This window comes from Numenius arquata, chromosome 9, assembly GCF_964106895.1.
Source record: "Numenius arquata chromosome 9, bNumArq3.hap1.1, whole genome shotgun sequence".
In the NCBI taxonomy this organism is placed as follows: Eukaryota; Metazoa; Chordata; class Aves; order Charadriiformes; family Scolopacidae; genus Numenius; species Numenius arquata.
Genome location: NC_133584.1, coordinates 36,652,633 through 36,795,790, shown reverse-complemented (window position 1 = coordinate 36,795,790; position 143,158 = coordinate 36,652,633). Strand labels below are relative to the sequence as shown.

At 43.1% G+C, this 143,158-nt stretch overlaps 2 protein-coding genes across 2 annotated transcripts; both read left to right on the top strand.

Annotated features, from left to right (window-relative positions):
- The first annotated feature begins 3,730 nt into the window (after window positions 1-3,730).
- Window positions 3,731-23,758, top strand: LOC141468845 (elongin-A-like). The gene is made up of 11 exons (XM_074154058.1): window positions 3,731-3,895; window positions 11,091-11,147; window positions 13,010-13,122; window positions 14,796-15,498; window positions 17,066-17,165; window positions 18,008-18,181; window positions 18,806-18,903; window positions 19,766-19,946; window positions 20,454-20,577; window positions 23,279-23,397; window positions 23,534-23,758. The coding sequence occupies exons 1-11, from the start codon at window positions 3,746-3,748 to the stop codon at window positions 23,593-23,595; spliced, it is 1,881 nt and encodes a 626-aa protein (XP_074010159.1). The 5' UTR covers window positions 3,731-3,745; the 3' UTR covers window positions 23,596-23,758.
- Window positions 23,759-52,760: 29,002 nt separating this feature from the next.
- On the top strand, window positions 52,761-127,145 carry LRRC1 (leucine rich repeat containing 1). Its single transcript, XM_074154057.1, has 14 exons — window positions 52,761-52,919; window positions 69,051-69,168; window positions 83,707-83,785; window positions 86,735-86,824; window positions 102,731-102,787; window positions 104,405-104,468; window positions 105,215-105,289; window positions 107,090-107,234; window positions 110,228-110,346; window positions 111,421-111,504; window positions 121,141-121,256; window positions 122,180-122,352; window positions 123,862-123,998; window positions 125,903-127,145. The coding sequence occupies exons 1-14, from the start codon at window positions 52,761-52,763 to the stop codon at window positions 126,059-126,061; spliced, it is 1,575 nt and encodes a 524-aa protein (XP_074010158.1). The 3' UTR covers window positions 126,062-127,145.
- Window positions 127,146-143,158: the final 16,013 nt, after the last annotated feature.

Genomic DNA, 143,158 nt, shown 5'->3' with positions numbered 1-143,158 from the left:
ATTCAGACACTAGAGTCTTCTAGAAGTGCAATTTTCCCCAGCATTAGAAGAAAAGTTAGTCCTGTGTCTCTCAACCCAGGACACTCAGAAACTCACCGAGCGCCGGCGGACGGTGGGGATGACATGAGAGTTTGCAAGCCTGGGAGAGGAGCTGATGGCACAACACAGCTCTCGAGCATGTAGTGACAGAGCGACTATCGGAGCTATATTCCTGTGTGTGGCAACCCCAGTTCTTCCTAACAGGACTCCCGCTTCGATGCCAAACAAACAAATCCTCATAATGATCATCATTGGCCAGCAATTTCGAAGGACCAAGTAAATTTGGAATTCTTTCCTCTGCCAAAGTTATGGCAGGCGACATAAGAAACGCCACCGTTAGATCTGGGCTAGAAACATTTTTCTTGTTCTAGAAAAGTTTTTGACTTTTTAAATGTTTTATTCTTCTTCACTGGCATGAAATCATGATCTTTCAGAACAACAGGGCAGAAGTGCAGCAAGGAGATTTTCCTCATCCCAGAAAACCCAGTAACTTGATAATTAAGGCTCTCAAACAACATATAGGAAACCCAGCTTCAATCGCATAATCCATAAGAAAATCTGAGTCTCGACTTCCCTACTCAACAATGACTTTAACCATAATGCTGGTGTGGGCTGAATCTCTTCCAAGATTTCTACTGCATAAATGCCACTTTGCATAAGTAATTTCATGTTATTAGGGCCAGAAAAATAAAGAAAGAGCAACTAGTTGTGGATGGCCGATTTTAAGGCAGCGGTGATGAAGTCTCTACACGCTGAGGAGACGAGTTAATTATTTCTGTGAAATAAAAGATGAGCATAGGAACTGGAGAGCCAGTCTGCAATGGGGACCTAGATCTGGTTTTTTCCATACCTGACCTGAGTGCCCTACGTACTGTATCGCCCTACCAGCTATTTTGGTTTCTCTCCTGATAAATTTGCTACATGCCGTGCCAAGCTGTAACAAGATCTATTTTGCAATAGTGACTCTAACATGCAAATACCAGACTTTTGCCTACTTAAAATTCCCCTGTAATTCAGACTGGTCACACTCTTGTTAACATTTCCCCCAAACACTGCTCTGAAGAGTCAAAGGTGTTCTATGTATCTATTTTAATTATTATATTTTACATTAACTTCCAAGGAGATAATGCAAACCCAGAGTTTTTTTTAGGAGGGACTCATTCGGCTTGGGAGTCTTCCGTGCACATGCTCAGCCCCAGCGAGCTCCATGGCAGAGATCCTGTTTCAGCTACGCAGCACCAAAGACCGATTCCCTGCCCTACGTTTTTTGTGCCCTTAGGTAAACCACAGAGGAGCCACACTGAAAGTCGTGGGGCCCAAAAGCGCTCTGTCCCCCTCAAAAAAAAAAAAAAAAAAAAAAAGCGCTAGACATCAGGCTTTCAGTAAAACCGAAACAAAAGAAGAGGGTGCCCTCTTCAGCCTGAGTGCTGCCTTCACCTGCAAGTTAGGACCACAAGAGCATGCCTGTGGGCACAGTCAGAGAATCATAGAATGGTTAGAGTTGGAAGGGACCTTAAAGATCGAGTTCCAACCCCCCGGCCGTGGGCAGGGACACCTCCAGTAGAGCAGGTTGCTCAAAGCCCCATCCGGCCTGGCCTTGAACCCCTCCAGGCATGGGGCATCCACAGCTTCTCTGGGCAACCTGTTCCAGTGCCTCACCACCCTCACAGTAAAGAATTTCTTCCTAATATCTAATCTAAATCTCCCCTCTTCCAATTTAAAACCATTACCCCTTGTCCTGTTCATAGGCTTGGCCTTGCTATCAGTACAGGTCAGGGGTTGACCTGCTGGAAAGCAGCTCTGCAGAGAGTGACCTGGGAGTCCTGGTGGACAACAAGTTGACCGTGAGGCAGCCCTAGTGGCCAAGAAGGCCAATGGTCTCCTGGGGTGCATTAAAAAGAGCATGGCCAGCACGTCGAGGAAGATTATCCTCCCCCTTTACTCTGCCCTAGTGAGGCCACATCTGGAGTATTGTGTCCAGTTCGGGGCTTCCCAGTTCAAGAAAGACAAGGAACTGTTGGAGAAAGTCCACTGGAGGGCTACAAAGATGATCAGGGGACTGGAGCACCTCTCTTATGAAGAAAGGCTGAGAGACCTGGTTTTGTTTAGCCTGCAGAAGACTGAGAGGGAATATCATCAATGCTTACGAATATCTAAAGGGCGAGTGTCAATACGATGGGGCCAGATTCTTCTCAGTGGAGGCTGGCAACAGGACAAGCAGCAATGGGCTCAAGCTGGAACACAGGAAATTCCGTCTGAACACGAGGAAAAACTTCTTTCCCGTGATGCTGGCATAGCACTGGAACAGACTTCCCAGAGAGGGTGTGGAGTCTCCATCTCTGGAGATATTCAAAACTCGCCTGGATGCGTTCCCGTCCAACCTGCTCTGGGTGACCCTGCTTTGGCAGGGGGGGTGGACTAGATGATCTCCAGAGGTCCCATCCAACCTGCTCTGGGTGACCCTGCTTTGGCAGGGGGGTTGGACTAGATGATCTCCAGAGGTCCCATCCAACCTGCTCTGGGTGACCCTGCTTTGGCAGGGGAGTTGGACTAGATGATCTCCAGAGGTCCCTTCCAACCCCTACCATTCTGTGATTCTGCGGTCAGCCAACAGCCCAGCAGGGAACAGTCACTTTAGGTCAGGCCCTGCTGGCTGTGCCTGCCTACATGGGGCTGCTGACCAGAGCTCGGGCCTGGCCCCAGGACACGGCTGCCTGCACTGCCTGTCAGCAGGGCCCCAGCATGGTTTGGATCCTGACCATAGACCCCTGCCCATGAAACCATAGAATCACAGAATGCTTTGGGTTGGAAGGGACCTTAAAGATCACCAAGTTCCAACCCCCCTGCCATGGGCAGGGACACCTCCACTAGAGCAGGTTGCTCAAAGCCCCATCCAGCCTGGCCTTGAACACCTCCAGGGATGGGGCATACACAGCTTCCCTGGAAAACCTGTTCCAGCATCTCACCACCCTCATAGTGAAAAATTTCTTCCTGATACCTAATCTAAATCTCCCCTCTTCCAATTTGAAGCCATTACCCCTCACCCCACCACTACACTCCCTGATAAAGAGTCCCTCTCCATCTCTCCTGTAGTCCCCTTTAGGGACTGGAAGGCTGCTATAAGGTCTCCCCGGAGCCTTCTCCAGGCTGAACAACCCCAACTCTCTCAGCCTGTCCTCACAGGAGAGGTGCTCCATCCCTCTGATCATCTTCGTGGCCCTCCTCTGGACCCGCTCCAACAGGTCCATGTCTTTCCTGTGCTGAGGGCTCCAGAGCTGGACACAGGACTCCAGGTGGGGTCTCACGAGAGTGGAGCAGAAGGGCAGAACCACCTCCCTCGAACTGCTGGCCACACTTATTTGGATGCAGCCCAGGATGTGTTTGGCTTTCTGGGCTGTGAGTGCACATTGCCGGCTCATGTTGAGCCTCCCATCAACCAACACCCCCAAGTCCTGAGAAGCAGGGCTGCTCTCAAGCCATTCTCCAGGGAAAAGCTCAGAGGCCGCCCCGGGGCAGCGCTCCCCTCGGGTGAGCAGCCTGGGGCGGATCGGAGGGAGGGCGGGCGGCGCGGCGAGGGGCAGAAAGCTGAGGGGGGAGCTGAGGAAATACCGGGCACCGCTGGGCTGGAGCCCGGCGGGGACCAGCAGAGGCGCCACCGCCCGCCCGCTCCCCTGCAGCGGGCCCGGGCCGCGCCGCCCCACCGCCTATGGCGGGTCGGGCGCTGCTACAAGAGGGGCGGGCGGAGGCTGAGTGGCCTGGGCGGAGCGGTCCGGGCGCTATGGCGGAGGGGCGGAGCGCTGCCCGGCGGGTGCTGGAGCTGAAGGAGCGGCTGGGCTGCGCGCAGGAGCCCGCGGAGGTAGCGGCGCGGTGGCCGCGCTAGCTCCGGCGGGGCTTTCTCCCCCGGGGGTGTCAAGAGGCTGCCCCCATCTCTTAACGTTTATTATATATCTTTATGTGTATATACATAAGGCAGCAGCGAAGCCCCGGGGCGGGGTGGCCCTCGCCGCGCTGAGGCGATCCGGGCCCGCGCTGTGCCCCCTTCGGCTGCCGGCCCTGCCGAGCAGGGAGTGGGGTGTTGCGGCTGAGCCGAGGGGGAACCCCCGTGTGGGGGCTCCGTTCCTGGGTCTCCATTTTGTTTCCCTTCCCTTGTCGTGGCCGAGGCGCGCTGAAGGGAGGCTGGGCAGCGGCCAGGACACGCGTGGTGGTTTCCCGGGTGGGTGAGGGCTGAAGCTCGCGGTGGGTGACCGAGAGGCCCCGGGTGCGGTCGGGTGAGGAGGCGAAGGGCAACCCAAGCGAGGTGGCGTGTGGTCACATCGCACGGGTAGCGCTGGCTGTGTGAGGTGTCCGGCCAGAAGGTCGGAACGCAGCAGGTGAGTTGCGGGGGTTTCTGTGTTTTCCCGGTGAAATGGGTGTTTCTGCTTTGTTTTAACAAGCAGCAAGAGGTGCGGGAGCCGCCGCACCCCGCGTTGTTGTTACCCCTGGTGCCGGAAGAACAAAGCTGCTCTTCTCTCTGGGAGAAATTAAACAACCTGTAGGACAGCGGAGCTGCGAGGACTAGATAAGGACTACTTGAATCAAGGAGACTCAGTGGGGAGATGAATCAGAGCAGCCTCTGGAAGCTGCTCCTGACACTCCGGAGGTACCGGGAGGCAGACAGGGAGATAAGTACAGGCTCCAGGGCTTAGGGGGGAGGTAGACACCCTCTCCGAGCCCCAGCCTGGGCTCTGGAGGATGATGGAAGCAAAGCAGTATGTGCCAGACTTGGCTTACGAAGTAATAAATCACACTTGGTTGAAGGTGTATTCAGAAGGGGGGGGTGGGGGGTGTTCTCTGAGGGTTGAATTCAGTTTGAAAGTACAGAACGCATTTCCCATGGTAGATTTCTAAGACATTAAGACCTGATACAAGTTTGTGGAGGTATTTGGAGGCAGAGAGCGGCAGTAAAATCAAATCTTCAGTGTGTTTGGCAGTTAATGAGCTTGAAAGGCTTAGTCATTAGTCATACCTACTCTGTGTTTTCAAAGTGTATGTGTATGCATATATAGGAAATACTGATTTTCTTAGCCAATAGTGGTTTATCTTTTCGAATGCCATTGCTGTAAGGTATATCTGTCCAAAATGCAAATATCTGTGCAGGTGCTTCTTCAGATGTTTTAATTCGCAGTTCAATGAATCTAAAATTTCTTCTTGTGCTACAGAAGTGATCAGATCGTCGTGTCTCTGTTCTTTCCATTTTTTAGTACTTGGGTTTGATGGTGTTACGCTATTCTGAGCAAGAGATTGAAAGGGAAAAGAAAGAAACAATTCTAGAGTTAATTAATTTTTAAGTGATCCCAAACCGGTAAGTTTCAAAACACATTCAACTCAACTGAAGAATTTGAACAGCCCTTGCAGATTTGGCTCTGTTAAGGGAGGAGATGCACGTTTTTTATGTGGCATGACTGCAAGCAGGTGCTGCATAAAATGGGACTAATGGTGGTGCTGCAGCACTTCTGTCCCTGGTAAAACTGTGTCTAGTGAAATAGAAATATTTATGGATAACAGGGGCTAAGGAGTGGTAGGGGAAGTGAGAAACTGATAGCCGTAAATTGGCAGTCGTGAAATGCATTGCTCATAAAGATAAATCTAGTAATAGAAAACATGTGGTTATCATGTTTAAAGGCAAAGAAGAATGTTTTAGGTATGTGTAGAAAGAATAATAAATCAGTATTACAGATGTGTGTGTAGGTAAGTGTTGGTGTTGTCAAATATTTCTGTTCCATACTTGAGAACAGTATTTGTCTTGGCACTTTAATACTTGCTAAATACTTTCTGATCTGATAGTAACCAGGGAAGATGCAGAACATGTCAAAAAGCTTCTTAATGTGCAAGGTTTGATGGCTACCCCAGTGAGTTTTCAGAGAACTGACCAAAGAATGAACAGAACTAATGATTTGAGTATTGAATGATACTCAGGGTACTAGAGAAGTTCAGCAGGACAGGGAAAAAAATAGTGCTGTTGTTTCTACAGGTAAATGAAATAGTCTTCATTGACATTGATGTTGGAGTGTATTGAGCAGCGGTGAGATGTTGCATATAAGATGTAATTGGTGTAGAATTAAAGGATGGTGCTGTGATCCATGCCGCTTGATGAGACCTTATGTAGATATGTACTGCTAAATTTATCTCAGATTATATTCAGCTGACTCTAACTGTCATAAATATATGCAAGTCTCAAGGCATTTGACTTGCTTCTGTGTAATAGTGATTACAGTAGCAATGCTATGGACCTGATGCAATACATAAAATGGATTTCAGTTGCACTCACCAAAAATAAGTGCCAGACCTCATCAGAAAACGATGATTTGTGGGTTTGTGGTGGCTTTTCTTGGGGTAGGAGGTGATTGTGTGTCTGTTCTTGACATGATGCTAGTCAAATTTTTCTTATTTTAGAAGACTGTAAGCATTGTAGGGAAACACTACAAGTACTGAAGTAATTTGTGTCAAATGGAGAGACTCTTACAGAAACCAAGTTTGATCATGTGTTAGGCTACGTTTGTTTGAGCAACACATTTTAACATGGCTCAGTGGAAAGTCACAGCTAGGAGCTGTGAATATAGGTCACTCGGGATAGGAGACACTATTTTGGAAAGCATTGACTCAGAAAATGATTCGGAGCTCTGATGTATTACCAGTTGAGCATGAAATTGCAGTACAACGCAGTGGCGTATGGAATAAATGCTATCTTTGGGTAGCTTAGCGGGGTTATGTTATTACCGCTATATAGTATTAGAGGGACAATTACAGGAATATTATGTCCTGTTCTGGGGACTGTTTTTAAAAACAGCACTGCCAAGCTGGAAAGATAATAAGACAGCCAGAGAATGGCTATAGCTCTGGCTAGCATGACTTACTGGAACTAAAGAACCAAGGTAAAGTGTGTGATTAGTGTTTACATTTCTGTGTTGTATAAGGTGCTTGAAAGCGGACTCCTTTAGTCAGCAGAAAGAGATAATTAAGTTCAGTAGCTGAAAACAAAACTAGGCACATTTTTCACATTTTTTAGGCAATTTTTTTTAAAATTTTTTTTATTGAGGACATAGGAATGACTTGGGAATGTGTTTGGTTTGTCTAACGTGTTGTCTTCAAAGTCTTGGTGCTCTTTCAAATGAGATGTCCAGCTCAGCCAGAAGTTATGGACTTGGTGAAATTTCATGGGCTGTGTTATAGAAGAGAATGAGCTAATTAATTGTAGGGGTCTCTTTGAGAGATGCAGCTATTGAGTGAGGAGGGAAGGAGAGGAAGCAGGAAAGAGTTACTGTGATGAAATGTTGAATCAGTCCCTTGACCACAGATGGCCTGGGGACCTGTTACTGGGTCCCATCCTTCCTGAGGGTCCAGGCTCAGCTAGAAAAAAATGAAGAGACTGTACAACACTTGTGTAAGGGATGATGAAGCAACAGTGGTGCTGTGGGAAGAGACCAAACTCAGTGCACCTGAGAGCTGTTGTTATCATCTCTTGGCTTTCAGTTTTGGCTCTGGAAAACTTTGTTTGCTCACATGCTTCTCGCCCATTGTTCATTACCGTTGCCCTTGGCTTTCCAAATGCCTGCCTGCTTTCCCTCCTCCCATTTATCTTAGCTTGCTCTTGCTCCTGCTGTCACCTTTGCTTTTGTCTCACACCAGTATGTGCATGCCAGATCTCATTTTGTCCATAAGGCTCTGTTTCTGTCATCTGTTTATGTTGCATGAAGACCAGTGTCTTAAGCTTGCTTGGAATGCCTTGGAAAAAACAACAATTCTAAAGGCTTTGGAACATTCTTTAGACATCAATATTTAGGAATTACATAGAATAGCTCAGGAATTACATATAAAGGTAACTTACGTTCTTCGTAATTTTTCTATAAACGTTACCGTCTCATTTAAAGTGAATAGAGTTTTTACCATAAGGGTGTAGCTGATAGTGATATGCAAGGTAAAATAAACTGGTGGAGGGCTATGTATGTATTGTGTATGTATAGAAAAAACGGGGGGAAAAAAAGGTACTGGGTACATTCCAGTGAGATAAGAAGAGCTAGATGGTCTACAAATACTATGGTAAAAGGTATGGTTAGAGCGAGGCACCTCAACTGTCAATCTTCATTTTGTTTTTGAAGGCCTGGTCAGAACTGACTTCAGATAAATTACTGTCTCCTTTTTGCCTTAATTTAAGTAAGAATTGTAATGGTGCACTATAAAAATATAATGAAGCCAAAGTTTGTGTTTCTAACAAGCTTTAGTTTCAGTGACAGTCTTTACTGTGTCTTCTGTGGTCTTCACCAAAGGCTGGTAGATACTGGAGCTTCATATTTTTGCTTTAAAAAGCAGACAGCCCCTCCCAGTCCTTGATTGAGAAATGGGAACTCTCTAGCAAATGGGGTGAATATAAAGTTTCTCTGCTGTTACTGATGTTTGCCACAAATTAAATTTGCTTGTTTCCTGATGGTGTCTGTATGTAAGTTAGGTTCTAAATGCCAAGGGCTCAGGGATGGCGATTCCTTCCAGCAGGCTGAGTGCTGCCATTTGCATTGCCCAGACACAGCACAAGGCAAATGGAGCCGTCTCTCCTTTGGTAGTCCCGTTCATACATAGCTGTCAATCTCGCTGCAGCCTGAGCTGCTCCCTGCTTTCGACAGATCAGGATCACTTCTCCCAAAAGGCTTGTCAGAGTGTTTGATCAATGCTTTCTGTTTTCTTTTTCATGAAACCCTCTTGTTTGTCTTGATTTGCCCAATATGATATACGTTTCAAGAAAGCAAAATGACCAGTGTGGCCTTTGGTTTAGAAAGCTTTGAAAGTTTTGTCTTTCATTAAAATGTGTTGACTGCTTTTGGACATGCTTGTCATCTAGGTACTTCTGTAATTTAGCCTGTCGGTTTGAAGTTGTATGAATAGTAATTGCCTGCTTCCTGAATCTGTTCTTCTGAAATGAACTCAGCTTTATGAATTAACTTCGTCCAAAAACCCATTGAGAGGAAACACCCAAACTCCTCACTTTCTTTGTAGCTGGATGAAATCATCTTTTCGTATTCTTCCACATGTGGGTTTGTCTCTGGGAATAAGTCGCATAGTCCAGTGGTTTGCACTGCTTGAGCATCTAGTCATCCTATATAGCACGATATAACCTGTCAGCAATGGGTTACTTCCTTTTTCATTGCAAAACAAATGAAATTAATGGGGATATTTTGTAATTAAATAATAATAATAAAAAAAGAACTAACCTGACACTGATAACGTAGTTTCTAATGCTTGTGGTTATCATTGAGCAGTTACTATTTTTTTTCTACTTAAGCATCTTTGCAATGCATTTTTTCCATGATGGGATTTCTAAGTAGCACTTTTTCTAAATACTAATTACTTTTTCTAAGTAGAAAAAGTCTTCAGCTTGTGAAATGTGTAGCCTACACCTGTGGAGCATCTGGAGAAAGTTAAGTGTTAAACTTCTATTGCTCTCAGAAGGAAGAGTAGTTCTCTTGAGATGTGAAATTCGTTTTTAACTTCATTGCATATATTCTTAACACAACTTGCTGGCTCAGGGAGTGAGTGTCTTACTCTTAAATGGGAGTTAAGCAGAACTTCACATGGCTTTTGTACTGGTTCAGAAATTCTGGTCAGGAAGCTTTTTGGGTAGATGTCCTGTCGCTTTCTAGTTAGCTGAACTTTTGGGGAAAGAATTGATTTGTTACCTCTGGTTCTAGGTGGGTGTCTTACCGTTACAGCTTTTCCTGTGGTGTTGAAGCTTTTCTCCTGTACTTCTCTAGACAAACACTATTGCAGGGTGGGCAATTTACAGGAAGAACCACATGCCAGGCCTGTAGACAGAGCTCACTGTACACAGTGAAATTCAGTGTCAGGTGTGGGATTCCATTACTAATGCATTATAGGAACAGTGAAACTTAAAACAACAGTAGAGAAAAAATATCCCTCCAGCGTGATTTGTAAACTGTTTCTTCAAGTTTACTACTCAATTATTTTACTGCCTCTTCCACCTCCTGTGCTGCCATTTCAGAAGCAATATCTAATATGATAAATGACAGTTCGTTGGTTATTTAAGTTAGCATAGCTGTTACTATAGTTAAAAAGCTTCTGGGTAGTCTGTTCTGCATTCCTGCAGGTTCCTGCCATTGCATTTAGAAGTGGCAATGATCTGAAAAACTTGACTAGTAATCCAAGCTTTGTGAAAGCACTATGAAATGCTCTGAGTTCAGTTGCACATTAATTCTGTGACCTACATAACATATCTTTCAGAAGCTTCCATGAAGCAAAGGCAAGTTGCTTGTATGTGGTCAACTGCAAGACTCAGGGGTGCTGTTTACCCATTGCCAAAGAAATTTATACCCTGCTGCTTATAGATGAGACTTTTGTATTATTGAAACACTTATCATAGGAGGATGAGCATTTTGTATTTGAAAAATTCTTGCCTGCTTTGAAAATGTTGAATTTTGTAACAGGTGTACACTTTGTCAGTGAGAAATTAAACAGCTGTTCTAGCTTGAACTTGTTTAGCTAATGTACAAATTGCAGTTAAGTTTTCAAAACTTATTTTTTTTGCAAACTGGGCTCCCACCAGCTCTATTGTCCTTTCTTGGTGTGGGCTCATGAAGGAGTGGTGCTGCTGATGGGAAGACTTTCTGATTTTTGCATGGTGCTGGTTCTGCATAATGCAGTTTTCCTATTGCTTCTGTGACAAATGAGGGTCGCTGCTACACAAGGAGTGTGGGTGTGTATATGTGTAGCCTGTACTACTGTATTATTGATCTTTAATGTAATCTATGTAGTGGTCAATTCATACCTACTGGATTTTCTGGTGTTACTGAAATTGGGGCTTGGCAGAACTGCACTGTTTCACAGCACAGACTTCAAGCACAGCCCTAATGTGCAGGAAAGGAGTGCTTGCATTTTCCTGGCCTTCCTGGATATTCCTCTTAATGCTATTGAGTGTTTTTGGATTAAGCGTGTGAATGAAGATGAGAAAAACAAAATAGAACTTACAAATATTTGTTTTAAGAAAAACAACTAATGTTTCCTTCCAGATTATAAAAACACTTAAGCTACTACAGGATTTGGATATATCACTGGATATTCTAGTGGTAAGTGACCAATAATACATTAAACTCTTCCATAGTGAATTACTGGGTAAATGTCAGGGGTCTGCAATCATAGAAGCAATGAATGTCTTGCGTTTAAAATTTTGACTCTTAATCGTGATTAATTTAAAGCTCTGTACAAGGAACCGTGGAGTCTTCCGAAAGCAAGCTGGGAGCTGGGTATACAACTTGACAAAGGCAGTATTATGCCAACAGTGACAGTACTGGGCAGGAATCTGAGCATATAGAGAACACTTTGTCACTTGGGCTCGGATTCTTTTCACTGTAAAACTGCTTTCAAGTCAATGTTTAAGACAAAATAAATATGAGTGAACCATTCTTTAGGTTGGTTGTCTATATTGTGTCTTTTATTAACAGCTCAAGGTTCTTCCATTTCAAGAACAGTCATCCCAAGTAAGGATGCTTGTGGCTCGTATCCTTATCCACGCAGCACCCTATCAAATTTTATATTAGAAATTCTCACATTGCTCTATGAAACTTTTAGTTATTATGAGCAATATGTCTGTATTTTGGGAAGAAGAAAAATGTGGTTTTTGCAAGAGAGCTCTTTGAAGAGTAGGAGAAAAATATGGTAATTAAGGTATTTGGCTAGGCTGTTCGGGCAAAGGTGTTTGCCTGCCTAAACACAGGTAGGCTTCTACTGGAATACAGCAATATTTATATCTTTTTATTGAAAAACAAAATAATCTCATTGCAATTATTGTTGCTTAAAATGACAGAGCTTCTGCAGACAATTCATGTTCCCAGCAAACTTGCAGGTTTTATAATGTGACAGACCTTAAGGAAGCCTTCAAGTCAAATAGAAGAAAAAGATTCTTATAGTTGAGGATTCCACATATTTTTTTAATGCATTTCAAGAACATAAATAGCTTCAGGAAATAATCCCACCAAATTTCTTGCATCTGTTTGCAGTAATCTGGTCTACCAAACCAGTATTGCTCAAATTATGTAGAAGCTAAATATCCTTAAAGTGAATTTAATCAAGTCCTCTCTGAGGTATGAGCTGATTATGTGGGAGTAGCACACTGTTGCTCAGACTTCACAGGAGTACCATTTCACTAGTTAGCAAGAACAGTAACAGGTTGCTGCTAACCTAGTGAATTCCAGGTTTTGTATGTATCTTAAGAGTTTGTGAATCAGAGGCACTTACTGATAATACAGGATCTAAAAAAAAAAAAAATCACCTGGGATTCTGTATACACTCAAGGTCTGCAAGATAGTTGTGCTTAATGTAGAACTGACTAGAGCAAGACTTGAAGGCACAGTGGTAATGTGAAAATAATTTACTGGGGAAAACAGAAAATGACAGGCTTTAAATGTCTTTTTTTGTCTCTTTTTTTTTTTTTCCTGTGGCCGAAACTGAGACTGAGTTTAGTCAAGTGAACTTTGCGCCTCTGACCCTTCTACCACATATTACTCCTGGTTGAGATGCATTTTAGATTACAATAGGACTATCATGTATGCTCTCTAACATGCTAAAATGTTCCTACATAAGCCTAATGGGAATTTGAATTGATTAATCTAATTCAGTGGAGCAGTATGCATTTTGTGGGCATAAGCATTCTAGACAAATGAAATTCCTGAAATATATACATTTAATGGAGGAAAATGATTTTTCTTAATTTTATGAATTAAGACTACATTTTGTTCACCATATTTGGTTATAAATATCTACCTTTCCTTCACTTTTGTTTGCAGTATAGAGAGTGTGTTTATTTCTTTAGCTGCCATAAGACTGCTCTGACTACTAGGCTAATGCTGTTTGTAGCTATTTTAGGGAAGATTTTATTTGATATGTTAGTTGTGATTTATTCTCTCCACCTTTCTTGCACTGTCTTCAACAGGAAACTGGCATCGGCAAAACAGTTAACAGTTTTAGGAAACATGCCACTGCTGGGAATGTGGCTAAAACCCTGGTAAAACAATGGAAAAAACTTACTCCTCCAGAAAATAAAAGGTAGGTGTCAACTAACTTTTAGAAAAAAATTAGTTATACTGTAGTGTAACTTTATAAAAGTTACACTAAGCATTCCAAGCTGCATAAAAGTGCAGCTTGGAAAGCTTAGGAAAGTGTTTGGGATGACAAATACGCATTAGGACAAAAGCATAAATCAAATGGGAGAAATGAGTCTGTCTTGGTTTAACCCCAGCTGTCAGCAAGAACCATGCAGCCCCTCATGTGGTTCTCCCTCTTTCCCCAGATGGGTAGGGAGAAAAGGAGGGGAAAGGGGGAGAAAAAAACCAACCCCAGACCTCTTGAGCTGAGATAAAGACAGTTTAATAAACAATATCAGACAAGGAAAATAGCAATAATAATAAAAATGGTAAAAGAATAAACAGACACAAATCACTCACCACCTAGTAAATTGGTGAATTGGTACCGTCCCGAGCAGTGATCGCAAGTACCTGCCACTCAGCTGATCCCACTTATATACTGAGCATGACATCTATGTACAGAATATTCCATCAGCCATTCCATTGTTCTGTCTGTGCTCCTTCTCAGCTTCTGTGGGAAGCTGGAAAAAGTCCTTGAGAAACATAAATGTTATCTGGCAACAACTAAAACAATATGCAGTATTGACATTCCTTTCATACCAAATCTGGAACACAGCAACCAGTAGAAAGAAAATTAACTCTACCCCAGGGGAAACCAGGACAGTTTTTATAAAATACCAGCAAACAAATCAGAGCAACTAGTATTGTTGAATTAGCCAGCCAGCACTCAGACTTCAACTGCCTTTTGTTTCTTTTTTCTTTTTTTTTTTTTTAACTGGTACAAGTTCTTAGGTCCCAGCTGATGCAAGCAGGACTGAGCTAATGCTGGGCACTGCTCTGCACTTTTTCAGGGAAGTGGGAAGGTTGCTCTTTCTTACCACAGGTGGTAATTAAATGAGGCAGCTCTCCAGTGTTTTTGGTTTTTTGGTTGTATCGAGGACTTTGCTATAATGTTCTTGTAGACCGAGAGGGGCTTCCAATGTTGAAGGAATCACACTGAAGCGATGCGACTTCTCAGAATGAAGCAGCCACCACTGCCGTGGCCAGGCTAACTGTGCTTTAGATGCTTTGCAGACCTCTGACAATTTGAGGTAGTTGAGCTGAGAAAGCCAAAGGTTTATATTAACTGAATAGTCCATTTTAAATCTGAAGTTGTTCAAACAATGGGAAAGTAAAATGCCAGAACTCGAGATAAGCAAAGTAGGGAGGCTGACTTCTTGTAATCTGTATCACCTACAGAGCCTGTCTTAAATTCTCTGTCTCCTAGTTACCTCAAGTAGCATGTGTGTGTTATAAAGCATGCAAGGAAGACGGGTGGTAAAAAAAAAAAAAAAGGAGATCCAACACATTCTAAGCAAACAGCACGGTGTCAGGAAAGTTCTCCTACTGATGGTTGCGTCCCAACTCCCTGCTTGTTTTGTTGCAGTATTTAGCACTGCTGGACCCAAGGGCTTCTTCTCTAGGATTCTGTACTGATAATGGAAGAATAGGAGCACAGTTGTGTCTTGTAAAGTTATGGCACATGGTGGGATTTAAGGCTTTTTAGTTTTACTAATACAGGTAAAGAGATTGATTATTCAAGAATTTAGCATCAGATGTAGCATAGGACGTTATTTTTTTTTTTTAATGTTGCAGTGGTCTTGAAGGAAGAAAACAAAATACTGAAAAAGAAAAAGATGTGACAAAATTGTCTATTTCCAAGGAGATTAAGCCTTCAGAGAAGTCCAAAGCATCTGTACTGGCCTCCAGAAGTTCTAATAGTGCTCCCACTTCTAAAAAGTTGAATAAGCAGTGTGCTTGTAGTGAAAAGACCCACCAAAGTAGAGATTCTGAGTCTCAAAAAGAATGTGATAATAAAGAATGGAGCAAGAGTGGTTCTAAGCATGCTTCCCACGGTAACAATCCTCAAGCTAAAGAAAGTGATTTCAAAGAGAGAACCACCACAGACAGCAAGAAAGTTTCGGAAAAGCAGCATTCCTCTGTAGCCAATGAAGACTTATCATCCCTGAAGGAAAAGCCTAGTAAGGATGCTTCCAAACAGAGAAATCCTAAGCATGTGAAGAAACCAAACCAAAAACTTGTCATAAAAAGCAAAGCTGGATTATCTAGTGAAGAGGAATTTGAGTCCCCTACTATGTCTTTTGAATCTTATCTTAATTATGATCAGGTTACCAAAAAAAGAAAGAGGAAGGCTTGTTCTACAGGTGGACAGCCAAAGAAGTGCAGGGAGCAGAACAGCTCATTACCACAAAAGGCTTCAAAATTTTCTCATGCCAAAGAGGGAGAGGAAGATGGAAAAAAATGTGACAGTGATCAATCAGAAACTCCCAATAAAAAGGTAAACTACTGCACGGTTGAGATAATAGCAAATAAACTGCAGACAAATGAGTGCTTTGGACACTTACTTTCAATTAAATTCAGCCGTATCTATTTTAAGCAATAGATTGCATGGCTCTGACATATCAGTTGCATTGCAATTGCCAACAATTGCATTAATAGGGGCAAAAAAATGATTGGTTTTTTTACTGGCAGTTTAAAATCATAGAATCGTCTAGGTTGGAAGGGACTTTTAAGATCATCAAGTCCAACCATCAACCTGAATACTGCCAAAACCACCACTATAACCATGTCCCTACGATCAACTTGTCTTGTATTTTAGGATGATTTCGAATATGGTAAAGGTCTTTGATTTGTATCAGCTGATTTGCTTTTTACCCACAAAGCAAAAGTTCTTACTTTTGGAAAGATGTCCCCTTCTTCTGTTCTTGACCAGCACTTCTGTTCTTCCGGTCCGGCACTGCAGCAGCTCTTTGTGTATAGCACAGTCGTTTTGTCGGATGCTGTGGTTCTTTAATAGCGAATTCTAAGGTCTGCAGTGGGACTAAATTTTCTTCTTTTAATGCATTGAATTAAACCATAGTACTGCATATTAAAAAAACCCACCACCTTATGTGTTTGTAATGTGAACTGCCCTAGTCCCTTGAAGTGGAAGAAGCTTAAGTAGCTCCGCTGAGCCAAGGTAGATCTAAACATGTATATTAATTAGACCTTTAAATTAAGCCCTTTTGTGCACTGGGAATTAGAGTCTCTTCAGTCTTTTATCTTTACTGTTATGTGAAAGCTCCAGGCTTTATTTACTGTGGAAGATCTGTAATCTAAATGTAGTATCTTCTGTCCCAAATGGAGAAATACTAATGTAGAGGCTTGTGTATAATACTCTAGCATAAACCGTTTGAGGAAGAATCTTGGATGTTCAAGCAGTCATGAAAAGTTATTAAACATACTGAAATGAAGTTCAGGAAGGTGGAAGTTTTGGGCTGTAAGTGCCTTGCTTACAATTGGAGGACACCCAATACCCAATTTAGATGTTGCACATAATTCCGAGCATCTGCATCTTTAAATACCTTTTTAAGGGGTCATCAGTGAAAATTTTAGGCTAAATGGCTTATGCAAGCACAATACAGGAGTCTTAATTGGACCAAGTATAAAGTTATTTCTTGTCTTTCAGGATACTTAAGGCATTTAGTTTGCCTTTAAACCTTTAATTGTGGTTTTGTATTCTTGCAATTTCGTCTCGCGCCTCTCACTGCTAGGCTCTAACCTCAACAGTGATTTATCTAAAAGCCTGTTAGCTGAACACATCTACTCTGTTCTTTAATCTCTTTTTATGCACTGATTGCAGATATCCCACTAAGTTCCTTTTGTGATGTATTCTTGGTAAATAGAGTATGAAAGGGTATGCTGAAAAGTAATCCAGTGAGAAAATTTTAGTGCCGAAAATAAATAATTCTGGTTAGCCTAGTTAACTTTGGGGTTTGCTTAAGGGGTTTTTTTTGTAGTTTATTTTAAGCCTCAGTAAACCCAAATTTGTCATGTTGAAGCAATGTTTCCTTGACTCTGCACAGGCCAAGGTGGCATCTCTCCAAGATCTTCTTAATACTCCATTGCCTAAAGTTCTGACGGGCATCTCAATCTCATCTCCCTCATATGCTGCAGACTTTAAAGGTAAGTAGTATGCAAGGCTGGTGTATGTGAAATAGTGCAGGTTTTTCCAGCTCTATGTAGATACGTCTTTATCCCCTTTCCTAATAAACTTTATTAGCTCATCTGTTCATGGCAAAGAAGTGCCTCACCTTCACTTTCTCACCTGTAGAAATCATGTTGAAGCTGAAGGGAGTTATAAAGGCTTCCTCTTATGGCTTGCTGAATAAAGAAATCCTGTGGAAGGCTACTACAGATGTAGAGAAGGCATAGATTGGGTGGCAGTTCTACAGGTTCCATTTATATTTACTCCTGTCTATACCTTATAGCAGGCAATGCCTCAGTAGAAATTATCTTAGGTAAAACAAATATAGGAAGCACTAGGTCTAGCTTTGGTGTAGGAGCTTGCTAGTATCTTTGTTGGTGGGTGACACAAAGTGCCAGTGGATCCCCTGCCAGCTCTGGTGAGGTTTCAGTGTTTTCATATCCTCCTGGTCTTGAAACATCACTCCTGTTGCAGCTTCTGGCTTCTCTAGGATAACTCGGGAAGATCAATAATGTGCTGTAGACTGGTAACAGGGTAATCGAGATGTGAATACTGCTCCTGTAGACCTGAGCTAAATAACATAAGGCTGGTTTGAGTTGGTGCAGCTTACTTGCAATGTATGTGCTGTCTTGGTGTTAGATGATGATGAATGGACTTCTGTAACATACAAGACAGGCAAGGCCCCAAACTGTAATGCAGTATTTCAAGAAAAATGAATATAAATGTGTACTACCAGCTGCGTTTATCTCAAAGCTGAATGTTTAAAGCCTTGCAAAATGTCATGAAGTAAAGGAAACCCTGGCTGGTGTTTTGTTTGCAGCTTCCCCAGCACCTGCTGTAGAAGCACCTCAGCAAGTCAGTGAGACTGTTCAATTCACAGGACGGAGACTGAACTCTAAAATGCAAGTTTACTCTGGCTCTAAAACAGTCTGTCTTTCAAAGATGCTTACGCTGTATGAACAGTGCATCCGTGTGCTTCAAAATAATATTGATTGTGAGTACTTTAAGGGATTTGTAGCAGGCTGTGCCTGAAAGTTTATCAGATTTTTTTTTTTCCTCCATGCCACAACTGGCCTACTAAAAGTTATATTGCCCCTCCCTACAAATGGTGACTCAGAGCAGGTTGAAAGGCACTTAAAAAAAACCAAACAACTATGGAAAAGATCTATGGGCATGATAAAATGTAGTTTTGCTTTGAAAGCCTACTGTTTTTAAAGTTCCAATTTTAGTTAAAATATAATGTCCTATAAATTATAAGCCAAAATACCTGCTGACTTTTTTTCCCTGTAAGGTGTTTGTTTACATAAATTAGAACGAGTGATCAAGAAATTCTTTATTCCCTTGCGTAGGCAGAGAGGGGAGTGATGCATATCAGTAAAGATGGGGCAATAACTATTCAAAGATGCTTTCTCCATCCTCAACTATAATTGCCAGACAGTATGGAACTGCTGATTTATAAATATTTTCATAGCCTGACTTAAAAACATCATGTTGTTTAGTGTTGGCTAAAACTAACTTGTATCTTTATAAACTTGTATTTTTTTTAAACTGTTTGGTGAGTGGTCTTGCCCACTGAGTAAAAGAAATGAGCTGCTGAAAGTACTGTCCTCTTTTGTAGCACTACATGAAGTGGGAGGTGTGCCCTTCGAAATTCTTGAGCCTGTGCTAACACGTTGCACACCACAGCAGTTGTTTCGAATAGAGGAATGTAATCCGGTAAATTCTGCTTTGTTAAATTCAGGGAACCACGGAGGACATGAGGCATCTGTTTCTGCCTTCCTTGCACCCTTTTTGATAAAGGCTCCGCACGGGTTACACTGGCTTTCTGTCATGCATACTTCTTTCTTTAACCTCAGCTGTCATTATCAAGCCTCCCTTTCTCAAGTGTCAGGATTTAAAGCATTTAAGAGAATTATTACTGCTGACTAAGTGAAAGCCAGTGGGGGTAGAAAAGTACTTCTGTTTCTAAAAATAAGAAAAAACAAAACAAAACAAAAAACCCCAAAAAACCCACAAAAAACAAAATTTCCATAGTATTTACCACTGAAATAGCTGGGAAAGTCAAAGTCATAATAGAACCCACTGTTTTCAAGTCACAAACTGTTCAGGCTGCAGAGCATACCAATCGGGAAGTATCTGGGGTGAGATTTCATGTGTGTGGTAACTTCTCACCTACACTGTTAGGACTTTAGCTCCATGATGTGTTTGGACATTGAGGTTCTGAGTGTGTAGCACTTTGTAGTGCGAGTTGGCCATTTCTCTGCATGCCTAACATTGAGAGCTGGTGTGGCCTGAGCCTGTGCTGGAAACACAAGTCTAGGCTGTAAGCAGGGCTCATTAACTTAAATATAGAGCTATGCTAATTGAAGCCATATGATTTCTGGGCTGAAGTCAGTATCTGCATAGTATTGCCATGCTCTGTGTTGGGGGTACCTGTGATACCATGTGTGGTGGGATTTGCTCTGCACCTTTCTCCACCAGGGAACTGGACTTTGTCTACATACAGGCTCAGCTAACAGGTACTCTTGAAAATGTTATTTTTAAATCTTTGATTTAAGATACCTTGTGTTCAAATTAGATGTTTACAGAGGTGTCTGACCATTTATGGAAGAAACACTGCCAGAGAGATTTTAAAAATGAGAGCCTCCTGGAATATGAGTCTTGGCGTGAAATGTACTTGAGGCTGTTTAATCAGAGAGAAGAAAAACTGAAGACGCTTACAAAAAATATTCTTTCGGCTCAGTCTGAGAAACCCAAAGGTAAAATCTGTGGTTAGCTTTTCCACTTACAAACCCCAGTCTCTTCTGCTATTCTTGGCACTTAATATGTAGGGTTTAATGATCTGTTTGTGCTGACCACTAATGCTGGACCTCTAGGAGAAGTCATCAAGAAAGAACACTTTAATTTACAAGTTGCTCAAAAAATAAATACGTGCGTTCATACAATAAATTAATGCAAATACTTGCAGCATACAGTAGACAAATCTTACCTTACTGGCTAGACCGAGGATTCTAAGTAATGATGCAAAGAATACTAATGTAACTACAAATACTGAAGTTAGTATGAATAAATACTGTATGCAGTCTGTATATGATTTGCCATAGTTCAGTTAATGCTTTGGTACCAGATTTTGCTTTTCTGAATTATTTTTTTTTCCCAGTTTAAACCTAGAAATTACCACACAACCTTATTATCAACTGAGCTTTGAGCATAATGGTCAAAAAAACCTCCTGTTACATATTCTCTGCTCCTTGCTTCTGTGTTAGGCAGGCAAGTAAAAATGGCTTATGTGACCGGTGCAGCAAAACCACCCAGGAACATTCGCCGACAGCAAGAAATCCACGGGACAGCAGGACCCGTCGCCCAGCTTCATCGCATAGAGAAGTGCAAGTAAGTGTTCTGTATTATGCTTTTAATTTGAGTTTAGATGTCTTTGTCAGTACAAAAGCTTGCTGGCAAAATATTTTTGAAGTTATAAATAGCTCTCTATTTACTTTCCTTTTTTAAGCAGCTAGTGGCTAGATACTGCCTTGCCTTTTAAGTCTTGCATGCTCCTCTGCCGTGTATGCACTGTCACTGCACACTTCTCCAAAGTGCCAGTGATGAATTCACCCTCCCAGCTGGAGAGTGAGCGGATGCTGTTGTTTTTCTCCAGGCCACGCTAATGCCAGTTGACATCCTGGGGAGATTCCAGGGCCGATGTTTCGTGTTTATAAACCTGCCCGGTAGCCTCACATGTTGTCCTGCTTTCATAAAATCCCAGTCAGCTGTCTGGAATGATACAGCTAACCAGAGTGAATCTAGGCAACTTTTAATACTCTTCATGGTGGTTTTCTGCTTTTGCAGCCTAAAGGGGTGTCTGGAACAGTCTGTATTAGTAGCCAACACTAATCACTAGTGGAACAGAAAACTGGGATTCCACAAACTTTCCTGTGTACAGCACAAAGCCAAATTTTTTTTGTGACATCTTAGTTCAGAGTAGTACAACAGCCATGAGAACCAAAGCTGAGATGTGAGGTTGGTCCTACTGTTCCTGCCAGCCTAATGAACTCTCTTGTATCCAAAAGGATGGCTGAAACAGGGAGGTAAACCAGCTGTAGCACCAGCTTCTACCTCTTTTTCCCTTCTCAACTATGTGGACACAGGCTGGTTTTTACTGTTTGAGTATCTGTCCTTGTCTGAAAGAAAGGTCAGCAGTTTGACAAAAGCACCCCATGGGTTGATGAGTCCATGTGCCAGCAGTTGTACCATAACAGCTCTGGAGAGTATTCATGCTGCCTGAATGTGGGTATCCTAAGCTGTGGTCACTCACTCTGCTGTGGCTGCTGGTGAGCATGGTGGCCTCCCTTGTCCCCATTGCCTGTGGTTGTTCCCATGGTGGCATAACTGCTATTCAACTTGCTTTCTCAAATTTATCCCTTTGGGGGAGCAGCATGTGGAACATTTTTCATTAATCTGAATTAAGGAACATTTATGCAAGTTGACAAATATTTGAGTGGATAGCTGGGAACAGGGACAGTAAAACTTAAGCTGTTGCAAATTGATGCAAGACTGACTTAGAGTCATTTTAAGTTGTTTCTGTTATGATGTTGCAGTGCCTACAGTTGTGCTGAGTAATGGTTTGGGTTTTGGTACCTGAACTAGGTAACTGAACTGGCCTGGGTTTACTGGGGATGGAGGGTGGGGTGTCAGCTCTGGTCATCATATAGCTGTTAATCGGTTGGTGGTGGAAATTTAATTCGGCTGGAGTTTTGTATCAAAACCCTGGGAAAGTGTTTTCTGTGAATTTCAGGAGCTTGACTTAATTAACAGCCTTGACTTACTGCTCAAGATGGTGGTGGTATGGGGCAGGAATGACAGCCTGGATGTAGGAACTTCTTAAAATCAGCTTTTGCACCAGATATGATGTTTTTATAGCTGTGCCTTTAGCTGATGAAATTAGGAATGTTCTTGCCATACTCTTGCTGTTTTCAGTGAAAAGATAGCCCCATACCAAGGCAGTGGCTTAAGGCATCTCAAGTTAGGCTTTTGCTTTCAGTTGTCCTGTCTGTGGAGGTCATGTCTGTGTTGTGGCAGACAAGCCTTCAAGTTCAGGTTGAGGTACAGCGGTGTAAATGTCCTTTTGTGCGCCAGTAATCTGGACCAGTAGCTGAATGATGTACGAAAAGCTTTGCATATTTCTTTTTCTCAGGCATGCTAAATTAGGTAGAACTGTTGTTGTGTGAAACAAGCTGTTAAGAGGGTCATTGCTTTGTCTTCTTGAGAAGCAAGAGTTTGTTTAGGCACGATGAGTTTAACTTCATTGCTTTGACCACGTCCTCTGAAAACTTACCGAATTTGCAAGCTGTAGCATTTGTACAGCTGCAATCTTCACTGAAGTTGGTATTGTAGGAGCTAAAAAGGTCCTATGGCAGATGTGCAGATCCCCAGCAGGCTGCCCTTCGCAGTTCAGTGTGCAGGGGTGTATGATAACTGGCAGCAGTGACTGGCTCTGAGGCGTACAGGGCTGCCCAGATTGGTGCCATCATGCTGACACTTTAATGCTGTGTTGATTTAACTTAACTGTCTAGCAGTAGGCATCAGCTCTGTATCTGTGTCTGCCTCAGTCCTTGTCCTGTTGGTTGAGGATTCCAACCTAATATTTAGGGTTAGTTATTATGCCTTTTGCTAGATGTTTCTACTTCAAAAAAATGTGAAAGCTTGTGTGAATTTGTCCTCATTTTCTGTCGGAGCTAGTTAGCAGTTCAGCTGTGCTCAACGAAGAAAATAAACACAAAGAGCAAACTAGAGCATGGGGCACTATGAATCACAATGGCATTGCTAAGCATTCTGATCTGTCACAAATTCTGATCATTTAATGTTAAAGATGAATAGGATGCATGAAATGGAAGAAATGGAAAATCTGTTCAAGAATGGAAATGGACTAGATGACCACCTGAGATCTCTTCTAATCTGTATTATCCTGTGATTTTTAAATGTATAAAGTCTGAAATGTTTGTGATCGGTTTTTTTTCCAAAATGAGCCAGAGCAAATAGCAGTTTGATATCAAACACTAACTTTTTTCTTCTTTCCTTTTTTTTTTTTTAAAAGAACAAGGATTCCAGAAAGCAGAGACAGAAATAACACATCATCAAATCCCACCCCTGCTAGCAACAGTGGAAGCTCTAGCTCAAGCATAGTGACTCAAGATGGAAAGAAGCCTATCAAAAGTAAGTGGAATTTCCTAAGTTTATCAAGATAATTGTTTTAAATTGCTGGCTATTAATATATGCTTAATATTATGCTAATACCATTTTAAGTCACAGCTGTAATCCTAACTGGTCTCTTTTTTTTTTCTTGTTGAAGAAATTGCACCAATCATGAGGAAAACTTTGAAAGCATTGAAGAGTAGAGCTGGACGACGATAAAATGAGGATGCGTATCTTAAGCTATGACTATTTGTGTGTCATGCTACGGCTAATGAAAGTAATGTTAATGTAAACATTCTTCAGTTTGCCTTAGTTAAAATAGTTATGAAACACTGCAGGGGCAAATGATTTGCAATAAAAATTGAAACATCTGAGTCCTTTCACACTGCTGCTTTCTTATTCATGAACGAGGAAGACTGAATTGAAATAAGGTCAGTACACACTAATGACAAATCAGTTTATATGGACTCTTATAGATGCTGTCTTTATCAGTTTATGTTCACATTTGCATAAGCAAATGCTTTTCATGGAAGCATTTAAGCTGTGGGTATATTTTTGCCAAAGTTAAAGTTATCTTGTAGAAACGGCCACAAGGTGTACCTAGATACAATTGAAAAGGTCTTGGCATCTCTTGCACAAAAGTGTTTTGGAAACTTAGTAGATTCGTTTCACTAAAGGTTTTCCTAGGGAGACTTTTTTTCTTTTTATAAAAACATGATTTGGTTGGATTTTAGTTTTAACTCTTCCAGAAACTGAGACTGTTTCATAAGACAGTTCTGGAGCTCAGTTCCTGACCTGCTGGAAGAGAGCTGCAAAATATCCTTTCTCGGGACACCATGTGCTTTTCAGTTCTTTTACTTGACTTAGGCAATGAGCCTTTAAAGGAGAGGTAGGAGAATACAATATTTAAATTTAAATTGCTTTTTAAAAGCAGGATTTATATACTGTCTGGGCAGGCCATGACAGTGAGTTAATGAAAAATCATGTGTTATTTGGGAGCTCCATCTATTGTACCAAAAATGTCCCAAATAAAGACAGACCTGTCAAGTGATATGTTTTAAAGGCATTAAGCCCTTGTGTGGGAGATAGTATTTTGGGAACAAGCAGAAGGGTGGGAAAACAAGAATGTCATCGGTTTGATGCTGAGGTCATCCTACGGAACTCATGCAGAATAATCCATTTAAGTCTGGAGATGAGAGAAAACTTGCACCGTACTCTGATCTGCCGCTCTCAGCCTGTCGTGAAGAGGCCTATCACAACCTTGAATGTGAGCCTTTTGTGTTCAAAGTGAAAAAGCTATTTGGTCAGCTGTAGCCGTCCTTACAAGAGTTGGGGACTGCTGTGCTTTGGGGCTCGTCTACGAATGGCTTTGCTTTTTATAAATGAGCTACTTCTTTGTAGTTGCTTCATCTAAACCACTTCACTTGCATGAATTCTAAGACTGACTTTGCCTTGAAGGCATGGTTTACAAATGGAGGGACTCTTTCTTTAGGCTGTGCTCAGTAGCTGCAAGTCTTGTTTCTTCCTTTTGTATTTCTATAGTATTTGGCATCTTTGAACTCCTCCTGAAGCACAGGGTGAGGGTAAGATCATCATGAAACCGGTTGCTGTCTCTTACTGAAGACAGCTTACGTGTGAATTTCCTCACCATCCTATAAATCTTCAGGTAGATTACAAAAATACTGCTACTAAAAATGGCTTTTGCAGTCAGGTAACGTAGTTGCCCATACATAACAGCATGTGCAAGCGCTCTATTTATAGCGGGATTTTAACTCGGCAGGTGTGCTACTGTGGTGTGGTTTTTCTCCATGCGTTATAGTTGCACTGAAAAGAATGAAAGGTGTGTTGACCTGGAAACTGTGGGGAGCTTTCTCAGTCTCTGGGATCAAAACAAGCATTGACAAGTAGGAGAGGTACTGGAGCCTCTGTCAGAGGCCTCTGTAAAGAATGCTTCTGGGAGGAGCTATTCAGGACTTAATCCTGGCTGAATGGCCAGTGTGCCACCCTTTGTCCATCAAACAGCTCTGGTCACTATATAGTTGCTAATCAGTTGGTGGTAGAAGTTTAATTCAGCTGGAGTTTTGTATCAAGTGTAGTGCGAGTTGTTCAAGAACTCTGTTTTTTTTTTTTTTTGTGAAATCACTCTTATTTGCTCTAGTTGTTGATGATGTCCTTTTATGTGAGAAAAGACAAAGCCATAACTAAGCCTTCTGTTGGACTCTGGCATTAGAGAACACAGCTGTAGCCATTCAGAGCAGCTATAGATGACAGGAGTGTCCCCTTGGGAGACTGAAGAATAAATAGTGGTTTTAACTATAGGCTTGCATTGTTAATTAAGTAGGAGATAACTCTTATACTGCCCTTGGCAGTGATGGCAGAGCTGTGTGGAGGGCAAATTTGACTGCAAGATTAAGTGGCTTTCATTTCCTTGTCTCGCTTTCTCTAACTTCAAAGGCTATAGATGTGTCTCTGGTAAGAGATATGCAGAGGGTGCCCATGGGATTGCATTGTTTTCCTGACAATTTCTACATTAGAAAATACTGTAGACAAGCAAATCTCTTTACAATAAAGTAGTTGGTGCCACACACGCTTTAGGCTCAGTTTTTTTCTTTCACTTCAGATGTGCTGTGGTCTGTTCCTATGGACTGAAAGCCCACCTGAAGCTACAGTGTGTCAGGGGTGCTCTGGGAATGCATCTCCCAGTCCATTTGTGAGGAATTCTGTTTTTTGTGGTTTGACGCTGCTTCACGACATGATTCAAAGCGTATGTGGAGGTAAATTCAAAGCTTGCTTCAGAGGCGTACCCTTTTAATCTGAACTAGAACACTAGCAGATGTTCTAGTAGATGTAGATGTTTCTGCGGTCTCCTGCCTTCCACCCCTGTATGCAGTTACCCCAGTGAAGAGGAGTTCTTTCTAGGTCTGTGTGTTCTTGGCATCTCACATACCTAACAATACAAGATATTGGAGTATATTGACCTGAGGCAGATCAGTTTCCTTCTGGTGGATATATGGAAAGACTTCTGGTTGGTTTTGTTGCATATTCCCCAGGCTGGTCGCCACATCCCTCTTCCTGATAAATCCTGTATCCTCCTGTTGTGTGTTTGACCTGTTCTGTGTTCTAGTCAAATGGCTTTCAGCTCCCTGGAGGAGAGTTGAGCCTGACTCAGGGCAGATTGAAGGAGACCTGTGATCCTTCTCAGGGAAGTGGCTATTTTCACAGAAAGTCTAAACATCATGAGGGCATGATGGCCTTCTCTTCCTTAGAAACACATTACAGCTCCTAGTCCACCTGCAGTATCTCTGGAGCTTCTTGTCCCAGCAGCAAATGCTTTAAACCTCCAGGTGATGAGCAGTTTCCAGAAAATTAAATAAGTAATGGGAGAGAAATATGATCACGAAAGGAAAACCCTGCTGTTGCGGAAAAGACCACAAATGGAGAATATTTCTTTTCTTCTTGAACTGTCCATTTCATGCAAAGAAACCACTTTCCACTTCCTGCCCATGTTTGTTTCATAGCATTCAGGAATGTTTTCTATCCTGTTAGTGGTTGAGCCCAAGAAGAAAGCTCGGCCTGACTGCTATTCCACTTAAAGGTTTACATTGCCATGTAAACAGTCCCTGTGGCAGGAGGAGAAAACACAGTTTTGAGGTGAAGTGTTCAGTTTTACGAGATGCTGCTCAGAAGGCATGTGAAGTTCCAGGAGCTATGCTCTTCTCGGGGACCACGTAGGCGTTCAAATGCTAGATTAACTCCTGGGCCAAAGCCAGGAAGGGGTTTAGGGTTTGGCGTGATCCTTCTGGAGGAATTTGGAGACCTCAGTGAACTGCCGTATGCATACGGTTGTCAGTTGTTGCTGTTCCAAAGAAAGGCACAACCGGGATCCCTGTCAGCAGGGAGGATGTTGCAGCCCTGAGCGTCCTGCTGTTGGCTGTCTGGTATCTGAGGATTTCTGGTAGCCATAGGATAATCTCGTCAGAGAGAAAAGAAACTCCCCTCACACGATGTAAATCTCAAACTTGCCACTTGAAAGCTCAGGGAAATGTCTGTGCAAGGATTTAGTGGGGTGAAAAATGTTGAGGGATTGATGAGTAAGAAGACATTCTTAGATGTTTTTTTGGGGAAAAAAGCCAAAACAAAACCGAAACAACCAGTGAGGGTTGCCTGATTCTTTTATTTGTATTTTCTTTCTCTGCCCTTCCAGTAAAGATAGGAGAGGTCTTTGAGTGGGTGATTAGCCTTGGTTAGATGATAGTCTACCGTTTCCCCTTGTAGGCCACCCCTGCCACTGAGCAGAGGTTTCCTACCTCCCACAGAGCTGCCGGAGGCAGTGTCCACAGCAGAACTTATCAAGATCTTTTTCCTGCAATTGTAACTAGTTATTGCCACTGGAGGAACAAGTCTAGTTATTTCCAGATTAGAAACATCTGCTTTTGCAAGTTTACTGCTATCAGGCAAGGGAGGAAGGAGGAGTAGCTTGAAGGAGTGGCTTGCTCTTCTGGTTCACCATCTATGGGAGAAATAGCCTTTTTTTTCTTGTTTCTTTACAGGCTGTACATACTGTGGGTTTCTTTTTTTTTTTTTTTTTAAATCTTTGTCCATATGTAATTTCCATATGAGCAATTCTTCCCTCCAGTGCCCAAAGCATTTCCCTTCTAGTCTGCTGAATCAACTGGGGGAAAAAGAATGGTGATGTGTCCTCACCATCAATCAGATTTGATCCACTGTAGGGGCTGAGTTCAGCATTTCTCAAGAGTGACCATTTACCTTTGGTTTTCAATGCATCTCTGCTTTGGGTACCATTCTTTAGCGCTGAAACTCTTCAGGGAGGTGGTGGAATCGCGCTCTGCAGTTGTGCTGCTTGGTGCAAGAATGGAAATAAATCATTCTTCCCCTTCTTTAATGGAAGGGATGTGCCATGTACAGAGTTATCCTCCTCTCTCCTACAGTTTCTAGAAAACTTTTTTAATGGGATTGTGTAATTTTCTATTTTGCACACTTGTGAGTTGCATCCTGACACAGCTATTGGATCTTCTCCCTCTCTCAACTTCATAGAGCTGAACGATGTTTTACCCTGTGGTACAGTCACTTCCTTTGGTTGCATATCTTGGGTTGTTTTTAAAACTTCAACCTTACTCATTAGCAAAAAGGGGCCTCTGTGAATACACGCATTTTAGGGACAGAGTTGCAGGCTTTTCAGAAAATAAATATAATTTGTGGAGAGGTGGGATCCAAAACACCAAAAAAGCAGATGAAAACCAAGCATTTCCAAACCTACAAAGGCATGTACTAATCCCAGAAGACTTAAGAAGACTGTTTCTGCAGATGGATGTGCAAAGTCCAGATCTCATGGCCTAGAACCATAAAGATAGGAGAAGCTGCCTTTTCCAAGATGGAGCATCCTGGAATCTGAGTGTAATGCTCCTGTGCGTTTGACCCTCCTCAACTTCCTCACCAATGTGGCCCTAGACTAAAATGATGCTAGAAATGGAGCTTGAAATTGCCAGGACTGTAGAATTAAATACCTGATGAAGCTGTCATAGCTTTTTCAGAAATGAAGCATCAAATATTCAGGAAATCGCCAAATAATTTAAGGCATAGAGATCTAATTTCAGAATCCAAGTGTCTCCCTTTAGAATCAGGAGAAGAAATTATTCAGGTCAAGATAGCGCAGAAGGTTTGGGATTTTTTTGGGTGGTGGGGTGTTTGGTGTGGGTTTGTTGGGGGTGTTTTGGTTTTGGGTTTTTTTTTTTTTTTTGCAAGACTTTAAAATGCCTGTTTTAAATGTGAAACTGCAGAGTCACGAATGTCATCTTTGTAGCTTAAGCCCTAACTGGTGAGCTTACTGTGGGAAGTGCCGGTGGAAGCCTTCAGCAGCGTATGTTTTGTGAACTCTGTTTACAGAGAAGTTGCCTCTTCTTATCCCTGGTGACAGACCTAAAAATGGCACTCGCTCAGGGAAGAGGGCTGAACAGCTCTGGAAAATCTTACGTAGCTCTCCTCCTACAGAACTGCAAGTGGATATCCAAGCAGTAGACAAAGCTTTTTACCACTTCTCCAGGCCCTCTCCCTTAATGTTTATGGAATTGTTGAGGCTGCAGAAGAAGGGATGCCACTCGCTGGAGCCTGCAGAAGCAGGAAAATAAGCTGCTCGGGCAGAAACGAAGAGGAGCGAGCTGCTGCTTGCCTCTGGAAGAAGGAAGGAGTCTATGCTGCAAGAGGGGAGAAAGCTGCTGAGACCTGATTGGGAAGGAATGTTCCCTCTTTTCAAGATGCTGACCTTTCGGGGGGGGGGGGGGGGAAGTTGTCCTCCTGCCACCTTGCTCCCTATATTTCCTAAGTTTCTTTCATCAGACAAGGTACTTTCCCTACTTAGAGCTCTTCACAACGCTCAGGGAGTTCTCAGCTTTTCTCTCCCGCAGATGTGCTGTAGCCAGCTCTCTGCAAAACACATTTTTCCCACAGTTACCTGTGTTGATGTGCTTTTCAATGCTTTCAGACCTCTCAGCCTGAAAGTTAGATAATTAGTCTGTCTGAAATTTAGATAAACACTAAAGTGGCGCATTAAAGTGTGACTTTTCAAAGCATTAGTATCATGTTGGAGCAGTGCAGACAGCTGAGTTCTGGGCTTAGGCATTTAGAAAGGCAGGGAGAGAATGAAATGTTGTAGAGAAGTCCCAAAGGCTACGCGCAAAGCAGCTTCTCCGGGTTTCTAGAAAGCCCGAGACCTGAGTTTGCTTCTGCAGGTGAGGGATGACCATCACAGACCCTGAGCAGCGGTACCCATCGCTCTGCCTTTATAGGGAAGGAGAAAAATACTCCATCTGGCTGTGAAAATACAAAATCAATATATCAGGGACCTCATTATAGCAAGGAACTCTCTGCCTTGTCCCATAAGGTTTTGTTAAGATCTGGATGCTGATCACAGGTTGATTAATCAACTGGCACAATTTCAAATTCCTTTCTTTGTTAAAGGGGCATTGCATCATGAGGAGGCTGACCTTGACCTTTATCGTCATAGCAAAAAAAAATGGTTCAGTGCTTTAAGAAGGGGAGAAATGCATGAGGAAATATGGCTTATGTTGGATTTCACCATCTACTCTTCTCTTCAGGCCTCATGAACTAGGGAAAGGTGTATTTTCTGAAACCAATTTTCCTGGTAACTATTCAGAGAACAAATACTTTTAGAACAGGCAGAAGCTGGAAATGTCAAGACGTTGCTTTATTCTAGAAATCCTAATAAGTGCTTAATGGTCCTTTGAAGATGTTAAAATTTAATATTCTCAGAAAGGTACTGATCCCTAAGCAGGGAAATGTCCCCAGTCTCTACTAAATGTCTTTTCCAGAAGTCTCCCGATCTGGAGAGCTGCACTGAGCTGTACCTGCGTTTCCTCTGCTGTTTGGTACAGCAACACGTTTTTCGTTACTGGGGGCTCAAATCGCTTTGGCCTGCTGAAAGAGAGAGGCTTAGGGAAGAGTTTCCTCGAGAAAAGCTTGGAGTGGATTCTTCTGCTATAAAGTTATTTAATCATTCGGTGTTATCAAAACTTTCACCACTAAGATGACAGCATATCTTGATTCTCTATAATCCATGTCAAGAGCTTTGTGGAAGAACTCGTGAATAATGTATGAAGCATTTGTCTAGGTTGTTTGAGTAGGACTGAGCTATATTTTGCATATAAGTCAGTGTTAAACATTGAAAACAGTATAATTTTCTCAAAATTATGGCACTTGCAGCATAGGAAGGATTTTTTTTTTTTCCTGAGGATTTAGAGAAAAACCAAGGATGTGACAGACCATGTTTTTGGTGCTGCTCTGACTAGCACAGTGGTTTATGTGCTGCTTAGTTCTCAGTAGTTAAAACCCGCTGACGTCCTGGGTCTGTAGAGGACAAGATAACCATTCTTCCTACCAGTCTTTTTCTCCTTTCTCTGGAACAGGCTTCGTCTCTTATCCACAATTTACAACAATCTGTTGAATTACATTAAAAGTAATGCCTTTCTTCCGGGGATGAATTGCTGTAATTCTCAGAGAGTGACAATTTCCCATGGCGCCACTGTTCCCATAGGAGAGAAGCTGCTTTTGCTTGGGTGCTGACCCTCCTCCTGGATGCCTGTCCATTATTCCCTGCCTCCTCCCAGCATCGCCTGCCTCCCACCTCACCGTAGCTGCGGGGGGGAAGGGGAAGCTCTCATCTACAGGGGGACAGCAGTGGGCTGTCTTTTTATTCCTATGCTTTCAGCCATACGTCCTATTTACCTAAGTTTAAAGTTATTTGGCTATTTTTTAAGCTGGTGATACTGTGGTTTCCAGGCAACGGGATTTGGCAAGAATTCTGGCAGCAGAAAGATAAGAGAGTCGCTGTGAGAGCGCAGTCCTGAGGGTGGTAAGGAGCCAGGCGGGTGCCATGCATCCCACCTCCTGCTCTTCTGGAAGCTCGGCTGCTGTCCCGGATCGTCCATCCTTCCCGGGGGCTGTTACAGAGGGGTTCAAGTGCTGCAAGGAGTGGCTGTGAGAAGTAGGTCCCTGTTTCCTCCCAAAGCCGGGTATGGTTTGACTCTGTAACTCCCTTGGGCAATTATGAAAATTATGGTCCGGGTCATTTCCTCTCAACCATCCCTTTCTGAGCACGCTGGCATGCAGCTTAGAGGGCTTTTTTACCTCCAGATAGATGCCAAGCCACAAGCATGGCAACCTTAAAAAAAATAAAAATAATCAGAGAACCATCAGGCTAATCCCCAACTGTGAGATTAAAAATAATACACTGTTTTTTCGGTCTGTCGTCCAAAATGCTAATGTAGCTGCTCGCCTTGCCAGCTCTCCCCGTGATGTGGAGTAAGGCGACTTTGGTTCTACCTCTTTTCCCCCCAAAGCCCGCTGGCGTTTCCAGCCTCTCCTCAGAAATGAAAGACTCGTTACCCCATGCTGTGCCTTTCCCTCTGCCCCAGCTCTTGCAGACTGTCTGTCTGTCTGTCTGTCCTTTTTATCACAACCCTTCCTCCCCCAGCTCCCCATGCAGTACGGCATCGCGACACCAGAGGAGCATCTCTTGCAGAGGAGCATCTCTGCAAGACGCTCTAGTGTATGTTCTGCCTGTTTCGGGGCTGTGAGCACCTGCTCTGCTTTTCTCTCTCGTTTTCAGGGGTGTCACCTTAGTTCCCACGTTAAGACCATTCCCTATTCCCCATCACAGATAATTTTGTAAATATATTTCCAGTGGTATTTTTTGGAGCACTCCTACAGGAAGTTAAAGCCTCCCAGTTTGAGAGACGCAGCTGTTCCCTGCTAAGGTATCCCAAAATACTCAGGATGCTGTTGACGTGCTCAGAAATGAGGATGTGTTTGCTGTCTTCAAGCTTTTGTTCGTATTTTCCAGTCTGCTAAATTTGTTTTCTTCACACTTTGACTAGCCGATTTGTTGTTAAGTGTGAAATAGGTGCTTGTGTTCCCAGAAGCAGGTGCTTCAGATCCGGGTTTAGAAAGTCCGATTTCGATGCCTGTGTTTGAAAATGGGACTTTTCAAAAAACGGAGCTTTCTCTGTACCCAAAACCGTCCTTGCTGTCGGGTATTGCTCCCCCGCAGCTCCGCTTGCAGCCTCGTGCGGTGAGTGGGCTGTGCCTGGTCTGGAGGGAGCTGATGACCACGCTGCCCCTGCTCACCCAACTCTGGCTCCGATGCCTTTGTGGCAGCTTTTTAAAAAGCCTGGGGTTCCGTTTGGTGGGGGAGTTTTTTGGGGTGGGATTTTTTTTTTTTTTTTTGGTTCCCTCCCTCTCACCCCCCCCACCCCCCCGTGTGTTATTTTTTCTAGTGGAGACAAAGCACTTCAGAGGGGCAGGAGCTATGCTGATCTCCACGCAAGACCACACAGGGCTCAGTTGGTGGCCTTGGCGTGGCAGTCTATGAAGACCAGAGATCGACGCCTGAGCTTCCGTCTTTAATCAGGTCTCACTTCTCGTCCCTCTTAAATAAGAGGTAGATTTGCTAGAGGGAAGACTTCCTCGAGTGCTTTCCAAGAGCTCCATCGTTTTACATCTGGGCTACGTAAAGTCCATCCCCTTGTCACCTCGTCCCCGGTGGCACGGCCGGGTGGCAGGGGGTGAACCCCTAGGTTTCATTCGGGGCGAGTTAGCAATTTGCGTGAGCGCGCTGCTAACGAACGGCCTGCCGCTTCCCGCTTCGGAAAACGAAGCGCAAAAGGTTGAAGGAGAGTGACACCGCTTTCAAGGTACGCCGCAGCACATTGGCGTACGGCCCGTGAGGCTCGCTGCTCCTCCTCACGGGGTATGAAGAGCTGACGGGGCTATCGGCTCTTAATACTCGCCCTCTCTTTACCTGCTCTAAAGAGCCAACATCATCTGAAAAAATCTCTCGCTTGCGTGAGACAACGCTTACGGCGAAACGGGTGTTTCAGAAAGTTGGAGAAACCCGATGGTGCCGGGACACAGGGGTGGTAACGCTGACTCTATGGGAATGTTAATGGGAGTCATCCACTGAAAATCCCCCGGGCTTTGGAGAATAAATCTGAGCGGAGATGTTGACTCTTAACATTGCAGTGGATGGTGGGGGGGGCGGGGAGGGCATGCCGGATTGAACTCAGAAAAACTAATTTTCCATTGGTTGGATAATCCCTTCAAAATCTGTTTTGTGAGCATCGGGGCAAGATCCTATCTCTTTATTAATGCCCGCGTAGCGCCTGTGTTTGAGCAGAATGGGCATCAGCCGACGAGTGGCCGTGGCAAATGCAAAGGCCGTTTCCCTACCCGGTCAGTGGGCACGGGCTGTGAAGCTGAACCGTTTAAATCTGTGCTAATATTCAGCGCTTGGGATTTATTCTAGAAAATTTATGCTGGAACTTGAGAAATACAGGAATGGCAATATCCTCTCAGACCATCAGACAAATTGCTCGGTTTGCAATATTCACAGTCCATTAAGTCCAATAAAAAAAAACCCCACTGTCACCAAACTGGAAAAACAAAGCTCTGTGATATACATCTGTTATTTTCAATGTGGTAAGTACAGCTATATTCAGTAGGACTTCAAAATTGCAAGCCACTCTGGTGAAAGTATAGATAAATTTCTTGAAAACACAGTATACGTTGTCTCACCGTTTTCAAACCACGGCAGGAAACAGCAGGCGATTCTCTGCCTTATATTTTCTGTCTTATTACGGACAGCTGGGTTTGATCCAGATCACTGGCTCAGGCTGATGCAGGGAAAATGATGGTGGTGTAGTATGGGGTTTGTTGAAAAGGGAGAATGTGGATTTATTTACTTGTGAGTTATTAATCTGCAGAGGATGAGGCATGGGTACTACATAATTTTTTTTGAAGGTTTTTAGCTGAGAAGAACAGTTTTGATGCCTTACACAGTAGAGGGAGGGGAAATACTTAGTCACCTCCACAGACATCTGAGGTTGATTGTACTGTCAATAATGGCCATGTAAATTTTGTACTCCTGGCAAAATCAAAATAGGTATTTGCTGTTGTTTTTTTACTTACACTACTTATGTACACAAGTTTTTTTTCCCCTTATACTTGAAGTAGAAAGAAGGAGAATATTTTTGCCCTTATGCCTCACAGCTGAAAACAGGCATTTGAAAGCAAATTAGATACACGAGAGGGAACTAATGTGCTTGTTTTGTCATTTTCAGCCTGCTTGCAGTGGGGTTTCTGTCTGTGATGGACTGGTGAAAGGAACAGAAGGATGAATTGTTTGTCACCATATAATCTGTCAATATATAATTTGTCAACATATAATCTCAGGCAGCCATGGGAGAAGTAAGTACGCGCTTGGTGGTTGCGTTCCTAATGAATTCAATGAAATGCAGATACCTTGTATAAAGCCAGGACAATCTAGCCACAAGATTAAGCTAATTGAAAAGGTCTCTCTAATTTCAGGATGAAGCTGTTGGGGGGCTCTACATCAAAAACTTATCACAGCGCTGGAAAGAGCCCCGAAGCTCCTGGTATTGATGATTCTCAGTTGCTTTGCCAATTCTCTTGCGTTACAGCACAGGTTGCAACACCTCTCAGAGCTCCAAGACGCTTTTCCCCACCTGTCCCTGCCTGCTGCCTGTAATTTAGCTGCTCCTCATGAGCTGCTCTGTGAAGTTTATGTAATTAAAATTGCCTTTGCGGAGGAACAAAGAGGGAAGTCAGGCAATTCGGTTTGACTGGGAACCTTGATTCAACTTTGCTTAGTGCACTGGTTTAAGCGTCTATTCCCAAAACAACGTAATTTTTACCAACAAGTAAAATCTACTAAGTAGCTGGGTATGACCCTAATGGTCCAGGAAAGAGATAAGGTATTAGAGAGGCAGAGAGCACCAATATTAATGGGGCAAAAATAACCTGAATTTCTCACTCATGCTCTTTGCTTCCACGTAACGTGAAAGATGGCAGGAGCTTATACACCGTTAGCCAGCAGGCACAGCCACCCCAAATTCTGCCTATCGTAGGGCAACTTGTAATATAAGTGTGCAGACATCCACCATGGGATTCTCGTTCTGCTCTTCGTGAGCCCCAGGCCAGAGAAGAATTTGCTGTAGTTCTGGAAGAGTCAGTCCTGAAAACTGCAGCTCTCCTCCAAAGAGATTAAGTCCCTGGGAATGCCCAGCATGCTCTTTGCTCACCCCTTTATCTTTTTTTATGAGTTCTAAATATAATTCCCAAATGATAAAGCTGTAAATTCTTTAAGTGTAAAACATCCCAATGTGATCTGTTAGACTGTGGCAATGCCAGTTTTTGTCCCTCCTCTCCTGCCGTGTGTTCCTGGTCCTTTCTTTGCACCAAGCTGAGTATTTTACTGATGTAGCAGTGAGCCAAATCCGTAAAAACAAACTCCTACACTGCTCAGCAAATATTTCCACTTCCTTTCTTGAATTGGATCTAGTGCTCCTGTAGTATATTTATGTTGATTCAGCATTCAAAGGCAATGAAATAAAAAAAAACTTGTCTGTCTTTACGTTTTTCATACTGGTTTGGTTTCCCCCTGGATCAGCAAGCTTGATCTTACCCCGCTGCTGTGACCAATGCAGAGGAGAGCTTGGGGAAGGAGATGAATGAGAAGAGCATTTTGTTGTTTGTTTTTTTCAGCAGAAGCCTGCAACTGGAGAGGTTTAGGCTGGAGAATGGCTTAGGGTGGCCAAAAGTGACCTGAAGACCTCAGAAATGGTGGAGCCTGTCCTAGGCTGCAAGATCCCTGGCAAAGCAGGAGAGAATTCACTATGCTGGGGAGCTTCAGGGCTGCACCCTCTCCTTTGTGGGTCGCGAGGGTGTTGGGTTTGGTTTCTGACGTAGCGGTATGAGCCTAACCCAACCGACTGTCTGGTGGCTTAAGGTCAAACTTGAAAGTGTAGCCTCAGAGTCTAAAAACATGCAACTGAGGAAAATTGTATCCCGTGGAACTGGGGACTGAAGTGGTTCAGAGAGCAGATGGAACGGCTAATGATGGCCGGATTGGTTTCTGGTTGAATGGGCTTGCCTGGACTGGCTACGATGTGCCTGCACGAGCATTGGCGCTGTCTCCCGCAAGAGAGGGAGTGTAGATGTAGGCTTAAATAGCCCAACTTTAGGCTTAAACTGCAATCAAATTTCATATCCGGAGTGAGCCTAGCAGCAGGTTACGTCCATCCAGGTGGGGAGCCTTAATCACTGCAGCTATGGTCAGTCTAGATAGGAGTGATCCGTGGGAGCAGAAGGTGGAGACCACACAAGGTTCTGCCCTCGGAGCTGCACCGTGCACTCCATGCTGGAAAGGACTGATGGGAGACGGGAGGAGGCCTGGGCTGCTCTCGTGTCTTCTGTCTGCAGCACCTGGCTTTGCTGGTTCAGAGCTATGGCTTGTACGAAGGGCTACCTGACAAATCTTCAAGGGCTCGCCCTGGGACACATAGATACAGCCCTAAGCAATATTAGTTCAAATCAACTTTTGAGGAAGGTAAGGGTTTTTGTACTGACTGGCCTTACCTGGCTCATCTTGGAAACCGTGTTCAGCCCGGTTCTGCAATTCTCAGCTGCCAAATTAGGTGCCTAAGGTTGGGTGAGATGTTACTTATTGCAGATAGTGATATCGTACGACCATTCCCCAGGAGAACTCATGGCCTGTGAATGTGCAGAAGCGCCAGCGGCCCCTTTCCTCTAGATGTGACTCTGATTTTTATTCTATTTTTGCTATGGTTCATAAAATGCACGATATTCTTGTCCTGGGATTCTATATTTTCGAGTTATTGGTTGCTGCGATTTCATGGCAGGAAAGCATGAATTCGATCTATTCATATTTTAGTCTCGTTCTTATGTATTCGGAAATGTGATAAATTGCTACAATTGGTCTCTGAATATTACAGAAATAGGAGCTAGGTGTAAATATTCAAACTGGTGCATCTAAGGCTAGATTGCTAAATGCCTGGTGTGCAACACGGGCTGGACTGATTGGTTCCAGAGGGACCAAGGGTGCTAAGGGTTTTTAAAACTCACAGCCCTGTTTACTCTCCTTAACTAAATAAGGGACTTAGAGGCCATGCTAGAAACATGGTGGGATTTGAAAACTCTTAAAAAAAAAAAAATATATATATATATATGTATATAAATAAAAGCATGAGATGATCCCAGGGAAGCAGAGAAAAAAAGGTGAAACAGTATTATTGACTGCCTCAACCAGTTTGTTACAATCACAGGCCTTTTATTAAGCGGAATTTACCCCGGCACAGAGGGCTTCTCTAAAAGCCTCCGCTCCACATACGACCTGCTTCAGGTCTCTGCGAAGGACAGAAACTGGGCATAACTGGTGAGGTTCTGCCACAGACATAAATCCTTGACGGAAATCTCAGTTATAACGTTCAGCCACTGGATGTCCTCATTTTCAAAGGTCTGCAAAGGTTGATCAGCTGGAAAGCCACATGTTGTTGACAGTTTGCAGAGCGTTACATAAAAGCATTGTGTGTTTTGGGTATTGCCAAACTCCAAGCTTACCACCCCTAAAGCAATGGAATCAGTTTCACTTCTCAAAGTAATTAAATTCCTATGGATGCAGAGCATGTATTGAATCTGCTCCTTTCTCCATCTTTCCCTCTTTTTTGATGACTGAACTGCTATTTATATAAAAGCTTGCTTTGCAGGACTCTTGCATTCCTAAACACCCAGAAGTTCACAAGATTTCTTTTTTTTTTTTTTTTTTTTCTTTCTTTTCAGTGCTACCTTCACCAGAGTTTGTTGAAGTTTTTACTGCGGATTCTGACTGCAGCTTGGTTTTTCCAAGTTCCTATGAATTCCCACGGGCGCATCCCATCTGCTCGCAGGAGGCCCGATCGGATCACACAAGGGCTTCATCGGAAGTAGGTAATCACGTTGTGCGCTACACCCACCCAGAGAGCTGGGACTCCTGTTTTCTCAGAAGGCCTGCTTTCTCCTGCAGCTCGTGAGCCATCGCCACCCACCTTCCCTTTGCTGCAGGCTCCCCTGCCTGCACCGTCGCGGAGGGTGTTTCTCTGCCTGAGCTTCCCCTGCAGCGAAAGCTCTCATCCAGCCTCCTCCTCCTTGCACCTCTGATGGCGTCATCCTCGTTGCCAAACGTTCCTGTCTTCTGATGATGGTTTGACATTGCTTGTCAAACACTCTGCAACAACTTATAAAAATGTGAGCTGGCAGAAAGATTGGCAAAGGGCTGTCTGTAGCCGCACGTGGGTTTCATGTTTGTTCATGAAATGTGAAAACCATATTTATGAAAAACTATGTCGTTGATTCTCTTTGGTCTGAAGTTTCAAAAAAAAAAAAAAGATAATCTACATCTTCTAGCTTTCTGCCTTTTAATTTCCCTAATTTAAGTTGCTGTTAAACCAAGTCATCTTTCCAACAAGGGGGCAGCTTGTGCGATGTAAGCACTTGTTTGAAATCGTGAAAGCAAGTTTTGCCAGAGGACAAACTCAGTAGAAAAATTAAGGCTAGACTTCTTTTCCTCATAAAGAAAACTCTTCTTCTGGTATAAATGGGCATACGTACACTAGATGATAGGTACACTTCATGTACCAGCATGGTGGTTTCCTTTCTATCGTGCACGAGGCAGATCTCCAGCAGGAATCAACCTCTGTAGCTGCTGAAGTCTCCTAAGGTGTCTGGGGCCAGGCATGCATTTATTTCTCCACCTGCTAATGTCTCTTGTCAGAAAAAGAGATGAACAGGCTATCGTTCCACCCACAGCTCTGCAGGACCGGTAGATCCGCATGGAAACTTGCTCACCTCTTGGGCATCCTGTCGTGTCCACTGTGGAAGGCGAGGCATGACCAGAGCTACCCAGGTGGGCAGAAACCTGGGACAGGACTCTCGAGTCCTGAGATTTGCTCCCAGCTCAGTAACTGTGATGGTTTCCAGACTCTGAAACAAACCTAACGTTCAGGTGAGTGAGGAGAAAGATTCGGAAGGTGGAGGATGGAGAGAAAACCACCACAGCAGATCTGGATGACATGACGCTTGTCGCGAGGTTGGTACCTTAACCCCAACTATATGCACTGATGTTTCTCTAACAGGGAAAACAGCAGAGTGTGGTAGGAGCAGGCTGCTTTGTGGACACAGTGGGGAGCTAAGAGCATCTTCAGAAGAGGATGTGTGAGGCAGGAGTCCTCCCGTCCTGGAGGTGCTGGCAGCCAAGGAGCCGGCCATGGTCGACTGGAAATGAGCTCTCTCCGCTCCTGCTGTGGGACTAACCAGGCTGGGGGAGAAAATTAACTGTCACGTCCCTGCCCTAGAAACTGTACTGCTGCTGTGAAATTTGCTTGCCTTAGGCTAACGGCACTGATGGTGCATCTAATTTATTGGCTCTCTGAAAATTTGGTTTCTAAACTGCTTAGTAACCAGTGACAGCCTGCGGTGTGCTCAGCCTTCTCCCTCTTGGAGAAGACTTACTGATCTTTTCTGTCGATCTGAGGGGCAGTTTGGGCCACGCTAATGATGGTGGTGAGTACGGATGAAGAAGAAACAGGGTTGGAGCCCAACCTTTCTGTTCTGAGGTCGGACACTGCCACTTTTCCCTCTGGTGCTCATGGTCATCCCAGGAGAGCTGAAGCCCACTGTGATTCTGGGGGATCTACCTACTCTTTCTTCTCGCAGCTTTCGAAGAGCTCCTTGGAAAACGTGGGGACGCTTCTTTTAGTCACTGCAAAACTGGAGATTTTGACTTGGAGTGCCCAAAAGAGATTAAAGGTTTTGCAAGCAGCAAACCCTAGATTTACAGCGAACGCGGAGGATTTTACTTCCTCAGCACAAAAGCCCAGATGCAGCTCAAATGAAAATCAATAATTGATCTATGTCCATTTACAGAGACATCTACATTCACGTAGGCTGGGAAACCTTATCCCTGCCTGCACATTTTCCTTTGAAGCAGCTTGTACTCGGACTGCCTGCGAATATATCCGCTCGGCCAGCGGGCAACGCTCGGCCCCTTCTAGGAACGAGCTGGGGCCATTTTTTTTTTTCTGCTGGATGCCGAGAGGAGGACTGACAAGACAGATGGAAGCTGCCGAACTGTTACACAGCTCGTTAGAGAAGCGCAGAGCCCTTTAGCGCTCAGGGTGCAGCCAGGATTTACCTCTTGAGAAATAGCAGCAGCCCTTAAAATAAGTAGCTTGCACAGGCAACAAATCTGCCTTGAAATAAGCGGTGTGGATGCAGCCTGTAAGGCTGAACTCAAAATAAGCTTTTTTTGTTTTTCTTTTTTTTTTTAATTTTTTTTTTTATGGCTGAGATGCCATAATATGGGACAAGGCTGAGCGAACATATTGTGACTCCCCTGTTCGGTGTTCTGTGTCCCAGATCACTGACTGTGCAGCCACGCCAGGCTATGGGTCAGGCCCCTTTATTCCCTAGATAGAGAGAAATTCCTGCAATGTTAATAACAGATCTGCCAGGAATTTCGTTTTTGCTTCAGCTGGTTAATGAACCAGTGTCTTGCTCTGGCTGGTGCTTGCAGGGGGCACGTTGCAAGGTCTTCTCTGCTCCAGCACTGGGCTGGTGAGGTGATCCTGCTGGGACCTCACTGCGGGGAAGGGCCTTGGGATGTGTCCCAGGATGTCACCCGCTGCTGGAAACCCGGTTCTGGGGGCTGGCAGCCCCCACTGCCACCAGCAGACCCAGGTCGTCCCCTTCCCCAGGAGAGAATCGCTGGTCTCTGCCTTGGGGTCCAGCTCCCGAAGGCACTCTGGGGTCTGTGCCTCTGGGGACTGCCACCCCCCTTCTCCTGCCCCCTCCCTTTCTCTCCTCCCCGGCTGCTGCCCCCCATGGCCCCTGTCCCTTTTGTCCCCCCATGTCGTGCCCTGTCCTCGCTGGGGGCAGCCCCCTTCTCCCTCTGCCCCAGCGCAGACAGGCAGATCCCCTGCCCCCCCAGCCCTGCCGCCACTCTTGGGGGCACAGAGCTGACCCAGTCCACAGAGGATTTGGGGGATTTTTAGCTGCTAAGAATTAGGCTCGTTAGGTGCACGTGCTGCTGAGCCGATGTGAACTGATTTTTTTTTTTTTTTTTTTCAGAGGAATCTTGGCCAAGTTTCCCGGCTGTGGCAGCAAGAGGCACATCGGTGACAGGAGACTGATCTCTCTGCTGAGTGACCCCTTCTGCTAAAAGGACCCTTTCTGTTTTTTTTTTTTTTCCCCAAAGTAAATGATCATTCAAAATGGATGCAAATGTAACAAAATTACCAAGCATCTTTTCGAGGTACAGCATAACGTATTTTCTGGTAAGTGTGGTTTTAGAACCAGCTGGTCGTTTTAGCTGAAAACTTCTTTAAAATACTCGGATCTGAGTCAGACTTGCAAGGTAGAAAACATTTTCCTGACAGTTGAAGTCTGGGGAAGTTGCAAGCAAGTAGAAACTAGATCTTACAAAAGGAAGTACTGGGCCAGCAAAGGATGGAGATTATCAGCTCTTCCCATCGCTCCTGATGACAGGAGGAGAAAAGGTGCCCTTCTGCTTCCTAGGGAGGTTTCCAAACCTAAAGAAAGGGGCTTTGTTTTTCAGCCGGGGGAGGATTTCGGCTGAGGAAGGTTAGCAGAGAAGCAAAGACAGGAAACCAGCAGCAGTTGGGTATTGTGTGCGAGAGGGGAACCTGCCCGTTCTGTGTTTACAGTGTGTCTCCAGGAGCTAGAAAAGCCAAGATACTTTTATTTTTGGCTTCGTTTATTGCTGTTGTGTCCTCTCACCATTCTTGCTTTTCAGCTTGTAGTCCTGAGATTAATTCAGATTATAGCACAGAGCTTCCCACCCTCTGGAAAACAAATGCTGTGATCTCATGAGAATCCTGTAGGAGACGGACAGGGAGGAAGAGGGAGACAAAAGAATCAAGGAAAAACAGCATCATCCAGCTAGATCTGCATTAGGCCCAACATCTGTATCCTGGGATCAGATTTCTGCTTAGATTTCGCTCCAGGGCAGCTTGTCCTTCCTGCTGGGAAGGACCCACTTTCTACAGGATGAGTGTGGCCGTGTTGGGAAAACTGGGGGAAAAGCAATATATAGGAAAGGGGGCCCCGAGTGGGCTCTGTTTCTGTGGGGGAGCCCACGTCCCAGCAGCATTTCCACCTGGGGACAAGCCCATCTGTACGGCTCCTTAATCTGAAAGCACTGACGTATCTGAACAGCCTAAACCACGCAAGCCCACCGCAAGGAGTGGGATTTCAGGCGGACGAGAAGTCAAACCTGTGCCACGAGCCAAGAGAGCCCGGCGCCATGCGCAGCAAGGCGGTATGGATGTGTAGGCTGCAAAATTACAACCTGCTTCTTGCCAACAATGGGGCTTCAACGAGCGCGCCAAGGGCAGACCCGGTCTCCCTCTCACCCTCGTTGGCCAACACCTCTGCGGGGTGTCGGGATGAAGTGCTGAAAACCGGGAACAGAAATACAGAATGAAAAACGTGAATGAAACGTCCAGGCTCAAGATCTGTGTTTGCATGCTGGCTGGAGAAATAGTGGGCATTTCATGATGAAAGCTGAGCAGTATTCATGGTGGGTGATGGTGCTCCCACGTGAGGATTCCCACCAGCGGGCAAGACCAGATGTGTATTGCACCACTGGTATCAGCTGGAAGAAGCCTATTTTTTAGGTTTGTATCCAACAGGATCACCAGGTTCTTTTCTGGTCCACACATTTTCAGGTGTTGGCAGTCATCTCGGATGTTCACATAATCAAATTAATTCCAATGCTTTCATCAAATACAAAACAGTCTTAACTGAGCATATTGATCAGTACCTGGCGAAACCTCTTCTTTCATAAAAAGACCAGGGATAGGGTGGGGTGGGATAGGATAGGATAGGATAGGATAGGATAGGATAGGATAGTTCAGTTCAGTTGGAAGGGACTGACAAAAATCATCTGGTCCAACTGTTGGGCTGGTAGAAGTTTCTTGCAGTTGGGAGTTCGCTAAAGGCATGCCAGGGTCATGCTCCAGCCCACGTTGCTTTCCATTCACTCCTTCTGTTGGCCTACAAAGCTTCCGAGGTACCTGCATGAACTTCTAGTTCACCACAGTACCTCTGGTTGCTAAGTGTTTACTTGACCTAAATTCTTTTGAAAACCATCATTTGTGACAACTGCAGCGCAGGCTTTCCAGAACTGGGTAGCTGGTTAATAAATGCTGTGACCTGGACACGCAAGCTCTGCCATTTTGTTACCAACAATATAGGCGGTTATTTTTCTATTTTATTTCTTATTTAATGTTAGCTCTTGTCTTAAACCATAGTTCTTTCTATCTAGAAGATCGAGCTGTTGCATATATGTCCTAAATTGCTAGCTTAACCTTTCAGTACCTGGCATAATGTCTCTTCAGAAAGGTACTTAATTCTGAAGAAAATTGAGCTTCTCACTGAACGGTTGCATCATGCCTGGTAGCTCACTGGATTCAGACGTCTGCTTTTAATGCCAGTCCTTACTGTGGCACAATTAAAGTGAGAAAAAATATTTTACCTGGTGCAACCGCTTACTAAAATTTTTCCATTTGGCATTCCAAATAAATTCTGGTTATATTTCCTATATCCTGGGTCTGATTCCTCAAAGAAGCAACTTTCACAGTCTATAATTTCCTCTTGCTCTAAGGAGAAACATCAGAAATTTCCTCATTCTTTTTCCTGAAGATCAATAATGCTTTTCTAACATGGTATTTTATAATTCGAAGAAAAAAAATCTTCAGTGAAGTACAACTGTCTAATTAACATGTATTATATGAGCTCTATAACTATGATAGGAAATTAGTGAAGAGTAGACTCACCATCAAACTTGCATGAATGAATACCAAATGTGTGTGTAATTGTAGCTAAGACCCCATTTGATTACCCTAAGGGTGTTAAAGTTCCCTTCCAGCGAAGATGAGAGGAAGAACGAAATTAGGAGCCACATGCCCCAAACAAAAAAAAAAACCACAACAAAAAAAAATCCCAAAAAAACCAAAACAAAAGGAAATTATGAGCTAGTCAAAATATTTGTCATTGTTGTCGAATTTATGTTAGCCCCAGTGCTTCTGCTTCCTGTCAGTAAAACATTCTCCGGGTCCATCAGTCAGTACCCGAAATGATGAGCGTAAGGGTGTTCCTGATGATACGAGTTCTTGACACACAGAGTGATGCTCCTCGTTGCTGTCTTCGTGCTGGCACATCCCTGCGACAGCCCTGCTCCCCCAACAGAGATGGGGTCTCCTCCTGACCCCCGCCTCCAGACCCCCAGAGCCCACGGCAAGCTGGGGGTCTCTCCTCCTTCGGAGGATAAAGATCACGAAACGAAGGCGCGGCTTAATGCCTCCCAAAATCCCCAGGCTGGGCTGGTAGGCAGGGTGACCTACCTCCTGCTGGTATCTGCCTTTTCAATTTCACGCCAAACCCAGCAGCGTGGTTGTCTCTGTTGGCCATGGGAAACACAGCACCAAAGTACAGGCAGTCAAGAGGTGTTTAGCGACATCATGAAGTTGGTTCGCAAAATAAACACAGACCTGAATTCATGCCTCTACTTGCTCTCTTCGCAGTGGTTGGAGAAGCAAAATTTGCTGCGAGAGGCTGTATCTGCTTGTATTGGATCAGCTGGAAATAGGGAAAACCTGAAAAAATAGTTGGGGCTCAGGATCTTTCCATCAGCTGTGACAGCCAGTTGGGCAATTGGGAAGGAAAAAAAAAAAAGGAAGAAGGGAAAAAACCCATTCGAGTCACCGGAAGATCTCTTCTCCTTACATGCCAGAACCCATCGCTTTGTTGTTCTGGCCAAAGAAGATGATGGGTGTCAGCCCTTGAAAGTTGGTGTGAAATAAGAAACCATGGGACACAACGCAACCTCCTACTGCTGGCCACTCCTTGCAAACCAAACTGAAGCAAATAGGATTAAATCAGAGTAATACCTCATGTGATTACAGCTCATTGTGTTCAAATAAAAGCTGACGTTATCGTGAGCGATTTCTTTGGGGGTGGGGGTGGAGAGGAGAAGAGATGCTACAGCTTTTGCTCCCAGCGGTTGCTATTTATAATGCTGTAAAACCACAGCGAATGCGTTAAATGCACTGCCACCAGCACGTGCAGCTGAAGTTTGGTACGATGGCTATAATAATCCGTTGCGACTCTTAGATGTGTCTTTATGCTAATAGCATTAATATGGGTTATTTCAGACACTCGGAAACTTTGTGGATGCGGCGCTTGTGATGCTGTAACCGTAATTTGTAACTGTACTTGTAGCTCTGTAATCAACAGGGGAACGCTTTATAGTCACACCTACCTGCTGCTTTTACAGCCTCCTTCTAAACAATTTAAATAAAAACTGAAGAGTAAATGTGACCGGAGCCCTCCGCCAGCAAAACTGAGAAAAGAGAAGTATGTCAGCGCTAATTAACTCCAGCACCCTGCCAGGCCTGGCTCTCAGCATCTCTGCAGGCTGTGCTCCGGGTACCGCGGGTCCCGGTTAATTTGCTCAGAGGGGTGGGTAACCACTCCTCCAGCCGCAATCGAGTGCTGCTTAGATTATTAGCCCCCCCAAAGCTGTCCTATTGCATGTAGTACTTGGGTCTTTCTCCCTTCTTTGCACTATTCTTGTTTTGTCCCGGCTTCTCTGTGCCCTGTAATTGCATCTCTTTCGCTAATGAGGCTCAGGAAATATGACTGGGGGAGGGAAGAAGTCCCGAATGCAGAAAAGGCTTCAAGAACTTGGCCTGCTTGATTTTTGTTATTATTTTTATTTATTGATTTTTTTCCTAGTGAAATTTAAGTGGGTTTTGAACTATAGGCTTTATAAACTACTTAAAATCTATTTCCATCTCTTCTCTTTTTTTTCTTCTCTACCCCACAATGTACTTTACTGACAAGGTCTGATTCTGAGTATCACTGCTTTATTCATAGCAGCACTAACCTCCTCTGCGCTCACCCAGACCCATGGATATCCTTGCTTTAGGGCTTTTTATACGAATCTCAACTTATAACTTGGCATTGTTCGCTTGAATTGCCTTTTGACAAGCCAGAAAGCAGCCTGTCCGAGCCGTGCCAAGGAGGGAGCGCTGCAGCGTGACCTTGCTCTCGCTTCTTTCAAACAATAACTTCCAGGAATACTCCTGAGATCAGCCCAGCCTTATCTATATTTTACATTTCATTGTCTGAAATCCTTAAAAGTAACAAAACACTATTTTTTTATTTTTTTTTTTTTGTTTGGGAGCACACAGGATGCTCCCCGGTATCCAGAAAGAGAAACAGAGATTTTCAGCCCATAAGTTCTTGGCTACGTCCCCAGAGCAGATTGGCAGGGACTGAAGGATGGCTGTTTGCTCGATAGCCTAGAAGACATTAATTTTTCGGTCATGGCCTGTCTCCCAAATTTCAGCTATGATGTGACTGTGTAACTGGTTCCCCTGCTGTCATTCCCAACAGAGAGCCCCGGGTAGCGCTGACCTGTTCGGCGGGGCGATCCCTTGAAGGTAATTGCCACCCCGTGCAGGGGAGCCTGCTCTCTCCCTGCTGTGTCTGCGCTGCCAATAACTGGGGGTGCACCTAGCTCTCCACAGTAAATCCCCCCCTGGAAGAGGAATGGCCTTGATAACGAATTCTCCTTTGTTTATATACACCTTAATGCTGTTTTAACAGGGCAACAGTGACTGCCACAAAGCCAGGCGCGGGCTGCCCGATCACGCTGCGAATGGCAGAAGGAAATACGAACTGTGGCATCACGGCGAGAGCAAACTTTATCTGTTCCCCTCCGAAGCCGAGTTGGTAGAAGGATAACCTTGTCCACCTGAAGCTGAGGAAAGCAGCCTGCCAGGAAAGCAGCACGACGCCGCTCCCGAGGCACACTCATTGCTCTGTCAAAAGAGGTACCTCTCCTAAGATTTCATACAGCTCGAAGGCTCCTGGCATTGTTGGGAAAGTCTTAAAAATAGAATTAAGCTGTCCCAGGCAACTAAAATTCAGCCAACTGGCGTATAAAAGTACTACAGTACTTTTAGAAGAACCAAGAAGGAAAAAAAAAAAAGTAGAAATGGAAAGATTTAAATAACAATGCTCAAAGCAGAAAAAAAAAAAAAAAAAAAAGGAAGCTAAAGCAGACCAAATGGTTATCAACTGGCAGTTTGGAGCCAGGTAATCCCCTGCAGAACTGGGAGAGCAACAGGACAGACCTTATTTCCTTCTGCATGTGAGCCACACCTTGGCTTACCACGGAAATGTGCAAGGCAGCAGGACTGCTGCTATCAGGGAGGGCAATACTTCTCCTGCCCCTGGGGGACACAATTGCCCCAAGTAAGAAGTTTGCCAGGTATGTGTTAGTACCAACCCTGGCAATTTGCTGTCCTCCTCTGCTTGCTCACAACTTCTCCTGCGTGCCTGCTTATAGCTTCTAGTTACTCTATTGTACCACAATTCTCTTTTCCCACCCCTTTGCAAAGACCTCGTCCACTAAAACTTGCCCCGATATGAGGTCACTCTTCTTCTGGCCGCACAGAATTGCTGTTTTCTTGGTTTAGGGAAGGGTTTTTTATTGCTACTATTTCTTAGTGCAGCAGAACAATAGAGACTAGTTAACTCATTACGCTGACCAAAGCTGAGCAGGTTTATTTGCTCAAGATGATGCTTTTAGCTGTGAGAATACTATTTCCTCAACAAAGGTGCTGGTTTGCCTCTTGGCCTCCTTGATGCCTATTTCCATACCATAGCCTCGGGCTACATCTTCAGGTGTGCAGTGGACCAGGGCCACTGGCACTAATTTGATGTCCTAAGCTCCCAAGGATCTTATCAAAGACCCTGTGACAGTGGCTGTCCGTCTCAGAGAAGGGGAAGAGGCTCTTGATCCTCACTTTGAGCGTCAGCTGGTGAAGGCAGATCTCATAAATAAGTATTAAGCTCTCTTGCCATCACTCTGTCCCCTGGACTCCCTGACGCTCATGAGAAGCATGCAAATAGTTTGCCTTCATTAACATACCCAGGCTCACCCCACAGTCACTGTCACCCTCATGTTACTGCCTAGACTTGTCACAGCGTGACCCGGTCATGAGACACATGACAGCGTCTGCAGAAGTGACACCTCATGCCAGACTTCGTGTCCGTGTCATGCAAGAAAGGCTGGAACTGTTTACAAGCCTCCAAGACAGATCATGGTGCTGGGATCTGAGATCTGAAGCCTTCTCTGCCTGCAGGGTGTGCTGGGCATTTCTCCCAAACAGCACAGAAGACGGTGGGACAGAGAGCACCACAAGCTGGCATGAAAGCCCTCCTACACTGGCCACTGCTGGAGCTCTCTCCTGGTGTCAGGCTCAGCTGTGGGACAATGTAGATGCTTCCAGGTCAGCAGAAGGTGCGCTCAGGGTGTCTTCTGGCCCTGAGGTGACACTCACAAGACTGTTCTTAAGAGCCGGTGCTCCGGAGTCAACCTGTTCACCCTCCCGTTTGGCAATTAAGCATGTCATATCATTCTTCACTTCCAAATGCTTTCATGGCAGCCCATCCCTCCAAGGTAGCCCGACACAGAACTGCATGACCTGTGCCTACGGGGAGCAGTCAGCCACAGCCCTCCCTTGTTCACCGGCCCTCCTGTGGAGCCTCCCTGCAGTCCCACTTCTCCAAAGGGTTCCCCAGGAAGCAAGGCACCGAGGAGCTGTAGTGGTCGCTGGATTTAGGTGAGGCAATCTTCACAGCAGATCTCGGTTGGCTTCTGCTGAGACCACTGTGTTCCCTTTGGCCGGTTTGAGACCCCCCCATGCCAGAGCTTGTGTCGGAGTTGTCATGAGAAGCTTGGTTTTCTGAACCCGGCCCTTTGGCTTGCCCCCAGGGAGGACCACTCTTGGACCCACCAAGAGTGATGGTGATGGTCCTCCTCACCTCCACTTCTGAGATCTTCTGGCCAGCCTCCTGCATCCCTGCCTGGTCCGAGCTCTGTGCCGGTGAGAAACAACACCTTTGTTTGATTTTCTCCTGTCTTGTAGTTATCTAATCTCCTGCCCTGGGGCTGGGAAGGCCTGAGAGTACTGGTGTGTGCGTGCCCGCCCCGTTTCCAAGCACACGTGAACAGGTTTAGGAACCCTCCCTCCATGGCTACTGCAAGAGCTGAGAAAATCTTCGCCTGAAAATATTGTAGATATATTGAGGCCACAAATCTCCGAGCCCTGCTCAGAATACCATTAGGTGATGGTCCTCCTTTCAAGGGCAGGATGAAAAAGACCAATCGTGGCTTTCTTTTCGCATGTGCTATAAATGGCTTGTGCTCTTGTGGCAGATAAAAATTATGTTGGAAACCAAGTTATGGTCCTCCGAGGTGAAGCGCTGGCACTTTCTCTCCAACACGCGTTTTTTTTAATCATGGAGTTAGTCAGAAGTCAGATTGTTTCCTGTGGCTTTCTGAAAAACCACTTCAGTCCAGTTGTTATCAGGTCAGCAGTATTTACAGTTCTTTCCAGGCGGGCTGGCAGATTTCTTTACATACTCTATTTAGACACCTTGGGAGGTTCCTTTTTTTTTTTAATTACTGGGTATGTTGAAAAAAGCTGTTGGTTCTGACTGATTTTTTTACGGTACTTATAAGAAAATGACATTTTAAAAGTTTGTTTCATAGGTCAGCAAAGAGTAACAGTACACAAGCTCCTAAAACATCCTTTTTAAACCCCCAAAACAGGCAATTCCCACATGAATTGAAGTGTATCTTACAGGATTTAAGAAAAAACAACAATAAATTCATTGCAACTTTTTAAGATTGTCAGTACCATGCAATGATTGAAGAACAGAGATGATGACCATCAACTTCCCCCTCTCCCCTATTCCTGTATCATAGAATCACAGAGTCATAGAATGGTTAGAGTTGGAAGGGACCTTCAAGATCATTGAGTTCCAACCCCCCTGCCATGGGCAGGGACACCTCCACTAGAGCAGGTTGCTCAAAGCCCCATCCAGCCTGGCCTTGAACACCTCCAGGGATGGGGCATCCACAGCTTCTCTGGGCAACCTGTTCCAGTGTCTCACCACCCTCAGAGTAAAGAATTTCTTCCTAATATCTAATCTAAATCTCCCCTCTTCCAATTTAAAACCATTACCCCTTGTTCTGTCACTACCCTTCCTGACAAGGAGTCCCTCTCCGGCTCTCCTGTAGCCCCTTTAGGTAATGGAAGGGGCTGTAAGGTCTCCCCAGAGCCTTCTCTTCTCCAGGCTGAACAACCCCAGCTCTCTCAGCCTGTATCTGCACCCGGTTATAATTATGCAAGAAATTAGCAATATTTCACGAGCGGCTCTGATGTTAAGTGCCTGCTTTTCAAAAAGTATTTTATGTCACTGTGTAGATTACAAAATTGCTGTTATGCAACCAGAGAGAGGAGAGCCTCCCAGGCCGTGTTTTGTTGTGAGAGCCCAGCACATCGCCCCGCTCACGGAGGGAGGGAGGAGGAATGGGGCTGCCGTAGCCCGGAGCCGGCGGACACGGGCTGCCAGTTGTATTTACCTTTGCTGTCCCTTCTGACCGCCCAATCAGCTCTTTTGAAAGTGGATTTTAAAGAAAAAAAAAACAAAAAACAACAAACCAACTACTTTCTGCAAGCCTTGAGGATAGTATATTGATTTTTCTTTTTTTTTTTTAACGCCACAGCAATGTAGTTTGGGAGGAAAACCACCACCCACCGCCATGGTACCTAGACAGCATTCCGTATGCTTTATGGTGTTACTTTCCAGAGAGCCTCGTGTTCCAACAATTGAAAATAAAATGTTGGGCGTATCCTGTGCACGTTCCCGCTCGGGGATGACTGCTGGCATCTCAGGTAAGCCGTGGCCACATGGTAAAACCAGTGGCCCAAACCTGGTTCACGGCATCCCCAGTCACAGAATCACAGAATGATGCGGGGTTGGAAGGGACCTCTGGAGATCATCTAGTCCAACCCCCTGCCAAAGCAGGTCCACCCAGAGCAGGTTGCACAGGAACGTGTCCAGGTGGGTTTTGAATGTCTCCAGAGAAGGAGACTCCCCCACCTCCCTGGGCAGCCTGCTCCAGGGCTCTGCCACCCTCACAGGAAAGAAGTTCCCCCTCATGTTTTGGTGGAACTTCTTACGTTCAAGTTTGTGCCCATTTCCTCTTGTCCTGTCCCTGGGCACCACTGGAAAAAGACCGGCACCTTCCTCTTGACACCCACCCTGTAAGTATTAATAAGCATAAATACTTCAGTCCCTTCCTACCCTGCTACACGCCCTGACCCCGGCCCCACCGTCCCCACCGACGGCCACCCCACCCCGGGGGGACTGCGGGGGGGGGGCCGACACCCCCACCCCGGGCCGCAGCAACCCCCTGCCCCGGGCAGGGCTTCACCCTCCCACCCCCAGGGGAAGAAGCTCCTCGGCCGAAAGTTGCGCGGCCGCCCGCCCCGCGGCGGGGGTTGCGGGTGTCCGCCCGCCTCCCCGGGCAGGGTACGGGGCCGGGGCGGGGCCGGGCCCCGCTGATGTCAGCCGGGACGGGGGAGGAGAGGAGGGGAGGGGAGGGATGGGGAGAGGCCGCCCGTGTTCCGGGTTAGGCGCGGGAATGCGCGGCGGCCGCCAGCAGCAGCGCTGCGCCCGGCGCCCCGCCATGCCCCTGCGGGGAGGGCAGCGGCCCCACCGCCAGCGCTAAGGGGGGTCCCGTCCCTCGTCTCCCCCCCCACCTCCCCTCCCGCTCGGCTCCTGCTCCCGCCCATTGTTCTCCCGGGGCCGCCGCGCTCGCTCCGGGGCCGCTTCCCGCCACCGGCGCGCTGGATGCGGGTTGCCGCCGCCGCCGGCTGGCCGGGACCCGCGGTGCGCGGCGGCGGAGGGGGCAGCGGCTCCCGCGGCGGGCGGGGAGGAGGGGGCGGCGGTGAGCGGCTGCACCGCCCGCCCCGCGGTGCGTCGTTCCCCTCCCCACCCCCCCCCCCCCTCCATCCCCGGTCCGTTCCTCCCCCCCTTCCCCCGGCGGGGCGATGTTCCACTGCATCCCCCTGTGGCGGTGCAACCGCCATGTGGAGTCCATCGACAAGCGGCACTGCTCGCTGGCCGCCGTGCCCGAGGAGATCTACCGCTACAGCCGCAGCCTGGAGGAGCTCCTGCTGGACGCCAACCAGCTCCGCGAACTGCCCAAGGTGAGCCGGGAGCGGGGCCGTCACCCCGACCCCCCCCTCCTAGACACCCCCCCCCCCCCCCCCCCACCCCGCTTCCCTCCGGGACACCGGGGCCGGTCCCCGCCCCGCCGCCACCCAGGCGAGCAGCCCGGCAGGTGCCCGCCGAGTTCCCCCGGGGCCGCCCCGAGGCTGCGGTGAGGGGCTGCAGGGTGCCCCGGGGGGGGGGGGGGGGGGGGGCGGGAAATACTGTGGCGTCCCGGCCCCGGGCGGTGTGTGGGGCCGTCAGGTCTGCGGTGGTGACCTCGGGAGTTCAAGGAGGAGCCGGAGTCTGGGGTCAGCCTTTGGCAATTCCCCCGTGGTTTGATGGTGAATGAGCTTTCTCGGGCGAAACCTGGCGGTGCGCGTCCGGCGGGGGGAAAAGTACTGTTTGGAGGGCAGAGGGGTTAGGGCCGGAGTCACGGGATGTGAATATATGTTGTGATTAACCTTCACGTCATCGGAATTACGAGACCTTGAAGGGTATTAAACCCTCCCCCTTCCCCCCCCCCCCCCCCTTTCGATAGATACTATCTGCTCCGTACATGGGGGACAAAGCAAAACCCTCTAGCAGGTAACAGCGTTCTCCTCTCCGCTTTCCACTCCTGGAAACTTTGTCATGCAAAACGCGAGAGGCCGATAAAAGCTGCTTTTTTTTTTTTTTTTTTTCTCCGAGTTAAGTCCCACGCAGTTGTTAGTGTTTTGCTGCTTGCGTGAAACGCGTAGCCAGATTGCTGTGCATAATAATACTTTTTTTTTTTTTTTGGTAGTATTTTCAAAGGCAAATTCACTTTCAGCCCAGCGACGTCGAGGCGGTACCCGCCAGCGTGACTCCCCGGCTGGCTGGCACTTGCTGGTTTTGGTGGAGAAACTCCACCGGAGCGATTCCAGCGAGGCACTGTTCGGCTCCACGGATGCAGGAGGCGTGCTCGACTTTTGACTTGATGAACCAAGGGCATTTTTCAGTGTTTCTTCTTTAAACTTTGGACACCTCAGATGCCTTTGCGAGTTGTGGTTGGTAGAGGTAGACACTGGAGGGGAAGTGTTATCTGGAAGCTGCGCCATAAAAGCATGTGAACTCTTGCTAACTTGGAATCCATGAAACCAAACTCACTAGCCAGAGAAATTTTCAAAAGCACCTTTGTTTCCACCTGAATCAAAGTTGGTCTGTTCCTACCAAAATTTAAACAGTCTTACTTCACTTTTTTTTAAACTCGGTTCTCTCACATAAACTGCTTTTTCACTCTAGGTGGTAACAGTCGTCATGGTGGAGGAGTTTTCTATAGACAGTAGTAAAGACGTTCAGTTGAACTGACATATTAAGTTTGGCTTTTTCTTTTGAAAATCCTAGGCGCAAGTTTGCATCTTGTTGTGACTGAGCTCTTTATCCTTCTGAAGTGGAGCAAAACTGGTTTCCGTAGCCTCCGTGTGGGTGCTATTTTTACTTCCAGCAGTTTCTTCTGGCTTTGTGCACAGACTAGACTCGGGAGTCTCTCCCTTTTCACACTAGAGTTTTCTTCTTAGTGTTGGCTTTCAGGCTTGTGCACTTCTTGGTGCAGGGCTGTTGAATGTGCTTGTGACTGAAATCCCATTGAGGCCAATGGCTCTCTGTTTATTTGAAAAAAACAATACACCCCCCCCCCCCCCCCCCCCCAACCTGGGTGCTGCGTACAAATGTAAGTGGTGATGTCTGTTGTTCATGGTGTGATATGGTATTTACTTCTGTGAATAGCGTGCAACTCTTCATAGTTTCTCCTCTTCCTTGAACCTTAGTATATGAAATAGCCCTTTTTGTCCTGTGTGGCATACATGTAAAAAATAGCTGAGGGGGTAAAAAAAACAACAACCAAACACCGAAACAGCAACCCAGGCTCCTTGGCATTGCAGTGGAATCAAGCAAAAGTTGAAGTTAGAAAGATTTATTTTTTTTTTTTTTTTTTTTATGGGCATGGATCAGATTACAGGAGCGCCTAAATATACTGTCGGAATACGTCTGTGGGTTTTTAGCTGGCCTAGGAGGAATCCGATAAAGTACAACCACAGAGACATACTGGTAGTATCTGTCCTGAGCACTTCGTGCCTTGTCAGCAATGCAGGAAGGCATTTTTATTAGGGCTTCCTGCACGGACCTATGAACTTTTCTTGTCAGTTCCTTATTAGTGTTTTCTGATAAATGGAATATAGTGCCATCATCTCAGATGTAAGTGTTGACTCTGTAGGAGTTCTGGGTACAAAAATACAGCTGTAATCTTGGATGTGAAACTAATCTATTGAATCTGGAAATGGATGGGAAGAGTCTTGTTTACGGTTTCTACCAGCAAATGGGTTTTAAAAGTTCCGCTATAGGAGGAATCTGGCTGAGGAGAACAGTGGAAGATCTCTCTTTGGAAGGTGGCTACAGGGTATACTGTTCACTCCCCTGTATATGAAAAGGGTAGTGTCAGTGCAAACTACAGATACAGAATTGGAAATAAGTACAAAAAAGCAGGGATACCCCATACCTCTTGCAGAGAAAACACGAGGGAAATCGTTAGGGTGTATAATTAACAAACTGTTAGGTCAGCACAGATCCTAGTGGTTGTTAAGCCCTTAATCTGGTGTAGTGCATTATATTAGTCTTATATTACCTCCATTAAATTTCTGCTCTGCGTGCGTAAAGGCAATAGCAAAAAAATCAAACTGGTTTTGGGCTCAGTTCAGGCCTAAGCAAGTGAGGAGACTTGCTTAACTTTCAGTGGCCAGCTCATTAGATGTTTTCCCGTACTTGGTGAAGTCCTTAAGTTCACAGTGATCTGTACCGATTTCTGGTGAATCACCTGTGGGCTGTGCTGATGCCGTAATATATCCCGTAACACTGGTAAGGTGCTTGCGTCACTGAGATGGTTGTGATCCTCCTTAGGAGACCGCTGCTCTGGAGGCTCGCCTTGAAATAGTGAAGAATCGCCCTGTAGACTCTGTGACTCGCAGCAGAAGCTGCAGCAGTTGGATGGATGAGGAGGACCCCAAGTGTGGGAAGCAGTTGGGAAGACCCCAACTCTGCTGCCCTGCTCTTCGTTCTGCCCACTGGCAGTTCAGACCTCCTCCTCCTCCCAGTGTGGGAAGGTGTGCTCTGAAACGGCTATTACAGCGGGCAGGAGGTCTCGTAATACTTCTCTGAAACCAAGTGGGTATCGGCGAGTTCTTTTCCCAGCTTCGCCACGCGGCAAGTCGGAGACACCCATGATGGTTTTATCTCCAGACATCTGCTTTCCTTCCGCTTGCACAATTATTTTTTTTCATCCCTTCAAACGAAGAGCTCTCCGAGGCAGATGAATATCAGCGAGTGGCCTGTTGGAATACGTGAACCGGCTGCGCTTTTCTCAGGTTGATGGGGCAACTTGTGTTGGATGCACAGGCTTCTCCCCGTTTCTCCATGCCCTCGTTTCTATTAAGTAGCAATGAAAAGTGGTCTTTGGTTAGTTTGCTCCAATTCATTAGGAAACAATATACTGTCATACAGCCTAAAACCTCCATTTTGAGGTACAGAAGTAGTTTTAGGCTTTGTTTAATCTGCGGTCTTTGCTAACATACTTCAAACCTCTATTATTCTGGAGGCCAGGAGAGCGTGTCATATGTTTGGGGTGTTACTAAAAAAAAAACCCAACAAAACACACACAAAAATCCCCTCAAAAGACAGAAGATAACTTAAAGAATTGCTGTAGTGTCTTGGTGGGGAAGGGCTAGCAGAAAGAGCCAGCAATATTGTGACATTGGACGTTATGAGAGTCACCTGAAGTGTCCTCAGGAGAGGAGAAACAACAAATGCACTTGAATTATTTTGAGAGAATTACTTTGTTGGTTTTATTTTTGTCATGTTGGCTTACCAAAATGTATGGTAGAATTTTTCACCTTTTTCTAAGGGGAGAGTAGTAGGAACGGTTCATCTGGAAAACATCTGAAATGTCCAAGAAGCAGAGGGAGATGTCTTTGCCCCCCATTATTGCCACTCCTCCTCTTGTTTGCTCCCTTTTCCATTAATGCATATGTTGACCAGGAAAAAATGGGCTCAGTTTCTCTCACCCCCTTTTCCCTACCAACGTGTTTTGTTTTTTTTTCCAAAGCCGTACCTGTCAGCCTCTCAAGAATACAAGTCAATAATTTTTGTTTGTACAGTAACTTACAAATATCGTTTTGCTACTGCCCAGCGGTCCTTTTGGTTTCCCATGTCAGTGCTCTGACTCTTTCCCCAGGTCTCCTTAACTGCTCTGCTGGATCCCTGCATCCCTTCTTCCCTCCCTTTCCCCAATTACGTGATGGAGAACATGTGCTCGTGTTGACAGCGACCTTTCTCTGCCGTTGCCACAGATTCCTTGTCCCGCATGTTCATACTTTCCCATCCTCCCCCATCCTTGATGTCCCAGGATCTTGCTTACTTCCTCTGACCTACACAGCTCTTTCTGCCTTGTGTTTCCAATTCTTTCCTTCCTCTCCTGTACCTTCTGTGCCTCATTCTCAACTGCCCTTGCAAATATTTTTTCTTTTTTTTAAACTTTTCTTTACACTCTGCTCTTTCCCCTTCCTTTCTGCTGCCTCCCAGGTTCCCTCTTCGGCTCTTGCCCTTTCTGCAGGATGAGCCAGCCCGGTGGGATGTACTGGAGGAGCAGGCTGTGTACTATTAAGCTGCTGGTGGTTTTCCACAATATTGAGGTCTCTCTAGCCTTTCTTGGCAGATGTGGCTGTTTTCCCACAGAACAGCAATTTTGAGCTGTCAGCATGCTTCTCACCACTTCTGCTTTACAAGACAAATTAAAGAGCTGCACCCTTCAGTCTCAAAAGGAAGGGCTTTGTATCGGGCCACTGGTAGAGTGTGGCTCTTAACTTGCTTAAATAATTCCTTCTCTGGTCTTGGATCCTAAGTGCCTTCTGTCGAATATTTAGTGTATCTGATTTGACTGAAAAAAAACCATAGTATGTATTCACCAGTGTGCATAGAGCTACTTAAAAATGTTGTTTGTGGTTTGTTTTTTTTTCTAAACCTGGACCATTTTTATTTTCCTGAGGAGAGAAAACTCGAAGGCTTTTTCAACTCAAGCTGTAATGTGTAGTGTATCATTTGCTGCACGTCAAAAACTATACTTCACTGAAGAGTAGGCTTTCTGGCAAATTGCTTTGATAGAAGAAAATAACACATTCTGCACGATGCATTTCAATAGCTTCTCTAATGAAAAGCATCAGATAAAAATAATATGCTTTCAATTCTATAGATCAGTCTGTAGTTGATGAAATGTTGTTTCCTGCTCCTGTACATTAGAATTTAAGGGCCAATACATCTTGTCAACTTAATTTCTCCGTGCGTGGAATTGGCAGTACAAAACTGGATCTCTACATATTTTTTTCCCCACTGTTTTGTTAAAAAAAAAATATATTTTTTTATGAACCTTTGAATGCAGTATTATATTTTGGCTCTTGTATTAAATCACTAGCGTTCTTTGCATTGGTGGGTGGTTGAAATAGCTTATAACTCTTGTTTTGCTGCTCTTGTGTCTTGCTGCTGCTCAGTTGTTCTACGCAAAGGAGAAAAATTCACTTTCCCATGAGACTTTTTGCAGATGTTGTTTATGTGGAAACTCCGATAGTAAAAAAAAAAAAAAAAAATTCAAAATTTTACATATGCACTTAGTTTAGCTGAAGAGTCTGCTGAACTCTTTCTTCTTTTGGGGTTTATTTTTAGTAGTGTTTGTAAACCTGATCCGATGCGACTCTGAATCCTTTCACTTCTCTGTTTGAGAGAGAGAACTGTAATGTTTCCTCTTGGTCTTATATGCTAATGCCTCCCTGTAGGGTTATTTGATTGATGTGAGACCCCTTCCCCGAGAGACCTGGTTAAACCCCGGCCTCCTCCCGTGCCCCAGTTTCTGTGGGAGGGAAGCTGATGGTGTGCTGCTGCTTGGCTTTGGGCTTAGGCAGCGTCTGTATCTCTTTATTACGAGTGGTGTTGAAATCCAGGGTGCTGTTATCATACCAGAAATCTTGTGAAAGCTCCTTAAGAAAAAAGTCCCTCTGTTCTTCCCATACCACACCTCTTTCTTGGGAAAAAAAATCCCTTTTAGACTGAATTTCACTGTTCTACTATAGTTTCATTATGCAACCGTAAGCCTGAAAGATGCTTGCTTGGTCAATGGCCAGTAATCTGCTGTGGAAAGAGATGATATCATATCATGCTTCTCTTTAAATTTGTGTGTACGGGTTGTAGCCATCCCTTCTTAAGATGTAAACATCCAGAAACTTTTTTTTTTTTTTTTTTTTTTTTCAAATTTATAGATCTCATTGGGATCACAGAGACGTGGTGGGATATGTCACGTGACTAGCGTGCAGCAATGGATGAAAACAGGCTCTCTAAGAAGGACAGGCCAGGAAGGCAAGCACGGGGGAGTTGCCTGTCTTGTGAGAGAGCAGCAGGGATTTCTGCAGCTTTGCCTTGGGATAGATGATGGGCCAGCTGAGAGCAGGTTGGGATTAGTGGGTGACATTGTTTTGGGTGTCCGCTGTAGACTGCCTGATCAGGAAGAAGTACTAGGTGATGCCTTCTTCAGATAACTGGAAGAAGCCTCATGTTCTCAGGCCCAGGTCCTCATGTGGGTCTTGAACTGACCTGACATCTGAAGGACAACACAGTGGGACATAAGAAATCCAGTAGTTTTCTGGAGTGCATTTTATTGATGACTTCCTAACATAGATGATCAAGGAGTCAATGGGCCTAGGTGCTCTGTTGGACCTCATACTTATAAACAAGAAAGGACCGGTTGAGATGTGAAGGTTGGGGTTGCGGTCGCTGTAGTGACCATGGTCACCTTGGCTGTAGTGACCGTGAGATGGTGGAGTTCAGGATCCTGAGAGGAGAGAACAGGACAAAAAGCAGTATCACAACCTGTACTTTAAGAAACAGACTTTAGCATGTTGAGGGATCTGCTTGGAAGTGGTTGATAAGAAAGGTGTTCATGCTGCCATACAGGGAGAGGCATTGACAGGCTGGAGAAATGGGCAGAGAAGGAATCTCATTAAGGTCAATAGAGAGAAATACAAAGCCTTGCATGCACTTGAGGAAGTATAACCCCGTTCTTCAGTACAGGCTGGAGGCCAACCATCTGGAAAGCAGCTCCTCAGAAAAAGGCCCTGGGTGACCTGGTGGACAAGTTGACCATGAGCCAGCAGTGCTCCCTCACGGCAGAGGAAGGCCAATGGTATCCTGGGCTGCATTAGGAGAAGTATCGCCAGCAGGTGGTCCTTCTACTCTGACCACCATTGAGGGAAACAAACCCGGAGCGCTGTGTCCAATCTAATGCTGGGCTTCCCAGAAGAGAGTCATGGGCATACTGGCCCGGGTCCTGCAAAGGGCCACAAAGACTATTAAGGGCATCTGTCATGAGAAGAGACTGAAAGGGCTGGGATAGTTTAGCCTTGAGAAGAAAAAGGCTCACAGGTTCTTACTGATGTATATAAATATCCGATAAGAGGGTGCAAAGAAGACAGCAAAACTCTTCTTGGGGTGCCCTGTGACATTATAAGAGGCAATGAGCACAGACTGAAACACAGGAAATTTTGTCTGAAATAAGTAAACACTTTTTTCACTGTGAGAGTGGTCAAACACTGGCACAGGTTTCCCAGAGAGGTTGTGGAGTCTCCATCTTTGGAGATGCTCAAAACCTGACTGGGCACGGTCCCAAGTGACCTGCTTTAGGTCACCCATGCTTTGAGCAGGGGGTTTGGATAAGCTAGATGGTCTCCAAGAGGTCCTTTCAAACTTCAACTGTTCTATGATTCTATAGAGGGCACGTCAAAGAATTTATCTGTCTTTAGCTTTGATATTTTTAATGATGCAAATACAGTTGTCGTGTTTTTCACTATTCACCCTCAAAGGTTTAATTTCATTTTACTTTTAACATTGATAGTGTCACGATGTTTTTGTACATCTTCTTCTAAATCCTTGAAAAAATACCAGTATATGATTTCAGCAAGCACGTACTTCCAGTTAATGTCAGAGAGAGCACTGTGCCACTGTGTGGAACTGAAGTAGACCGTATGCACACAGTAAAGGTAGTTTTACTGGAAGTTTAAGAATATTTTTTCAATATGACAAATGCTATGTAAAATACTTTCTAAGTACGCCTGCAACTTTACAACTTCAGTGTCTTGAGAATACTGACCTTTTGTAAAAAACCTTTTGTGAGCATAGTCAATTAGCACTAGTGGCCAGTGCATACTTGAATTATTAAAATAAATAATGGTTTGTAGAGAAGCAACATTGGATCCTTATATTAACATCCCTCTAAACGTAGAAGACTGTGCTGAAGGCTCCAAATAAGTTTATTACCAGATAAATATCTAGTTTTTCTGCTAGCTTCCAGATTTTTCTCTTGTATTGCTTAAGACTTGAAGAAAATACCATGCCTTTTGTCATGAAATTTGAAAGGCCACAGTCTGATGGGAGCAGAGGGAGAGCTTAGTCTGGTGTCCCCTACAAAGTCTGACTTCTCTGTTAATGTCCCTGAGATTGTTCAGAAGATTTTGAAGTCTGGTTGGTTTGAAATATTTTCTAATGGCAGTTTTTTTTGCAGTAACAGCTGAGTTATACTGATTTTTGACCTCAGTTGGAAGAAAGTAATTAGGTGGTTATGTTTCAATACTTCTAATTTATTAATTTTTTTTTCTGTAAGGAGAGTATTGTAGTAAATTGGCAGCATCCCCTTCTCCATGTGATGTACACAGGTAAGACAGGGTATGTGGGCAGTGGTTATATAGCTGTAGCTCTAAAATAAACTTTATGATTATACATAGAATTATTTTTCTAATAATATCAGTCTAAAAAAAGATGTTACCTTCTGCCAACAATCTTGTATACTGGAAAAATGCACGCTACAAAGTCATTAGTGAGATTAAATGCTAGTGTTTTTTTTTTTTTTCTTGTTTTTTCAAATGGCAAATGCATTTAAGTGCAATGAATCTGTATTTCGTTGTGGCAGATGTTTTCTGGCCTCTCTCAAAGGCAGAGGTAGTCCCTCCCACCGCTGTACTCTGACGGCTATGGCATCAAGTGCTCTTTAACCTTTGTTGCCTCTGCTTAATTGCTGTAAAAGAGAAAGTAAATCCTTGCCTGCCAGGAAACAGTATGAGGCAACCTGTCCAATGCATCGCTCGGTATGGCAGCATCTGGATTCAGTGCTGCGGTGGATCGGGTTTTGAGAGTGGATGGTCCCTTGTTCATTTTTTAAAATGGATGGTAACAACAGGGACCAGGACCTACAACCGGCCCATCGTTGATTGTAGTTCGGAAAATGGCAGGTGCTTCGAAAATAGGGGCTAGAAACGGAGCGGGTAGATGTTAAATGCCAGCTTCAGTGAGGCACGGGTTATCGTTTTTTCCCTGTCTCCTGTAGATCCCCCACAACCCTTCTGCCTGGCTGATCCTTCCTACCGGGCTTTAAGGCATCCATTGGAGGGGGAGATAGCAGTTGCGACATCTGGTTCTGTTTAGGGTATATGCCCATGAACTGTGATCTTTCATTAACACTTTCTCTTGTTGTGAAATCTCGTCATTTTATTAACGTTTTGTATGGATTCCTGCTTGAATGTCTGCCCCTATGCCATCTTCCATTGTTATTCATGATGACAAACTCGGTGCTAGGATGATGCAAGAGCAAAGTACAGCTTGGATATATTCTACAAACACGGTTTGGGCACATGAAACAATCTTTCACCATTCCAAAAATCTGTAGCGGTTCTGGTTTTGCCATGAAATGTGTGAAGATGGAGTTAGAGACCTCAGCTGCGCGAAGCAGTCATCCGTTTGCTGGCTGCCACCTAGCAAGCCACCAGAGGTCTGCATACTCTGGTCCATCACCAGCTGCTGCTGCATCTCCTCATGGCTTTGAGGAGAAATCCAGTAGCTGCTTCCAGTAACACTTCGATACAGAGTCATCAACTGCATGATGACTCTGCTGTGCTGCACTCTGCATTAGTCCCAGCCCTCAGAAATTGTTTCAGTATCTCACTTAGCACTTTGTTTGTAAATCAGAATGTGTTTGGCCCAGAGGAACATGAGGGATCCACCTTTGTGAAACCCTGTTGCCCTCACCAGCTGTCCCTGCTCGCAGGTGAAGGCAGGTGGAGTGACCTGAGGGATCCTGATGTTAATAGCAGACTTGTGGGAGATGCTGAGCCGATAACGCCCATAACTAGTCTTCATTGGACACTGCTGGGAACTCGTTACACGCTTCATGAGTTTGGAGCAGGATCCAGCTTCATCAGCGTTTCATTGTGCAACTGTTTAGGATGTGCTTATAGGGGAGAGTGTCCCCTTTTCAGTGCGCTTGCTGGTTTTCCTCCGTGCTCCCGCTCCTGCTCCTGGTGGGCGTCTCTGGGACACATTTTAAGATGGCAATGTACAGGACTGCACCCTGGAAGGAGATTTTTGCTTACGAGTGAGTTGTGGCTTTCAGCTGGGGGTGCTTTGTGGCCCGAGTGGAAGGCAGGGCGTGTTACAGCTCGCTGCAGGTGTAGGCATGGCCATGTTCTCACCGACTCCGGCTGGTGTGTCCAGTGGCTGACTGTGGAGCAGAAGCAATGTCTGAAATACCACCAGTTGGTTAGCATAAGATGTTAAGCGTCCCGTCTCCTTGGAATCCTTGCCACTGAGTGTCCCCTGTAGATGGGATTTCAAAGAGTTGGCTGTCGAGGACTTCTACAAACGAGAAGTGGAGGAGGAATGAGGAGAAGCCTGCCCTTCCCTCTTGCCCTTCTGACATACATGGGGACTCTATGTTGGCCTGTACCAGAGCCTGGTTATTAAACACATCCCCAGGAAGCAGAACGCTTGAATTCAGTGTTGCTTCTGCCTTACGTGATTTAATCCTTGCTCTTAGAATCACAGAATCGTTTTGGTTGGAAGGGACCTTTAAGATCATCAAGTCCAACCGTTAACCTAAGGCTGCCAAAACCACCACTAAACCCTGTCCCTCACCACCACGTCTACCTGTCTTTTAAATACTTCCAGGGATGATGACTCCACCACTTCCCTGGGCAGCCTGTTCCAATGCTTGACAGCCCTTTCTGTGAAGAAATTTTTCCTAATATCCATCCTAAACCTCCCCTGGTGCAACTTGAGGCCGTTTCCTCTTGTCCCATCGCCTGTGACTTGGGAGAAGAGACCGACCCCCCCTGGCTACACCCTCCTTTCAGGGAGCTGTAGAGAGCAATAAGGTCTCCCCTCAGCTTCCTCTTCTCCAGGCTGAACACCCCCAGCTCCCTCAGCCTCTCCTCATAAGACTTGTTCTCCAGACCCCTCACCAGCTCCGTTGCCCTTCTCTGGACCCGCTCCAGCACCTCAATGTCTTTCTTGTAGTGAGGGGCCCAAAACTGAGCTCAGTATTCCAGGTGGGGGCCTCACCGTTGTGCAGGGGGACAATCACTTCCCTACTCCTGCTGGCCATGCTACTTCTGATACAGGCCAGGCTGCCATTGACCATGGCCACCTGGGCACACTGCTGGCTCTGGCCACCAAGCGGCATGGTAGCCTAAAGAGAGGTCAGGCTTGCCCTGCTCTCTTGCTGAAGCCATGCAGCGGTGCAGGCAAAAAAACGACTTTTAGGGGCTTAAAGCAAGTGATTGGGGGCCTGGCTGGGGCGTGTTATGTCAATAACTAATAAACTAATAAAGCCAACTAATAAAGTTGGCTAATAAAGCCAAGGCTTCCCCCATTGATTCTTTTTTTTTTTTTTGTTTACAATGTAGGAGAAAAAGTGGAGCCTGAAGTAAGATTTGAAGCAGGAATCCAATTAGGAGTCAAACTTACTCCTAAAGTAAAGAAGTTTAAATTACTCTGTGTGGGTTTTTAATTCCAAAGCCCAGATGTCGTTTAGCTGGTCAGTCATGGGTTTGGAAAATGGGTGACGTAAGTATAGATGGTGTTTAAGAAACAGGACGTGGTAAGGTGCTGTGTCTTGGTAGTTTACATAATTCCTGTTTGAATATAATACTGTAATTTCCTGAAGAAGCCTGAAAAGCTGAGGCAGCATGCCTATGTTGAAAATCTGTATTGGTGTCTAAGGGAAACTCGACATAAAAATTTGCGAGTACTTGCTCTTAAGCTTCTCAGCAACAGCTCAAGCGCCTGCACCAAAAAAAAAAAAAAAAAAAAAAAAAAGAATAAAATCTCTTTCTATCCTGTGTGGATATAACCCTGAAACTGGAGTTAATTTGCGGTTTTCTTCCTTCTCTCCCTGTTGTTCTAATTTCTGCTGCTCATGCTGGCCCATCTCGAAAATTAGGCAGTAGATTTCATAAAGGTTCTAATTTTAATTCTCCCTGCTGCTAGTAGTAGCCTTTTTATGGAAACGTTTTGCTTAACACAAAGGCATTTAGTTATGCTTCTTATGCCAAATGGGCTTGGAGTGGGATGTGTCTCTAGCCCTGGAAAGGCTCTGGCAGGAGATGTAGCTTCTTCCCTTAAACGGAGTTACCTGCAAGTAGGTCTTCCTGCCCTCCTGAGTTTATTTTAATTGCCTATTGTTTTTGTCTATTATTTCCTTCTTTTTTTTTCCATCAGGTGCTGAAGCATTCAGGCAAAATTCTGGGGCATGAAGGTTTTTTGTTGCAGGAGTGAACCATCGAAAGAAAGCCAGCAATACGTGGCGTTTTGGCCACTTCCGCAGGAGAAAATCTTGAGTTTTATCAGTCCTAGTAGTCTGGTTTAATTCTGTTAAATTTTATTTCTAGAATTGAGTGCCAATTGTAGTGGTATTCTTTTAAAAAAAAAAAAAAAGGGAAAGAAAAAAAAAGTATAAAAAGTGAGGACTGTGGGATCACACTGTGTGTTTATACTTTTCAGTGAGTCACACACCTCTTTTTTTTTTTTTTTTTTTCTTCTTCTTCTGTTGGCTGACATTGACCCAATTTTGTCAGAATGATTTTTTAAAAAAAAAAAAAAAATGTGGCTGGGTGGAAGAGAGAGACTTGGTTAGTTTTCCAGTGCAAGGACTCTATTCAAGACGTGTTCTTAGAACATCCATGTTAGAGAAGCGTCTATTCTTTGATAGCGGGAAAAGCTTCAATTGAAGGTTGGGAATCGCTGCTGCATAGAAAGCTGTAGGCTTCTTTAGTGCTGATGCTCATGGAATTATTTGTCTCATTGAAGTGCTATTAATTAGGCTGGCTAAACTGAGCAGTGTTAAAAGTGTTGCCAAGATACTGGTAGAGACGTCGGGTCTGCAATCAAAACCTGCTATTACAGCCTGCTGGGTGGATGTGCTGCTCTGGCCAGCTTTGGTTCGTCCGAGAGCTTTTCAATTAGAGACTGAACTGTGTCTGATATAGCAAATTAGGAACATGTTTCTGGTTGGCAGATATTTAAGAAATAGATATATTTTTATATATATATACACATACACATACATGTGGATGTTTATATTTGACCTCTGTTCAGTAAGCTCTTAATTCTCTTTTTTTCCCTGTGGTCTTTTTGACAGGTAAAACAAATCTGGCAAAAAGGAGGTGCTTGCCTCTCCAGTAGTGCTTTAGAGAAGGAATGATGTGCCTTGGATAAAGGAAGACTAGTTACTGAAATGGGAGTAGGATGTACTAAACATGCAAGAGTGATTGAGTTCTGTAGTTTAAAGGAAAAAAAAAACCCCAAGAAGTTCAAAGAAACGCCATTCACATAACTGCAGCTTCTGATTTTATCTAGGAAATGGTGTCACTCATTAAAAATTGTTATGCAAACTAGATAAAGCTCCCAGTTCATTTTTCTTTCAAGTAGTCAATTAAAGAAACAGGAGTGCCTTTAACTATTGTGCGATTGTTTGTTGCACACGTGTGCTCTGCACATTTAATAAATACATACAGCGCTGGCGCGTGGTGCGGTCAGGGCCCTCAGACCTTCCTAGGGATGCCCAGCTCTTCTTGGCTCTTTGTCACCATTCTGCCTCTTAACCGTGTTCCTCCTGTCTTTTCTCACTTGCCGTTGTACTGGCAAGGACAGCTGTTGCTTATGAGGAGATTTGCAGCAGTACATCAATATTTATAACTGTCGAATAGTTTAGCAGCTACACTCTGGCTGAGGAACACTTTTTGGCAAGTGTTTATTTTGGACGGTGTTAGGACAGATTGGGATCTCTTCTGTGGAGTGCGCTCCTGCTGTGTTTTCACAAAACTATCTTTAAGTGCTTTTCTAAGCTTCTGATGGATTCCTGGTTTAGTCATATTAATAAATATTTAGCAAAAGGGATGCGTTTTGTTTTAGAAGATAAAAAAAAGTTAATGATGTGAAAACGCAGTTATGGATCTTGCAAGGACAAAGAAGGGTTAAAAAAACATTTGTGGCTTTTTTAATTGTGATATATGTTTTTAGGGAGCTAGGAATGTGGATCTGTAAACGTTTTTTCTCTCTCTTGTACAATTTCAACTCTGTTGTCAAACGGCCCTTAATACCAGGGGGGAAGGACTGCCACGCTGACTCAAAAAATGCCTTTGAATTTTCACATTCAGATCTCGTGCATCTCTTGGCTGCTGAGTGTTTATGAACTTTTCAAAGCTCTATCCTTTTTATTCCCTAAAAGAAATCCGTGTTTTTGAGGGAAAACACATTAATTTCAGTTGTGTTTTACTTTTCTGTGATGAGGAACAACAGCGTGTATTGAAAGATTGGTGCTGAGGTTGCAAAGCCTTGCACTTAAAACCTGATTTATGATCTTGGGCATAAAATGCTAAAATTGAAAACCTGTATCATAATGCAGATTCATAAGACCGTGTTTTTACCTTGTTTCCTAGTAAGATGCCTGTCTTACTGCCTGTTCTTGTGTCAGTCTAAGATAGAAATGAGTGACATTCAGGGCACGCATTCCAGTACCTAAAAAAACCCCCAAAAGTAAAATAATAATAATTAAAAAAGGTGTTAATATCCAAGAAAGGATCGTAGGTGGGTGAATGTAAGTAGATACCCCAAACTTGCTAGCATCTTCCTCTTGCCCCGAGGGACAAAGCCCAGGAGGGTACAGGCATGCACACATGCCAGGAGTGGGGGGGAGGCAGAGCTTCTGACTGACGGGCAAAAATGCCGCTGCGGTCCGGGGGCACAACAGCCTCTCAAAACTTGAGGAGTCTTGGTCAATTTTGGTCAAGATGACTTGCACGTGAAGTCATATAATTCTGCACAAATCCTCACCTCCTGCAGTCTCTCTCTTTCAAAGGTCTGCCTGGAAGAGAGGAAAGCTGTGATAAGGGCGCTCCGACTTTCCTAGGGGTGCCTACACCTTAATCGGTTTTTAATAACTGTTTTGTCATTCAATCACCGGCTGATCCCCGCGCCTGGGGATGGCTAACTTGGCTTGCAGCTTGGCCTGTCTCCTTTGGTGGTGGTTTTGTCTTGGGGGGGGTGCCAGACCCTCCAAGGCCATCGCTGGGGGTGAGGGAGAGTTAAGGGTCCTGATTGCATTGCATACCCATGCCCTCACCATAGAGGGTTGGGTTCCTCTTCAAGCTGGGAAGACCTGGAATTGTACATATCCCGCCCAACTTTCATTAGTCCTTCCGAAACTGGGCCAGGGAGAGGAGGATGTTTGAGGCTGGAAGGAGTCTTCCCGAGGGAGGCTGGCTCTGTAGCCTAGTTGGTTACAGCGTTCGCCGGTGAAGAAGACCTTGGCAGCCCCTCTCTGTGGGTTTTCTGGTTCGTCCTTTACAAGTGTCTCTCTGCATTAACTTCCTAATGAACCCCGGTGTGTAATTAGGATGCTTTTAATTACCCTGCTGGGTAACCTCACCCCATTAATGATTTTGAAGCTGGCACTCTGGATTTCACTGGTGTGTGTCTGCTGTGATCTTTAATAGCGAGCTTTACAGATGGCTTTTTTTTTTTTTTTAAAATAAATTTTCATTTTAGGTAAAACACGGGTTATAGTCTGTTTGATTGTAAAAATTAAGATGTTCATTCTGATGCAGGTCTGAAAGAGGTCTGCATAACTGATTTTAAGCAATAACCTTAATTAGCTCAAATTTTGAAAGTGAGTTCCAGTTATTGCTTACCATTTGTCATGCTTATATCTGAGTTATGTGAATGTTGTCTGACATGGAATTTTTTCTTTCTTTCAGCCTTTCTTCCAACTTGTGAAGTTACGGAAACTTGGACTTAGTGATAACGAAATCCAGCGGCTCCCTCCAGAAATAGCGAATTTCATGCAGCTGGTGGAACTTGATTTGTCTCGAAATGGTAAGCTCCAATGTTAACGTATTTGATTCTATACCATCCTATGACATGGTCTATAGAACTGGATTAGTGGGGTTTTTCTGTCTCTGAAGTTGTTGTCTGTGTCCCGCAGAACGCTTTTCCGTGTAATTCATGGATTTGCCTATAGTTCTAGATGGGGAGGAGAGCCAGTGGTGGAAATACAGTGATAAAATAATGCTTGACTGTAGTTCTGCCTTTCTGAGAGCCTGCTTTATTTTCCAATTTAAAGAATGCGTCCTGTTTACATCCTGTTTTTATATGTGTATCTGTCCCAATGTTAATTTCTTTCCCCAAGCTCTCTGAAATGCCTAGCATTTAATAAGACAAAAAAAAATGGGGATTGAAAAAAAAAAAAAAGCTCCTTTCTGTCCAAAAAAAGTCTGCCTATGAGTTGTAAGTCCATTTCTTTATCTCTGCTCTCCTTACCTGTGATTAGCAAGAGGCGCTGGTGTTTCTGGTTGTACTTTTGGAAGGATCTGTCTTTTTGTCACTTGCAGAGATAAATTCAGGAAAGGGTGCTGGGAGATACTGTCTTAAAATGTGGTGTTGGAAACCACCTGGGTTTATCATTCGATAGTAATGTTTGCTGCTTGTATTGTCTCAAGCTATGATGGAGTGAAAACATTTTTACTTTTTTTGGTGGTTTTTTTTTTTTGGTTTGTTTTTTTTTTTGTTTGGTTGTGGTTTTTGTGGCCTGGTGAACTTACCAGTTCTGCAAGAAGTTCAGGGGCTGGTGGGTCACCTTTAAGCAGCCTTATGACCCACTGATCTAGAAACAGCAAATCCGTGTTAGCAAATTAGAGCAACTGTCAGCTATTCTTGCCTCCTTCTATGCAGTGGATACGCACAAAATGCTCTCTGAGGTGTGATGGATGGGGTGGGAGAGAGCAAGGTTGTGTAACCTTGTAAATAAGTGAGGGATGTAGCTGAATATTCAAGAGAAGAAGTAGTGCAACAGGAAGCCTTTTTTCCTTTATGGTTTATTTTGACATTGACCCTTTGCCACTGAAGAATATTCAGTGGCCACTTCACCTTCCTGTCACTATCTGAAATTTGCATCTTTATTTGTTTGGTATTTTTAATGCTGTCTTTATCTGATAATATAATTGATGAAGCGTAATAAGTCTCCAGGCAGTTGCTGAAAAATTTCTGTGAACCATATAATTTTATACACATTGGCAAAACCTTGTAAGAGAAGAAAACTGGAAAAAAAATCTGAGAGACAGAAGAAACACATTAGTTAAAACATTTTAGAAATACACAAGCATTAATTGACGCAGTATTTTGGCTGCAGAGTTTGGCTGAGTTGAGTGCTGTCTGTGGCAGACCTTGTACAAAAGGAAACGCTCTTGTTGGCTTAGTAATTCTCTTTGCAAATGAATAACTAGCTGCAAAAGAGCTTGGTGGATCAGGGCCATGTGAACTCTTCTCAGCCTGACTTGGAAGTTGGCTGGAGAGCTCAACTGTAACGAGAACAGATGGTGTGAACATTTATGGTTGGGTAGATGCATGTGTGTCATTAGAAGTTACCACACAGGGAAGGGTTTTCTCCTGTAATGGGTTGGACTAATGCAGGTGGCAGGGAGCAGTTGCTTTCCTGTATCCAAGGTTCAGTGTTAATTGCCCGTTTTATTGCATTACTTTCTCTTCTCTGTGGTTCATTGCAGAGGGTGGCCGATAATGCTTCCCCCTGCCTAATCATGTCACGGTTATTGCATGATCTGACTCTCCAAATGGGAAACACGCTGTGTGGGTGATGGGGGGGGGGGGCGGGGGGCAGAAGATGACTGATGTTGCTTTCTGCTGTTTGGTCATGTTAGGGTTGTCTCACAGCTCTTTAAATTAAAAGGCACAACACAGACTATCTGGGATGCTGCAGGGGAAATTCTCACATAAGATTGTTGAGATTTACAGTATTTTCATTTCTTTGTATCCTGAACCCACCTTCCAATATGTCAGATTCTCAACCTGCCAAAGGTTTCTCCTGTTTGGTGGTTCTTGTTTTTCTAACTATCAAAGTACTTAGGAAAAAGGGAGAAAAAAAAAAAAAAAAAGGAACTCTTTGTATTCCTTTCAGGCGAGAAAAACAGCCCAGCTTTTCAAAACGCAGTATGCTGCATGAATAGGAAAGTGTGATGGTGACATCTGAACTTGGGAAATAAGAGATCATTGTTCTGTGTTTTTTGTTGTTTTAGCTGTCTGGTTCGGTGCACTAATTGCTTTCAGTTCTGGCCATTCTGTTTCCTCAAGAGCTTAAAAATGCACATATAAATTCATTTGATGTTCTGCGTGCAGGAGCATCCCTTTCTATTTTAACCTCTCATCACAGGAGGAGGAGAAAAGGCTTTTGAATAAACAAAGTACTTTCATTTCCCTCATGATAAAATGGTGCCGTGTCTTCCTTTCTCATACTTTCTAATCCTTTGGTCAGAGCACGGTCTTTGAAGCTCTGTGAGGTAGTGGGTATGTTGTATGGCTGGACTTGAGTGCACTTGCAGGCTGCAGTGGCCAGCTGTGTTCTGTGCAGCGGTGAGGTGTTCCATCTGGAGGTGGGATGGATCCCCCCTGGCAGGATCCCTCCCGACTCTTCGGAGGCAGCTCTGGATGCCTGTGCAACGCTGTGTTAGGCAGTTGCCTAAGTAGCCTGAGTTCATAGGCACTCAGGCAAGGTGGGCAGGGAAACTAAGTGTGGCTTTCTTAAATTCCCAAGTGTTTTAAAATGCCCAAGGCGTGCTCGTATACATTAAAAACATGCCACATAATTAATCCTTTAAGCAGTTTTTGGTGAATCTAGAACTGCAAAAATCTTTCTAAGTAAAACTCAAAAGTCTTCAGCAGATGTAAACTTGATGCTCCTGTGATCTTGGGTGTACGTGAGGGAAGTCTGGGAAGGGTAGGGTGAGAGCCTTCATGGTGCAGAAGGAGAAGGATTTGGGGAAGGCTAGGAGCCATGTAATCTTAACTTTTCCTGGATTGCTTGCATGTTGATGCTATTTCTTATTCCTCTGCAAGGCCATGTGTTCATACAGATTTCCTAGGAAGCATCCCCACGTTGCTTTTCTAGTCTGGCTGAGGCTGTTATTTGAGCAAAGGTTGAATGGATAAATCAAGAATGAGAGTATCGGGGGCAGGGAAGCTGTGCTAAGAAAACAGCATAGTGATGGTGAACACTTTGAAGGTTATTTGGCAATGCAGTTTATCTCTGCCCCTTGGTCTTAGGTTGTTCAAAAAGCTGAGGTACTTGTTCTGAGGCTAAAGAAAACAGACTCGTAGGATTTCAACAGTGGATGGCTGAGCTTTTGAGTGGCTGGCAAAGCGTGTCTGGGACTCAGAGTATTCCCTGTAGCATCTTCCGAGATAGATGCTCGACTACTGCGTGTCTGAAATGACTGCTGGCTCCCTTGGGCTTCCCAAGCTCGGGTAAATCTTTTCCTGGATTCCCACATCACTGGTGAATTCTGCCAGGACGCTGGGTTGCTGAAGCGTCCTTGCTTGATGTCCTTGAAGTTTGGGTAGGGCTCCTGTGCTTTGCATTGAGTTTCAGCGCAAGACGTTGCTCTACATGGTAGGGGAGAGATTCTGCTCTAGGCACAGTCAGAAGCACCTGTGTGCTGCTTGTTTTCCCACAGCACCTGGGCACTCTCCGGGACAAGTCTCGGAAGACCCTGTGATTCAGAAAAGAAGTCCAGTCTCCAAAGGGAGAAAGACATGCTCAAATTTCTGCAGTTTTTTTTCTTGTGCCTCTGCTGGCACTTCATTAAGCTTCCCTCTCTCCCAAAGTGTGTGCAGCTTGTTTGAGATCCCTGGGAATTGTAGCCGGCCGCTACCCATGCTGCTCATCCCGCCTTTTCTTCTCCCTTCCCCCCCCTTTTCTTCCACACAACCCCAGGAGGCTGAATTCTTGAAGCTTAGGGCCCTGCCATCCCAGATTCATTAAAATGTTAATGGCTTTTCTTGTTCCGTAGCTTCTTCCAGACAGGAGGGGTTTCTGTAGTTAATTTAATGCATGCTGGTATTTGGGATTATGTACGCTACGTATGTATGCTGTGTTCTTGCAGACGTGGAGCATTTTTAGTATCCCTCTTCTCCAGGAAGGGGGTTTTTTGTTTGCCTTTGACATGTACTAAATCCTCTAAATTCCACCGATATGTTTTTGTCACAATATTGCATGCTCCTTAAAATGCCCTGAAGGTGTTAATTTAATTGTAGTATTTTTATTTGAAAGAAATTGCTACACCCCCCACCCCCCTTTCTCTTAACAGGTGTGGTGTGGAAGTCTGGATTATTATTTTTTTTTTAATGTCCTATACTTTTTCCAGCCTTTGACAGATTGACAGCGGCTTGTTTCGTTCAGCTCTTTTAGGATAAGAAGAAAATCACTGCGAGCTTTCACACGGGGCAGCGGCTGCTGTGTGTTAGGCACTGGGGTGGCTTTCCTTACCCTTCCCAGCTGCAGCAGAGCCAGTTGAACCGTCCCGCTGCCCACCCCCTTCCCGGATGAAGACTAACCCCCTCGCTTATGTAGGAGATGAGCCTCTTCCACTTCTGTGTCTGCTTGCCTACGTTTTGCTGTCTGTCTGTGATAAAAGCCTGGGCAGGGTCTTCTGCTGCTGCTCTTCTTGCTTTCATTGAACATGCCCACCAAGGACTTGGTCACGCAAGCCCATACCATCAACATAGGTGCTGTGTACCAGCAGACTTGCACTCACTGTCTGTAGCTGGCAGCAGGCAAGGGGATTCAAGTTAGCTGTTCTTCTGTGGAAGTCCTCAAATCAGTGCTAAGTCTCAAATTAGTGGAAAAGATGCAAGTGTGTGTGCAATGGGAGAATTAAATGGATTTTGATAATCTCTGTAGATGGATTATGCTGGTTCTGCTGCTGGCTCCGCTCTCAGCGGAGCTGAGATCTGTTACTTCGTGAACTGAGGTTTGCTGTGGCATCTACCAAGGAAATCTGTGTGTGGGCAGATCTTATTAAGCCATATTTAATTGCAGGAGGCATAATACCAAAACCTCAACACGGTTCTTTACTTTGATGTCCAGTAAGAATAATGCTATGTACAGTTTCGTACCTACAGTAGAAATGGATTCTGGCTACATGATGTATTAATTATTACCCATTTCTGTAGTTTCTGCTTAAACTGAGTTTATGACTGTATTGATAGAGCAGTTGTTCTGGACACAAGCCTGGTGACACGAGGATATTCTCATTCCAAAATCCTCTCTCAACACAGTTGCCGTGTTATGGCAAATATATGTTTATGTGAAACTGTAATTACAGATATCACAAAGATAAATATGCTACTGCAGGATTACCCTAACAGTAGAGGTGGTTCCTTGGAAGCATCTCAACTGTCGCAACGCTGCAGTGTAAGGAGAGAGCTGCTGCTCTGCGAGGCTGATGGTCTGAGCAGCGTCCAAGATTGTGGAGGTCAGTCTTTGGCAGCTGCAGTGTCCCAAATGCTCCGTGAGACTTACTTTTACCTTTTCCTTGCTTCCAAAACGGATTATAGCTGCAGATTTAGAAACTTTTATTGTGTTTTGTCTTCAGTCATCTGGGTTCTTTCAGAAATCAACAGCAACGGTGTTTAACTGTTCTGCTTTCAGTTGCAGGCAATTTGATATTGCTGCTTTTTATTTGAAGTGTTTATTCTTTTTAGCTCCTTTACAACCTAATTAAAAGTCTCTTTAGAGAACCCGGTCATCCTCAGGACACCACACTCATTGTGTATGGCGTGATAGGTACATTTTACTCAACAAGTCATTTAAAGCTTCCGCAGAAGGCCGGGTGAGCACTTGGCAGCTGACCCCGCAGAGCATCCGTCCATGACACAGAAGAGCAATGTGTGTCCTTTGCTTCCCTCTCTGGGGCTGGAGCTCACTTGTTTGTATCGGTGTGTGATGCACAGCAACGCTTTCCCTTTTCACTCTGCTCTTGGAGATGTACCTGCCACTGGTGCTGTAGGATAACCTCCCATCTGCCCGCAAAGTGGGCAGGGGTTCCCCTTTCCCTCTCCCCCACCGAAAGCAGGATAACCGGTGCTTGCAAACTAGAAATACTGACAGAGGAAAGGCTTGAACGCTTGTTTCGATTCAGCCTGGGCTGGCGATCCAGCTGTTTTACAGTGAGGACATAAGCTAATTAGACTCTTAAGTCTTCTGATCCTGTCCTGCAGCCCCACACGGGCTCTGCTCTCTCATCTCACATCTGCTGCCTTTTGCCCTGGGATCTGGCCCGGGATCTGGCTGTCCACCTCTGCTCCACATCCACAACATCCCACTGGAGACCTCCTCCGCAACATCCTCTTCTTCTCTGCCTGCCACCAGCTGCCCTGACGCAAGTCCGGTGCTAAATAGCAAAACCCAGAATGTTCAGAAATAAATACGAATTGACACTTTCTTGCTCGGTGGACAAGGAGGAAAAAAAAAAAAAGCCAGCAAACTGTGCTGTGAGGCGGTATCGTTGGCAAATGCATCTTTTTTGTTAACCTATGCAACTGCTAGATGTTGCTTGTTTGCCTTCTGAACTGCTTTGTGTCCAGGTGTGCACTTACAGACAAACAAGAATTGCTCTCCTACTCCTCAATGGACACGTCTTACTTGGTACAAGAAAGCGTCCTGTGGATGCGCTCACTGCAACCCACCTGAAAGCCATGGGACACCCTACCAGAGCCTATCGTGGTTTGTATGGTGGTGGAGCACGACTGCAGATGATCTTAAGCCTTAGCCTAGGTCAGGCCAGTGACTGTTTTTTGGTTTTGTGGTTCGGTGGGTTTTTTTGGTGATAATGAAAGCAAAGCTCCCTTGTCGCAGACTTGGAGATAACATAATTTTTCACTCTTTTAGGTATTTGCTTGCTAGCAGTTGTGTTGGGTGGTTGTTTTGGGTTTTTTTTTAATTCACCTAATTTCTAGTGACATATATTTTCTGTGTACTATCTCCCACCCCTCCCTTGAGGTTAGTGTGAAACCTGTGCTTAAAAAACATCATCATCTTCATGTCTTACACGTGAAGTTTAGGGATCGATGCACAAAGTACTGGGGAAGAAACAAACACACACTGCAAATTGCTTTTAGATTCTGGAGCACTGCAAAATCCCACAGAGGTGCAGAAATCCTTGCTCGCTTTGAAAAAGTGATGTGAAAGTTGGAATTTGTGGATCTGTGTCTCTCAAATGAACTTGATGTTGGTAAGTTGGAGGAGAGGTGAGCTTTATATGCAGCAGGAGAAGTAAGGTGGGAGAGAAAAGACTGGACCTCGTCACTGAGCAAGGCTCACCCCGGAGGGGAGGAGGGGAAGGAAGAAGCGGCAAGTGCCGAAGGTGATTGTGAAAGAGAAGATAAGTGAAGCCTCATGATGGAATAATCTAATTAGAGAAGTTGAGAAGGTGTTATTTTTAAATGGATTACAGAAAAGTGGATTTTTCCATCGTGGTGCATTCTGCCAGATTTAACTGTTTTTTCTAAGGAAACTTAGTTAATGTACTTGCGTGCACATCTAGCATCAGTGTCTATCTTCATCCAAATTCAAGAGAAGGCTATGGATTTTGAAAGGTCTTTTTGTTTGGGTTTTGGGGGTGCAGTTTTGTTTGTTTTTTGGGCTTTTTAGTGATTCTTTTTTTCTTTTTGAAAATGGCAGGACAAGCTGGAGTCAGAAACCTTTGGCCTGCTGAAGTATCAGCTAACGCGTTACATATCAGACAATCCATATAGGAGTGACATAAAATAAATCATTTTCTGGATAATCTAGATTAGAGATCATAAAGTGGCAATCTGCAAACAGGCGTTGTTCTTGTATCCACAGAGTTGCTTGGGTTTTGGTTTCTTTTTTGTTGAGAGGGTTAGATGCCATGACTATGAAGTTACTGAAGAATTAATCCAATAAATCTGTAACTTTGCTGTTAAAAGATTTAATACGCTTTCTGTAGGTAGAATACTACTTTTTACTTTTTTTTTTTTCTTTCTCAGACCAAAAATATTTAATTCCTGCTGGCCTTGAGGTCCAAGATAGAAATCCTTATAAAAATGTCTCCTAGCCTTGCTTAACTCTTCATTGGCAGTAAAAAGGTAAAAGAAGTAAATTCCTTGCTGAACTCGGGCTCTTCCACTTAATTCACCTGGAACTATTGTTTCCTTGTGATCTGATCTTTGAGCTCCCCCCCCCCCCTTCTTTTTTTCCTCCTGTTTCCAGTTTACAGCTCCTGTTCCTGTGTTGCTGCTCCTTCCTGAGGCTGAGGAGGACAGGACAGTCTGTGGATTTACCACATGCTATCTGTTAAAAAAACCAGCTTGTCTTTATGTCCCCACACAGTTTTCAGTAAATTGCCTAATTTCTATGTATCTATGAAATGCAGTTTTGTGATGATTTTTTTCCCCCTGCTCCTCTCCTCCCTTGGAAAAGGGACGTATCCAGAAGCAATGATGAGGAGGAATGAGATGCGTACCTCGCTTCAGTTTCTTGTTAATTATACAGTAAGGGATTTAGTTGAGAAAACCCAACCTGAACGTGTTTGTGAATTTTCCTTCAAATTGTAAAGACAGGTCTTAAAAGAGTTGTATCTCTGGTAGTTGGTATATCGTCAGCCTCAGAGCTTGAAGAGGAAAATGTTACAGCCTGTAGGAGAGCCGCTTTAATCTCAATAGGCTTTGCAAGGACCGGGTGATTCCTGTCACATCATGCCTCAGAAATTGTAATGTTTACCTAAAGAGGTTGATCAGTGCAGCCTTCAGGTCTGGTAGCAAAACCGTCTAGTTCCTAGGCAAAAAAGAAGCCCGTTGGATCATTGTGTGATTTTAATGTGGAAATGGAAGGAGAGGATGACTGACCTTCCTCCATCCCTTTCCCCGCTGGATACCGCTTGGCTACTTTGGGGAGGGTAGACAGATGTGGTGGTGGTGGTGTCTGTGGGACAACAGCCTACTCAGCTGGGCTTTGCAGCTGAAGAGCCCTTCTTAAAGACAAACAAATATTTGCCCCCACAAATTCCTTCTTGCAAGGTATGTGGCTAAGTGGACGGTTTCGTCCTCCCACACTGGGAAGGTGGAGGAGGTGGAGAGCAGAGTGGGAGAAGTTTCCCAAGGGCAGGCATCTGGGAGACCTCTCTGCAGTGGGTGGCACAGAGGAACCTCTGTGGAAGTGGGAAGAGAACCTCTAGGCTCCAACATCACTCGAGCACTGCAGCGCTTAATGCTTTATTGGCCCTTTTGTGTGCGTGTGTGTCTGTGTGATAAAATACCGTAGATATTGTATATTATATATATGTAAAGAGACGGGGAAAATTCTTCTGTCTATTGAACTGGATGGCTGAGATGTGGTTCCCCTCTGGTTATCCCTCTCCTGAAGGATAATGCTGCATGAATTTACAGTCTTTGGGTCTGGGGTGGGCTTCCTGGCTATGCATTTGGTATAAACTGATCAACTGCTTAACACATTAATGAATTACTAATCGCTAAGTGGTTAAGGTCTCTTGCCTGTGTTGTATGTACCTGGCGGTGGGCCTTTTGCTATGACTGTCTAGATCAGGACTCTTCAGTTGACTTGTGCTGGGGTGCATGGGGTGCGCCAGCTCCAGCCCTCCTAAAGCACAGCACTCTATGTCACCTTCATAGCTGGAAAATACAACAGCATCCAGTAGCTGCTCCCTGAAAGACCCGTGAACATTGTAAACTCTCCCTCAGGAACGTGCCACATCTGAGACTTCAGCTAAGTTCTTGTGAAAATACTTTTTACTTTGAGCTGGGGTCCACCGTTTGAGTAGCTTTGGTCTGGTAGCCCTGCCGCAGCCTAGGACCTCCTGGCCATTGCTGTCTCAATATTGATTTGATATTGGAAATTACAGTCACTGTTGCAGAATGTGTAAAGGATGCTGGACTTGTAGCCTTTCAGCAGACAAAAAAAATATTGCCAGTTCTTGAAATTCGATATACAATGCTGTGAAAATGTGCCATACAAAAGGTTTTATCAGTTTAAAATGAAAGGCATCTTCTCCCCCACCCTCCTAGCCATCGGAAGAAGGAAAGTGGGAGAATGGAGACTAAGAGATGATGTTGTTGTAAAAACCTTCAACAAAAAATGTATTAGCACCAAACAAATGTGGTTTTAGAAATATTTTTTTCATTCAGACAGTACAGAATTCTCTAGTGTCAAACTTACCCCTTGTACAAGAGGTACCTCACTTGTACAAGACTTGCTAGCTCATTAGCAAATTTTTGTGCAAACTAGAATGATAAACATCTGAAGAGGTGTTTTGAATGGGGGGGAGGGAATATGTCCTCTCTATGCACATGACTGCCGAGCTTGATTTTCATCCACTTCTGCTGGCACGACTTCTTTTTGCTGCCAGTGTATTTGTATTGTCACACGTCACGGGGCTTATGGCTTTATTATTAGCGATGCTGCACAGTCTGTATCCTGGAACATCTGGGGCATCGTGTAAATGTAGAGCATTTGTCAGTGTTCAGCATTAGAAGAATCCTAGATATTTAAGTAGGATTTGAGCTGATTATCCATCAGTGGCAAGAAAAGCATTCAACCTTACTGTTGCTGATATTGGCAGAGATGTACGTGTTAATGTCCAGAAGGAAGTCAAGTAGTCAACAGAAATGGTGAAAGCTGCTTAATCCATCAAGAGACAGGACTTCTCTATATGTTTTAATAACCTCTGTTGCTTTTCAGTTGATTATGTCGATGTTTCTATTATGGGCCACCATCATCTCTGCTTTAATAATCACTCCCAAATTTTTTTGTCATATACTAAAATGCTCCTTGCCTTTTCCCTTCTGAGTTCATTTAATCAACGCAATGTTACACTAGCCCTCGCGTGCAGTGATAAAGTGTCTGCTCGTAACTTGGTTGTGTTTTGCCTGAGAAATCTTCTTAAGATGCCTTGCAATTAAAACCAGTTGCATTTCAACCTCGTTGAACTTACTAAATGTATGATGATCCTCAGTTCAAAGAGTTGCGCTGAATTTTTGTCTGTCCGTTGTCCGGTTAGGTGGAGGAGAAAAATTAATCAGATACAGAGAAAGTATCAAGGGGGGGGGGGTATGCACTTTACATGAAAAAAAAAAACCAAAACCCCTTAACTTAGAAATGGAATTTCCCTTCTTTTCCTTGTGCCTGTTACTGTTTCTTATTGAAGATTCTTGCTCGTGTAGTGACTTCATAGTCTGGAATATCTAGGCTGCGAAAGTGCATTTCATTTTCAGAACAGACTTTGTAATTTGCAGATGCATCCAAACTATAAGCAGTGCCTATACTGTCTGACTTCAAGGAGTACCTTATATCGGAGTAGTTTTTACTCAGCTCAGATACTTGTTGGCTTTTACAGATAATACCCAAGGCTTGTAACAGAAAAAGCTTACCAAAATAGTTTTGCTGAGAAGGTGTATTTTCTGGTTTTCACAGTCCATCACAGAGAAGTAGAAGAGAAATTATTTGCAATATGGCATTGAAACTACACATTGGCAGAGGAAATCAGTAGCACGATTAGTTTCAGAAACTAAGATAGAAATAACAACACCTGTTGAGTGTATGTAGGACCTCTTGTCTTCAATAACCCTGTAGCTACAAATTCAGTCTTCTACAGGGGACACTCGGTCATAGGGGACTGAATGGGTGAAACTATCAGCTTTGCTGTCTGTAAATCCAGTTTTGATTTTGTTTTGATTTTACATATATTTCTGTTGTAGGGAAAAGGAAGGCTTCAATTTCTGTGTACTGTTTGTATTTCTTAAAACACCCTTTCAAAAGCAAGTGCTGCTACGTGAATGTTTCATAAAAAAAAAAAAAAAGAAAAAACAGTTTATTTGCCATCTGTTTTGCAAGACAGAGCAATGTCCTTGCAATGACGTCAGTGCCTTTACTTTCTGGAGTGTTAGTGACAGGCAACTGCTTTAAAGTGCTTAGAGTGTTATGAAAATTTATCACTTTAAGGTCATCATTGAATCAGGCAATCTTAATGATACTTTTTTTTTTTTAAGTTACTCAAATGCCACTATTCAAACCCTACCATATGAGAGGAATAAAGTGTGAGGTTTTGACTCCTGAAGTGAGGTCAGCAGACGCTTGTGAATGTAACTGGTAGGCTGGTGGTTCAAGTGTCCTCGATTTAAGTTTAGGAACCCTGTGACTCCTGCAGTACCTTCACAGCTACTTCCAAGGTACTTTATGGAGGATTTGCTTGTTGCCTGGCACATGTTGTGATGGGTTTGGGCTTGTGAATGAGGCGATACTCATGGAGAGGTTTGAAGAGCCTGACCACAAGGCTCAGTTGATCTCCAGGTCCCAAATCACGGCCCCTGCACCTTTCTGGCCTTGGTGCCAGGCTGGTGTCCTGCTACGTGGTGCGCTCCTCCTGGGAGACAAGCTGCTGCAGGGGAGCAAGCCCTCTTAGTCCTGATTTGGGAACTTGGTGTGACCTGTCCCATCTCACCTCGAAGTCCTCACCTCATGGTTCACTCTGAATTTATCTCACTGCTGTTGGATTTCTTGGAAAGATCAACTGTTTCCCCAACAAACACCAAAGCTGCTATGAAGGGGTGGGTGGGTAAGAAGATATAAAACATCTCTAGTGGGGCTTAGTCTCTAAAGTCACCTCTTCCTTTTTATGGGACAACTACTGCTGTTGACGGGCCTTAGGGTTTGTGTAGTTTAAAAGTAGTTTTTTCTCCTTCAGCAGGTGTACGGAGGGAACTCTGTGCTGGGCACACTGTTCCATGCAAACCTTACCCCAGGTGGCTTTGTTTGGGGCTGTGGAAGCACAGCTTTGTTGTTTGATGCCTCACACTGTGGGTATTCACCCCTTTCATTCATTATTTTGATATTTATTAACAGAGAATATATTTTCTGAATGTGCAGTATTTCTGGGGTTGCAGAATCACAGAACCTTCATGGTTGGAAGCGACCTTTGAGATCATCGAGTCCAACCATACACAAAAAAAAAAACGTGATTAGACCACTCCAGAGCTACTCGTCATCATCAGGAATCATTTCTCCGTCTGTTCTGGCTATTTAGAGCTGTGCCTGGTGAATGTGCTGGGAGCACTGAGGACTGTGAGGCAAGAGTGATTTGCTTCCAGTCCAAAAGGAAGCACCTCTTGGGACAGAGTGAAACTTGTTTGGGGCTGCCCATCTCCCTCCTTCCCTCCAGCCCTTCCCACTCATGTAGGAAACAGAAGATGGTTCCCAGGAGATGCTCCTCCACCATCTTTCACTGATCATTCACAACTGGTGACCCGTGGGTTTGGAAGATGTTCTTGCTGGCTCTGGGTTCAGTTCTAAGCTGGTAATCATTCAAAGTAGATTTTGCTCAGGTTGCCTGGCAAGAGATGACCCTGATGAGCAGGTACTTTCCTCCCTCCTTAGTCCATCGGACCACATTTGGAGAGAAGAGCTGAATGAAATACATAGGTAGTCAATTCCGAGTTACTCAGCTGGGTGGGAAGAGACCTAATTTCCAAATATTTTTCAACATATTTAGAACTCTGATGGCTGCTGAGGTCAGTGATACCACTTGTATGAGGAAAATCTATAAAATTTCCCAAAGTATTCTTACTGATGAGAACAGCAGGAAGAAGAAGATGGAGTAGATGTAATGCTCTGTAGGAAAAAAAAAATGGAAATAGGAAAAAACATAAGTCTGATTTTTACTTTAAGATTTGCCTTTTTTTCTTTTTGAATTCTTTTCAAAGTGAATCATAAAAATCTAAGTTGTTAAACAATGAAGCCAAACATGTTTGTTTCATTTTTGCTGGATCTCAATGACGGTAAACAAGGACTTGCACAGAGGACCCACAGCCTATTTGTGGAAATACATCAAGCTGTAAGAGGCCCAGAAAACAATTTTATTTTTAAGATAGCATGCCTAACTTCAGTATGTACATGTGTGATGTTGAAGATACTTGAAAAAAAAAAAAAAAAATCTGTTTTCACACACAAGTGTCTCTGATTACTTTCTGGCCATCTGAAATAGTGCACTAGCACTTATTTGGGACCAATCAATTCGAATAATATTTTCAAATTACCTGGCTTTAGTGTGAGGGCGGCTGGTTCTGCTCCCACAGGTGTATGTTAGAGCTGGAGAGACTTGCACATTCTCTTCTTCCTTCCCTTGTTTTCCCTCCCCACCTACTTTCTGCCAGCACAGATTGTGGGCGTGCATTGATCAAATGAGAAGTTCAGATTTTCATTGGTTCTTTAGGGCAGTCCTAGCACATGGAGAGCCTGTTTTTCTGATGGGTAGAGGCTGATAAAGATCAGTCCAAGGACAGGTGAGTAGTCTTGGATCAGGAAGATGAGTGTGGAGCAGGCGGGGGAAATGGGATGTGAAAAAGCACAAAGTGGCTCTACCATGATAGCTGTGTACGTGGATGGGAAGCAGACTTGCATGTTTAAATGTGTTTAAAGATACCAAGATAACTCCTTGCAGTAGCAAGTTACTGAATGTAATGAGGCAATAATTTCAGTGTAGATCCAGTACAGTTGTTGACAATTTTTTTTCCTTTTTTTTTTTTCTTCTGCAGATATTCCTGAAATACCAGAAAGCATCTCATTCTGCAGAGCACTACAGGTAGCAGATTTCAGTGGGAATCCACTGACTAGGTAACTTCCACCTTCTTCTTAGTACTTGCCATACCAGAATTACAATCTTGCTGTAACAATTACAATTTTAAATAAGCCCTTAAAAATTGTGATCTAGGTTCTCTATGAAATCTTGCCAACAGTGTCTGTCTCTGGCAGGGACTGCAGCAATAATCCAGGTTTAAAAAGTGATGTGCATCTTTCCTGGGAGGGGATGAAATTTGTTAGCCAACCAGGAAAAATGTAAATCTGATTGTCTCTTAAGTAATTTTCATTCCTCTTCTTAAATGCATAGGAAAACCATGGTCATACTTGGGAGAGATAAGGCAATGGTTAGCGCGAATGCATTGGCACAAACCCAGATGCCTGACGATTTGGAATAGACTTTAGATCAGCTGCTGCAGATAATGGCTTTTACTAATGATTAAAGCTTGGACTAGCGTTTCATCACCCTCTCGTCAATTGGGACACAGTGACATGCAGTAACATGTGGCAAAAATGCATTGCATGTGTCGGTGGCTTCTACGGCTGCTGCCAGTCTGTGGTCTGATGAGCTGGGGTCTGGGGGTTGCACACGCTTTTAGTATAGAAGAGAAGTTTTGTTTACATTTCACTCTTCCATCTGCTGATGAATTTGGAATTTATCTAGTGAAGTGAGGCTGGAGAAAGAGGTGATCCGCTAGTTTGAATGCTGTTTGGGGAACCAAATAGAACCAGCCTGTGCCACAGAGCTTCTTTGTGATGCTCGGCAGGTCACATAAGGCAGAGTACTGGCAGTGGGCGCTCCCTCTCTCCTCCAGCCCGCCTTGCTGTGGGCTGGGCTGGGAATACTTGCAGGATGAACTGGCTGGCTGGGCTGCAGGAGTCTACAAACAGGAGGGTGCCTGTCACATCTTAAGCCGCTGCGGTGGTTTTGCAAGGCGGCTTCTCCCACGTGTGCAGCTGGGATTCTTCAGAAGTGCCCTTTGAATGTCACACATAGCGTGCCCTGAGTTCTCTGGAAAGTCACATCTCTGAGCGTTAAAGGGACACTTGTGATGTTAATCCCTGTGCCTCTGTAGGCCATTTATACCGTGAGGATAATAGTACCACAAAAATCCAGTAAAGCAAACTGAGGCTGAACTGGTGTTTAGATAGGCAAGTGGTGAGGGTCACCAAACAGCTTTTTCCCAGGCATCGCTGTGCAGTGCGTGAAGCTCAGAGCTGCCTCTCGTGGTGTTGAAGTCAAAATTGTCTGTAGTAGTGTGCTAGTTATTCTTCTCCATTTTGTGTGCTGAATAAGGCCTGGGGCCCAAGTAGTGTTTTTCCTTAAACAGTAGCTGTAGTGCACAGCTACAGCTGAGTGGAATTAACACAAGAGTTGAAAGGCTTTTTTTAATGGGGTTCAAGTAGATCTCATAACTCTTTGTTGACAGTTTAAGGGAATTTTAAAAATTCTTGATAAAGCGGCTCCAACGTGTGTGCATGTCCTGGAAAATATCACTCCAAGCAGTTTACTAAGTTAGAAAACACAGATACCAGGAGCTGTTTACGCATGATTGCCAGGTATTTTCTGTGATGAGATCCAGAATTTCATTTTTACCTATACAACAGCATGTAGGTTTTGGCAGTAATTTGCCCAGGCAGAGTGGGAAAGTCTGGTAGTGATTTCCTTTTCTGTGCGATATCCTGGAACTTTTTTTAGCCATTGATTCTTGTCCTTATTTCCTCTAAGCTTAAAAGCCAGTTAGAGATCTTCCCAATCAATGTCCTACCACTAACACAGTATGCTGCGTCATTGTCAAACTTAATCATTCATGAACCCGCAGCATTAAAAGTGGCTGGCAGACCATTTTTCCAGCTGCTTTCAGATGATTTCAGGTTTATATTAATAAAAAGCGGGCACGTTTATTGTAATTAGACTGGAAGTCCACTATATACTACAGATAAAATAGAATATTTCACTTGGAAGGGACCTATGATGATTAACTAGTTCAACTACCTGTCCACTTCAGGGCTGACCAAAAGATAATCAGAGCATTTAACTCCAGTCTTAAACCTGTTAGAGCCTAAGTGATAATGAACAGTTACAGTGGAGCTCTCGCTTTGGGGATACTGAGCATTTTCTGTTAATAAGATCCAGCAAATGAGAGTCTGGTATGGAGTTGAGCACATGAAAAGCTCCCTTGTCCCCCATCATAATTTGTCTTTTTCCCTTTCCCCATCACGCACAGTTGTATTTACCTGTGGGTGTGTGGCTCCTTTTGGCTAATTATCCTGCAGGTCGTAATGTGTGCCTCGAGCTGGGTGATGGGGAGAGCAGGAACCAAACCAAATGCTACGGCTCGAGCTTAGATTGCGCGCTTGGGGGGTCGAGCAGATGTTGGATGGCTGGGCCAGGGGCTTCTGCTCCTATACCTCACTGCCCCTTTTACCCCAGCATGTCTCCTGTGCAACTGCAAACTGAGCTGCTTGGTGCAACCCAGCGGCCAGGGAGCAATGGTACGGAATCCATCCGTGCGAGGGAAGGGGAAGCCGAGCCTTGCAGAAGACTGACCGGGTGATGGACCTGGATAATTCATTTAATTATTTTACCATGTGGGTGATATAGGAAAAGAATAGTAAAAAATACATTTTAATATGTTTGATTTTTTTAAAAAAAGCTTGTTAAAATGCTTAAAATGTTCTCAAGCCCTATAGGTTTTAAAGTTTCAAACTGGGGGCAGGGAAGAGAGGAGCTAGGAGACAGGGATATTACCTGTTCTTTGACACAGAAGAAACTGTAAAGTCTCTAAGTCATGGTTTGGTTTTTTTCTTACTATGATCCTTAGAATTTTCTGAGAGTCATGCTGGAGTCTGGACATGCCTCCCTCTGTGTGTATTTGCCAAATAGGCTCTTGTTTTCCACTACATGTTCTCTTTTCCAGTATGTGTTACATGAATATGAATACTTCTGCTGGAAGTCCTTGATTTGAATTAATATCTCCATAGGTTGCCCGAAAGCTTTCCTGAATTACAGAATCTAACGTGTCTTTCAGTAAATGACATCTCTCTGCAAGCACTACCTGAAAACATTGGGAAGTAAGTTTTTTATTCTTTATTACTATCTTAACTTATTTTCTCTTTATTGTTATGCCTATTGTATAAATTACTTGCATAATTGTATGTAATATACCTATAAAGTTACTTACAGATCTGCACTTACTTTTAATACTCTTTTCAGTCTGAGGGTTCTGTTTAAGAAAAACCCCTTTGCATTTTCACTTCACGTTAGCAGGCTAATGCAGAATCGAAGCGTGTGTGTGTGTGTTTCAACCGAGTTCCCTGGGATTTTGAGTAATTTGGAATTTTTGGTGCAAAATTAAGTAGGAGTTTCGTGACACAGATCTGACCTTTTGCTTTCCTTCATTGTAGTAGAGTGGTGACCCATTATTGTGAATGTGTCAGAGGGCTTGCAGCTTAATTCAGACAAAGGCTGGCACAAGAACAGATGGCTAAAGGCTGGCTGTGGTCAGGGTGGAAATTAGAAGGTTCCTAACTGTAGGAGCACTCTGCTTCTGAAAAAAACTCAAGTGGGAGCTGTGGAGATGAAAACTCACGGAACAGCTCTTAAGATGAAATTCAATAAGCTTTTAAGATAAGTTTGTTAACTCTGGGAAGTAGAGCAGGGTTGCAATGACAGGCTTCCAAAGTGGAGACACGTGGAAAGTGAATTGAACATTGTTGATCTGTCTCATTTTTACTGAAAAGAACAGCCACGCTTGCAGAAAGGAAATCTCTCTCTTAGTGGAGAGAAGGGTCTCTCTTCCAATTTTAAGGAGAAGAAGTAATTCCATGTCTCCTCACTTGAATGCGTGAGAGTGGCTGTGCTGGTTCAGATAAAAGGCTGGTCTAGCCCAGCTTCCTTCTACAGTTGCAGTAAGTAGATGCCTAATGAGGATTAAAAAGAAAAGCGTGTGTTTGATTACTCCTCTTTCCATCCCCTGGCTGTTTCTGGTCCAGAGGATTTCCTGAGCTTTGGATTTTGGTTGGTCTACTTGGTGGCCCATAACAAATCTCTCTTCCATGTACTTGTCCAGTTTCTCCTTCAGCTTATGTAGACATCTTTAGTGTTCTCCCCTGCTAAATAGCTGCCCAGGTCTGTACCCACTGCACTGGTTTGTTGGTTTTTCTGTTTGAACTTGGCTCTACCTACCTTGCCTATGATCCCTAGTGTTGGAAGAGGCAGTGAGCAGCTGATCCCTATGCGCTTGATCTGCTGTCGATGCCTTTGTAGTTTTCTACTGTATCCCCAGGTGCTTTTTTCCAGGCTGAAGAGTCTAACTTGCTGTTCCAGCTTCAGGAATAGTCTTCACAGAACTTAAGATATCTGTGCTTTAACTCGAAAAAGTTACAGTTTGTTACTTTTGCTGGGAAACATACCATGTTAGAGAAGATGAATTTTTTGGCAGTTCCTGATTGCTCTCTGTCTCCTCCCCACCCCCTGCTTTTTTTTTTTTTTTTCTTTTAATCTTCACCTGCCTTTATGGTTACCTTGCCCATGTTGTTGTTCTAAGTTGCCATGTACCAAACCACTTCTGTCTTCCTTCAGAAAGCTACAATATCTCAGATGTTGAGTCATGAATATCAGTAGAGGCCTCTTAATCTTGGATATCCTTTCATAAAGTGGAATACTTCTAACGTAGATTCTTTGGGGAGTCAGCATAGACCCTAACAGTAAAACCCAACCGTTTCTGAACAGAGGAGCCCTCCAGAAGGGATCTTATTATTAAGAGCTCCTGCAATGTAGTCATGTTCAGACCGGCATTGCTTTAGCCACTTCCCATGGGTATGAAAGCTGTCAGCTGGCACCACTCCAGCAGCAACACAAGTGGAAAATGTCTTTTGAAACCTTTCACAAGCACCAACAGGTACAGCTAACGTGCACCCGGTGACTGTGGTCTCACCTAAAATCTGCAGGGGCCGGCCGGGGCTTTTGTGACATTCTTCCTTTTCTGTAAAAGCTCACAAAACTTTTCATGCAGCTTTTCGCAGCACTGGCAGCTAAGAACAGGCTCGTTCAGACTCTGCGGTTACTGAAAACCAAGGCCAAAAATTTGGGATCCTGCCTGGTTCTGAAAATGAATACAAGAAACATGACAAGCCGAAACGATTCCCAAAGCGTGAGGTGGACTGCTGCTTTGCAGACAGCAGCTGGAGGAAGGTTGCTGGCTTCCCAGAGAGGTCACTGGCTGCGGTGGCTTTGTCTTCTTGCTTGTCCTGCCTGACATTTGGTAGTGTGAGTGGTGGTAGCCTTTCTTTTGGACCAAATGACTAGGAACAACTTTGGTTAAAACGGTGATACCAGACATCGTAAGGATGTCAATATGTGGAGCTGTGCAAGAGTAAGGGTAAAAAAATCCCTATTATTGATCCTAAGCAGTCTGGGGAAATGCTGTGGTACTATTTCAGCTCTACGTGAGCTGTTGCAGAACAGAGCAGTGTGACCCATCCTCCCTCAAAGTCTGTATTTGATTCCTAATATTGAAGCTAAAAACTGGGGGTTCTCACTTGCTCTGGGAAGAGCCATATGCTAGTCCTGCTGGTCTTGGTGAGTTCTCCTGGAGGGCTAGAATTTTATTCAAGTCTGACAGGCCTGCTTTGATCATAGAATCGTCTAGGTTGGAAGGGACCTTTAAGATCATCAAGTCCAACCGTTAACCTAAGGCTGCCAAAACCACCACTAAACCCTGTCCCTCACCACCACGTCTACCTGTCTTTTAAATACTTCCAGGGGTGGTGACTCCACCACTTCCCTGGGCAGCCTGTTCCAATGCTTGACAGCCCTTTCTGTGAAGAAATTTTTCCTAATATCCATCCTAAACCTCCCCTGGTGCAACTTGAGGCCGTTTCCTCTTGTCCTATTGCTTGTAACTTGGGAGAAGAGACCAACCCCCACCTTTCTACACCCTCCTTTCAGGTAGTTGTAGAGAGCGATAAAGTCTCCCCTCAGCCTCTTTTTCTCCAGGCTAAACAATCCCAGTTCTTTCACTGGGAAGTGCTCCCAAGTTAGCCACCTAAAATATGGATATTGTATTTTGGAGATGTTGAAGGCCAGGCTGGATGGGGCTTTGAGCAACCCAATCTAGTGGGAGGTGTCCCTGCCCATGGCAGGGGGCTGGAACTCGATGATCTTTAAGGTCTCTTCCACCCCAAACCATTCTATGATTTTTACAAAAACACTTTAATCTCATTAGTAGAAATTTCTGCTATCAGATTTATGCTTAAAGAAGCAGAGGCAAATGTGTGAGGCTGTTATCTTTGGCTTATCAGGTATTCACAATAAGTGGGAATATGGCCGTTGGGAAGTCGATGGTAAGCTTGGGCTGAAGATGCACGCTTTCCAGCTCGGAAGAATGTTAACAGGAAGGAAATTCATGGGGTGTCCACCCAAATATAACTGTTCCTGAAGTCTATTGGGGAATGTCTTGGCAACAGAGAGAAAGGGATCCTGTGTAGTTTGAGCTGGAAATTTTTGGGAGGTCTTGTTTGTAGCCAATTAGAACTGCAACCTGAAGTCTTATGCGTCGCTTACTTCTCAGAGTGAACTTTGTCAATTTTTTAGCATTATATCTATAAGTAATAAATTTATTTTTTTCAGTCCGGCTACCAGCAAGTGCAGCTCTCTTATTTTAGTTTACAAAATTCGCAACGTTTGTTGCAAGTGAATTTGATGGTGCAGCCAACCGCCTTGTGTTTGGTAAAAACAGTGAAATGCTCTGTGGCTTCTACAAAGGTTGACGACTTGTGCTCTTCGTTCCCTTCTCTGTTCTTTTCCCTCTGCGCTTGCTGGGACTCCAAAAATGCTAGGAATTAGAAAGAAAGTAATGCTAATTCTGTCTTTCTGGCTGTAGAGACCAAGTAAAGCTTTTAGAGGTGTTTGGGTATAGAGGTACTTTGGATAATAATCCATGCTGTTGTTTGATGGAATAGGCTGGACCTATGTGCTCTGTGTGAGATCTGTCAGATAGTGAGCAAATAAATATACACTGGTAATTTATTCTACTACAGTTGGGCTTGATGTGGGAAAAACTTGAAGTCCCAGTGCTCACTGCCGGTCTTCTGGCTGCTAAAGTATGCGGAAACTTAGGGAAATGCATCCTAAATGCTCACAGTCCTATACTCTTGTCTGGGAAGCTCCCTAGTAAAGCCAGTGAAATCTCTAATTCACCTTCATGTAGTACAGTGATCAGTATGTATTTAGTATCTCTTTTTTTTTTTTATTTTTTAAGCCAACTGCTTAAAATCTTGTGGCACTCTAAATTTGCCCTACTGTCTTAAATGGGGAAAGCAACAAAAGTAATGGCAGATATTTTCCAAACAGCAATACTTTGAAGGTTAGTTAGGAAATTCTTCCTAATGGCAGATAATAGACTTGAATTGCCGTGCGGTGAACCATTAGTGGAAGTGTGGATTCCTCATGAATTCAGATATCCCGTTCGTTTTTCACAGGGTCTGATGTGTAAGATGAGTGCCAGTGCCCAGCTTCACTGTCCCAGGCCACTGTCTGAACTTGTTCAAGCCATTGGTACATAGGGTTGTTGTTTAATGGTTTTACTGTGCCATTAAGAATTCTTCTGCATAGACCTCTTATATTTTTCTTTCTTTTGTGTTGCCAAAAGGATTGTTTTAAGGCTCCCAACTGGACGTTTGAAGAACATAGGCAAGGCCTCCCTTGAACCTTTTGCTTTCCTCTTGCTTGTGCTTAGCCATGCTCAGAGTTGTAGAGAGGCAGGGAATGGTCTCTTCTCCCAAGTCACAGGCGGTAGGACAAGAGGAAATGGCTTCAAGTTGCGCCAGGGCAGGTTCAGATTGGATATGAGGAAAAATTTCTACATGGGAAGGGTTATTAAGGATTGGAGTGGGCTGCCCAGGGAGGTGGTTGAGGCACCATCCCTGGAGGTATTCAAAAGATGGGTTGACATAGTGCTTAGAGACATGGTTTAGTGATGTGGGTATTTTTGTGGTTTTTTTATCAGAGTTAGGTTGATGGTTGGACTAGATGATCTTAAAGGTCCCTTCCAACCTAGACAATTCTATGATTCAGCATATGTCAATTTTTCTTCTTCTGTGTGACCACTTCAACCTGCTTATCCGGAGCTGGTATATATGCTGAAAGTTTTCTTGTTAGATGAAGCACTCCTCTTTTAAGCTCATGTACTGTTTTAGGGCATACTAGAAAGATGTGTGACACATTGCTTTAGGACTTGATAACAGACTGGCTGTCTTAATATTACTAGAGCTATTTTGTGTGTTTCTCCATGATTTTTGTTCTCTTAACTCATGGTGTGGTTGCTATCTGGAGTAAAACAGTGAATTTTAATGTGTGTAAGATATTTTAGCTAGTAATTAGGTGGGTGCAGCTTGGAGCAAGAGTTGTCCTGTTGGCTAGTTGAACCATTTGGAGAAACAAGTTACACAATTTAAACTGTGAGTGGGAGTGTCTTTTACAGCGTTTCTCAGTGTAATGAGAGCAAGTCTAATTTACTTGCCTATTCTGCAGGACTGTGTGTGTCTGTAGAGCTGCCCAACGAGCAAGAATAACCTGTTCCTCCCAGCCGTGGGTGGCATTTAGGAATTTCCACTTGCTTCCAGGATTTTTCTTCAATACTTCCTTAGTCATGTAACACCCAAAACTCAGGTGCTGAAATGCAAAAATTGGAGTTTTTGCACGTAAGGGTATTTGGATAAATCAAGGTGCTTGCCTGTAAGGCTTCCTAGGGCATGCCATACAGTAATCTAATGTCTGTCTGTCCTGAGCACCTTCTCTGTCCATATGTGTTCATTCTGTAGTGTTGGCTTCAGGGTTAGTTCCCCACCAGCCCACTGTGATGCTGGCTTTTTACCAGCAAAGATTTTGGAACTTAAGAGATCCATACAGTGCTCTTGCGGCTTAACATCTAGAAAGAGAAGAGAGATTATGTCAGCTTTGCATGTTTCTTTATTTATTTGTGGTTCTTAGGCTTGAATGAAGTCCAGGTACCTTCTTTGGAAAGCCTTTTATGTGTGTCTCTGATGTTTGATCTAGCATTGGGCTCTCAGATGGGTGCTTCACAAGGAATCAACCCAAGCAAAAAAAAAAAAAGTCCTTTCAGCATGAAATGCCTGTTTGAAAAAGGCAGTTATCCGTCAAACTCTGTGGGGACAACCAAATCAACAAGTTTCTTTAACGGCTGAAGCAAAGTGCAGAGCTTCACTACTGTGCTTCAAATTATAATTTAAGGCCTGCTGCCCATCAGCACACCAAACATCTAACTCGTACCCTGTTGTAAGCTTTCATCATTTTTTCAGCAGTCTTGTCTGTGCCTGGAAAAGATAAAGATTACCTCTTTTTTCTTTTTTTTTTAGATGCTAAGGTTTAAAGTATGAGATTATTACTGACTGGCAGGTAGAGTGTTTTGGAAGCTCCCTGCTTGAACTCCAGCATGGCAAATAAAAAAGCTTTCCTCTGCCATACACAATCTTTATTTTTTTTTTTTTCCCTCCACTCTAAGATGTACAGATGGTCTCCTACTTGGACATGATCTCCAAATACTGAGGATTCAACAGAAGATGATAGTAATACCATGATTCGTAGTATATCCATCGTTCACAGCCTCCCTCCCCTGCCTTTTTTTCAGAGAACTTCCCAGTCTGTAGTGCAAGAAAGTAGCATAGCTTTATTTTAGCTTTTGAAACTTTTGTTGTGGGGAGGGGTGAATTTCTCTAGATGGGATGAATATTCTTCTGACACTGATGAGTCTGGTTCACCCTCAAGCTGCAAGCAGGCTGAATGGATCTGTGGACCTTGCTACTGAAAGGGAATTCCCGGGTAAGCAGAGGAATTTTCCACTTAATGTCTGCAGCTAGAGGTAGAATGCTGAAATAGGCATTTCATTATGACAGTGAACATAATGAAAAGAATAGAGCGAATGTTACTGCACTTCAGAGCATTGTTTTGCGGAAGGATTTGTTATAGGCATGCTTTTCAAGAGCTGTGGAACCACAAATATCCAGAGATTTCGTGTTAGAGAAACAAAGTCAGCAAGCATAGTGGTCTTTTTATATATCTGTGTGTGTTTAATTCTAGAGGCTTTAAAGTTTTCAGCAACTTCTGAACTCAGAATCTTTAATGTTGATCTGAATAGGGGTAGCTGGAGAATAAAAGTTCTTCAAAGGCAGAGATGCAGGTGATCCAGAAGCAAATCAGAATGGCATGCTTATTCTGATAATGGATTCCTGGACCAGTCCTTGACTGTGTTTTTCTTAGCGTATGCTGAGATGCCTCAAGTATAGATTACACATCTGGTAGCATCACACAGAATGGAAAACGCTCTTAAAATTGTGTGGAACAAGACAATGTAATTCTGTCTTAAGGTTTAGCATAATAATTTCTGATTAAAATACAGCCTTACATGAGACAACAAAAGTGATGGGCTTATCTTGCACATACATAGAAGGAAGACTGTAGGTGGTCTGGCTAGGCTGATATAAATAGTGTTAAAACATTCTGGCTTATCTGAATTTAGCATGGCAAGTAATATTTACAGAGTTTGAGTAGGTAGAGTATTCAGTGTTACTCACAGCTGTTTGTAAATGGCAAAATGGAATGTTAAGGAACTCAAAAGTTTATTTCAGGAACACTGTTTGACAATGTAATAGTGAATGCAGTGCCATCTGGCCTTTAAACAAGAGATGCTGCATCTTGTATGTTGCACAAGGAAGAAATATTTAAGATATATTTAGCAATATTTTTTTTGAAATAAATAATTCAATTTTTTAAGTCATTGAAGATTGACGTTGCATGAGTGGAACAGAAGATAATTTGAAAATGAAATCTTCTTGTAATAGTGAATTGGCTTAGCCTCCCCAACCTGTTTCAGTGATCTTGATAAGCAAATTGGAGAATGTTCTGTTAAAGCATTCAAAGTGAACAGGCTGAGCCGTAATTACGAATCCCTCTCTTCTTCTTAATGATGCCTTTTGAAGGTCATAGAGAGTTCAGTGTTCCTGTCCATTTTTTTGTACCATGCTTGTTGCTGTGTGTGAGAGAGAGACAACCGATCTCAGAGACTTGAAAACCAAGCTTATGTAGAAAACTAGTCTTAATTAGCAGCTTGGACTACTTCTGTTACATGTTGAGGGAATTCTTTGGCCATAAACTATAGAACTTTCCTCTGTTTTTAAAATTTGGATGTGACTTGTCTACTGTCCATCTGTCCAGTCTTTCAGTTCATGTCTGATAAGATACTAATGCTTTTTATCCTTCTGTTTTCACTTGTGGAATATCTGTAGCTCTTTATCAGCCAATTTATGGTACTGACAGTTCAATTCAAGTAACTGACTATGCAAATGCTCCTCCTCTGGCTTTCAGTGTCTTTGTCCTTTAAGTATAGGATGACAAAATTATCAACTTCACTTTCTTTTGTGCCTATTTAAAATCAGTCTTCCAAGGAAGGAGTATTTTACTCCCATAATTTGTGTCTACTTTTCCCAGCTCTGAAGAAAATTGCAGGTATTAGGAACATAATCCCTACTTTTCAGATTTTCTTTCTAGAATTGTTCTTACTAGAGTACTGTCCTGCTTATCAAGCTTCAGAGGTGGACCGCTAAGGAAAGTCTCATGTGCTTTTCCCTTGCACATTATAGACCTAAACTTGAGAGGAAAGAGTAGCGTTTAATTTAGATGCAAGTTACTTCAAGTCGCTCCAGAAAGGAGGAGTGGGAATGCTCTCAGAGATGGCTTCTGGAAGAATGGTTTTTAACAGTAAGTGGTGAGACATAATAACAGTTCCATCAGAACTAAATCTAGTTACCTTGCTTTGCAGTTGTTTTAACATCGCTTATATTCTGAGGTAAAACCATAGGACTTCACGTGCGTGAAGATAGTTTGCTTTGAAATGGATAAGAGCCCTCATTTAGGAAATTAATACTTCCTGTAATTTCTGGTTTATGTAAGAATTTCTGGGATTCAGTAACTAAGAATTTGCAAAAATTGCTCTCACCTATTGCATGGTGGGGGCTTAAGGTCTCTCTCTTTAAATTGTATTACATTAATCTTACAAAAATTCATTAGTGCTCTTCTTTATCATTAACACTGTAAAACAGGTTTTCATAACCAAAATGTAACCAAAGGGGGAGGAGGCTGATTAAAGCTGACATTGGGGGAAAAAAAAAAAAGGCTTTAAGCTTAAGAGAGACTTTTTTTGAGAAATAATCTTCTTGAGAAAAGGAAACTGGCTGCAATTCTGTACTATTTGTAGGTTATCATAAAATGGATATGAATTTTGTGGTTCTTTCATGGTAACTTTGTCTACTTACATGCAAGCGTTAAGCAGTAGTTAGAAGCAAAATAAGCATTTAGCGTTGAACGTTTTGAAAAAGAGGGCAAAATGCATACTGGGACTGTATAGACCATGAACTACATGGTTATATTTTAACATAACCTTAGGAAATTCAGGAAGCGTAATCCTTCCCTATAAGGCTAATGTTGCTTTTGTTGCATTGGAAGTGTCATTAGACCAAAAATCCACATGGAGCTGGTTCTTCAGATGCTGAGGAAGGAGATGGTGCTGGCAGGCATAGTAACTGTCTTTGGGTGAAATAAGGCAGATGCAGGGAAGAACTGAAGTGATAGTTCTCTGGTGGTAACTCTGGAAAAGGGTGCATGATACAGAAGCCCTTGAAACCACCCAAGTTTAAGCACCCAATTTCGTAGAATCATAGAATGATTTGGGGTTGGAAGGGACCTTCAAAGATTATCTAAGCCAACTCTCCTGTTGTGGACAGAGACATCTTTCATTAGATCTGATTGCTCAAAGCCCCATCCAGCCTGACCTTGAAAACTTCCAGGGATGGGGCATCCACCACTTCTGTGGGCAACCTGTTCCAGTGTCTCGCCACCCTCATCATAAAAAATTTCTTCCTTAAATCCAACCTAAACCTACTCTCTGTCAGTTTAAAACCATTGTCCCTTGTTCCTTCACTATAGGCCTTGGTAAAAAGTCCTTTTCCATCTTCCTTGTAAACCTCCTTTGAAATTTTGAAAGGCCCGCGATAAGGTCTCCCCAGAGCCTTCTCCAGGCTGAACAACGCCACCTGTCCTCATAGGAGAGGTGCTCCAGCCCTCTGATCATCTTCATGGCCCTCTGCTGGACCCGCTTCAACAGGTCCATGCCTTTCCTGTGCTGAGGGCTCCAGAGCTGGACACAGTACTCCAGGTGGGGTCTCACCAGAGCAGAGTAGAGGGGTAGAATCACCTCGCTCGACCTGCTGGCCATGCTTCTTTTGATGCAGCCCAGGATTTGATGGTGTAGGAGCTGGGATTTTGGAGACTGGTCTTTTTTCAGGCTCTGTCTGCAGTCAATAATACAGTCAATGAAGAGAGGGGGAGATAAAGAGGCTTCTTCTGGGAGTAACTTGGAGCAGAAGCCTGTCCCAAAGGTATATGCTGTGTCTTTTAATACTTATGGTCTGAGTAAGTGGCATTTTGAGAGCTGACTAGTGACTGATTACCCTTGTCATTTCCTTGGGGGGAAAAAAGCTGCTAAACGTCAGGTTCTCAACAAATTGTTGGTATGTAGCTAGAAGCCCTGTGGGATGGGAGTAGCTTAATAGGATCCTGTCAGATGAGTGACTAGTCACCTAACTGGCGTGTCCTGGGGTAGGGTTGTACATGTTACTGGTATTTTTATTTGGGCAGTGGTGACGGGCTATTTAAATATAAATATAACGAGTTTCATGCATTTTGTATGCTATTGTCAGTTACCCTCTTATCTGTTGGAAGACCCTTGATAGATAGAAAAAACGGCATGTTCCTTTTCTGCACAAAAAAAGAGAAGGAGTTGCCTAGTTTAAACTCCCATCCTTCCCGATCTAGTGTCAGGATGAATGTTTCAAAGTGTATATGCTGTGTAGAGATGCAGGGACAGGCATTGAAATACCAAACCAAATTCAGAATCTGTACTGTGTTCTCGCCTTAGCCATGGTTATTGTGTGGGACGTTCCCTTGTTCTGTATAAATATGGAGACTATGCCCGATCTCCTGTCTTTCCCTTATTTTTGCAGTCTTACAAACGTGAGGAAAAACTACATTTGGGATTTTGCATTCCCCTAACCAGATGAAACTTGCTGGAAAGGGTACAGATGGGGCCATACCTTTCTGCAGGTGCTCTAGATCTTCATCTCTTCCATCTTTGCTTCCCTTTTTTCCCCAAGCCTGACTTCTTGTCTTGTGTCCTCAGCTGTGTGGTGCTCTTGATGGAAGGTCAAAATGTGTAACTTTTTATTACTCAAATGTGATAGGACTGTTGTCCAGTTTTTATTGACTAAGCACCTTTAGCTTTTATAGCAGTCCTTTTATCACGCATCCTCGTTTTCTCCTAGCTTTGTCCACATTTGTATTTTTAACTTCATTTTCACAAGAAAATAGCGTATCTCTTACTGTGCTTCCCAATGCTTTCCTCAGAAGCCTTTGCTGTACCCCAAGGGCTTGGGTGCTCCCAGTGCTGTTGTAGGGACTGGGATAAAAATGGGACTAGGATAAAAGTGGGACATACAGTACTGCCTGTTGTCATTCTTCAGGCTGATTTTCTGTCCTCTGGAACAGGGGAATGAAGCAGCTTTCCCTGATGAAGTTAAAGCACTAGGATAACTCATCTCAATTTTGTATTTTATAACTTTACAAGACAGAGTATATTTAATGCATGTGGTACACTGAAAATGTAATTTCATCCAAGGTAACTAGGGAACTTGTGTCTCTGTCTTTTTGTCTTTTTTTTTTTTTTCTTTTTTTTAATCTGCAGTTGATGTAGTTTTACCTATTGCAGTGAACTGCTCTTGTCCAGAGTCATCTTGTTTTGAAATGGTTGTTTTGTAGGACATGTTGCCACTGATAATCCAAAGAAAAACTGCCTTGCTTTGGAAGAACAGCAGCAACAAGATTTGGTTCTGGTCTTAGTGTCTTACCTTTATTTTGGAGGAGACCACTGCGGTTGACATGAAGGAGTATTTACAGTGTTCCCTATCTGTAGACCCTGTTGGATTGCGAGTTTCTCTTTCAAATCCCGGCAAGAATGATCAGGAAAAACACTTTCAGCATTTGTGGACTACTTTGTTGCTATTAGTTTTGTTCTCAATTAACAATTTAATTGTTAATTGTGGATGCCCCATCCCTGGAAGTGTTTAAGGCCAGGCTGGATGGAGCTTTGAGCAACCTGCTCCTAGTGGAGGTGTCTCTGACCATGGCAGGGGGGTTGGAACTCGATCTTTAAGGTCCCTTCCAACTCTAACCATTCTATGATTCTATGAATTTCACATCCTTCTTTTCATCTTCTAGCTCACATGATGAATACCAATATCTACAGTTACTTTAGGCACAGCATTGAATAAGTGTATCTGGTTTGTACTGAAAATGACATTTTTAGCCATGTTGTACCTATAAATTTGACTTGATTCCACCCTTACACCAGAAATCACCTGGAATGCTGAGGTGGAAAACTTTCTATTTCAGTTACTGCATCCCTCCCCTGGTTTGGCTGTTGCCTTGTGCTCAGTAATTCCATGGACGTGCTCAGTGTTCAAGATGTGTGTGGTAGCTTTTGCACTGAGAATTATTATGATATTAATGTTTTTACAAGCTTCTGTGAAATAGCTTTGTATGATAGTAGTCTTGGAAAAGTACTTAGGGCTTTTTTGAGTTTTTTTTTCTTGTTTTTTTTCTTTCTCCTTTAGAATATAGACAACACAATTACACTTTCTGGAGAGAGTGTGTTATTAAATCAGAAAACATCTGAAAAATAGCAAGAAATGTCAGATTTTTCTTGCAAATGACTAAAAAACCTGTTAACATGTCTTAAAAACAGAAAAATGTTAGTGAACATACCATGTGTTAAGAACCTGTTGGTAAATTTATGGAAGAGCTATACCTCTGCTCTGTAATGTATCAGAGATTGATGCTTCAGTACATCAGCACGCCTTTTATATGATGCTATTTTATATAATAACTGTCACATTTTCCTATTTTAAATTGTAGCACGTAGATTTGCTGGGAGCCGCTTCTGTAACTAGTCGAAATTTAAGAGCGACGGGTCAAAAATTTCCTCTGTTTCAGGTGGATCCACTTTAAACATAACACTTTATTCTAATGGAGCAGCTTTGCTGGTATAAACTTCATAGACTTAGTCTCTGTTTTACATTACTTGGTGGGAAGGTTCATTTTGCCTGTTGGGGTCCCCTCACATTGGGTTCGGACTCAAGACCTTGGAAGGAGTAGAAAGGAAAGATGAAAGGGGTGAAGGGCAGTGCCTTTGTTTTGTTCCAGGGCAGAGTTATAATTGTCAGCGTGCTGTGGGTGAGAAGAGCAGTAGAATAAAGCATTTCTCTTCCAGAAAGCTGTGTCACTGGAGATGAAAATGTAATCCCGAAGGTAGCGGCTCCCATAAGAAGAGAAACTAGCCTGGGACTGCGATCGGCCAGTGTTGGTCTCCGAAAGACAGGGTATGGCGGTTGGATGTAGAGCCGGCTGTTGGTGGGTTCCCACAAGGGCAGAGCTATCCAAAGAGTCATAGAATCATTCAGGTTGGAAAGACCCCTGGGATCATCGAGTCCAACCATCAACCCTATTCTACAAAGTTCTCCCCTACACCACATCCCCCAACGCCACATCTAAATGACTCTTAAGCACATTCAGGGATGGTGACTCAACCACCTCCCTGGGCAGCCTGTTCCAGTGTCTGACCACTCTTTCTGTGAAGAATTGTTTCCTAATGTCCAGTCTAAACCTACCCTGTTGCAGCTTGAAGCCATTCCCTCTTGTTCTATCGTTATTTGCTTGTGAGAAGAGACCAGCACCAACCTCTCTACAATGTCCTTTCAAGTAGTTGTAGGGAGTGATGGAAGTCTCCTCTCAGCCTCCTCTTCCTCAAACTAAACAGTCCTCATAGTGTTTCTGGCTTGGGCAGTCCAGATGCCTTCCTTGCACTGTCTTGGCAGTTGTACTGGCCCAGGTGTTTAAGGGGATTTATTCTACGTTGGATTAGGGATCTGTGTTACTCTTTTTTTGCTGGGTTAGTTTTAAGCAGGATCAATTTCCTGAGCTGGTTCACTGGCCTGCCTCAGTTTAGTGATATGATGAGGCTGGTTAAGGTGGTGGTTCCCAAGTTCTTGCTGTTGAACGTGGTTCTGCTGACAAAGATTTCTGTTTAACCACAGCCGAAGTGGTGTCTGAGGTAAGAAGAGAAGTTAAGAGATTGCACCGTTTTACTCATTGACATTTTAACGGGATGGGGAGGGAGATAAGTACATGCGGGGTGATCTGTAAACCAAGGCAGCTTGGCAGTGTGCACATCCTTTTTGTCTTCTCTTGATAAAAGTGAATCATGGGCCTCACCTAATATGACCCTGAAGAGAAAGTGCAAAATTTGAAGAAAGATTGGAATAGGTTTCTGGAAAACCTGTAAACAAAACTGTCATGGCAGTCTGTGGGTGGCAATGGGAGTAAGAGCAGACCCACCTTCCTCTCGGAGAGAAACAGTTTCTCCATCACCTCTTCCCTCTCCCCCTCCACTGGTTTGGTTTACATGAGAGTGTTGGATACCATGTCCCACCTTGACTTGTGTTTTATAGTGTTAAAATTTTTATGTGAGAGTTTTCTCTTCCTTACTACTTTGTTTCTGTCAAGTGATTTTGAGCGGCAGTAGCTGAGTTATTCTCACTTATTTTTTAATTGAATTTGTAATAGGCTTCTATTAAAATATCTTCACCTATAGGGTATTTTTTAACTGTATTTCTTTTGGAGGAATGCAGAACTCATTGGGTAAAACGTCCTTGTTTTAAAAGCTGGGGAGTACTGTTCAGACCATGATCAAAGCTCCTGTGAGATTTAATTCACTGTTTTCTGAACGCAGTACGAAAGCGGTGGTTGAAATAAGGATGTATCTTTCAGACACCATCCAAAGTCAATCCCTGAAAAATCTTCTTTTCTCTTTAATAACTCATTACATCAGTTATGTTGCTTTCCCTGCTTAGATAGCTGTATTGGAGTTGCAGTATGAAGGTTTTTCTTTAGTTTTATTGAGGTTATCGGCTGCTTTTTTACTGGGGCTAACTAATGATCCTGTAATTCAGTGTGTGCGCATTGTTCAAAATGAAAACAAGTATTTCAGTTTTAAGTGGTCGGAGTGCATGAGCTTGTTTGTGGTTTTTTTTTCTAAGGTGTACATAGAAAAACATTTTGGGTTTAGATTTAACATGCATTTCAAATTTAGTGGAATTCCTACTTTAATCTAGATTTTGCCCTGTGCACCAGGGCAAGAACATACTCTGTTGTAGGAAACTACTTATTTGCAGTCACCATATCTGATTTTTATTTTTCCCGAGGATTCTGGAGGATTAGAGCAGATTATAGTGTTGGGATAATGTCTGGCTCCTTGTGTTCCATTTAGTCATAAATAAACCCCTGGAAAAATCTGGATGTTGCTATGGTGATGTTAATAAAAGCCTGGGATATGGAGTAAGTGAGCCGCTTAGAAGCGTAATGTCACTTACAGTAATGAGCATGCCGTCATTAGAGCAGTGATGGGTTTACATGATGCTCTGTAACTTTGGTAGCCCACGCCAGATTCTGAAAGCAAGTAAGTAAATGCAATTCATATGACTATGCTCTCTTCAGTTACTTGCCATTACTGACCTTTTAACAAATAGAAAATTGTGTTTTCTCTCTTTTATTTTCTAGCTTCAGTGTGTTGAAGTATCACAGAGAAACAAGCAAAAACTTCCAGTCTTTGTATGCTGCTTTTCACATGATGGTCTGATTTGAATTAAAGCAATTAAAAAAAAAAAAAAAGAACTCACAGCAATTTTGCTTTAAACTGTGCAAGCACACACTTTTCTTCTCAAAGTGTGGAATATAAAAAATAAGATTGCATTAAAATGTGTTTTTTTCTTTTTTTTTTTTTTTTTTTTTTTTAGTCTTTATAACCTGGCTTCACTGGAACTTAGAGAGAATTTGCTGACATATTTACCTGAGTAAGTGACATTTAATGTGTTTTATTATATTAACATAAAATGTTCTTATTCATAAGATCTGCTAACATATGAAACGGGATGACAGCTAGGAAAAAATACTCAGTGCCTGTTGACGACATATTTATGAGATACAGCTTTGTTTTAGCAACACCTAGTTACATCCATTACTTCTAATTGTACTTGGCTTGTAGCAGGAGGAGCCCGCAGTCTGTGTCGATTGCTTTTGCTCTGTGTAACTCCGTATAAAATACACAGCAGCGCCAAACCTTTCTTCCCGCAGACATTGAAGGAGCGCATCGGCAGCGGCAGCGGTGGTTTGGGTTGTTCTCATGCTGAAGTGCTGTGACTGTGGAAGTAGGGTAATAGAATCTCCGAGATTTCAACCCTAGACCTTCAGAGCATTTAAACAAGCGTTTGTCATAGGGGCTCGGTAACCAAGAGTTTCCAAAACCTGGAGATCGAAGCTTTGGTGACAAACTAGGCCTGCTGATGTCTGAAGTCTGACTCCACCCACGGTGGTTTTTGGTGGGGAAAAAAGCCTATTTAGATGTCTCTGTGCTGTCTGCGTCGTGGCAGAGGAGTCAGTTGTCTTTTGTAAGATTAACTGGGCATCTTACAGTTTGGGGATCCTTTTTGGCTGCCTGGAGGAAGCCTCTTCCTTCTCTAGTGAAGGAGTTTCCTTCCTTCACTACCTGGCTGCTTCTTGCAAGAGTTTTGGTGACTCCTGTTCTGCTTGTTTAGATAACCTAATAGATACTGTAATAGATTTAACCTATTTTAATCAGAATCTGTTCCCCAGCCGCTTTGGGGTCCTTTTTTCTTGTTAATCTACCCAGGACCTTGGTAGTGGCTGTTTATGTGAGCCACAAGGAACTTTAAATGTCAGTGGTCAGAAGATAGGAATTGCTAGCTAGGTTTTGCCATGCAGTGTCAGAATGAAGCTATCACAAACGTTGACAATTTTATTGCTCATGGAAAATTCTGACTGTCAGTAATGTAGCTGACGAGTCTCGCTGGCTTTCCTGCTACTGCAGCTTTGGGGAAGGTAGGCAAGATCTCTACGACAGACTACTTTTGAAGTAGAAGGATGGCCCTCTGTGTCTGTTCAAGTTCAGAGAACTTCTTTTACATCCTCTTGGGCTTCCCTCTGTTTGCATCCTCAAATCCAACCTGCAATGCTTCAGAAGTGGATAGATCATGTTGAGAAGATAAATGATGGATTTATTGAGTCTTGAGTCGCACTGTTACGTGTGATCACTGGGGGGAATTTTTATCCAGTTGTGTAACTGTAAATTTCCCCTAAAAATAAATCTGCCCAACTGTACTAAGCTATATGGCATTGTCCACCCTGAGGGACTGATGGTTAAACTAAAGAATAATGATTTGGTTGCCGATACTAAGTTTTAAGTTTCAAGGGCATACAGTTATGCTGACAACCCAAATTACTTTTTCAGTAAGATATTACTGCAAATAGCCGATGCACAGTAAAATAACTGTCTGCCTACAATACATTGTAATTTGAAATACGAGTTTCAGTAAAATGAGCTCATTTAAATACATGGGGTTTCTGTTGGTTTAGTCTGATGTGGTTTTGTTTTGGCTTATCTCATCTCACAGATCAGTTGCCCAGCTGCAGCGACTAGAACAACTTGATTTAGGAAACAATGAACTTTATCACTTGGTAAGAGAACATGCCACTGAAAGTGCACGTCGGTCTCGTTTTACGCATCGTTTAGATTAAATAGGTTGTAGTGTGTCCAAAATTGAGGAAAAATGGACGGAGGGGAGAATCTTTTTATCCGTACAGATGAATTTTGGCAGTGAGTTGGTGTTTCCCGTATGTGCTGGGTCTTGTTCACTACAATACTACTTTACCCAAAAAAACTGCAGCTGATCGCTAGAAAATGAGAACGCTGCACAGAGTTTTTCTACAGAAAGGAAAAGGAGTGGAAGGGCACAAACTCGTCTGCACTTGCAGTTACGATGAACACACGGGCTTCTATGGGGAGCTGGATGGGCTGAGCACAGATGGAAGCTCAGCTGTTTCCAGGGTGGGAGTAGGAATCTTTGGGAAAGGGCTGAGGCAAACTGTTGAGGATTGTGTGGCAGATAGATCTACCAAAAGATATCTGTCATCTCCCTTAAGCTGACTCAATTAAATGTTGGATTTGCAGTAGATTAAGAAGGTGCATGCAAATTGTTAGTGCGTGTCAGGTAAAGTATGATAGTTTAAGCTATAACAATCCATTTGTAGGATGGAGTTGCCAAATGCTCACAGTCACCCTTGCTTGCTGCATTTAACCATGGTACTTCTAAATAGTGCTTGGAATAAGGATTGGTTTACTCAGACTGTAATTATTGGGGTAGCCATTTGGTTTTTACTTGAAGCTCCTGTGTTACTTAACATTATTACTTTTTATGTTATAGCCAGAAACAATTGGTGCACTTTTCAATCTTAAAGACCTCTGGTTGGATGGAAACCAATTAGCTGAAATACCTCAGGTAAAGATGACCGCCACTGATACTGTTTTGAAGATGCTTTTAAAAAGAAAACCTTTTCATTCATACTTAAAGGGAGGTTATCTATAATTGCATAGTTTTCTCAGTTCACTTTGCCTGGGTTTGGTTTTGGATATGTAAGGGTTTTCTCTTAATAAGTTCCTCTGCAAGGGATTGTATATCCTATCATACGTTTTCAGATATTTTCTTTTAAACATTTTGGCAAAGGAATTGTTTCCTAATAGGCACATTGTTCAGTTTATAGGATGACACATCCTCTGTTTACAGTCCTGGCCCAATGATCAGGGACCCACTAATTGGCTGAACTAACCCTCACCTTTTGTATCTATCTAAATTGCAGTTTTGACAGTTTTGAGGATGAGTCCTTGTTTTTTTACAGCGATCTTCTTCCGTTCAAATACAGTGTTTGGGAGAAGTACAATGATAGAACTGTTGCCATAAATAGAAATTTTGATTTATGCAGGCAAATCCCCCATCTGACATCAGTCATGGGATGAGGGGCCTTAGCATTTAAAGCTTACAGCACTGTAAATTCCCATTCTTAAGAGCTGTGATAGTGTGTGGGATGGCTTCTTTTCCCTCTTTTTCCTCTGGAGCCAAGTTAAAACTTGTTTTCCCCTGTTCCTCATGCGATTTGCTGTTATTTGCTGAATTGATCTCATTGTCAACAGTGTAACTTGGAAATCAGTTACAGTTTAGTGGGCTTTGTTGACTTTGTTGTCGTTGGCTGGGCCAAATAATTTTTTAAGTAGATGTAGTTAAACACTGATAATCATTCATAAAAGGTCAAGTGTGACTTAGGCAGCTGCTTTTATTGAAGCTGGCCATTATTGTGTATTTTGTCTAATGTCCAAAAGATGAACTTGTAGGATAAAGGGTGTGTGTTTGTGTTTAATGAAAGCTTCTCTTGGGAGGCAAACATTTCCAAAATAAAAAGACTGATCCTGTGGGTTAGGATCACGGCCGTCACTGTATGAAAATTTCATATATGTAAAAATAAAGGATACTTCTGCCCCAGCTGTTCTGTTCTCTGAAAGATGATTCGGATGACTAAACGAGAACTATTCAGAGTGTGTATAGGTATGTCTGTGTACATAGGGAATGGGAGGGTGCTCTGATGGCTAACAGGGACAAAGCTATTTCTCTGACAGACTTTTAAGATAATTGGCAGATCACCATTGTAAAAAAAAAAAAAAAAAATTAAGTAATCGTTAATAATTGTAGGTGATGGCAGTATAACTTGGCAGTTCAAATATGCTTGCTAGAGCAATTCTCCCAATTCCTATTTCTACATTTGTTGCAGTTGAGAGATGTGAAGATATGAAATCCCTAGATGTCATGGCATGTTGCTGTATCAGCCAGGAGAAACTAATCCTAATTTGCCTAGGGTTAATTGGGAGGGGCAGACTTTAATTACGTGGAGGTTGATAATCTGGAGTTCTGAAAGAACAACTTTGCAGTCTTGACTTGAGCAAAACTCCAGTTTTGGCTAGTGCTTGCCTGGGTGTGCTCAGCATACCCGGTCCTACTACTGGAGCCAGTCTTAATAGTTAGAATAAGAAACTGTGACTGAATCACTTGGTTGGTTTAGCATATGTAAAATGTAATTTTTTATTTTTTTTTTTTTTCCCCCTGCATTTAGAGGTCATACAAAGAATGGTCAATTTAGAGGTCATACAGAGAATTGTTTTTCTTTCTGGAATTTCATTGCGTTGGTACATTTTTCAAATTGCTTTGTTACGTGTTTGGGCATGACTTAAATTTTTTTGTCTTGTATCGCAGGAAGTGGGAAACCTGAAAAACCTGCTTTGTCTGGATGTTTCTGAAAATAAATTGGAATGCCTTCCTCAAGAAATTAGTGGTCTGGCTTCTTTAACAGACTTGCTTGTTTCTCAGAATTTACTTCAGGTCCTACCTGATGGCATTGGTAAGTACAAGGTGAATGCTGTCGCACAGAACCATTTAATTCACTGTAAATTGGAAGTCATTTGTTTTCAAGTCTTTTGAAGTCTTTTTGTGCAAGAGATGAGCTTGTCTCGGCTTTTTTTTTTTTTTTTTTGGTGTCTGTGTGCTTAGTATGAAATGCATAGCTCTATTAATTTCGCATTTTAATAGTCTGCATAATGACTACCTCGTAATCCTTTTTTTGGCCTTCACTTGATACAAAATAAAAGTTAATATATTCTCTCTGTTCCTACCGTGTCCACGTCACTGTCATAAGTCTTTAACATTGTAAAATTCTAGCTTGTAACATGCTGTAGGTCCCTTGATAAGACTGACTGACAGTATCACTGCAAAAAAGACTTTGTTTTTAGTGGGGAAGTGTAATTATCTTCAATTGGACAATGTGATTAATCCCATATTGCACCCAGTAGAAGGCTGTTCCACCTTCAGCCCAAATCTCCTCACCCCTGAGGATCCAAACCACAACATTTCTGTGTCTGACCCCTTAAAACAGGTTTAATAACTGAGGAATGTCTTCTGAAGCATTCCCAGTGCCTTTTTTCAGGTAAATGCTTTTACCCCTGCCGTAGTTGTGACAAGTAGTCAGCAAGGCATTGTTTCTCTACTACTCATCAGCTGTTTTTTCTGGAGAGTTTCAGGTTGCAAAAGTGTGCCTTGTCCTTGCCAGGACTTTTTATTTTCTTTTTTTTTTCTTTTTTTTTTTTTTTTTTTTTTTCCCCAAAATAAAGGTTTGGGGAAGGCAGAGTTGTGAGTGTGGTTTAACTGGGAATGTGGAAAAGAGTGGACGGACCTTCCCCCTCCCTCCGTATGCTGTATGAGCCTAAGAAAAGATAAATTTTTCTCTAGAAGTTAAACCTGGGGGAGTGGGGTGACTGCTGCGGGTCCTACAGTTGGCTGGGGTGGGTTTGGTAGAGAGTTGTGGCAGCTCTCCCTGACCGGTACGGTTGTTGTACATCAGAAATGGAGCTGTACCTTCTGAAAGGCTGCAGCCCGTGCAGCCTGCCGGAGGGGCAGCTCGTCTGTAACGCCAGCTGGTGAACAGGAGGAGCTGCTGCTTCTCCAGAAGCCCGTTAAATGGAGATCCTCTGCCGGGGAAGGCGATTGCCAAGGGCCAAGCCATTTCAGGCCAGGCCTAAGTTTGCACGTGCATTTTGTAACGCTTTTCTGGATGTGATTTTGTTACAAAGGCAAAAAAAAAAAAAAAGTTGCTACTTATGTGAATGTAGTAGCTTACTTGTGTTTGGAAAATTGGGTAGGGCTACGGCACTTACTCCTTCTGTGTAATATTGGAACTTACTATGTGAAATGGAGAAAATCTGGCATTGTGGTTGGAGTGAACATGGCTGGTCTCTGTGGAAGCTCCTGGGAGGAGCTCAGCTGACCACCGAGTCCTTGGTTGGGTTGGTGGATCTGTAGCGCCCTTGAAGCAAGGCTCTCACCAATGCCAGCAGGTCAGGTCGGCTGTGGCCGTGTCTCACCAAGTCTCTAAAGTCCCTAGTGGAGGTGACTGCAGCACTGTCGGGCAGCCTGTGTCAGTGCTGCACCACTTCCCAGAGAGGAAGCTTCTTCTCATGTCCAGCTAGGACCTCCCGTGCTTTGATTTGGGGCCATTGCTGTCTTGCCTGCCACTGTGGAGAAGAGTTTGACTCTGTCATGTCTGTAATGGCCCTTCAAGTAGTTTTGGGCTGTTCCTGAATGCCTCCTTAGCTGCTTCTTTGCTGGAGTCCACAAAGTCAGCTCTGTGACCCTCAGCTCTCACGCGCCCTGGTCATCTTGATAGCTTTGTGTTGGACCCCCATCAGCATCTCGCTTGAACTGGGGAGTCGGTATGGGGGGAAGACAGGACAGGACATAAAACTGAGCATGATTTTAGAGGTGTGGCCTCACTGGTGCCAAGTGGATGGTGACTTCCATTGATCTGCTGGCTGTAGTTCTCCTAATGTAGTTTAGGAGGACACTCCAGCCAGTGTTTACTTTATTTCCACTGAGAGCTCACTGCTAGTTCATATTCAGCCTGGTGCCCACCATGGGCCCCAGGTCCTTTCCAGGAGGGCTCCTGTACAGCCTGTCACTTCCCAGCCTGTACCAGAGCATGGGTTTATTCCACCCAGGTGCAGAGCTCTGCACCTTTTTCTTGCTGAAGCTCGGGCTTCTATTCAGGTTGCCATCTTTCTGTGTATCAGCCATGTCTTCATGATTTGGCATCATCAGCGAATTTGATGTGCCAGCCTATTACAGCTATTTTGGACCATGTGGGGGTGGGCAGGGAAGTGTCAGCCGCTAGTGATGTCTCCTGAGTTCTCTGTCTTGGGCTCTGCCTGGGTTACCTCTGCTTTGCACTAAAGACCATTCTGGTATAAAGGAGCAGAACAAGGCGAGCTTTCTGCTCTGAAATAGTATTTTGTCCTTCCTGGGGAGATGATCTTCAAAGAAGTTTGACTTCTATTCTAAAAAATAAACTTGGGTTTCATGTCTGACTGACCGGGTTCTATATTAGGCCAAAGAGACCTTGATGCTGTTTGGGTTTGGGCTGTCACTTCAGTGCAAGCCTTTCTTACGGTGGCTGAGTAGGTATAGATGATCTTCTGAACACTTCCTTATTAATAAACATTGTCTAGTTGAGGAAAAAAATAGATAATTTTCTCCTGTTTATAGGCCTTTGGGTAGACACGTCCTTGACATTTACATGGCGTAGCATTCAGACTGCAACTTTAATACAATTTAATATGCTTAAATATTGGGTATGAATATTTATATTTAATATGAATTCAGTGACGTTATAAACTTGCGAAAATAGTGTAAGCGCCAAGTGAAGCAGTGCTTGAATTCTTTTTTTACCTGAAAAAAAAAAATTTTCATTGTGTTAGAGGACTTCTGAAGGTTTTGCAGCAGAATGATGAAGCAGGGTATCAAAGGATACTAAGCTAAAACAAATGTGTTGTTCTTTCTGCCCAGGAAAACTGAGGAGGCTCTCCATTTTGAAGGTTGATCAGAACAAACTTATTCAGCTAACAGATTCGATTGGGGACTGCGAAAGCCTTACTGAATTAGTTCTAACAGAAAACCAACTGCAGGTAAGCGTGGTCCCGGCTGCCCAAATGGCTGGCAGTAATCAGTTCCGCTGCTAAGCGCTGGAATCACTTAGCTCATAAGGCTGCTCACCGTTGCTGCTGTTAAGTAGCGAGTTTCTTTTAAACGCATCTTATTTCTAACCTGTTAAACGAATGCTGAAGATCAAGTTGTGCGTAGTAAAAAATCCTCCCTTCCAAAGGCTAATGCAATTACGTATTCACTCTTGAATCTTTCATGGCCACTAAGGGAACTGGAGCGCCTGGAGTGCAGGTATCACTTACTTTGTTGTGTTTTTCATGCGGAGTTTCTGCCGCGTTGCGTTGTTGCCAGTTTTTGCTGTGCATTATCTGGATCAGACTTGCTGGAGCTGAATAGAAGCCCTGAGCACTGCAGAGCTCCTGTTGTACTGTTCCTTGCTCTGCTGATCTGCTCCAGCCAGGTATTAAATATGGTATGTGGTCAATTAAAACAAAATTTTAATGGACTTCATTCCATTAGGCATTTCCTTCCATTGTTTTAAAACTGCCTTCACATTGACATTGACAATTGGAGAGTAGAAGTGTTTACAAAAAAACTAGGTTTGAGCATTTCTTAAGTTAGGTTGGTGCTTGGTTGAGTTAGGAGCTCAAGCCTGTTGGAAAGCTACCTCTCCAGGGGTCAGGTCGTAGCACCTAAGTTAGAAGCTTGCCTCTCAGTTAGTTATTTTGGGAGCCTAAACTTAGATAATATGGACATTCTGCATACATGCTTCTGTTAGCATCTATAATCTTAGTGCAGAGATAACTTGAGTGAGTTTGTGTTAGGAACTGACATTCCTGGACATCCCTTCTGCAAGAGAAAACCTTGGATCTCCTTTGGAAGGCCTGGTAGTAATGAGGGTTAACTACACTCCGATTTTGAAAATGGATCGGTCTATTAGTTCTACTAAATTGAATAAATTCTATTAAATTAAATAATCTATTAAATCTATAAATAAGTCTATTAAAATTAATTAATTTTAAAGTGAAATAAGTTTTGTTCTGACTTAGTGAATTTACAAATTCTGTTCACATATTCTTTTGTTTTTGTTGGCACAGTCATTGCCAAAGAGCATCGGAAAACTAAAGAAGCTGAACAATTTGAATGCCGATAGAAACAAATTAACATCTTTGCCCAAAGAGGTAAGTTTTGTGTAATTATCTCTCACAGATGTGATTATACAAACAGAAAATTCTTGATTTCAAATGCCTGCAAGAAGTAGCAGGCAGCTTTGATCCACAGGGTATTCTTCCCAAATGGATCGCAACCAGAAACTTGTCCATTAGATCTGAACAGCATAAATCTGAACAGCAGCTGTGGTGATTTGCTGGCTTGGAAGTGCAAAATGTCTTTGCAGTTGAACAAGAAGGCTTGGATCTAATTAGCTTGTAATTAGTAATTCCCAGTGTGGGTGTCAGGTCCAGCACTACTTGAAAACTGGGAGTTCTGTTAGAGTGAATGCATTTGAACATCAATATTCCTCTTCTGCATATAGTATAAAAATAGTGCCAGAGTTTTCCTCACCTCACTCTTGTGACCAATAGCAAAGGGAAGGTTTCATATTCTGAAAAATGATTCAGAGACTGTTTTGACAGTCTTTTTGGTTTTGGAGATCTCGGGACTCCTTTTGCCTTTAAATGTGAGGACCCGACGTGACCGAGGTTACTGATACCTCAAATCTTCTAGCTATGATCTCTAGGACTTCTTGTCTATTGTAACAGTATATGGAATGAAATGAGGCTAGAATTTCTGTTGTGAAAATAAATATAACAAAGGCCTTACAAGTTTAGTTCAGCAGTAAATTCTGGAAAGAGATCAGGGGAAGCAGTACGCTGTGATTGGAGCACAAGACTAAGAGTTGGTTCTGCTTGTGCTACTGTTTCTCTCTGATTTTTGTCCAGGTAGTTCTCCCGCTTAATTTTCCTATCTGTTTCTGATGTGCGACTCTGAGGTCATAGCCTTTATTCACCGTTTTCAGTCACTTCAGGAGCAGGTGGCAGCAGATGGATGGGAATTGAGAGGAGTATCAGCTCTGGCTAGTGAGCGCACACTTTTGCTCAGGTCCACTTACCTATGGAGCTTGGTCTCCTCCTGGGCAGGAAGTGTGAGGAGGAAGGAAACTGGTTGGGAACCAGGAGATGGGACAGAACTGATGGTCTGAAGAGGAGGGATCGAGCAGGGGCAGAGGATGCTGCTGTGGCATTGGCAGTAACAATTCCAGTGGCCCAGGTCTGAGCTGCCATACGTCGGTCACCTAATTGGGGCTCCACGATAGCCCTTATTGCTCCTTTACAGATTGTCTTCTAAGAGTATGTTTGACGGGAGGGGAAGGTGAGGGAGGGAAGAGAAGATGTGAGTACTGCAGCTCCTCTAGAAGGACAGTGTCTCCTCTGCCGACCTGATGCTGGTTCTGACCAGAAAATTGCAGAGGGTGTACCCGGACTGGTTGCATAAATGCAAGCAAGAGGCTGGACCTTGGGAAAACCGTGTTTCTGGGTTGGGATATGATGGCAATTTTGATCTTGTTCTCATTCAGCAGAAAACTTTCCATGTCTTCACAAAAAACTTAATAATACATTACACAGGTGTCCTAAACTATCTGTACTTGAGACTCATACAGTTTTGTGTCTAGTCCACCTTTAAGCAGAATTGTTCTGAGTTTGTTATAGCATGTAAAGTCTTACTGATGCACTTTATTTCCAGATTGGTCATTAATAGCTTATGTAGTGTATAAGCACTAAAATGGTGCATGAGCATGTAAGCAGTGTGGGTTGGAAGAAGCAGGGACAAGAGCAGGTGAGAGGAGAAGCTCGGCTTCAGAAGCAGGTGGAGCGGAGTGAATATAGAGTGTGTCTGTCTGGGGGGAATACAAGGGTCAAGGGCTCGGTGCACACCAATAAAGGGATTGATGCTGAACAAGAAACTAGAGGCTCGGAATCGGAAATGGGTTTCAGAGGTGTAAAGCGTTGCCCAGTCAGTTGGAGATATCAAAGGGTGAAGTAAAGAACGTGTGTGGAGAACATCAGTGCATGTGACAGAGAGGGGAGGGGACACCTGCACAAGGGTTGGAATAAAGTCAGGGATGAGTCTGTGTTTGAAGGAAATGGAAGGTGTTATCTGGAATGAGGTGAGCTGAGGAGTTGCAGGAAGTCCAGGAAATAAAGGTGGAAGAGGGTGGTTCCCTGAGAGCTTGGCAAAGAAACAGAGGAAAAATATCTCCTTGGCACCCGTGTCTTTGAGACAGACTTTTTTTTTGTTGTTCTTGTTTTCCTGTAAAGGTCTCCACACCTATCTCTTTCTCATCAGAGCAAACGCTTTGAAATTACGTTAGCATAAGATTTCCAGAATGTTTCATTAAAGTGTGTTTTGCTCTGTGGATTTTTAAAATTTTTAAAGGAAGTCAGTCCTTCTCCAACTGGAGGGTCATATCCACCCTCTGTAGCGGTGGATTTGAATTCCCAGGTGGTAATGGTAACAAATAGACATAAACAACTGATGCAATGATTTATCTCAAAAATACTGTTAATACGCATGTATTGCAGAACTTACCATCGAGCTAACAAGACCTTTCAGTTTCAATTTTTCACGTTTCGGTTTCAATTCCTTGTGCTTAGGCTGTGCAATAAAACACTTCTCTCTCTAAGTCTTTAGATGCCTGCCCAACAATGCTGAAATGTTAGTTTCGAAACCAGAAAAAAAAAAATAAAAAAATCTACTGCTCTCTGCTCATGTTTTGTCTGTTCCTGGAGCTGCATTTTTTTATGTAGTATTTTTCTTTACCGGTGGCTTTTTGCTTTAAACCAAACGTGAACATTTCTGTAGTACAAGTTTTCTGAGGAATTCAGCAGAGTCACATTTCATAGGTCTAAAAGAAGAACGTTCTCGGTGAACAGAGTGCACAGGTATTAGGAGTACTGTTCCCCATTAGACAAAGCAGGCAGAGGAGCAGCTTCAGGGGTGCTGGTAATGGCAAAGATCCCAATGCTGAGTTTCCCTTCGGATGGCAGGGAGGGAACAATCTGGTGTCCTGGTGAAACGTTCAGTTTCCATTTTCCTTCTCATCATTACTGACTTGGAAAAAAATAACACAAAATTCATCGGTAGAGCACTTAAGGAAAACTGCAAAATGCGTCACCCTTTTCCTGTCTGTTGGAAGGTGCTGCTTAACAGTGAGAACTATTTATTTTCATCTCAAACTGACTAATTAGTATTTAAAGCCAGGCGCGAGCTTCTGACAGCAGTCGTTTTCAACACCCCTGCCTTGCTGTTGCTGCGTCAGATGTCTCCTGAGATAGCATGGCGAAGATTGGGGTCTCAGACCTTTGCACGTCAATCAGTGTTAGCGCTTACTCTGACTGTACACAGTCAGAGGCGGAGTGTGCACTGCAGAGATTCTTGCTCGCTGTCTTCCCCCTCTTTTCCCTTCCCTCTTGTTCTTTCTCTGCCTTACAGGGTGCTAGAACAGCTGCGCCTTTGTGGGCTTCGTCCTTGCAAGAAACGGGGGTGTGGGACAGGCCTTTACTGGTTTATGTTGGAGAGGGACAAAGACATATAGTCCAGTAACATGTATGGAAAAAATGGAACTCTACTAGGGAGAGGAGTATATGGAAGCAGTGTCACATCTACCTGCTGGTGTCTCTGTCCTTCCCTCCAGAATTATTCCTGTAGCAAACACAGCTTTTATAGATACAATGGCAGAAACGATGTGCCTGCTCTAATATAACCTGGTGAGACGATCTATGATTTCTAGCTTTTTTTGGGGTGATACAGGGCTTTTTTGCTGGTTTCGGTTGTGGGATTTTTTTGTTTGTTTTTTGTTTTGTTAGCATTGTTTACTAGTATTGGATTTTGGGTCAACTTGTCAAACCATTACATTGCCAGATTATTTCAGGGCACACTTGTAAAACCAGTCTCTGCCTTTTGGTGTAAGATCTCTTGACTTGGGGTTATTGAAGAGTTTGTATGCAAATACCCCTTCAAAGTTCCCTGGTTCAAAGGTTCTTCTGTATCTGATGCTGATACATAAGGTAAAACGTGGAACAGCTGAATGTCTGACCAAGACTTTGAGTCACTGACAGATTGCATCTTCAGTGTCTCATCTCGCAGCACGGTCTTTCTCACTGAACTGGGTGGCGAAACAGACTTCGGCAAGAACTGAGAATGTCTAAACCTGTTCATAGTTACAAATGTTTTTCCCCCTTGAACTTGAAAGACCTGCCTGGTGACTCTTTGGTATTGAAATCCCACCCTGGCACTGGAACGCTGGTGAAACTGGTGTGTTGATTTTGGCACTTGCATAAATAGCCTCCTTGGAATGTTTTCCAGTTCATGTGCTTTCGTTAATGAGTCTCTACAACCTGTAGAGATCTGGTAATGTGTTCTTCCTGGCTCTGAGGTATATTGTGAGAATTTTTACTACAGTAGGTAAAACTGCAGGTTTGTTTTGTGGGGGTTTTTTTTGGCAATAATTGTGCTTTTTGCATTTTTCTTATTTTTTTAAAAAAAAAAAAGTTGGGGACACTTTGTTGTTTCTGGTTTTAACTTCTGCTGTCTCATCCCTTCCCTCATTTGTGTAAAAGTAGCTGTTTGTGTGTCTGAAAGGGAAAAAAGGCACTAAGGAAAAATGCAGGAAAACTCATCTTGAGTCAGAGGGCAGAGAAGCAGTATTGCTGTGCTCCTCCCATACTGTTCACCAGTGGTGCAGGGGATGTTGAAGTGAGTTTGCCAAAGAGTTTCCTAGCCAATTTAAAGTTAATAATAACTGAATAATAGCTAATAATAGTGAATTGGGCAGTTTCTCCCACCTCTAAATGTATTCTGTGCTTCCAATTAAAGAATTAATCTATTGTATCTGGGGCCAAGGAAAATTCTGACTTTATTTACTTTGAATCCAAGCAAAATTTCGGTTATGACACCCTGGATAAGATTTTACAACGCAATAGGAACTGTGTTTAAATTCCCAATATATTTATCAGGGTTGTATAAACCTAGTGAGAGTTCTTGATTCTGACAGCTGTATTGAGAGTTGAATAAAAGAGATGTCACTGGACTTTAACTAGTCACATGCTAAAGATGATTCATTGTAGTATTTGTCATAGTGTCATTTTTTTTTTTTTTTGCATTGCTTATATTATTGTGAAAATATATATATATTATATATTTTATATTATATATATATATATTATTGTGAAAGATGCTAACTGGTAAAGGACAACAGAATTGATTCATAGCTTTTGAGCAGTTAAAAGATGCCGAGATCAAAAAGATGATGTTCAGCTAACGTAAGGAGATTTAAGAGTCATTTGGATGTGGTGTTGGGGGATATGGTGTAGGGGAGAACTTTGTAGAGTAGGGTTGATGGTTGACTCGATGATCCCAAGGGTCTTTTCCAACCTGAATGATTCTATGATTCTATCCTTTTACGTTTCCCACTTTTAATTTGTGTTTTGGCTTTAGAGCACCAATAATGTGAGGATGTGCCATTGTAATCAGTAAAATTTAGTCTGTGGTGATGAATGACTGTAACTGCCAGCTGGGCTCAAGGGAGGGAGTTTTTGGGAGGGATCTAAATGGGAAGAGAGGGATGAATCTGCACGCTTTTCTTGGGTTTACCTCCAGAAAGCTGTGATCGGTATCATCGACAAGAAAAATCAAATAGCAACCACCAGGTTATTGCAATAGGGAAGCACAGGAAAGGTCAGATGTACTTCAATAAAGGCAAGTGTAGGGTGCTGCACCTGGGGAGAAATAACCCCAAGCACCAGTACAGGTTGGGGGCTGACTTGCTGGAGAGCAGCTCTGAAGAGAAAGACCTAAGAGTCCTGGTGGACAATAGGATGACCATGAGCCAACAATGTGCCCTTGTGGCCAGGAAGGCCAATGGCATCCTGGGGTGCATCAGGAAGAGTGCGACCAGCAGGTCAAGGGAAGTTATCCTCCCCCTCTGCTCTGCCCTGGTGAGGTCCCATCTGGAGCACTGTGTCCAGTTCTGGGCTCCCCAGTTCAAAAAGCACAGGGAAGTGCTGGAGACGGTACAGCAGAGGGCTACAAAGATGATTAGGGGCCTGGAGCATCTCCCTTTAGAGGAAAGGCGGTTTCTGGAGGGCTGTTTTAGATGGACTGGCAGTGGGTATGTGGATGGCAAAAAAGCAGGAGGCTGAAGTGGTGAACACTGGTCGTCGGCAGAACGTAGAGCGGAGTTGTAGCAGCCAAGCAGACATTCTCTCTATGTGTGCCCAAGTCTTACTGCTTCTCCAGAACAAGGAAACTGGTGGAAAAATAAGCCTCAGTTTGAGCTAGAAGAGCAAAAAATTCCTCCAGGGGGTAGAGTTTTGTGTGGAACCCACAGAGGTTCTAGTGATGTTCATCCTCTTGACGCAAGACCACCTGAATACCAATAAGCAGTTTTGTTCAGACTTTACAGTACCGTAAAATCGGTGATCTCAAAACTAGCACTTCATAGTAATGATCATTTTTGGCCTGACTGATGCGTGGGTTTTGTTTTTGTGGTTTTGATTTTGTTTTTTATCTAGGCTGATTGTTCTTTGGAGATGGTGTGATGAGACAAGCGAATAACCCTTTAATTAAAGTTGGTAGAATGAAATAAATTCTCAGGAGTATGAGTTAGACATGCGCAACTCATTTGAGACCTTTTCGGGATGCCTAGCTCACTACTGAAGAACGTGAGGACTTCTTTAAGCCTCCAGTCTTTGGAGCAGTTACTCATGTGCCTAGAACTAAGCAGGCTTGTCCCCATCAACTGAAGTCTGTGCTCGAAATTAAGTGTGTGCTTAACTGTTCAATGGGCTTGTGGTCTCAACTGTGTACTTGGTGCCTGTGCGGTGGTTTGGCAAAGTCTGTTGTAAGCATGTGATCAAACCCTTGGGAAGCATGGCTCTTTGTCACTTAATGACTCTCAGCCAACCCAGCGACGTTCTGATACCGTATTACTTCGTGGTGGTCACAGCGATGTTTTTCTTTCCGCATGCCATTCTAGTGTGTGCACTTTGCCTCAGTGGTACCACTTCATGTTAAGGTTTTGAGGTTTTCAAACATTGGACATGATGTCTTTCTGTACTGCTGAATGGGTGCCATCTTTTTTTTGAAATGACAAAGATTTTATTATTTTTTTTAAACTGTCAGCTTGTCTTTTTTTCTCTCTGTGATATCTCACCTAATGCTGCTTGTTAGATACTGCCTGTATTTTCTAAAAACAGTTTCATAAAAAACATTCAGTATTTGTTATCTCCCCCCACTACTCTATTAAAAAAAAAAAAAAAGGTTTTCACTACGTCTGAATGGAACACCACCTTTGAACGGTTGCCTATTCACTGATAAAGCAGAGTTAAAATAACTGAAGTCAAAATAACTTAAGAGTTCTAACCCTCTTTGGCAGTAAAAGAATGTATGTTCTGTCTCCATTTGTTGGCATGCTCTTGTCCAGTATGGATAAAGAAAAATAAATTGAACATCTCTTGTATTTTCTTAATTGTTAGCCGCTTGGAAAATTATGGGTCAGGTAAATTGATAACCCTGTAAGTATTATTCAGTCCACGGTTCTACTGTTACCTTTCATTAAACTGCTTTAAATGCATGATGACTCAGGCCGGCTGGTTCCACTGCTGCATTTTTCCATTGTCAAAAGTACAGAAGTTTTGGGCTCATCAGGGCTGCATGGCTTTACTTCGTTCGTTTGGCGAAACTGTTTGGGTCTCCATACTCCCAAGACTGAATAATGCAAACTTCATTCATGGAAAAGCAAACACTGTTGTGTCAGTTAGGGGCATCATTTGCCAGCTCATCAACATTCACTAATTGTATCTCTTGCTTTACACAGCTCCTCATGTTAGATACACCAATTAGACACTTAGTGTGCATATATATATATATATATGTTGGGTTTTGTTGTTTTTAAAAATTTTTTTCGTATATGGCACTGTATTCTGTGAATGTGTCAGGGCACAGTATTTAAGAATCTATACACGCTTTAAAGTGAATAGCAGAATTACTGTACTAAGAAATGTTTGCTCGCTGTTTAAGCACTGGTTTCTAAGGGCTTTGATTCACGAGCTAAAATGACTAAGAAGGTTGCTGCTCCTAGTGTACAGGCAGGGCTGGGTAAGCTGACACTCTTGTGAAATAGCTGCATCTTAGAGTGCAGTGATTTAAAGGAAACCATCCCAGATTTTGTTGTGTCAAGAGAACATTGTGCTATAACTTTGTGCTGTAAATAGCTTGTGAATCAGAAGCCTTGAGCAGCTGATCACAGCTTTCTTCCATTAACATGTATTTATGACACAAAGGAAGGTGAGTTGGGGTATAAATGCTCCCATTTGTTTGTTTTTTTTTCTCAGTCCCAGTTGCATCCTTTTAAAAATGTCTTCTTTCTGTGGTAAATAGTGTAGGTTAAATCAGCATGATTTTTACTTTGATTAGTGGAAAAGCTTTTGTGGTATTTGTCTGCAATCTCAAACTTGGGTTTGGACTGAATTGTGGATTTTGCAAAGACGGAACTGACAGTTATTTACAGCACACAAATAATTTCAGCTCAGATTGGGGGACTCCTGACCAAAGCGTAGTGACATGTTGGCTGTATTGTGACAGAACCTTCTTACGCGTGTATGATTATAGAAGTCCTCTAATTTTTGAATTAAGATCTTTCAGTAGGTTTGCTGTCTGTAGTTAGCTTCTAAGTCTGCTTAACTTGAAAGCTTCAAAAGGTGTTGGGATATTTTGCCTCTAATAAGTAAGAGAAGAAATATATATATTTTTTTTTCCTCTTCTCATTGGTGTGTGTTGGAACTGGCAAACAAACATCAGTACTTTTTGAAACTCTGTATGATAAGCAAACAAAGGTAAGTTTCCTTTGTGAAGAGGAACAAAGAGTTACTCGCAGCAGCTTTCAAGTTGCTAAAACTAATAATCTTGGTGTTTATAGGAGTAGTAATTGCCATCTGGAACAAAAGGGTGGAATGTGGGATTTTTTAATCCAATGTAGAGGGTTTCTTTTTTACTGAAAATATGTACCTTTGATGCAAAATGTAGATATTTTAAGGGTTAAGACTCAAAAATCCCATTTTATACACCCAAAAATTAGCTTGGGAATACAGATACTTATGTTTGGATAAACTGGTAGCGACTGGTAGATTAAATTGGCCAGTCCATACGGGAATCATATTGAATTAGATGCTTCTAATAAAACAAGGCATCAAAGATGTTACTCAAAGTCTTCTACTTTTTGTGAACTCTTCATTACTCTTTGCAGACTCAATAAACATTGGGAGTTGATTGGTGTATTTAGCATTTTGCCTTGCCTAAAGCCCTATTGCACTTGCTTGTGTCTAAAGTTACTGTGAGAAAAGGAAGAATTAATATGTAAAACATAGAGCTAGAAAAAGTTGAAAGTCAAAGCTAGTATTTTTTGTGAGGGTTGTCTGCAAAGTGCCATCTGTGTGGTTACTGATCTCTTCCTGGCGTGGAAGGCTCTAGGAGGTAGCTACAACCTGACCTATTTGTAAAGACATACGTTATTTGCAGATACAGATGTTCAAGAAACTGCTCCAACAGACTCGCTTCAGGTCAGACTTCTTTTAAGGTGACACTTGTTTGCAGCCTGTACCTCTGGGTCAAGTGTCTGGCAGGCATCGTAACTTGAATGCGCTATGACATATTAACGTGACCTGTACTGCATGCCTTTGTTTATGCTGTTGTACTGCAACAAAACCAGACTTTTTTCTTTTTTTTTTTGTTTTTTTTTTTTCCCCTCTTCTCTAATGTAGATTGGGGGGTGCTGCAGTCTTAACGTCTTTTCTGTACGTGACAACAGATTATCTCGAATTCCCTCTGAAATTTCACAAGCCGCTGAGCTTCATGTCCTGGATGTTGCTGGAAACAGGTAAGAGATTTTTGCATCGTGATGTTCTTTTGCTGAATTTACTTAATTCTTTCTAACAACAAAAGATACTACATCTAAGAATGAAATAACAAAAAACCAATTACGACTTCTGTGTTAGCATTACTGTTGAAATTGTCAAAGTACTCTTCCCACCTGGCCCAAAGTAGCATCAGTTGTGTGTTGTCGTGAGTATGTTTTCTGAATTGCTTTGTCCCTGAGGAAAAAGTAGGCTTTTTTCAAAAAAAACAGCCCTCTGGATTTCTGCATTAAAACTGAGAATCTAGGCAATTTGGTAGAGCTTCTGCTGAAACTACCAGCCTTAATGTCAAGTAACACTAATACTGAGTTTCTTAACTCAGAGATGCAGTGCAAGTAACAAATAATGCCACTTTGACCTTGTGGTTTCTCATGAATGAGAATTATATGCTTCAGACACTAAAATGCAACAAGGAGTGGATTGAAACATAAAGCAGCAAATTAGTTTAGTTGCTTGCTAGGAAGTTAAGTGGGGATTAAAAAAAAAAAAAAAAAAAGGAAGAGCAAAATGGCATCTCATGTGTGTAATATAATTGTCTGATAGGCACCGACATATTTCTGATCTGGCAATTGTGTATGTATCAGGCTCCAGAGCAGAAGCAGCTGTCAGCCTTCCACTGTGTTTTACGGCAGTAGAAAAAGCTCAGCATTGCTTTATCTGTTATTCACAACTACAGGGAATTACGGTATAAAATTAAGCTGCAGATTCTTTTTAAAAGAATAGGATAATTGGAGTTGATGACTACTGCAGTGCTTTCTATTAGAGGCTTTAATCTCGATCCTGTTTATTCCCACTCAGGGATATATACTTAAGAGTCGACTTCATGACTATTTATTAAATCTCGTGGAGATTGTCCTAACTTTTTTACTCCTCTTTTTTGAACTAGGTTGACGTATCTTCCCCTCTCGCTGACTACCTTAAAGCTGAAGGCTTTGTGGTTGTCTGATAACCAGTCTCAGCCTTTGCTGACATTTCAGACTGACACAGACCCTGAAACAGGAGAAAAGATTTTAACATGTGTATTACTTCCTCAAATGCCTTCTGAGCCCGGTTGCCAAGGTAAATGCCTAGAGTCAGTTTTTCGTTATATATAGAAGTACTTCGTCTTTGTTTACTGTGTTGTCTGTTACATAAAGGTTTGTAAAGCATACATAAGTTCCAGTGAGCAAAGTAGCGAAGTTCTGGTTGAATTTTAACTTCTACGCTTTTTTGGGTAGCTATACGAGTTTTCAGAAGACTTGAAAAATGTGGCTGAGTGTTATTGAAAATACAACGACATCAGCTACAATAAATAAAATATAGACCTGGAAGAAGAAGACTTAATTCTCTCATTCTGAGGCTTGCCAGTGGGCCAAGTAGTGGTGTCCGTATTTGTGTACATTAATTTTACGTCTTAAATACATATATATGTAGTGAAAAGTGGTGGCTTTCCAGCTACAGGCTCTTTACCAGAAAAATGCTTGCGTAGCTAGTAGTAAGCAGTAGACATTCTACTTTTTAGCAAGCTGATTTTCTTTCAGGCACAGGTGCTGTGCAGTAACTTTATTCTGTTCATCAACAAGTGTAGAATTGGAGTATAAGTTGCTTTTACCTTTTGTGCTGAAACTTGCCTCTGGGTTGGCTGGGTTGCTGCTCCAGTAACTTCTGGATCGTTTTTGTCCTCAAGCTTTTATAGCGATGTGTGAACGTTCGAGGGGATTCATCTGAGCTAATATGTAAACTTTTGCTGTAATCACTGGAGAGTAATTTATCCCATCCAAGAATAAACTTTTAAAAGAAATCACGTGGATTCTTCTCCACTGAGTACAAAGAGGGCCTGAGGAGAAAAGCTCAGCGGTATCGTAGGTACCCAAACTTACCTAGATTAATTCCACTCTTTGAATACTTTACAGCTGGAGCAACTAGAAAGCATTAAAGCAGTAGAAGTGTAGAAATGGCTCTGTTTTACGTCAGCTTCTGGATTTTAAAAATGCAAATTGTATTAAGAATTAAAATAAGTAAATGAATTAACCCCTTTAGATTTAGAGAAGATGAAGCTAGCTCAAGAAGAGTAGCTGAGGCAGACTGACTTTCTCTAAAAGCCTCACTACTAGAAATTAGATTTCCTCCTCTCCAAATTAATCTCATGGCTTCAAGGGTAGAAGGCTTGGAATTAAGATTGTTGGATGTCTATGCCTGGCAATACTAAAAGGATGAGGTCAGTAAAAGCAATGATCCCGTGTTATGGAATGCCATTTAGGGAACTTGCTAACGTCAGATGGCAGCCATGGTCCAGAAGAAAAGTGTGTATAGTGGCAAGTATACTAAATTATATAATCAGTACTCTAAAACTGCCACAAACCTGAAATACTCCAAGTACAGAAGTTTCTCGTTGATACGGAAACTATTTATTATGTGTTCTTGATAGCAGAAAATGCATACAAGTTTTGTTTTCTAGCAAAAAAATAGAAATAGCCAATTGTGAATCTCGGATGAGTGATTGGTTGGGTATTGCAGTTTTTAACAGTATAGCATGTTGATGTTTTAGACTTGCTGTGACTCTTTAGTTATGTTTTGCTGTTCTAACAGATAACCTGCCACGATGTGGTGCACTGGAGAGTTTGGTAAATGAAATGTCAGATGAAACATGGAATGAGCGGGCAGTGAATAGAGTCAGTGCAATTCGCTTCTTAGAAGATGAAAAAGATGAAGACGATAATGAAATGGTATGTTTTCCGAGCCTCTGGATACCTGCAGACACTGTGACTTTAACACAAAAGTGTAAAAGTATCTAAGCTGTGACTGCATGTTACTTTGCATACGTTTGTAGCAGAAACTGTTCATGTTGACTGCTGAAACTTTTCATATTGACTTAAAATGCCTTTTTTTTTCTTTTCTTTTTTTCTACTTTGAATATAACTTTCGTGTTCTGATGTGGGACAGTGTTTTGCTTTGTTTTCCTCTGTCTGCTCAGGATGCTTTATTTCCAGAAACAATATAGAATCTTTCCCTGCATTTGTGAAGCTTTACTGCCTGAAAATATATAAAGTCTGATTTAAGACTCCAGCACTCTGGCATGTGTCTCCACTAAGTTTGCCATTGTTTGTCTCTCTTAATTTCTATTTCAAATCTCTTTCTTTCTCCTCTCTTTGCTACTTCTTTTTATTCCCTCCACCACTTGCACTGAAACAACCATAGTGTCCATAAACAGCACGAACATTGATCATTAGTTTCCCACTTAAACAAAGGATGTGGGAACATCTGTCACTGTACTTATAAGACCTCTCCTTTAAGTTGGGCTCTGCATGTCCTGAAGACCAAAATGCAACGTGATCTTTAGCTTTACTAAGTTTCATTGACAATTAAAACTCAATGTAAAGATTAAGACTACTTCAATCAGATTTTCAGCATGCTTCTCTGATGCTCTGAAAACTTGCTCGTGGTCCTCATTAGAGCTCAGCTTGAGATACTTCAGGGCACTCTCTGGATACAATCCAGCACACTAGAAACATGGTCTTACTTTAAAAAGTGGCTGTAAAAATTCTGTGTTAGTTGAGATATGAACATTTAGGTTTCCAAGCAAGGTGGCTGCTTAATCCAAAGCAGCAGAAGCTAAATCTCTCTGATAGGTGTGGTTCGTAGACTGACTGATAAGGGGATTCAGAAGGATGCTTCTTAACAACTGTGCCAACCTGAGAATGTCCATGCAATAATGAGGGCTCAGGTGTTAATGATAACTGCTTTCAGTCATGCTGTTACAGCCTGACTTAAGGCTAGAACCCTTTTAGGGGGGAAGAGAAAGTTTGTGATCCTGTTGGGGAGGAGGAAGGGCAGGTTTCCAAAGCAGTCTTGACCAATGCACCAATTGCAATCTTGACCAATTTACGGGTCATTGGTTCTACTGTAGTCTGCACAGTTTACATGTATACCAGTGAAAAGTAATTGCATGTATGTATGTATTATGCTGATACATATTTGTGCAATTATTCTTGGTGTTCTGTTGGTCTCTAATCTGGATGCTAACTGGGGTTTTCATAAATATTGTTTCCCTTGTAAAGGTTTCAGCACAATGACGTTAGAGGTTCTTGTGTCTGAGATGGGAGAGAAATGCTCCTTCTTCTTCCTTTCGAGATATTTGTTCTCAATTGAGGAGAGAACCAAACTGTGTGGTGGGGCTGGAAGGCGTACAGAGCTCCACACAAACACGTATTTGACAGTGTAAAGAGATCTTGTGGGATTCTTTCAAAACCAGCTGAATGGGTTTTTTTTGTTTGAAATGTGATCTTTAATCACTTGAATGAGAAAAAAAATAATTCCCAACTATATTTATGAAAGCATCTTCACTTCATAACTTGTAATTGTTCTCCACTTGAGTGGCTTTCAGATTAGTAGGTCAAGAGATGAACAAATTTGCTCCTAGACAGTTCTTGAAAGCTCTTTCACTGGCTCCATAAACAAGCAGCTATGAAAATAATGTTCACCGTAGAGCATTGTAGTTAGAAAAGGAAAAGGGGGAAAAGAAAAAAAATTGATACCTAATATTTGGTATGTGAATGCTAAAGCCTTGAAAGTGTATGTTGTTTTTCAAAGAGATGAAGGCAAAACCACTTATTGCGCTGTTTATTTTTAGAGAACACTTCTAAGGCGAGCCACTCCACACCCTGGAGAATTAAAGAACATGAAAAAGACAGTGGAGAATTTACGGAATGATATGAATGCTGCTAAAGGACTGGATTCAAACAAAAACGAGGTCAATAATGCCATTGACAGAGTGACCACTTCTGTGTAGAGTCTCATCTCCAGGTTTTACCTCCTGTGTCTTCCCCTGCTGTTGAAATGTTCCTGTCGTCTTCTGGGACCTCACTGAGCCCCTTTTTGTTTTTAACCAGAACCTGATTCATCGTCTCCATATCTGTGAAAAGTGCTGCCCACTGGAAGAAAGTGCCTTATTTCATCCAGGCAGTGAACCAATAATTTCCAAATCAATATTGTAATTTTAGTAGTTCTAGGCTTTTTTAAGTATAATGCACTACTGTATGCAAAATACAATATTTTTGTCTTAAACACAGGGGAAATAATGCTTTTCTTTTCCAGAGTGCTGGGGTATCTTTTTCCCAGTGGCTGGATGTGCTGGTGAGAAATATAGTTTTGTGGAAAATTGATACACTTTTTTTATTTTTTTGGCAGCTCAGATGGTGTAAATTTTAAATTTTTGTATAGGACTTTCATAACAAAATGATGTATTTCATTTTTAAGAGAAAATTTATCTTGAGCGGTACATATTTTAGCATTTGTGGAAGAGAACAAGTTTCATGGACAACTGTATTCATTCATTTGTACCACCCATTGTGCCTTACTGTGTCTTGTATGTCATAATAGTCTTAAATATTACAATTCTTGAGGAAAGTGAGTAGATTTCAACTTGTTCTCCTGTTTTAGATATATTTTTCTTTTTGGACAGTAATTTGTTGGGATTTTTACAACAGAGAACTTATGTTTATATCATGGGATTTTAGGTCGTGAAGCACAAATGTTAGTTTTGTTGTAAACAGAATTAAGATTAAAATGACCAAACTGCTATTGTTTATTACATAATGCACTCACACTTTAACTTAGTTGTAATGAAACATCTTGGTTTGGATGCTGTGTTGCATTGCAGTCACTAGAAATTCATGCTTCCGTTGTTTTTTTGGTTTTGTTTTTGTTTTAAATGTGCCATCTGTAAAATAACTTGAAAAACAGCACGATAGACTTTCAGAAGCACAGTATGAAACTAGTTTTATGTATTACGCAAGAAAGCATGATTCTTTAAAGTGCTTTGGTGGTTTTATATAAATATATAAAACCATAATAAAAAAAAAATCTTTAAAAGCTTCAGTAGATTTATTGTATCATTAAAATAGCAATTAAAGTATGTATGAATTAATACTGGAATTTACTATCATTGTTACTGTGTTGCACTTCCAGTGGTCCAATGCTGATTTCAAGGTCTTATTAAATCTGTGGGTTCTGGTTTGTTTATAAAGGTAAGTATTTACTGAGTTGAATTCAGTAAATAATAGTTTTGCAAAAGGCTGGTAAAGGTTGATTTTGGTGTCTCTGGGTTCCGTATGTGCCAGGAGCTAACAAAGACCACTAACCTGTTAAGTGCAGGGAATACTTAAGCAGTGTGAGTGCAGAGGAAAGGTTTGACATAATTAGTGTGAGCTAATGCAATGAACCCAAACTTCAACAAAAGGAAGCACCCAACACTTGATGTATGGCTAACCACGTCCCTTCTGCTGCTGAATGTTTCTTCCAGTAAGTGTTGGTTTTATGAGCGTTTCTGGGAGAAGATGGGAAAGGAAGAGATCAGGGAAGTCATAATAACTTCTGTGTTAAAATTAGTAACTGCAATCTTTGATAATATTTGTAATTTAACTTTTTAAATTTTGGTTTGGAGATTTTTAAAAAAAAAAAAAAGGGTACTGCTTTTTGATATTGGGCAAGTAGGTATGGCAAGCAATCTCCAGATACTCAAATCTGTCTTGGCAAAATGCATTACTACTTGTGATTTTTTTCTAATCCCAAAGATTCCTCATTTAAGCTTCGAGGCTGGTCTCTTTGCAGAAGCTGCAGCAGGTTGATAGGTGTTAGGTTGGCTCAGGGGTAGCGCAATTTCATTCTTCCCAAGGCTGAGCTTTGCCTGTTGTTCTTGGCAAGCTGCTGTTAAAATAAAACCAGAAAGAAAGTTAAGTTTTTGTACAATCGACTCCAACCTTGGGTAGAATTTTCTTTTTAAAGTACTTACTGGGATTGGCACAACAAAAGTTTGAAAATGTAGGAAACTGTACCCAGAGTCCAGGAAAACCTCAGCAAACCCATTTGAGATGAAAATGAGTTCCTAAAAAAGACACACCAAAGCCAGAGGCAGCAAGACTCTGAGCTCTGTGATGATGGTTTTTCATTTGGAAGCTGTGGTTTGGTTTGGGGGGTGGTGGTGTGGTTTGTTTGGTTTTTTTTTTTAGCATCTGCTCCAGATATAAACAGGAGAGCTGCGACAGATAGATGAGATGAGTGTGTAGAGCCTGGATTTGGGCCTTGCCTAACCTGCCACCAGATGAAAATCAATGAAAATCATTAACTGCATGTGTTCACCTACTGCCTCCTCCTGAAGTCGCAAGAAGACGTAAACCTTGTCGTAGCTCTGTGGTAGGTGCTTTATCGCGTCCTATCACTTTATTGCGAGGGAGTTGCTTTTTGTACACTCCGGCAAGCTTGTGGAGACTGCGCCGCAGCCCCAAAACCAGCCAGAAGACAGGCACTACTTGCTGCCTCGGCTTTGACATGAAGTAACTGCTCAGCCATCAACTTATATATTTATTTGAATAGTGGAATGAATACTTGTTTTGGTTTCTCTGGCTACAGAGAAATGGATGAAGGCTTGTTGCCTTCATTTGGGACAGTTTCACGTTCCCACACCCTACTGCCATCTCCTTGTGGTTGTTGCGGCCAAAGGCAGGTGTTAGGAATTGCTTATTGAAGGTGTTTGCCTCTGTTCATTTGTGAAAGAAAATAAATTGAGCTCAGAACAGAATCCATCAGTTGCTTGGTGACAGGTTAGAGGAGCTGAAGTCCCATCACCAAACCATCCTGCTGCTGTCCCCCCAGAGGAGCATTGGTGTTCCTTGCCTTTCACTGCCATCTGTCTTCACTTTTTGAATCTCCGTGGTGAAAGTCAGGATTTTCGTTACGTTTTTTCAGTATCGGGGGGGATCTGAAAGAGCGAGTGTATTTTTCAATCTTCTCCACTAAGACTGTATAGCGCTGTGTCTCGTTAATGTCTTTTGTTTATGCTCTTTGGGTGAAGCAATGTGCAGGTGATTCGGCAGTATACACAATTCAGGGCAGGGTGTTTGAGTCTGGCACTAAGTGCATTTTTCCAGGCTACTGAAAACTTGAGATGCAACAGCAGCTGCTGGTGGTGTGGAAGAAGAGCAGTTGAAGTGTCATTTCATTTTCAGGGCAGAAAAGATGCTTGGATGTGTGCAACCAGTGACAAGTGGCTACCGTCTCTCTCCCCCAAATCCTAAGTGTCTGGTTCACATCACTTTTATTATGGAAGAGTGACTTACATGTCGTTCCACCTGATCCAACCTCCAGCAGCCTAGACTCCAGCAGTCCCTCTGATCCCTTGAACGGTCCATATGTGTGCCGTTTTATGAAGTGGTTTACGTACACTTGTCCTCCCAACAGTGCCAATAAAGTTCCAGACACCTTTAACTGTATTTTGTACCCAGAAAAAGCTGATGATGTTTGTTTTGCTGAAACAGTGTATGTCCTTGAAAGCGTGACCCTCCCTTCCCAGGCTCTTTTCTCTTGCTGATGCTTCGAGGAGTAGTGAATATCATTTTGTAAGCATAACTTTCCCCCCCCCCCCCTCTATAAACTTCTCCTTTTTCAGTTGTTTAGTATGTCTTTTGGGAGGTGGATTTACTGCGAGGAAAGAAACACTACAAAACTTGCATGCTGCTTTATTAGCTGTAAACAGGTAACCAGGGAAAAGCAACTGACCGTAGTAGTGTAGTGGATTTAATATTAACCTGTCAGTTACTGCATGTGAGTTCTCTTTATTGAAAGACACAATTCCGTAGTCTTACAAGAACAGAAAAAAACCACCAGAACCTCTCTTGCTCCCATTGTTAGTGTAGCAACAGATTTTTCCATCCCCTGAGTGTTGCTCCAGGCTTTTTCCACAGCTTCCATATAAATTGCGTGTCAAGATTATTTTTCTGGCTTCCGTGCCATATTTTTGATAATCAGCATATTGTGGGAAAGCGCATACTGGAAACTTGGATACCACTGTCCTTTCCAGTGAATGACGTGTGTCCGGGACACACTGACCGGCCTGCTTCTTGTCTAATATTAGCGCTTTACTAGTGCTGGCTGAACCTTTTTTAGCTGACTAGCTACTTAACAGGTTTCACTACTTGGTGCTCACGAATTCAGCTGTTGAGAGGAGAGTAGTGACACCGGGAATTTAATTATTTTTTTTAAGTGCATTTTGTAGTATATCGGTTGATCCTATCCTAGTTCACTGTAAATGTCTACCTCCCACTGGGACTATTTATCAGAAATGTCCTAGAACTTTTGTTACTGGAGAATTCATTGTCATTCTTTGCCTTGACTCCAGAAAATAAAATTACTTTAGTTTTTCAATTGACTTGATAAGAGTGTTCCCCATCTTCAATTTCCATCAAAGACACAAAATCTGTTTCTGTGTGTAGGTTGCTGTCAGAGGAGATGACAAAAGCTGAGTGGTCTTGGCTATCAATAAATGTTTTGCGTGTTCCTTTCCTCCTGAACCAACTGGGACATTTTCAGAGGGACAGTGACTTCCTCTCTCATTTTGAAGTCAGGAATATAAACAGTATTCAATCAGATTAATGAAAAAAGTGACATTTTTCAAAGTGGAAAAGCAGACACCTGGTTTGAGGGCAGCTTTGTGAGCTGCTTTGCGGAAGCCATTTTATCTCCTCTTCTGGTGGATGTTGGAGACATACGTGTTTTCTCGCCCCTTGTACGGTTCTTGTGGCAACAGGATGGCCAGTAACGGGCTCTGCTGGAGCAGAGGGCTTTGAGGAGCTCGGTGCGTGTGGCTGGACAATGCCTTCTACTAACTTCAGTCATAAGGGTTCATGCCAGTCTGGGTTAGAATTTGTGACTTGTTCAGGGTGTGCCTCCTGACACGGATGTTAGTAGTCCATTAACACTGAGATGTTAAGAAGTAGCATATCTTTATACAGGGGAAGTCCTCTCTGGGAAAAGTACAGTATCAGTGTTGTCTGTGGGAAGAACTCTGTGGCTCCTCAGTGGTGTTTTGGAGAAGGGATTTTAGCAAATCTCTCTTGGTCCTAATACTGGGAAGCTGAGACCTGATGCTGAATAACCTTTGACTCTTTTTCTCTTGGTGCTCATGTGTTGCTGGAGAATGTTGTCTGGACCGAAGCCTCTGGATGTGCAGCTGGAGGCATGGTAACGGCCATACCCAAAATGTAGACAAGTACTGGCTGTGGTAACTGTCCTCAAAATCCACAGATGCACGCACAGCTTGGAAATACCACCAGAGCATCAGCAGCTTGAATTTCAGTTTGTGAGCATCCCCAGGGTAATGCAGAGGCAGGACTTCATTCTTCAAAGTTTGTGTTGGACTAAAATTGTCTTCTTTTGGTCCTGGAGCAAACTGGAGCAAATTATGAGACTATGCCACTGCTGTAAGCAGTCTGATTCTCTGAGCTCTCCCTGGAACTTGCCGGTTCTACCCAACCCCCAAATAAATGCATTAAACCATTTTGAAGTAGCTCCTGGGAGATAATGTGTGTCCTGTATTTCTAGAAGACTAAACAAGGCACTACACAACTCCCTGAAAGGAGGGTGTAGAGAGACGGGGGGGTCGGTCTCTTCTCCCAAGTCACAGGCAACAGGACAAGAGGAAACAGACTCAAGTTGCGCCGGGGGAGGTTCAGGTTGGATATTAGGAAGAATTTTTTACACTGAAAGGGTGATTAAGCATTGGAGTGGGCTGCCCAGGGAAGTGGTTGAGGCACCATCTCTGGAGGCGTTCAAAAGACGGGTTGACATAGTGCTTAGAGATGTAGTTTAGTAATGGGGGGGGGGGGGGGGGGGGTGTTGTATGGTTTTCTTTTTTTTTTTTTTTTTTTTTATCAGAGTTAGGTTGATGGTTGGACTAGATGATCTTAAAGGTCCCTTCCAAGCTAGGCGATTCTATGAACATGAGTGAATTTCTTTAGCATTCATTGGTGACATCATGGACTTCCACTAAGCAATTTCAAGCCAAACCAAAATCTAAACTAACTACCAAAATGAGTGATTATTTGAATATTGCTGATGATTTTTTTTCCATTCAAAATGGGAGAAAATTGCAAGTCTGAAGAGCATTTGCATGGTGGATGTTTTTAGGATAACCTACAACAATTTTATTTTATTTTTTTTAAATGGTGTTTTCAGGAAATGCAAAAATCTTAACTGGCTAGTTAATATTTGAACATCTAAGTTTAAAATTAAGTCATGTACTTACTGCTAGCAAAGTTTCCCTGTGGAAGGGTTGCTTCAGTATTCTGTTCAGGCAGCTTTTATGCTGCCTATTCTACAGCGAAAGCATATTCAAGGATGCCTTTGTTTTCAGCAGCGTTTTGTTTAGCTTTCATTCTTATCTCATGCGAATCACACAAAGCTCTTTTAGAGACAGCCCTTTGTACTTTAAAAAGGGAATGAGTCTGAAATAGTTTTCAATTAGGAGAATGCTCTATGTTATGCATGGTTGTACTTAAACGGAAGAGAATGTTTATATTCTAGGAAATACATCTTTAAAGAGATTTCCTTTCCCATATTTACTAGTTAAGCAATTTAAGCAAATCTTCTTTTTTTTTTTTAATAGAAAAATAGTCGAGGATGTGAGTTTGGGGTTTTGAGTTGAATTATAGTAGCAGGTGTATTACCACCAAAATATTCAAGGTATCTGAGAACACTGGCTTCTGCTTGCCGGTGGTGACCGGTTTGTTGCTGTAAGCAGGGTGTTTCATTGTCACTGCGTGGTTTCAGAAGGGTCCTTCAGAAATGAGGGTGGTTTTCATATCTTGGCTTTTTAATGTTAGGGTGTTCTGGATTCTTTTTCATTTGCCAGAATGATTTAGGGGTGATACCTAACATTTGCACACCTTTGTTGCCTGGAGGGAGTTAATTCTCTAGAGGATTTATTAGTGAGATCTTATCAGAATAGACACCTTGTATTTTATGGGAACAATTTGTCCTCTTAAAATACAGGGGAACGATACAGAGGAGTATTTATGTTCTGAAGAGACCACCTTTGCAGACGTGAAAAACATGTTGAAAGGAGGTAAAAAGGGAGCCCACCTGACTTGCTGATGAAATATTGCAGGAAAATGATCTGTTATCAATCAGTATCATTACTGATGAAGGGAGATGGAAAACGTGTTTCCATGGAACATAACTGCTGAGACTGATTAATAGTTTCCCCCCAGAAAAACCCATTTCTTCTGCATTTACAAAACATCAGTGTTGCACAGTCCAAAATATCCAGGAAGCTTGAAGTCCTAAATACCGAATTCCCTATTTCTCATTGTTTTATTACAAATATTTCAAAGAGAATGTAAAACTCTGTGCCTTGCTCTGTATTTTCTACTGATGACTTAAAACATTGACCTTTTAAATCTTCTTGGGTACACAAGAAGAAACTTCCTACCTTACCTGGGTAGTAAAAGTACCAATTGTCATCTGTAAAATTCTGTAAGGAGAACTGTTTTTTCTCTCTTAATATTAGGATATTTGCCAGTAGCCTCTTTTGTCTCAAAGCATGGTTCTATAGTATTGAATCTAAAGAGAATGAGCTAATAAATTAGTGGAGGTTTTTTTAAGATATTTTTGGAGTACAAATCCACTATCTGTTAGCTGCACTGTAGCAATTTCCACCTTGAGGGGTGACAGAAGCTTTATGTCCATCTAATACCTGTTAATACATCAGTGATGAGCTAGGTGGGGTGTTTTGGGGAGGAAAAAAAATCCAATGTAGAGATTGAGTGGTCACTTTGCACTAAAGCACGGCAAACAGAGCTGTGCCTTTGCTATCTCTTCCTTATAGCAACCTCTGCGTGCAGCTGGCATCACTAAGAGCTCCCAGCATTAACACTGCGGCTGCTCTTGGCTTTGTCCCGAAGGATGCAAAGATCCCGTCAGAGTAACACCCTGTGCAGTCTGTGGGGCCAGCAACAGCATCCCTGACATTCTCTGTTCCTCACCTTATCTTGCTACTGAACTATGGATTAAGTCCAATATCTTATTTCCACCCCCTAAACCTTTTCCTTCATCAAAAGGTTGTAAAAAAGGAGGATTAAGATTTGTTTTCAAAGCGGCGTTAGCCTACGCTCACAGCGGCAGCATGCATTGGCTTTGTTTCTCCATTTTATTTCATGAAAGCATAATCCATGGGGTGTTTTGCTTACAACAGGCACGTGCAAATGCAGGCTAAAAGGCACTTCTGGTTGTTCATTCAATCTTTTGCCATTGATATGAGCCAACTGTGAAACTGCTATCATAAACGTAATGCCATCCATGGTATTGAATAGACCAAGTGAAAATGTGAGCAGATCTTACACAGAATTTTCGTCTTGTTTCTGTTTTACTTTGAAGTTCTGTAGATCAAAAATGAATTGAAGACTGAAATCTCTGAGGTTGCAGAAGATGTGAGGTATGAAAGAGATATTGATTTTCCCTTACAGCTGTATGTCAGCGTGAGGAGAAGCATCCTGCCGTAGGAGAAGACAGGCAGGGAGCAGGAGAGCCCTGCAGCCCTGCCTTCCCGCCTCGGGTGCCTGGGGCGCAGGGATGTACAATCTACTGATGGACATCAGCTCCCTCCTCATACGTACAAGAGGCTACCACGGCAGCTGGATGTATGCCTAGCACAGTCAAGTGATTGTCAAGTTAAGCTAATCAGAAATCTAACCAGTTATACTATATTAGTTTTTCAGCTTCTGTTGCCTTGAGAGAATAGCCTTTTACGGGTCTTACTGCATTTGGCAGGCTGGGTTTGAGAGGCTGTTGTTTAGGATTAGGGATCGGGGTCAAACAAGGATGAGACGTTCCCTGGGAAGAAGTTAAATGCTGCACTCTACCTATGTTTATTTTTAGAGTGAAATTGCTTTATGACTTCCTAATGAGCTTAGAATTTGACAAGGATTTAAACTGTCTCTGGAAATACCCTGAATGTATTGAGGCGTCACATTAGCTATTCCGAAATAAAACAGACCAAAACAATAGCAAACTATTTCAGGCAGTATGCTATTTCCCAGTCTGATTAGAATTTCTGTCCTCCTGGTTAATATTTGTAGGAAACAAAGCTTCTGTTTAAGGGTACCCTGTGTTTTCTTTTCTTATTCAAGGCAAGCATAAAGAAATGCCAGGAGAGACCCTGCTTTGTGTTTTGAATGGTCAGAAAGAATGGGAGCTGCTACCCTGTCAGGACTGTGTGTGCTGCTTTTGCATTCCGTTCACTGATGAACTAAATCGACAATCACCTTGAGTGTCCTGAGCGATGTCGTTTAGAATAACCAGAAATCCTGGCTGTTTGTCAGTGAACAGTGGTATCGTTGAGTGTCAGTACAGTTCAAAATTTGATTTAACAGCAAGTTTCTTCTAGAGGCCGTTCACGCTTTCTGTGTACAATGCAATTAATCCTTTCTTTGGGCTATGGTCTTTTCAAAATTCACAGAAAGGTCTTTTCCAACCAGACCCTGAGATATCGTCCTTGTGCATTTCCTAATCTTTTCAGCCATCCTAAAACCAAAAGCAAATGAAGAATCCCAAGGGGAGCTCCTTCGGCAGCTGAAGATGAATCCATGTGTCCAGCATGGGCAACCGTGTCCTATCTCCTTTTCTTTCTCAACATTGAGCAAGATCTAATCTAATAGAGGTCGTGACATCTGGGGTGCTGATAACAGCAAGAAATCTGTGTGTGTGTGTGTGTGTGAATGTCACCATTTTGCATTAAAAGGGGAAATTCCAAAAGGGAAAATTCTTTGCACTAAAGAACTGTTAAACCTGAGTCAAATATCTGTTTAAAGAATGTGAAAGTCACTGTGTGCTGCCGATTGCCCCACTGTAAGCTTGCTGATAATTTTCCCCGTTAGTTTGTGTTCTGCATCTCTTTGCCTGGTTGGAGCATGCGTGTCAACATATTTATTGATATGGTGTCAGGCTGCTTTCTGCTGTTCAATTCGTATTACTTCAATGAAATTTAAAGACAAGTTTATCTTCCTTTTAAGCCTGATTTTAAAGGTTACTGTGAAAAGTAACTTCAGTGACATGAAGTATATAGGCAACCTTGACACAACTTGCATATGAAGAAGGGAAATGGGGTTTTTGCATGTAAATAAGTAATGGTGATTTGAGAAAACTGGACTGTAATTACTTTGAAAGTCAGAAAACCTGAAAATATCAATTTAGTATTGTGCCTTCTATTGGGACCATTCAATAAATGGAACATTTTATTTAATGAATAATGACAGGTTTTGTAACTCGGGACATGAGGTGGTCACTAAAGGTCTAAGTACTCTTGTTTGTTTTTTTAATAGTACAGAATATAACGTTATTGAAGACTGTTGTTGATCATTTAATTCTTCTTTACAATGCTAAAGGTGGGTTTGTTTCCACGCTGGTGTAAGTCCCTGAAGGCTTCCACTATTTTCTGCAGCCTTTTCTTGCTCTTTGTATCACCAGTATTGCCCATTAGCTCGCAAAGTGTCTCTCTGGGACTAAAGGTACCTCTCAAGGTAAAAAGGGGAAACCCAGTACTTACAAGATACTAAAATACCTTGCAGACAATTTCTGCACATACATACTTCTATCACTTTCTTAAAATCTATTCATTGCCTTTTTTTTTTTTTTTTTTTTTTTGTCATCTTCCTCTCAGGACTCTATTAAGTGGCTTCCCAAGTCTCCTAAACTGCACAGTGGCCATAACTGGAGCTGCCAGGGCTCTCGCTGGGCCTCGTTGAAAGGAAAGGAAAGTTTTCATGGCGGTAACCTGTACAAATTCAGCTCTGCTAATGGAAAATGGAGGGAAGGAAGGATCAGTCCTGAGCAAGAAGCAGAGGAACTGGAGGATCCTGATGAGGATGTAGGTAGTTTCCTTGAAGTCAGGAGGGACAGTGTTGTGTGTCTGTCAAGAAACAGCAACCCACTCACAGTGCTACGTGGCCAAGCACTTTGGGTTAGCGGGAGGCTGCACTGCCTGTAGTTTTGTGTCTGGTTGTGCAGAGGGTTCAGAATCACATTCAATGTTTTATTCCTTTACTTTGCTTGCAATTAAATAGTCCATCCAACCCCCAGGGGTACAGTGCAACTTGTAGTTTAAGATGAGTAATCTGAGCAAGACGAGATATATAAATTTTTTATTTTACTCCTACTTCTATCCCCAGTTACCAACATCCCTCCATCTCTTTCAGGTGAGCAGGGTGTTAGCAGTGCATGAAGCTCAATGTCTCCCAAGGACTGGATGGTAGAAAAGTGAGGTTGCAGTGCTCCTCCACTCCATGTTTAGTGTTTTAGGTGTGTTCTTCCAGAGTGCTGACGTCTGGAAAACCCTGGATGCTGTGGTTTCTCTAACCTGCCCCCACCAGGTGTCTGTCACCTGGGCAGCAGCTTGTCTGTCTTCTCGGGCACAGCCTGGGAAGAGGAGGTTGTGGTTGCACTCCCACAGCCTTTCCCTATCAGGACATTGCTCGCCAGTCTTTCCTCCAGATGTTTGCTGGGAGTTGTGGGAGGAATTGGAGCTCCTGCTCCTCTGCCAGGACCTCCGCTCCCTTCCTAGCCCCCGACCGCTGCTGGTTTGCTCCTTCCTTTGGTCCCTGCTCCCAGCCCTTGCTCCTGGCCCTTCTCCCTGCACCCGCGGCTCTGCAGCATTGCTGGTGGGTCCGGGTTAGTCAGCCCCATGCCGTTAAAGAGGAATCTCCCACAGGAGAGAAAAAGATAATGAATTTTTTATGTGAGTGAAAGCTAAACCAAGTCCTTTTTAATTTTAAGCGGAAAGGAGGAAGCAGTTGTGCCTTGCCTGCTCTCTCCCGTGGGGTTAGTGATGCTTCTTTCCATCCCAACTGAATACAGAGTGTGGGAAAGCTCCAATATAGATTGGAAAATGAAGCGTCCAGTGGGGTTTCTGCACAGCTGTTCATGGTACTGCTACTGCCTTTTATTTCTGGTGTTAAACTTGCAAGCTTAGGAAGATATTTATGGGTTTTATTTTCAAAAGTGTTGACCTTTGTTTGCTGCATCATTTTACTGCCAGCAGAAGATGGAAGGATTATCGTAACATGAAGATCTGATTCCACCTTACCCAGCAAATTAAGGAGGAAAAATCAGCTAAATATAAATAAAGCATCCATAAAATGTGAACAGAATCTGGAGGTCTTGGCTGAATTTCATTTAACTACCTTGTGAAGCAAGACTGACAACAGGAAAATTTCATTGTGTTTTGCAGTCAAACTTGTCTGAAGCTTTAATTGTTTAATCAATGTGTTTTAATTGTCTATTTCTCTTTTCAAGCCCTTGTGGTTTAGCTAAGCATAGGGTGACATAGTCAGTTCCTTGCTACTTCTCAGGATAGCTACAGCCTAGAGCCAGACATCAAGGCATTCTTTGGGATGCCTCACCTCTGAGGCTCCACTTCCAGTGGACCCCAAAATCACTGGATTGTTACTAAGTTTGCATGTCCCCACTTGCTGCCGTTTGCAGCTAAATAATGTCGATCCAATTACTTTTTTCACTAAGACATTTAAACAAAATCTTCTCTTAGAGCTGCAGATGCAAGGCAGGGGCTTGCCTTCCCTCTCACACTTCTGCTCCCAAATATAGAAGGTGAGCAGGAGGCTGCCCGAATTAGTCTCGTTCCCATGCTCCATCCTTTCCATAGGGCATCACGGGATTTAGTTGGGTATATGTGGGTTATATGTGCTTGGGTGGGCCAAGGGACTACAGAAAGGCTATATGCATCCCTGTCCTGTTCCTGTGATTTCCACCCCCACGTTGAAGGGAAACCAGCCCAGAGAAATAATGGTAAAAAGAAAGATACTTCTGTACATTTCCTTTAAAGTTCCAGTTTTGTCTTCAGTGAAACAAATCCGAATGTAGAGCAATGTGATAGAGAGGAACAAATCCAATTTACCATGGGTAGTGTCCGGGTATCAGATAGGTATTCTCCTTGCTGTCGCTGTGTTCACCTTTTTTATCTTTAACTCTCAGGAACCTATTTCCAAGTTTTCTGGCAGCCTTTTTGATACCGACAATAGCATGAGAGATCAAAGAAATGCCAGAACAGCTCTTCAAGAAAAGCACAAGTCAGCAGCAAAAGGGAAGACTCTTCCAGGGACTAACACTAAGGCACAGCCCCCCATCTCAGCAGCAGGCAGCTTCCCCGGAGAGAGCGGCTGGTTCCCGGAGGAATCGAGAGCGGTGGATGCGCCGCAGCCTCCGCTGAAGGTATTAAACTGCTGCGTGGGCTGGGCTCGCTGATGGGGCGGTCCACGTCCCAACGGGGAAGTCTGTGTGTCCATGGGGAAGTCCACTGCTTGTGCAAGGCAGTCTATAAAAGGTAGAAAGAAGGGGGAACGTTGCTTAGTAGATGTCATGGGACTTACTGTTCAGAGTATAAGCTGAGGTTTGTCCTTGCTTCCACTGGCGTATATGGAAGAAGAGTTCTCCATTAAAAAAAAACCCGCAAACCTACTTTCTTTGTAGCCAATAAATACTGTCTCATTTTGTATATCCAGCTTTGGAGTATTGTAAGCTCAAGACAAGGGTGTGTGCAGGTGGGCACTCAGCTAAGTCTTCACGTAGTCCGTGGTTTAGGAGCAATGGCATGGCCTTGCCCTCACGGCATGAGAAAGCCTCCATCCCGTGAAAAGGGATGGAAACGTTCAGATGAAAATTTGTCAGTGAGAGCTGCAAAATTTGGGCTAGTGTTTATGGAGAAAGCTATACTCTGAACTCAATGGATATGTCCCGTCTTGGCATGCTTTAGAGCACGTGAGGAGGAAACGCGCCTCATGGGCTGGCTCCCAGGGGTTGGCCCAGTAAGATCCCACCTCTGCTGACTGCCGGTGGGGCGGGAGGCAGGCAGCTTTGGGGGAAACAGCTGTGGCTCATCAGCCATGCTCTGGCAAGAGCGGAGATGCAGAATTGCGTTGCGTCCCTGGGGTCGTGGGATGCGGTGCCAGGAAAGGCAGCTCGCCCGGTGTGGCGCCCGTGCTGGGACCTGTCACCAAAGCACTGCTGGCAATCACGGGCTTGTGAAGCCTCCAGCGTGCGGGTAATGCTAAGTTTAAGCTGCATTTGGCAGGGTGGTTTTCACTTGGCTGATAGGGTATTTTCATGCCTCTTTAGGAATTTGGAATTTCAGATGAGTATGTTATACGTGCAAGACTAACTGCATATGTTTGTAACGCAGCTGTGTTGAAATATTCTTGATTATAAAATATAACAAGTTATTCAACCCTGAATTGTCTGAAAGATATGAAGCAAATCAATGAAAATAAGAACATTTTGCTAATGTGATAAGGTGAAATGTAATTTGCATTCAGGTTCAACTATACGATGGCAAGGTGTTCCTTAAATTTAATGTGACTGTTGTTTCAGCAATTAGCAAATTATTATTTACTAACGTACTACCAAGCATATTATATACTAAAGCGAAAAAACCCCAACAACTAGGGGGAACAATTCTTAAATGTCTTTGGAGCTTGAAACTAATTTTATTTGGCCTTTGTTGTGAATTATGTAAATTCAAAAAATTATATAAGGTACTGAGCAGTTGTACTAAGTTTTTGCCAATAGCAGCAGGAAGAGAATAGACTAGATAGATTGCAGTTTATGCTGGTTTTCTAAAAGCTTCCAGATACTTTAAAGTCAATAGTTAGAATAAGAACTGTCAAAGCTTTTGATGGAGTAACACATTCACACAGAAAGCCTGCTTAAAGAAAAGAAAATTACCGTAGTAGTGCTCAAATTCAGTTATCTGCCCTCAAAAGAGTTGAGAGTAAGCAAATCGGACTGTAGAGGAGGTTCAAAGCAAAGGTTTTTAACAAACTTATTTAAAAATATTTACTTTTCACTCCTCCTGTGTACTAGTGTTGTTGCCATCGTGAATGCTCGGTAAAGCAGTGGGTATTATGAAACAACTGATTTGGTTAGCAGTCTTATAAACAGCCTTTTATGGTTTTGGCATGACTTTAAAACCTGGAGAAATAATGCATCCTTGGTGTTATCAAAGGGTAAAGACTAGTCTTGCATGTGCCAGTGTTGAAGCATAGCACCATTTTAATTTGGGCTGAGCTCTACAGGGGCAAATCTGCTGGTGTTCAGAGTGGAAGATAGATTTTCATTGCTTGTGTAATTAATGGGCAATGTTTTTGATTAATCAGGCCACTTATCCCTTATAATTCTTTTCCAGATAACCATTACTGTGTGCAGTCAAATGGGGAGTCTTGGTATTAGCATTGCTGGTGGAAAGGGCTCATCTCCATGTAAAGACAATGATGAGGTGCATTTCGTTACTCAAAATTTATCTAGTAGTCGTTAGAAAGACTAATAAGCAGATATTTGAAGCTGTTGTGTTTTGTTATTTTCTTTCTGAGGTTGTCCTCAATGTTACATCACTGCGTTTGTAATGAAGCTAACAAGGAGAAACACGGGTAGCATTTCCCAAAGTAGAAGCCAGCAGTAAATTTTGATGGAGAAGCTCCGGGAGTGATGATTTTGGAGAGAAAACCTGATGTAAACCAATTATTTTCCAAAGACAGCCTGATGGCTGAAACACTGTTGGCTAGTTTCCACTTTCTGCCTCAATTTGGGGTCACTCCCTTGGCAATCCACTTGCCTCTCCCGTCCCATTTGCTCATTCCCAGGAGCTAACTTGATTTGAGAGAAGTACTTCTCACATCTTCTCACTTAATTATCATTTAAATAGGTCTTTGTTTCCCAGTCTGTCCCCCATGGCACCGTGTAAACAATTAATGACTTTTGTTCGTTGTTGTATGTGTCAGCCATGGAGGCTTTTTTGTCTTGGTAATATGCTAAGACACTTAGGTTTTATTTCAATAGAGGCAGCAGAACAACAAGTCTTGAAAATTAATGACTTCCTGTTTGCTTTTTTTTACATCTAAGAACAATGGAAGAAACCGTGTCGGGTCTAAAACCTGTTTCTTGTGTTACCAGGGGATCCTGATTGCACGGCTGCCGAAAGATGGTCCAGCAGACTTGGCTGGGGTACAAGCAGGAGACAGAGTGACAGAGGTAGATGGGTTGTTTGTCGACGTAGAGCGTGCTCTCTTATATTTTATCTTGAAATCAAATCACTCAAGAGTAGGGGAATTTGAGATCTAGATCTAGGCTTGCCTTAGCTTTTTAGATGCTTCCCAAACTACATAATAAAGAAATTATAATGACATTAAATTGTTGTGTTCCTTCTTATTATATCCTGGTTTTCAGGTCTTTGTGTTCAAAGTGCTTAACAAAATATTACTCACTTAAATGGCTGATTCATAAGGGAAAAAAATGGTCTTAGTTATGTGAGCACAAATGCAGTTGTGTTTGGCCCAAGAAGCTTTCTTATAACATTGTATTAGATTTACCAGATGAGTTCATTGCAGTTGTTATGAAGAAGTATAAACTAGATGAGCTTGTTTCTCAGAGGTAATTTTTGTTTGTGATGGAGGCTTACGGTGCCAAGGGATAAATGTGTCTCTCGGGCTGCTCCACCTCAAGCCTCCCCTTTCCCAGCTGAAGCCACTCTCCTGAGTTTCTGAGGTTCCCAAGAGCAGCGGTGATCACACACAGTTTTGTGATATGTATTTTCAACCTACTGCTTGACTTCCACCTGCTGAGAAAGGCAGAGTGGGAGGAGAACCTCTACAAAATTACTTTGAGGTGAAATTGGTCCATAATGTTTTTGCTTATACTTGCTTAAATTAATAGTTTTTACTCCAGCATACTCCTGGTTGAATTAAGGTAGGATAGAGCAAGCAATATTGTATGTCTAGTAAGTTGCCAGGAATAAGGGTACAACCTATATCGGCCAAAGACATATTAATGATAAAATAATCTACTAATTTTGTAAAACTATGCTATAGACTTATTAATAGAGGATTTTTTTCCACAATCTGCATGTGGAAGTTAGTTTAACATTTTTTTAAAGGCTAATTACAGATAAAATTCTGTATAATTTTACCTTTTTTTTCTTTTATAAAAGGATTATCCCTGTCTAATTTTTGTATTTTAACAGGTGTGAGAGAATTTAAATAATTCTTTACACATTTCG

Bases quoted from the DNA above. Each gene is read 5' to 3' on its own strand.
- LRRC1 (XM_074154057.1), top strand. From the start codon at position 52,761: ATGTTCCACTGCATCCCCCTGTGGCGGTGCAACCGCCATGTGGAGTCC. The intron at 69,169-83,706 runs GTAAGCTCCAAT...TTTCTTCTGCAG, and splicing joins ACTTGATTTGTCTCGAAATG to ATATTCCTGAAATACCAGAA. The intron at 111,505-121,140 runs GTAAGTTTTGTG...TCTCTAATGTAG, and splicing joins TAACATCTTTGCCCAAAGAG to ATTGGGGGGTGCTGCAGTCT.
- LOC141468845 (XM_074154058.1), top strand. From the start codon at position 3,746: ATGGCGGGTCGGGCGCTGCTACAAGAGGGGCGGGCGGAGGCTGAGTGG. The intron at 18,182-18,805 runs GTGAGTACTTTA...CCTCTTTTGTAG, and splicing joins GCTTCAAAATAATATTGATT to CACTACATGAAGTGGGAGGT. The intron at 20,578-23,278 runs GTAAGTGTTCTG...TTTTTTTAAAAG, and splicing joins CATCGCATAGAGAAGTGCAA to AACAAGGATTCCAGAAAGCA.